General features: G+C 50.7%; 1 protein-coding gene across 4 annotated transcripts; it reads left to right on the top strand.

Annotated features, from left to right (window-relative positions):
- Positions 1 to 1480: 1480 nt before the first annotated feature.
- Positions 1481 to 110643, top strand: C1H4orf50 (chromosome 1 C4orf50 homolog). 4 transcript variants are annotated; one of them, XM_064488196.1, is made up of 15 exons: positions 1481 to 3664; positions 7037 to 7435; positions 11534 to 11672; positions 15984 to 16571; positions 26665 to 26794; positions 27894 to 28021; positions 29379 to 31892; positions 38733 to 38888; positions 42852 to 42908; positions 45604 to 45786; positions 53244 to 53292; positions 54871 to 54992; positions 57959 to 58177; positions 88638 to 88721; positions 110026 to 110643. In XM_064488196.1, the coding sequence occupies exons 2-15, from the start codon at positions 7140 to 7142 to the stop codon at positions 110119 to 110121; spliced, it is 4761 nt and encodes a 1586-aa protein (XP_064344266.1). In that variant the 5' UTR covers positions 1481 to 3664; positions 7037 to 7139; the 3' UTR covers positions 110122 to 110643. The 4 variants fall into 4 exon arrangements, with proteins under 4 accessions (XP_064344266.1, XP_064344274.1, XP_064344272.1 ...); XM_064488204.1 differs by lacking the exon at positions 57959 to 58177; XM_064488202.1 differs by lacking the exon at positions 110026 to 110643 and having other exon boundaries at positions 57959 to 58209.
- The last annotated feature ends 10592 nt before the right edge of the window (positions 110644 to 121235 follow it).

Genomic DNA, 121235 nt, shown 5'->3' with positions numbered 1-121235 from the left:
CACACCTCAACACCAAAACAGCCCGGTCCGCCGCGTACATGCCCCCGTCTGCGTTAGCCGGATGTTTGGGCAGGGTGTAGGGGTGGACCCGCCCGGGGTGTGGAGCTCCGCGGGGTCGGCTTCTCAGGTGAACCAGCCCCCAAAGCCCGCGCACATCCCACGCTTCTTTCCGAGCCCGACCCCCGTGCCGCGCTCTTGTGCGATGCTGTCACTGAGTTCCATACCTCATATCTCACATCTTCTTTTCTTTTCTTTTTCCCCCCTCCTCATTTTCTTTTGGTCTTATGTTATAGTTTTTGTTCCTTTTTTTGTTTTTCTCACTAGCATTCATTCTGTGGCCTTGATGACTTCCGTGAGCCGAGCACTCGGGTGGGTATCCTTTCACCTTCACTGGTCAAAATGATGATTTTTCTAAAAAATGAGATTTCCTCCCAGCTCTGACTGGAACGTTCCTTGAGAGATGGGGCACCGGGGAAGGTGGCCTTGTGGGGGACCGCTCAGCTTCAGGCTCCCTGGGCATCACTGGGGGTCCCCGGCGAGGTCCACCCCGGGAGAAAGATCAGGGAGCTGCCTGTGACTAAGAATGGACAGTAGGGACCTTGTGTCCCCTGTTGTGTTTGATCTTGAGAGGGGGGTTATTTTTTTCCCCAAAGGTTCTTTGTATTTTGGCTGTATTGGCTGTGGGCCAGTAAATTCGCCATAGGGTCCAGACCGGAGTAGGCCTGTAGGGTCAGGGGTCTGCAGGAGCTGCGGGCTGGCGGGCAAGTCCATGAGCTGCATACAAAATGCCCCAGAAGCTTGTACAAAGGGCCCAAGCGCCCTGCCTTGCCCCTCCCCCCGCCCTTGGCCCCATGTCTGGCTTTGATGCAGGCTGGTCCTGCTCTGGTCATTGGGCCCTGCGTGTCTCATCCTGAGTTCCTGCTCTGGCACCCAGCCCCTCCCCAGTTCTCCCAGTTCTGAGTGCCCATCATGGCCTGAGGTGTTGAGATCAGCCCCTGAATTCAGCCCAAGTGAGGGCCCTGTGTGCTCTGGGGGTGACCGCAGCCCACTGGCCACCCAGACCCCCAGGCTGAGCTCCCATGCTTGACTGATATCCTTGTGGACATTCTGAGCCTGACCCCTGCACACGGGGGCTTTTCTTGGATCCTCGGTGCCCCGGTCCTAGGACAGCACTTGGCACATGGTCGACATTCATTCGGTGCTAGTGCAGCAAATAAAGGAATGACCACAGGGCTCATCAGACTGGAGGTTGCAGGGTGGGTGCCGGAGGATGGGTGATCTGAACCTGTTTCCTCTTTCCCTGGATTGTCTGGGGAGGTCACTCTGTGGGCTCAGCTGGAGAGGTCAGGACAGTGATGGGGACAGGTGAGGGCAGATAAGCCAGGGGCTTCTCCAACCATTTTAACCCTTGGTTCTTGTGTCATTTCCAATTATTTTTTAATTTTCCAGGATAGAAAAAGAGTTTATGGAATAAACTGAGTCCTATGGCAACCCCCACCCTGTTCAAACCAAAATTCAGCAGCAAAACAAGCTATTCCAAGCCCAGAGACTGAAACCAGAATTCATGGATACTTGATGACAGCTCAAAGAGGCACACTTAGGATCTCTGGCTGGGCTGAGCTGTGGGAGCTCTGCAGGGGCAATGGGGAATTTGTCAAGCTCAGGGCCACCTCCGAGTCCCCACTGTGGCACCTTCAAGAGCCCAAGGGGCAGAGACCTGAACACCAGGAAACCAAGTGCAATTACTAGAAACTGAATGAGTGGAAAGCCACTGCACTGTCTGGGGACAGGTCTGCATCCTTGTCCCCGCATGGCATGCCTCCCCTGGCCAGGGTGTGCGTGCCTGGCTAGACACTGACTATGTACATATGTCTCCACGAACTGTGCCCTGTGCATCCTGGGGTCTGTCAGCCAGAGTGACTTGCAAACGTCCTGCAATCTGAACCCAAAGTCAAGCCCGTCATCAAAACCCTCCAGATCCGTGTGCAGCTGGATTTGGCAGCTGGCGGCCAGAGAGAGAGGGCTGGAGCCTCACCCACTGTGGAAGGTGGACCCCAGGACCTCAGATTTACACGGGAGAAGCCCTGGGCTCCCTCACTCTTGTGGGGGTGACACCGTGAATGGCCCAGAGCCTGACTGTGCCTGGGGCCATGTACAACGAGGACTGAGAAGTGGACACACACCCCCTTTTAGACCACGCTGTCTTGCATCTGGGTTGTAATTTGCAAGGGGCCGGCAAGGAAGGAATGCTGGGCTGTGGAATGACCCCTGGAGCACCTGCGGGGAATGAGGCTCCTTCTGCAGCAGTCTGAGACCAGCTCCCCTGTCTCACAGCCACGGAGAAGGAGGCAGTCCTTCCTGATCTCAGGAGACTGGCCTCTGAACCAAGCCTCCCAGAAGAACAAATGGGGCGCAGCCGCCAAGGAGGGCAGGACACCAGCTGGTGGGAGTCCATCCCAGGAGGGAACCCCGGAGAACAGAAGTTACTTTTTTACTTATTGTTGCTGTTGTTATTCTAGGGTGAGCAGTTGGGTGCGGGAGCATCGTCAGGGGAAGGCGCCTGGGCATACGACTGTCCTCCCCCAACCTTTTGGAAGCAAGACTTTTGGAATCAAAATAGATCAAGTGAAATAGAAGGTAGTGAATGTGAAGGAAAGGATAGCTGCGTCAGTCGGAAGAAGAAGCCAAAGGCAAAGATGGATTGATCCCAAGGATGGGAAGATTCACTGCTCTGTGTTTGTTGGGCTGCAGAAGCAATTCTAGTGAGAAAAACCCATGGGAAGATGAAAATGACTGAAATTCAGGCCCGAAGGAATCAAGGGAGGAGGGAATCCAACAGAAAAGCTGACAGTTCTCAGAAGGACAAATCCAAGGATGAAGAAGGACGTGGAGCTCAGTGCAGAAGGGGCACCCAGCCAGATGGGGAGGGATGTCCAGACCAAACCAAAAGATTATGGGGCTCTATGCAAACATGCACCCGAGACAGATGAGAAGTGACCGTTCTCTTTTAAAATCTAAACCCAAAGCACCGCCACACCAGCCCCCATGACTTTCCCACATTTGGTAACCAAAAGCAAATGAACTGATGTCTTGGCTTCAAAAAAGGAGGCATCTGAGCCTCCAGGTAGCACTGGGAACGTGGAACCACGCAGTCAGTGAAAATGAAAAGCACACCTGCTTTCTCTGGGCCCAAGAAGCACAAGGAAGCCTTGCTTTGCTGACTCCGCAGGCAGAAATCTGGGAGGCACTTGAAGGTCTCTGGGAAGCTGTTCCCACAACACAAAGTGTTCATCCTCTCCCTGTGGTAGGAGCGTGGTCCTCATGCCCTCCTGCCCGACGTCTGTCCACTCTGCCCTCCCACTCAGACAATGGGATGCGAATGGCGGTGGCTTAGAAAACAGACCCATCCGGGTCCACTTTCAGACAGCTACTTCCCTGCAGTGGACGCCGGCCAAGTACTTGCCGCTCCAAGTCTTAATATCTTCATCTGTGGAATGGGGTGATAGTCCCCATGCCCACCTCACAAGAGGTCTCGTGGGGCGCAGCTGGACAGTTAGACCCACAAGACTCTCAGACACTGGCAGGAGGCGCGGCAGGCAGCATCAGTGCATCGCTGTGGGAGTCGTCCTCAGCGGAGACCATCCAGCCCCCTGGAGATGCTCAGGTGTGAGGGAGTGGGTGCGGGGGCTGCCCCAGCTTAGAAACCCAAAGTCCCCAGTAGGAGCCAGTATTTCTTGTGGCAGCCCCAGGCATGGCTTCCAAGGTTTCGGCAAGGGACAGGCCTGGTCACAGGAGCCACTGTACCCCCGGCGGCCCACCAGACGTGAGCTCACGCACTGATGCGTCCCCCACAGCGTGGGGTGCCCAGGCCAGCTCACCGCTCAGGGCAGAGGTTGAGGCTGTTGCCTAGTGACGCAGTCAGCTCCCAGGCAGGTGTGGTTTCCAGGGGAGAAGAGCTGCAGGCTCAGCTGAACTGGCCCTTTCTCACGGAAAGTGGGGCTGGGGCCACCCTTGACCCCCACCCTCCTCACAGAGCTACCAGAGGGATGAAGGGAACTCGGGCTGACTTCCTAACCGGTGATGCTACTCTCTGGCTCTGAGCTGTTCCCGGCTCCTCATCCTCACTTCCTCCCCTCCCCCCCCCCCGCCCTCACTCCTCCCCTTCCCCACCCTCCCCCTCCTCCCCCTCCCCTCCTCTCTTCACCCTTCCCCTCCACCTTTCACTCCTCACCCCTCTCCTCCCCTCCCAACTCACCCCTCACCCTTCACCCCTCCCCTCACCCTTCACCCCTCCCCTCACTCCTTCCCCCTCCCCCTCCCTCCCCTACCTCCCTCGCCCCTCCCTTCCCCCCTCTCCCCTCCTACCTTCCTCCCCACCTCCCCCTGTCATCTCTCTGGGGCTGCCATCACACCTTAAGTGGCCCCAGAGCCCCGCTCTCGGCCAGGTTCTGCGTCCTTCCTGTGACCCCCCTCAGCCTTGAAGAACCTCACCTCACTGAGGTGCTGAGGGTGCAAGGCCCTGTCCTTACACCTGCTCCGGGCGGCCACGTGTCCCCTTCCCCAGGTCTCCAGCCCTGAGAAGCCTGCAGGGGTGATAATCCACGGGCAGGCCTTTCCCATCCTTCTCCCTCAGAGCCTGAAGGCTCGTTTCAGATGAACCCCACAGACTAGTTACTTATCCAAAAAGAGTCTGAAGACCCGTCCCCAGGCAGAGGCCCCGGGGCTCAGATGCCCTTGGCCTGTCCCGGAGGGAGGAGGGAGCATGCGCCTTCCCTCCGGCTCCTCCCATCAAAGGGGCTAGAATCCCTGCTTCCCCCTCCTTGCAGGTCTGGCAGTGGTCTTCCAGGTGGCCCCTCTGCCGCCATCAGCCGTCAGTCAACCCTCCTCCTGGAGGATGCGCCTGGTGGCGGTCATCCCTGGGGGCTCACCGCGCCAGACACAGGACCCGGCCCTTGAGAGCCAAGTGACGCAGGACGGCAGGGAGGGGGCTGCCGTTTGCCTCATTTCCTGAGGGCCGTAACTGTCTGAGATCTCAGCACGGAAGAGGCAGAGCTGCACACGGCCCGGGCAGGCAACCTGGAACCGCATGGCGTTGCCTCTGCCCACCTCCGAACAGCCTGCCCGCTGCAGCCAGAGTGCTTTGCCCGCGGCAGCTCACCGACCCCCCAGCAGCTGTTGACCTTGGTGTTATTTTTACCCCCCTGCCCTTTTATGATTGGTTAAGTGATTTGGCCAGGATTCCATCTGGGAAGTGCCTGAGATCTGAGCTGCCCCATGCACCCCCTCTGAGCCAGTCCCCACCCTGCTGCCTCTGACCACTCTGTGTCTGTTGCCCCCTGAGCCACCCTACCCCGTGGCCACTATCAGGGAAATAGACTTGAAGACACAATCTTCCCCCAACCCAGACAACCTCTCCCCAAAGGTAGACAAGAAAGATAACAGTTTCATTATCTAATGAGCATCAAACCAGAATGCAATGTGCATCACAGGCCATCCGCCTAGAGATTTGCAAAGACGGAAAGGAATCTCACCCATGATTAGCCAGGGCATTCGTACCGGTCCTTGTGATACACTACAATTTGTTCTCAAATAAGAGAACTTGGCTGCACCATTTGTGACACACAGGTCACCTGAAAGCCACCGGGCCATTGGGGTGACCCTTTGTGTGTATTAATTTTTCTATAAAGGAAAATGGGAATTTCAGTTTCTCCTATCTTTATGACAGGAGGTAATTTTGCAGCTTGGAGCCAGAGGACCACAAAATTGGGATCCTCCCCTCCCACGGAAACTGGGAGATAGGCTTTTGTTTTCCATGGATGTTTACATTCCAAAGAGATGGTTCCCAGGACACTCAGAAAGACATTCCTGGGTCAGAAAACCTGCAAAAGTCTTCTTTAGCTTTTCAAAGGATTTGCAGATATTTCAAAGAGATTAGGAAAGAACTACGTTTTCCAAAGTAAATGCTCTAAGGAAAGGGCAGGGCGAGTCTCTTCCATAATGTCTAACAGGGAGAATGAAGTCTCTTCGTTTCCACTTCTGTTTGTCCCTGCACCACTCTGCACCAGGCCAATTTATTGCACTGGCTCCTCCTCCATGGCCAGTTGCCTCGGCTCTGGCTCCTGCACCTCTACCGTGCTCCAGCCTCAAAGTAATATCTGATCAGGCCCCTCCCTGGCTCTAAACACTCCAGGACCCCCTACTGCCCCAAAAGAGATGCCACAGCCCACATCCCGGAGCTCAAAGCCCACGGGGATACAGCCCCAAGCCACCTTCTGTCCTGGGTCTTCATTTCCCCCTTCGGTATGTGCCCTGGGTGAGCCCAACCCGACCGCCCCACTCCCTTCGCCTTGCCTGACTCTGCCCTGGGGCTTTGGTTCTGAGGCTCCTCCTGCCTGGAGAAGCCTTCTGCCCACCCCAGCCAGCTGTGATTCCAAGGCCATCTACCCGGCCTCAGAGTCCCTCCTGCCTACCCCCGCTGTGGGATGTGTTTCCTCCTGTTTGCAGTCTTAGTTCATTCCTGACCCCTCGATTTTTGGTTCAGACCAGGATTTGAATCCTAACTCTGCCACTTCCCATCTGTGGGGCCGGGGACACCTTCCAGAACCCCTGTTTCATCACCTGTAAAATGGTTATGACAACGGCCACCTCATAGGGCTTCCAGGAGGACTGGACTAGATAAGGTGAGGTGACCCAGTGCCAGGCTAGTTCCCCTTTCTCTTCCCTTAGAGAAGTCCAGGCCTGTGGTAAACGTTCGCTGCACGCAGAGAGGGGGTTAGAACTCCATCCGTTCCAGGGCGAAAGCCTGCGCGTCGCTGCCGAGAACGTAGGACACGCGGGTGGTCCTGCCGGGAAATCTCATCTTCCCTCTTTGTACATATTGTGACATTTTTCATTCTAAGTGACTCTTCCACTTGGGGTGAGTGCTGGCATGCTGCTTGTAAAACGAGAGGCTCTCATTCATATTGTATGACGTTTGTGCAGGTGAAACCCGAGTCCCCCACTCATAAATAATCCACTGTTCTTGCCCTCCTCAAAGGATATTTTCCTGCGCAATCTGAAGGCATTGCAGCCACCTCGAAATCTCCAGAAGGTCTGTGTTGCAAACTCACTCAATTGTATTAAGTCTTGGTCCATGAACTATGTATGGGATGGAGCCAATGGCTAAAGGACGGACTGAAAAAAGTTTCAGCTACATTGTCAGAGCCCCCAGCAGCGATGGGTTTGATGTAATGAACGTTGATGTGAAGATTGACACGTCCTGGATCTTCCAGGACGCAGACGATAGCGACGAGGAGCAGGGATGTCTTCCAGAAGGAGTAGCCCGAAGCCCAGACCTCCATACGGGAAGGCTCAGGAAGCAGCTGGAATCCTCTGAGCAGAAGTTGTTGGCAGCCGTAGACAAGTACGTGATGTCAGAGTCTGGGCTGAGGAGCAGGTAAATATGCCATTTGGACCTCTTCCTTGCGCACGTAACACGTCCTGGGGTGTCAGGATCGTGTTAGAATGGTGGGTTGAATCGTTTCTACGGCCGGGGCTGCAGGCGAACCTATGGTACATAAGCTGCCCGTCACAGTCCCTGGCCCTCAGTGCCCTCTCTGTCTTTCCTGTCCTCCGCTCTGTGTCACAGGGGCTGAGCCTGTTTCCCAGGCTCCCTTGCTTGCTGGCTTCCAGTTGGGTCCAGCCAGTGGGAGGCACAGAAGGGAGGAGGAAGGGAGAAGCCAGGGTACTGTCCCCTCTCTTCTGCACCGGGTGATGTCTCCAACCAGGGCTGCAATCCAGTCGTGCTTTCAGCTTCCTCTGTGGTCCTGCTCCTGGACCCCAGTATCACCACCTCCTCTCTGCGTGTCCTTCCAGCCCGAGGGGAAGAAGTGGCTCCCAGCAGGAGCTAATCCTGGGTCACCTGTCACCTCTGTCTGGCCTCTCAGCTCTTCTGTCATCTGTGAGGCAGATTCCCTGTGTTTGATTCTCACTGCTGAACCCCCTGGCGTGCACTCTGTCTCCCTGATGGAACCGACATGGTCCAGGGCATTTGAATCCAGGTCTTTGTCCAAAGCCCGGGATCTTTTTTGATACCTAGGCCAGCAGAATGAGGTGGGGCCTTGCCTGTATGTCAAAGGAGAAGCCCAGCATGGAAATGCAGTAGCGTTATGGCTCGGGGTGGACAGGTTTACCGATCTCCCAGCAGCCATGTGTCTTGGATTTATCTGGGCCTTCACCTTTTTTTTTTTTTTTTTTTTGGTATTTTCCTTCATTTTAATAAAGGCAAGTCATCCAATGTGTATTTACATGAGCTTTCCTTTTTTTCTCCTCTTTGTAAAACTTTTCACGTGAGGAAATTCACGTATCAGAAACATTCTTTTGTTACTGTGTGTATCAGTCTGCGTGATTGTCCATTCACCCACCCAGCCATCCATTCACTGGTTCACCATACGACCTGCACTTACCTCCCAAGTGTCACACACCGTCGTGCGAGTCCTCTAGGGCTGCCAGAACAAAACCCCCACAGACTGAGGGGCTTAAACGACGGACATTTGTTTTCTCACCATCCTGGAGGCTCGACGTCCAAGACCAAGGCGTGGACAGGGCTGGTTCCTTCTGAGACCTCTCTCCTGGGCTCGACGTTGTCTGCCTTCTGTCCGTGTCTTCACACCGGCTTGCTCTGTGCCCGCCTGTGCCCTAACCTCCCCTCTTAGAAGGACAGCAGCTGTGTTGGATTAGGGCCCGCCCTAATGATCTCATTTTAACTTAATTACCTTTGTGAAGACCCTGTCTTCAAATACAGTCACCTGCTAGAGGAACTGGGGTTAGGACTTCAACATATGTATTTAAGTGGGACATATGCAGCCCGTAATATAAGTCCTGGGAGTTGAAAGCGGAGGAAGGCGGGGCCCCAGCCCTGGAGAGAGAACAGTATAACCCACACATGGTTGTACATGGCAATGAAAACCAGAAGGTCACCAGGCCTGGGAAAGATGGGTAGGAGACCCCTCCATGTAAGGGAGAGACAGACAGCCCGGGGGGACCATGAGTGGTGAGGAGGAGGGGCTGCTGTGGCTGGGGCCTGGGCTGAGGCCATCCTGGAGGGGGAAATGGGAGCTGTGTCCTCCGTTCTCTGAAGCGGGGAATGCGCCATCCTGCAGAAGTGGGGCTCCTGAAGGGGAGGCCGAAACTGTGGCAGGGGTGGGACAAAAAGGGGTTAAGGCTTATAACAGGGTTCAGTGCTGCCCTCCCACCTAGGCCCCCCTCATTGTTCCCTGGGACCCTATGACACACAGCATGATACGATCCCCTTTTCCAGAAGAGGAAACTGAGGCTGGGTGGACAAAATATATTATTCAGGGTCACTGAAGCCAGGGTCTGAATGCACAATTGTGAGTACAGATTTTAGGCTAATTTCACCACAAGTGTGGTCTTGTTTGCGTACAGTGAAAGGTTGGTAGTGTCCATTGGATTTCACCTCAGTGAAAGAGTTAAAATTTAAAAATATTTATTGCAAAATGAATGCAACAGCATTGTTAGAAATCTGAGAAAGAGAACCCCACTCCCACCTTCACCCGCAGTATCGTTGTTGCGAATTAATTTCTCATCTAAATGCAACAAAATTAATAATGATAGCTTGACCCGTATTTAACAGACAAGCCTTTTAAAAATACTGAAAACGAAGTAATAGCGTTAGCCTCAATTTCTAGATGGGAAAGTCAAGGTGCTGGCTCGTGAAGTGACTTCATGGTCACACACTCAGCCACGTGGGGCACTGGGACTCGACCCCAGGCAGCCTGCCCTGCAGCGGTCCCTGCAGCCATGAGGCCCTGATTTACCCTGGTAGGTGCTCCCCGATGGAGTCTCCTAGTTCAGAGCACTCTCTGCAGCTCTGTATGTAATAGATTCTTTTTCACTTGTCATTAATCAGTGAAAAAAAATGGTACTTAGTTGTCTAGTTCTTATTAGCGAGTGCATTGCTTTCCTGTGGCTTTTAAGATAAATTGCTACAAACTTAGGGCCTAAAAGGAGTGCACATTCATTTCCTTCCTTTTCTGGAGGCAGAAGTTCTAAAGCAGCCTCACTGGACTACAATCACGCTATGCAGAGGGCTGTGCTCTCTCCAGAGGCTGGAGGGGAAATCTGTGTCTGCCTTTTCCAGCATCTACAGCTGCGTTCCTTGGCTTCTGGCCCCTCCCATCTTCAGGCCAGCAGTGTGCAGCATCTTGCTTCGGTGGATCACATGCCCTCTCCTTCTGTGTCAGATCTCCCTCTGCCTCTCATAAGGACAGTCGTAAATTGCAGTGAGGCCCACGCAGATAATCCAAGATCATCTCCTCCATCTCAAGATCTTTACTTTCACATCTATAGTTTCTTGTGCATGTTCAGGGAGCATTCCTAGGTTCCAGGGAAATGAGTCATTTTCTGCTTAGTTTAAGAATAGAGATCACACCAGAATTCAATATTGTCTCAGACTTGATGTTTCAGCTTGGTCTGAAAATCTGAGAAGAGAGACTTGTCTTTTCCCATTCAGATATCAGCCTATTTTATAATCAGTCGGAAGGTGCTCCTCCCAAGTCTCTGAAGGATTAACACGGGGCCACTCCCCGGTTCAGTTTGGAAGGAACTTGATTTGAATCTCCACAAGAGGGCACACTCCCTTCTGTCACTTTAGAGACTCTCTCCCAGGGACTCAAAAGGAGAGTAGAGAGGGGACTCTTGGCCTTATTAGTAACAGTGTATCATTTTATTTAATCATCACAGGAGCCTTCTGAACCAGGTGCAATTACCTTTATTTTACAGATGAAGATACTGAGGGTCATAGTGGTGAATGAGCCCAGTTAAGGCCTCAGTAGACCAGTAGGCAGCTGTTCCCTCCAGCTTCCATCACTTTCTAAGGATAAGAAGGTCTTCAGGTGGCTTAGCCATTCCTAACAGTTAGGTGACTTCCAACCTCTCAATTTTGTAAATAATTCAGAGATGAATTCTTTTACTTGCAGAAACCTTCCTCTGCGTTTCAATTGTTTCCTTAGAAGAGATTTGCAAGAATGTAGCTCAAATGGGAGGCAGCAGAACACAGGGCTAAATCGTGAGTTTGGGAGGCAGGCAGCCTGGACTCTATAATGCTGTGTGACCTTAGGCAAGTTGCCCAGCCTCTCTGATCCTCCGTTTCCTCGTTTCCTCGTATGTGAAGTAAGGGGAAGGGAACCCACCTGCAGGCTGAGAATGCGAGGATTCAGTGAGACAGCGCAGATGTTTGGTTCAGGCTCAGTTCTTTGCTGGTATGACCCAAAGATGGGATTACTGATTTAGGGGTGAGGTCGCTGTTAAGATTCCTGAAGTCTGGTGCCTTATTATTCAAAAGAGGTCTCTGAATTATTTTAGATCATCTTTTAAAAGACATGGATGAATGTTTTACAAAATGCCATGTTGTCAGAATATCCAATTGGCCAAATAACAGAAGAAAAAAAAAAGGTTGACTCTGGCATCTGTGAAAACCTCAGGCCATGTTTATAGCATCCTGAGTAAGCGCCTTCCTGCTTCAATGCTGCAGAATTCAGGAGCTGGAGCTGTCGGAGAGGAAACTTCTCCAGAAAGTGGACCAGCTGAGCGGCCACGTGTTCCAGGAGAGAAGCGCCTCTGTCCGGGCCCAGGAGAAGCTGGAGGCGCTGCAGGGGGAGCTCGCCAGCCAGGTACGCAGTCCCTCCACCTTCTTCCCAGCACTTGCTTCTTGTCCCAGCAGAGCCTCCCCAGACGTTCGGACGTGGCAGCGGCTACCACGAAACAGACAGCAGGGCAGGCCTGCGAGACCCCAGCCAGGAGGGGTGAGAGGGGTCCTCATTCTAACAGTGCAAGCCAGGGCTGCTGGACCTGGGGCAGAGTCACGTGGCCTCCCTGGGCCTCAGCTGCCCCATCTGTAAAATGGGGTCCCCATCTTGCCCTGCTTGCCCCACAGGGCTCTGACCAGGATCCCTGGCAACAGAGGGCACTCTGAGCGGACTGCAGGGCTGTGCATTCGCTGGGGGCTCTGAGCAGAGGTTCCTTTCTGTCCAACTGGTGCCTGACATCAGGCGTGCCAACTCTGGCCCGAGGACAATGAGATGACTGAGGAGCTGGCTTGCTGGTGGGGACACAGATAGGAAACAAGTCACTCCCAGACTGGATGCTGGGTGACACGAGGGACATGCAGGCACAGTGTGCGTGTGCTTGTGGATGGAAGGCTACAGAGAACCGGGCCATGTGAATTGGGCTTTGCGGGAAGGGCTTTTGAGGATAGATAAGAGCTGGGGCAAAGCACAGAGGTGTGGAAGAGCATACTGGGACCAGGGCAGAGGGTGTGCTGGGCAGAGGGAGTTGGTGAGGCAGAAGAGGTCCCGGGAGGACAGATCGCCAGGGCCACGGCATGAACTGAATTCTGGAAGCCAGGTAGAGTAGGACGTAGGGGAACCTTAGCAGGAGAGGCTCAAAGTCAAGATTTGGGGGATCTCACGTAATTGCATGGTGAAGAGATAGTGGAGGTGGTGGTGGTGGGGGGAAGAGGGCCAAGTCAGAGTGCTGTCAGAGAGGAAGTGGCTGGTTAAGGAGGCAGGTTCTAGAAGCAGATGCCTGGAGCCAAACTCCAGCGCTGTCACTCACTAGCTGTGTAACCTAGGCCAAGTGACTTAACCTCTCTGGGCCTCAGTTTCCTCATCTGTGAAATGAGAATGATACAGTACCAACTCCCTTAAATGGCTGTGTAAGTGAGTTAACGATGTACAACACTCACAACAGAAGGCACTGACACAACACTAGCTGCTTTCATGTCAGTCTTTATTGACGCCTTCCAGGGGAGAGGTGACGACGGCGGAAGGGGAGGCATGTCTAGGAAATACTGCCGACTTGGCAGGCAGCTTCATGCCTGCACCAGTACCCAAAGATCCCAGGAGTCATCGTGTTTCAGTAAATTGCTATTTACGGTGCAGCACAACGATCCTCAAATTGCAGGCTGACTCTTGTCAGTGGGTTGTGCAATCAGTTCCATAATTCACAGTCAGTATTTAAAAATGGAAATCAACTAGGAAGTGTAGAAGGGCGCCACATACCAAGGGGAATGCTGTTTGGTGAAACGTCTGTTTCGGTTGTCCACATGTGCATGTGTATAATGGTGTATGGTCTTAAAATGTGTTTCTGACTGTGGGAAGCAGTCCAAAAAATTTGAAAAATACCAGATCAGCTATTTAATAGGATAGAAGTGGAGCGTGGAAAGATAAGAAGTTTAATTGAATTGAAATGAGTCTGTGAGATGTCAGGGAGATGTGCAGGTGACATTTTCTCCCTTTACATGGAATTTCCAGTACAGAAAATCAAGCTCATTTCTGCTTAGTTCACAGTATCATCATCAGTGTCCCAAAAAGATACTGATGAAGAGTATCATCATCAGTGTCCCAAAAAGAACTAAGATGATACTTAGTTCACAGTATCATCATCAGTGTCCGAGATACAGTGATGTTATGTGGGGTCCCACCCTTAAGAGTGTCATCTCTGTGGCAAATCTCGTAATAAATATTTTTTGAGTCATGCTTTATATACATGTAGGATTTCCCGGGTGAAAAGACACAGACTTGCAATCACGAGAGGTTCACAGTGTGATGGGGAGACAGAGGATGAGGGTGACAAGCAAGGGGGATGCTGTCAGGGAACTCAAGGCACTGCAGCACCTGCAGTCCTGATGCCCATATGCATCTCTTTATTGCGTTCTTACGTAATCCGTATGTTCCTGGGAATGTCTTGTCATGAAACCCTATTTCCAGATGAGGGGCAGAGGCTCAGAGTGGTGAGGGGGCTGTTCAACCAGCCCAGACCTCTAACCCTAAATCTCTCACCAGAGTTATTGGTATTTCGGAGCCAGTTTTGTAGGACTGCATGAACTCTGCGCTTCGCACCCGATATTTGCCAAATGGCAATTTTGCCCTGTTGTCATCAATATTTGCAGTTGCCTACAAAGACGCCTCGTTTCTGTGGTGACCTGTGGCTTCCTGAAAGGTGATAAAGGCAGACCCCTCCACGTGCTGAGCATCACCAATTCCGGGAGTCACACCTTTGGGCAGACCCTGAGCAATTCTCCTCGCAGGGATCTAACACCAATTATATCTGCCCTATGTGCCCCACCCCAACCCCACGCCAATACACACTGTCCAACAAAGCCTTCCAAGTGGCTCCCGAGTCCCCTCTTTCATGTTTGCTCCTGATTGTGGTTTTTTTTTTAATGTTTTTTAATTGAAATGTAGTAATTTACAATGTGAGTTTCAGGTGTACAGCAAAGCAATTCAGTTATACACATACTACATATATATCTTTTCTTTTCAGATTCTTTTCCATTGCAGGTTATTACAAGGTATTGAATATAATTCTTTGTGCTATACAGTAGGTCCTTGTTGTTTATCTGTTTTATATATAGTACTGTGGAATCTAAAAAAAAAAATGATACAAATTCTATTTACAGACCAGAAACAGACACATGGACATAGAAAACAAACTTTGGTTACCACATGGGAAAGGGTGGGGGAGGGATAAATTCAGAGTGTGGGACTAACAGACACACAGTGCTTGTTTGCTTCGTCTTCTGCAAGCTTTCATGTCCATGACCGAGCAGCAGCGGCAGGCACTAGCAATTGAAGGAGAGCTTAACATGGAGGCAGTTCCACTCATTTGTATAAATTAATTCTGAAAATTAGGCAGGGATGCCCTTCTCTGCAGTGGGTGGATCACCCCAGTCCAGCCCACAGCTCCTGGGTGGGGAGAAGGGAAGATATAAAAGCAGAGAGATGTGTACTCCCCCCAGGCAGGGGGTGAAGTGGAAAGAGAAAAAAACCTTGAATCACACGCATGGAGGTTCGGTGACTTTTAGCCGTGTAACATTATTCAAGTCACTTCTGAGTAGCTCCACGGGGTGCGTTCACAGTAAGCAACAGCTGCTGTGACACCCGTGGGCCTGTCTCACCAACCAGAAGTCATGGTCTGCTGACCCTTACTGGGTCAGGCATTAGCCGTTTACGCATGGGGAAATGGAGAGGTCTGGGAAGTTCTGGATTGAAAGTGGGGACACTCAGGAGGTTCCAGGTGGCAGCTCTTTACAAACTGGTGTGAGGGTATTCGGTATTGGAACCACTGGCGCCGCCCTCCCAGAGTGCACCAGCCGATCCCGATCCTGCCTGCTGCGCAGTTTCCTTGTTATCAAGTGTTCTGCTCACCCCACGACAGGCCAGTATATCAGGAGATGAGGTGTTGGGGCAAGGAAAAACGACTTTATTTGGAAAGCCAGCAGACTGAGAGGATGGCAGACTAATGTCTTGGAGAACCATGCTGCCCAAGTCAGAATTAAGGCTTATTTTATACTACAAAAAGGGGAGGGGGTGTGTTGGTTGTTGCAAACTTCTTGCTGTAGGAGTTCTTTGTTCTTGTAGCTGTCCACGTGGGTCAGGTCATGGCATCCCTGTAAAACCTCTTACAAAGCAAACGTTATTTTCTATTCTGCAACTTGTTATCTTTATATAATTGCAAAAGTGTTAATATCCTTAAAGATCAGAGCCTTGAGAATGGCTCGCCTGTATATTTCAGGCTAAAGGCAACATTGTTTTACAAAAGGTGCAGAGCCAGCAAGGCTAAGCCTAGAAAACAGGGCACAGGGTTTAAAACCAAAGGAACAGATCTAATACGGAGTCAGATTTGTTCTTTTCTATTACACTTACAAGGACTCAGGTAGCTCACGGGTGTGCAGGGTCCCCACTAGAGTGAGGTGAGTGAGGCACTCGCCTCCTGGGCAAAATTTAAGGGGGCGCCAGAAAAGTCATAGAGATAAATTGTATTTTGAAGCAACGTTTCAATGCAAACATTTATGCAAAAAAAAAAAAAAAAAAAGCACACGGAACGAAAGACCGAAGTTGAAAGTAAGGTCAGGCTCAGTGTGGATGCCAGGGTGTCCCCGGGCCGGCTTCCTGACGCCCTCATCCACCGCCAACCTGTAGGTGCGAGAGAAGGAGCACGCGGCCCGGCGGCAGCGGTGGCGGCTGCGGCGGCTGCGGGAGCGGCTGCGGCGCAAGGACGAGGCGCTGGGGCGGCAGGCGGCGGCCCTGGAGCGCTGCCGGCGGATCCAGCGGCGCCAGCTGCGCCTGGTGCGCGGGCAGGAGCGCATCCTGCGGGCGCAGGTGCAGCGGCTGGAGCTGGACGTGCGGCGCCTCTGCCGCGCCGCGGGCCTCCTGCTGGCCGAGCTGGACGCCTCGGCCCCGGGCAGCCCACTACCACCGGGCCCGGCCGGCCGCCCTGGCGTCCCCGAAGAAGCCGCGGAGCTGCGCGCCCTGCGGGCGAGGGCCGAGCGCGACGAGCGCGAGCGGGACGAGGCGGCGCGCCGGCTGCGGGAGCAGCGCGCCACCGAGCGCCGGCTCCGCGGGCAGCTGGAGGAGCTGCGCTGCAGCATCTACGGGCTGCAGCTGTCGGAGATCGGCCTGCAGGGCCAGGTGGAGGACCTCGCCCAGCAAAACAGGCGCCTGCGAAAGGAGCTGGGAGCCCAGGCCCCCGGGGAGAGAGCGCTCAGCACTGCTGGTCACGGTAGCCTGGTAAGTGGCTGCGACCCAGGGCACGAGTGATTTCCCGCTTTTCTGTAACTTTCTGGTACAGCCACTTGGTCAAGACGTGGACTCCATTTCCCAGTCGTCCTCTTCATCCACCCACGCAACCCACCAGCCCATCCATCTGTCCCTCATTCCACCCGCTCACCCATCCACCCATCTACCCAGCCAGCCGTAACCATCCACCCAAACCTCTCCCAGCCACCTCAATGCCCATCTGTCCCCCTATTCACCCACCCATCCACCTGTCCACCCGCTTGTCTACCCACACTCCATCATCACATTCACCCCACCATCTGCTTGTCCATCTCTCCATCCAGCCATTCTCCGGGCAGCCAACCAGCTACCCTTCATCCCTCATCATCTGTTCCCTCCTGTCTGTCCATCTGTCCAACATTTAGCGGGTCCCTGCCTGTGCCAGGCCCTTGCTAGATGCCCTCCTCCATGTGCAGTATTACATAACTGTCCTGTGCTGGTGACTTCTTCCCTGATCCACCCCATCCCTGGGAGAGCAACCACACTTTCCCGCCTCCAACTCAGCTCCAAAGGTGATGATGGTCCCCAGTGTGGTGGTGCTGTATGGGCATCCTCATTCCTTTAGACTGTGAACCCCTTGAGGGCAGGCCCTGGTCAGATGGGTTCTGTAGCCTCCGCCCCAGCAGCAGGACACAGGAGGTCCCCAGGGCTGTGCCGTAGAGAGCACGCAGGGTTGGATCCTTTTCTGGTTTTCCTATTTGCTACTTCTGTGACCCTGAGCAAGTTTCTTAAGCTCTGGGGCGAGGGCAGGCTGGACACATTTATTCATCTGACTGATGGGAGAACAAAAACTTACTTTTAAAATACTCCTGCTGTGTGTTTGGCACCCTCTGATGTTTTCAAAGGCATCATTTCATTTCATGCTCATGCAGACCATGAAGCAGGTACTGTTAGTAACCACACTCCTCAGAGAATGAGGCTGAGGCTCAGAGAGGCAGTGCACTGACCTGTTGTCACACAGCTAGGAAGAGGTGGAACTGGAATTTAATCTAAATTGGAGGTGAGTCCAGAGTGCTTCGTTTCTCCTGCAGCAGGCTGCCTCCCTGTCAAGAGAAAGTTAACTCAGCTCCCTCCAAGAGGTCACAATCCCTGCCACTCCCTACTGGGTCAATTGACATTTAAGGAAAAATCAGGGAACCACCTTAGCCCCAAAGAAGATTGCTCATTTAAAAAAAAATCAAATTTATCTTTGGACCTGGCTAATCTATTTCAAATTAACTGGAAATTTAAATGCTCTGCATTTTCTCAGGATAATGGAGTGTACCTGCCTAGACCCTTTTAATAATGAGTTTATCTGTGGTCACATTTTATCTGTTTAGAGCTTCATCCTACTAATGTCATTTCTACAAGCCCTGTTCCTTCTTTCTCCGTTTTATGCATCAGATAAAAGGAAAACAGTGTGCATTTCATATTGGCACCGTACTGTAATTTTGGAAAATAAATTGTGTAGAGATGGAGATTGTCGTTTAGAATCCTTAATCCTGTAATTTTCCTACATATAAGACTTTAATTCAGCCTGTTGGCTTAAGTCCTGATTGTCCCAGTCTCTCCATCTTCCCTTGCTCTTTCTTTTATCTGAGAAAAAGGGTGGTTACCTAAATATTTCAGAGATGCTGCTGACGTTTTGTACACTTCATGTTCTCTCATTTAATCCTTAGAACAGCCTTGCAAGCCAGGTGCTGTTATCCCACTGAATAGATGGAGAAACGGGGCTCTGGGTGGTTAGGTGACTTGACCACAGGCACCCAGCTCTGAAGCATCAGGGCTGCTGCCCTTACCTCGAGATGCTGGAGCAGAGCTGGTTCTTGAGGAGTCTGGGGCATTAGATAACTTGTGTGCGATCAGTTACAAGCCCCTTGTCCACATGCATCTGTGACCTTCTCCATGTTTCACGCCTCATCATTGAAAAGTCCCACTGCCCCAGGAGGATGGCAGCTCACATGGAGCCCGTGCCTTCAAGACTTTGCTGGAGGCTGCTGTGCATGGTCAAAATCCTCTCAGAAACTCCTTAAATTGCCCATAAAGTGTGGTTCCCAGCTAGTTCTGCCTCTAGCATTGGGAGAAGCCAACCCATCATCAGCTGAGTAGCAGAGGAAGCAGGGGCTGCTGTGTAGGGGCCTGTGGAAGAGAAAATGCTGATCCTTGAGCACTGGAGCCACGCACACAGGGGTGAGATGCTCCCACTTTAAGTGACAGGTGGGACCCGAAGTGGACAGAGGCAGTGTCGATTCCAGCACGGCTCTGCCTCTTACCAGCTGAGATACCGTCAGGCAGGTTACTAAACATTTCTGGCCTCAGTGTTCCCAGCTGTGAAGTGGGAACAACACTGAGACTTGCCTTGAGTGTGATTATGAGGATGAGATGAGAAAGTACAGGGAGGGCTCTTAGCACAGTGCCTGGCACCCGTAAGTGACCAACCAGGTTTGGCTCCTGCCACGTCATTGTCACTGTCCCCGTCATCCTCTTCACCATCGTCTCTTCCTGGGCTCGCCTCATCCCGTGGGAGGCTGGGTAGACTCACCCACACTGCTTACAGGATGGTTTCCTCTATCTTGGCTTTTCGTGTGTTTGTCCCAGGGCTTACCCTTGACTGGAGAAGGTTAAATGTGACTGTGATTTGTCTCCTCTGATCTGCGGAGGTGCTGGTGGAAACATAGGCTGACGGGGCCCCGGAGTGGACGGGGCCTGTGGTCACTAACTCCTCCGTGATGGGCCGAGGGGGACTCAGAGCACTGTAGTGGCTTTCTGGGCAGGGCCATCCCCAGGTGTAGTTCTCCTGGCCCAAGGGCTGGGAACTGCTGCCTAGTTTCAGAGGTCAGAGGTCAGCCTGCAGGGGGCAGGTGAGGTGGGTGAGGCCCAGCCTGGTGACCTCAGTGGTGAACAGCATAGTGATTACACATGTATACTCTTTTTCATATTCTTTTTCATTACACGTTATGACAAGATATTGAATGTAGTTCCTTGTTCTCTACCCTTCTTACACTGTTAGTAGGAATATAATTTGGTGCAGCCACTGTGGAAGACAGTATGGAGATTCCTTAAAAAACAAAAAAATAGAGTTAGCATATGATCCAGCAATCCCACTCCTGGGCATATATCTGGAAAAAACTAATTTGAAAAGATACATGCACCCCAGTGTTCATAGCAGCACTGTTTACAACAGCCAAGATGTGGAAGCACCTAAATGTCCATTGACAGGTGACTGGATAAAGAAGTTGTGGTATATATACACAATGGAATATTACTCAGCCATTAAAAATGAAATAATGCCATTTGCAGCATGACCTCACCTTAATTTACATCTGCAGAGACCCTATTTCCAAATAAGGTCATGGTCACAGGTACTGGTCGTGGGGTGGGCCGTTTGGACTTGAACATACCTTGCAGGGGACTCAGTTCAGCCCCCAAACATGCAGTCATGTGGTCAGTGATGGGTATGTTCTCGCCGCCTCCTCCTTGGCGTACTTCGGGTGCTATTCCCTCTTCTGGCCTCCCAGGGCCTGGGTTCCAGCCCGTCTGTGCCCCTGTGAACTTGGGACGTCCTTGAGCCCCTGCGGATTGTGCTGGGTGAGGGGGTAGCAGCCCTCGCTATCTTATGAGTGTGTCAGAGCGAAAACCCGATGAGAGTGAACGCCAAAGCCCTTTAAAGACGGAACAAATGTCTGGTACCATTTCGGCAGAAAATGTCACAGGACAGTCGCCAACTCTGGCTTTTAGCAATCTTAAACGGCGGCCTGCGAGCCGCCCTGGGAGAGTGCTGTCAGCAAGGGCTCACTTTGGCTGTCAGTGTCCATTTCATCGTTTCCTCGTGGTTTGTGCGTCTCTTGCGTGTCTTGCTCTCACTTCTGGGAGGCAGGCTCCCACCTCCTTGCTAACGATCCCTCCCAGGGGGCTCGGCACCAGGGAGACCTGCTTCTTGCTGCAGCCAGACGTTGGCAGTCCTCCCAGGTGGAGACAGGCAGGGCCGAGTCCCCCCAGCTGGTGGGGCCCGGAGCCTTGCTAGTCACTTCTGTGCTTCAATTCCTTACTGAGCAAATAGAGACTTCCGTACTGCGGGGGTTTCCTGGGGCTGCCCTAGCAGAGGCCCACAAACTGTGTGGTTTAAACAACAGTCCTCCAGGATCAAGGCGTTGGCAGGGTGCTTCCTTCCGAGGCCTCTGAGGGAGGGTCAGTTCCGGGCCTCTCTCCTTGGCTCGTGGACGGCCGTCTTCTCCCTGTGTCTCTGCTCATTGACTTGCTTCTAGCATGTCCATCTCTGTCCAAACGTCTCCTTTTTATGAGGACGCCAGTCATGCTGGCTTAGGGCCCACCCTCTTGACCTCATTGTGACTTAATTAATTATGTCTGCCATGACTGCTTCCAAATCAGGTCCTGCTCTGAGCTACTGAGGGGTGGTGGCTGGGACTGCAGCTTAGGAGTTTTTGGGGACATGACTGCACCCACCACAAGCACCCCCTGCATGCACTGCTGTGAGGCCCCGTGAGACAGTGCAGCTGTCAGTTTCCGGTTCCTTGCTGTGCTTCTTTGCCAGGTTCGTGGGAGCACAAGGGATCCCTGTGTTTATTGGGGTGTCTTTGCATCAGGCACTCTCCCCAGGCTCTACGTCTGTTGTCCACTCATTTTGTCCCTCAGCGACCTTTGAGGGCGGCACTATTTTATCCGTTTTACACGTGAGGAAGTGGAGGCATGGAGAGTCCCAGGGTCCTGCAGGTTTGCAGTGGTGGGGCAGGATTTGCACCCCAGCAGGCTGACCCCAAGATGGGCTGGTGAATACCATCATCAGTGGGTCCAGGTTCAGCATTTAACAATTGCTCACTCAGTACAATGAGGTGTGCTCGGGCGTGAGCCGGGCACCGGGGCTGGGAAGTAAGACAGGACCCCTGCCGGTGCAGGATGATGAGACCGAGGCGGCGGGGAGGGGGATGAGGGTGGAGACAGAGGAAGGGGGAAGGGGCCTGACAGCCTGTGGGTCACTGTTGGGGACCCTGTGTTTGGAATGAGGAATGGAACCAGGGCCATGGGGTTTGTCAGAGTCTTCCAGGCTGTCTTCCTCTCAGAGGGCACTGACAGCCCTGACTCTGAGCATCTTGGAGTCACAAAGGGCCACCTTGAGAGGAAGACATCCGCCTGAGGGGGCCCTGGGGAGACGTAAAGTACCAGCCAGTCACCAGCTCCTGGGGGAGCATAGCCTTTTAAAATTAAAATGCTAGAACCTATTGATAACAACACTGCAACGCCAGGTGGTGCCCTTCAGGGTCTTGGGCCCGTCCGTGGCCGTGGCCGTGCACGTGTGAAATCATACTCAGAGTTCTGAGAGCGTTGCACGCATGCGTGATTTCCCAAGCCTGAGGGTGCATTTCCAAAGGGGTGGGGCCTAGAGGGGTTAAGAACCACGGGCAAGCGGTCTTAAATGCCTTTCCCTGGACAACGGTGGTGACCCCCGAATGACCTTCCTTCATAAACCCCCAGTGGCTCCATTGTCTTGGGACCCAGCCCCACTTCCTAACCTCTGCATTTGAGCCCCTGCTGCTCCAGCCCGTTGCCCCAGGCTCACTGCCCACCCACCCTGGGCTCCTGCAGGCCCCTGAATATGCCAGCCTCCTCCAACCTGTTCACCTTCCGTGTATCTAGGAGCTCCTACAACCTGTTCCCCGTGGCCGCTTGGTAACCCTGTTACTGTCTGTCCATTGGGTAAGAATGTCACTTCCTCCACGAGGTCTCTCCTGACCTCACGTCAGCTCTTCCCCTCTTCAGTGCCCCCATTGTGACATGCACCCCTCACAGCTGTGCCTTCCTCCTCATCACCACCTGGGGTCCATTCAGCCCTAAGTCGCAGCCCCGCCACAGGCTGCGGAACGCTAGGTGGGCGGGTGACTCAGTGAGTAAGTGGCCGCAAGAAGGTATTTCCTCCACTGCCTGTGGGGAATGGAAGCTTCCAGCTGAAGGGACCACTTCAAGATGGGAATGCTGGGAAGTGAGGTATAGAAATTGGGAACCCAGAGGGAAGTGAGCCCCATACAGAAAACCATCACAGATCATTATTAGGGTGCCTCCACCCAAACCGGCCCCTTGGTTACATCTGATGGGCTCTGGTGTCGTGGTGTAAATTATGATGAGAGTAATCATTATGAGAAGATATTTTATTTGCTTCATATTCGCAAAGCACTTTCCCAGATAGGATCTCATTTGATGCCGGGAGGTAGCCAGGCAGGGATCAGCGTTTTTGTCCCCAGCCCCACAGAAGGGGCACATGCTTGCCTGGGATCACACAGTTCACAGTGCCTAGAGCCAGGTGCTTGGAGCCCCTAAGGGACGACCACCGCAAGAGCAAACTCCTGACCTGGGGAGGAGTTTGGGGAGGGGGGTTCTGCTCAGGATCACAGGAAAAAGAAAATTTAAAAGGACTGTTGTTCGCAAGGTAAGCCAGGCTTACCTGCAGATGTGTCCAAATGCTTTTCAGCAAGTGGGCACTGTGCACCGTGCACGTCCCAGGCACTGTGCCGGGCACTGGGGCTGGAGGGCTGACCAGGCTCTTCAAAAGCTTACAGGGGAGACAGACACAAGAGCAGAAACGGCACTTCGGGCAATGACTGCTACAGCAGGGGACAGCCGGGGAGCTGTGGCCTGGCCTAGAGGGTAACAAGAAAACGTACGAAGAGATTAAAAGTCGTACGCTTAATAATATCAGTGTCAGGCAGTCATCCCAGCGCTGAGGTCACGCCCCCGGGGACAGTGGCACCAGGAATGCTGGATGCTCTGGCCAGCCTCTGCGCCCCAGCAGTGTGAGTAGAGCGACCCCTGGTGGCAGATACAAGAATCTTCATTGTTCCCTGAGTCAAGGCAGCCCCCGCCTACTCAGAGCTTGCACCTGCAGAAGTGCCTGTCACACAGCTGTCACTCACTCCGGCAGTGGCAGCGAGCAAGAACTTTAAAACATAGTGTCAACAGTGTCAAAAAACAAAACATAGGCAAAATCCAAGAACATAAGAATAATATAAAAGGAAATAGAAATGGCCAGTGATCTTACCAAAAAATGTCAGTTCCATTACTTATAAAATAAGTACAAATCAGCAAAACCTCAAGATTCCATTTTATTCTAAATACTTGTCAAATTTTAAAAGTATCTCAGCACTGTTTGTAGTTGGTAAAACTTGGAAACAACGTACCTGTCTGATCAGAGGGACCCGACCTGGTGAGTGAAGGCGTTCCTCACGTCAGAGATTAGTGGGCAGCCCCCAAATGAAACGTTGCAGAAGAACGTGCAGGAGACATGCTCCTTTGAGACCATCACGTGAAAAATGCACAAAGCAAAAAATCAACATTTTGGAGAAACAGACTTTTGAAAGAATTTAAATGTCTATGGATAGAAAAGAGCCTGCGGGATTTGTTCTAACTCATTCATAATATTTGTTTTTGGCTCACGGTATTCCTTGTTTTCTTCTTTTTTATTATTTTTCAAGATAATTACACGTTTAAACTAAAGCCACGTAAAGCTACAGGCAAATGCTCCTGCGAGTGTTGAAAAGCAGGAAGGGTTGACAAGACTGAGCAGAGAGGGGCAGGAAGCGGGGGAGAAGGCCCGGGTCAAGTTCGGAGACCTGCATTCTGGTCCTGTTCTCCCACCGCGTGTGCTGTGCAACCTCAGACAAGTCACTCTCCCTCTCTGAGGATGGCTTTCATCACTTGTGAAATGAAGGGGGTACACATCATCGTCCAGGAAGCCCTCCACTGGATGGCACCGCCTCGAGGCAGGGGTCTGTGCGCGTGTTACCCATGGCTGCATCCCCAGCCCCAGAGCGGTGCCTACCACGTAGTAGGTGTTCAGTAAGAATGAGCTGAACTGAACTGAAGTCAGTTGGAACGAAATTCAAATGGAAATGAACAGCACAGCGATGGCGGCCTTCGGCACTGCCCTCCGCCTCCCTGCCTCCGTCTGTTCCTTTCTCTTGCTTGTCTTGTGTTTTTGAATTTCTGTCTCTCCCTTTCTCTATCATAGTCCGTCTCTCTTCTTTCTTCCTCATGGACCTCCTCTCTCTTCTCTGCTACCTTCTCTCCCTCTCCTTCATCTCCTTGTCTCCACCTCGTTCCAATGGTGATTTTAGGCTGTTGACAAAAATGTATAATTCTGATCAAGTGAGAAGCCAATGGATAAACCCCAGAGGCACCCAAAGTGCTGTGGGCGGAGGCCCCTGCGGCGGGCAGGCCGGGCAGGTCTGGGTGGGAGCAGAAGGCTGGGCCCAGGCCTCTCTGGCTTTAACTGGTCTGGGCTGAAGCTCTGTTCTGGTGCTTGTTAAAAGCTTCTGGGTGATTCTAAGGTGTGGCCAGGGTGGAGACCCCTGGTCTATGACGAGAACTGGACAAGACACAAACCGTCACATGGGAACCAGAGGGTCACAAACTTGGGGCGGGAGGAGGAGGCGCTGTGGGAGGGAAGGGGCTTCATTCTGGGGCGGGGGGAGGTCAGGGAAGGCCTCAGCAAGGATTTGGCCTTTAAGCTGAGCCTGGCGGGGAGCAGGTGGGCCAGGCAGAGGGGCAGGGGAGAGAGGTGTAGGCGGCAGGCACTAGGGGTGCCAGGCCCCAGTGCAGGAGGGAGAGGGGTCCCCTTGGGGAGCAGAGATGGGGGTAGTGAGGCCCAGGGCGGGGGGAAGGGGTTCTATCTTTCAGGCCAGTGGGAAGCTGGAAGGGCTGGAAACAGGAGAGCAACCCCCGGCCCAGTTTCCATTTCAGTGCGATTGTTTGGATGCTGAGTGGGGTGTGGAGGCGGGGCGAGTGCCAGGTGCGGGGAGGGAGGGCTTTGCCAGCAAACAGCCGGTGGCCAATACCCGACCCAGGAGGATGCTCCAGGCAGGCAGGAGGAACAGCATACGCGGAGGTGTGGAGAAAGGCTGGGACCCGGGTGGGGACCCTGTGTCACAGGAGGCCCTGTGAGCAGAAACCAGGATGAGGGGCGTCAGGGCCACAGTGGCCGCCCTGGAAGGGCCCCCGCGCCGGATTTCAGCACAGGAGCCGGCCCTGGGGCCTGCAGGGAGCCGGGGGTGCTGGCAGGCCAGAGAGTGCATTTTAAGGGGGTGTCGCTGGCCGCTGTGGGCAGGCTGGAGAGGAAGCAGGAGGCCCAGTTGGGGGTCGATGTGGGCTCTGCTGAGAACAGGTGAGGGCGTGGGGCACAGATGAGGGGGGCGGGGCATTACCTGCTCATTTCTGTTCCTCTCTTCCCTGGAACAGCACCTGACGCAGAGTAGGAGCCTAATGAATGCTTGGTGAGTCTGCAGCGTCTGCCTCCCTGCAGGTCTATCCATCTGGGTCTCAAACATTACTAAGCACCTAGTGCGGGGCAGGCTAGGATGAGGGCGCAGACAGAATGGAGGCCACTATCCTTCCTGCAGGGCCTCAGGTGTGCTGGGGGGCCAGCTGGGAAGTGATCAGCACCCGTTAGAACCGGGCAGTGGAACCTGTGAGAGACCCACCCCCGGCCCCTCGTGGACAGCGGTTGGAGCTGAGATTTTCTGCCCCCCGCCACGACTTTGGTGCAGTAGGCGTGGTCAAGGTGCTGCCTCTAACGTGCTTCATGGGGCGGGCAAACTCGGGGCTCCTTGCTGTACCCCTTCTTGCCTTTTGGGGTGAGGCCCAGGGAAGAGAAGTGCCACCCAGACACCTGGCTGTGGCATTAGGGGCTTGTGGACAGTTGAGGGGCAGGACCACCCGGAGGCCCGGGGCAGGCACCACCTCTGTGGGTGGACACAGATGGAACTTCGGCTCAGGAAGGAGAGGAGACTGGTGCCTTTGGTGCCCCCTTGGGAGCCCAGAGGAATCCTGGCGCACAGACAAGCTCCTCATCTGCTAAATGGCGCCCGGGTGCTAATAGGGGGCAGTTTGGCTGGCAGAACCGAGAACACAGGACCAGATCATGTGCCCTCTGCTGTCCTCATCCAGAGAGGGGATCTGACTCCTTCCTGGGGTCCTTGGGAGGGACCTGTGGGGATGGAGTTGCAGGGAGCCACAACCAAGGGCACTGACAGCTTTCTTGACTTCTTGTGTCTCCCTCAAGGATGCGCTGGGTCGTGTTCAGGATGGATCGCTTCTCCTGCCGAGGGAGGATGCGCTGGGCGCCTGCGGAAGCCACAGCCGGCAGACCTCCCCCGACTCTGACGGGGCCCCTCCACCAAGGGGCTCAGCAGGTGTGTGGAACTGGGGTTAGCAGAGCCCTGTGCAGACACCCACTGACAGGGGCCAGCTCTCTGACGACATCCTGATGTTGGGGGCGGTGGGGTAGTTCCTGCTTTGCAGGCAGGAAGCTGAGGGTCAGAGAGGTAGTGTCGGTTGCTCAGTGCCACACAGCTGGGAGGGGTGGGGTCAGAGCCTGCAGTGTCCACAACAAGGTCCTTGATTTAGGCTCACTCCCTCAGCTCCCAGAAGAGGGCCAGCCAGGAGACACAAGTGCCAGCATCACAGCAGGGATGTCCCCGGGGGATTTGTCTTTGCAGAAGACTGTGTGATGACCGGAAGCTGTTCCATCCCCCGCCCCCACCCAGTGACAGCTCAGCTGTGAGATGGCTGTGAGGTCTGGGGAGCTTTTGGGGCTTAGAAGCCCCTTGTCCCTAAGTTGTCTCTGATGGGAACAAATGCATCTGATAACAGTCTCAGGTACAGCTTCCAGGATCCCTGTTGCAAAAGCCACTGACTCGGGGAGCCCCAAGACCACAGCGTCCAACTGGGTGTCTGGTTTACATACAGACTTCCAAGGCCAAGTGCGGTTTACAGATGGGGGGTCATTTATACCCAGCGGTGCTACTGACCAGCAAAGCTGACCTTTCCCCTCCATCCCATTTCTGGGGAGCAGAGCTGACAAGTCCAACAAGGTTAAATTTGTCCTCGGGGAAGGGGGCGGGGCCTGTCTGGCGAAGCCTGGGCATCAGCTCCTCCATCCACGTGCTGACTGTGAGGGGGTGGGGACCAGGAATTGTGACCCTGTGTAACCATGAAGCTGTGGGGCTGAGGGAGGTGTCACGGCTTTTGTCGCCTGTGTGGGCTTTGTGATCAGCGGAGGTGGCTTCCAGACCTGACTCTGGTGCTCATCAGTGAGCAGTCATCCCCATCTCCCAGCCTGGGTTCCTCACCTGACAGGGCAAGTGACCATCAGGCCACCTTTCGAGGCTCAAAGGCCTTGAACCTTGGAGAAGTGATGTCTAGTCCCAGCAGCAGGTGGCAGTGCTGGTGGCCGTCGTGGGATAGCTCCTACGAGGGTCTCTTTAACCCTTGGGTCCTGTCTCTTCCCAGGCCAGCCCTCCGAGGGGTCCTGCACCTGGGGCTGCATCGAGGCTGGACAAGGCCCCCCTGCTTTGATGCCAGGCCCGGAGACGACAGACGAGCTCCCAGGAGACTTTGCAGGCTCTGACTGTGGACAGGTGAGGCCAGAGGCTTTCTGTGTGTCCGAGGCACCAGTTGGGTCTGATCAGCCCTACTGTGTGTGCTGCACAGTGTGGCTACCACTCAGGAGGTGGGAGAAGGAGGTAAAGAAGCTTGGGGTTTGGAAGAACGTTCTGGAAATAATTGAGAGGGAGATCTGAGGAGATGGAACGGAAGGCCTTGAGCTCTGAGTGGGGTGTGCAGGAAGGGAGCCCCAGCTGTGTGCCTGGGCCCAGCTGCCCTGCAGCCAAGACCTCACAGCACTGAAGGGGACCGGAATCCTGTCTTCATAGCCCACACTGCACCACGCTGTCCCCTAAGGGTCAGGAGCCTGGTTCCAACCAGCCCTGATGTGGGTCTGTGGTTCTAAAGAGAGAGGCCTTACTTCAGTCCTTCCCCTCTGGCTCTGGGCGGCCTGGTGTGCGGTGTCACACCCAAGTGCAGACAGAGCTGAGAACATGCCCCTGGGGTGGTGGAGGGACGACGTTAGACAGTCAGGAAACCAGGATGGGCAGCAGAAGAGCAGGCCACCTGGGCAGACCCGCCAGGTACAGGCGATGAGAGCAGAGTGGCCGGGGGTGGGGGGCTGCGGTCACGTGGCCCGAGGGCGCTCGGTGAGCCTGGACGGAGCCAAGCGCCACCTCCCAGGCCTCACCCGGCCTGGGTCTGTTCTGTGAGCTGGGCCAGTCCTCCTCTCTGGATAAATGCATTGAATAAGTGAATATGAAAATATGTTCAAAAGTATCTATAAAACGCCTCCTGTGTGCCCGGGACTGTTCCTGGCCCGGGTGCCTGCCGCCAGGAGCGGAGTCTACCCAGCACTGTCCCCTAGAGCCTTCCACGGCGCTGCAGATACCCTGCATCTGCGTCGTCCAGTAGAGCAGCTGTGAATCGCCCACGGCTTCTGGGTGCTTGAAATGAGGCTGGTGTGCCCGCAGAACTGAGTGTTAACTTTAATTGCTTCAAGTGTGAAGAGCCATGTGGCCCGTGGCTACCATACTGGGCGGTGCAGGGCCACGGGGGAGTCAGACGGCACTCACACATACGCAGAGTGAAGTGAGCAAGGGAGGTAAAGAGGGAGATGAAGCGGGGTGAATGGGCAGAGAGTGGCGGAAGTAGCCAGGGAGGCCTTTCTGAGTTTGAACTGAGATGTTAATGAAGCAAGAGTGTGAGCCATGTATCTGGGGGAAGGATACTCTGGGCAGCAGGAAGAGCAGGTGCAAAGGCCCTGGGGTGGTAACCAGCTTGGTGTGTTAGGAAGGCCAATGTGACTGGATGAGATGAGGTCAGAGAGGTGGGGAGAGGCTGTAGGGGGAAGGGGCTGCTTCACACTTCATCTTCTCTTCCCATCCCCAGTTTACTCCAGCTGAGCCCAGCTTGGGTGAACAGACTCTTCTTCTCATCTGTGGCTGCCCCCCAGGGCAGTGGGTGGACGGCTCACTCCTCCCCGTGGAGCCGGCCTGGATGTCAGAGCAGAAACTAGCAGCCGCCCCAGCCCAGGAGTCCCTTCTGGTGCAGACGTCCACACGCCCTCCCTGGGGGCAGGCTGGGGACCCAGCTCCCCTGCCGCTGCCACTGCCACTGCTGCTCCTGGAAGCTTCCACAGAAGGACAGCAAGCCCAGCAGGGCCTGGAGGCCAGGCCCCCGCCTGCCCCCTCAGCTTCAGGACACTCCAGCCGGGATCATCACCGGGCAAGGAGCCACGATGCCTCCCTCTGCCAGGAGTCCCCATGTATTTCAAGTCACCAATTTCCCAGGAGAGGGCCCAGGGATCTAAAAGACCTTTGGAAGGAGGGAGGAGGAGCCCCAGGGTGGAGACCAGAGATGCAGGGGCTGAGGATTTGGGGCAGGAAGGAGGAAGACCTCAGTGACAGGTGCCAGCCATGTCAGGAAAGCTGTGAGAACCTGAGCCTGCAGGATGGTGTTGGGACCCCAGAGAGCTCGCAGAATGAGAACGGGGGTCCAGAACCGCAGCCCCCGCCGGAGGCTCTACTGCCTCTTCTGCAGCGGGCGGCCTCGGTGTCAGCGCAGGGTCCTGAATCCCTGGGCAGGAGGGGGCAGGGGGAAGGGCGTGTCTGGGGCTTGCGAGAAGGAGGGCTGTCATCATCCTTATCAGAGGAGGAGGCCCCGGAAGCCGCCTTCTCCAGCGCTCCGGGCACCAACAGGCCACCTCCCAAAGGTGCTCAGCCCCTTGCTGAGCAGGGCAGAGCCATCAGGAGAGTTCAGGGCAAGGAGAAAATCCACGTGTGGTCTGCAAATGCTCTGCTTCTGCCAGAGGACAGCCCTGAGGACAGCCCTGAGGACGAGGGACAGGAAGAGGAGGAGGAGAAGGTGTTGCATCTGGAAGGGTCCCGCTCGGGCCACAGGGATGTCCCGGAGGAGTCTGGCTCCGAGGACTGTGAGGTCCAGGAGACGCGTTTCTTACTGGACGAGGGAGGTTTGTTACCATCTCCAGGACTGGCCTTATTGCCAGAGGGGGCGGGACCCACCAGTCACCTCTGGGCTCCAAACGGAGCACACGATGGGATGGTGCTCAGGTTGGAGGAATTTGAAAAGGAGATGGAGGCTTGTTTCCAGCAACTCTCCATCCTGATGCGTGGGAGTGGGGGACGTGGGTGGAACACTTCATCATTGGCGGGAGAGAACTGGAGCTTTGCTCGAAGATGGCCCGGCTGCCGGGAGCACGCTTACCCTCAGCAGGCTTTGGCAAACCAGAGTACGGATACTTGGTTTGCCAACAACGCAAACCCCAGAGAGTGTAGTGAAGATGCTAAGCTGGGAAAGACGGAGGCCCTGGGAACCAGCCAAGTTCTTCCTGGGCTGGTGCCTGATCTGGTCGACTTGAGCCCAGGCCCCCCCGAGGGGCCCTCCGAGCTGGGTCAGTCCGGGCTCCCTCAGCAGCCGAGAACCCTCAAGGGGGTGAGAAGAAGGTTTCGTTGGCTCATTTCTGGATTGAAGAAAGAGAGTAGCAAAGTTTTACATGATAACGCCAAACTTCAGGGAGATCAGGAGAGATGCCACAGAAAACTGCGTATCCTGGAAAAAGAGAGGGAGAGAAATGCGAAAAAAATATCTGCACTTGAGCAGGATAAGAGTGTGCTGCTAGGAGACATCGCTCACTTACGGAGGGAGCTGGACCAGCACGTGCAGGTCATTTCGGACCTTGAAGACTGCAATGGGAAAAGTTACTGCAAAATTTCTGAACTTGAAGAGGAAAACCAAAGACTGAAAAGAGACCTGGGGCAGCTCCAGAAAGCCATGTCTGCGAGCATCAGAAAATCCAAAGGCGGGATGGGGTGCATCACCCTGGAAAACTGGGAGCTCAGTGCGCTGACTTCGGAGCTCGGAGTCAGTTACAAAGAGCTGATAAAGGATGTAGTTCTGGGAATAGAAGACATGATCCGGGCCTTCAGGGCAGAGAACGAACACCTTCTACGCAGGATCCGAGTCCTGGAGGGAGAAGTCACTTCAGGGAGCAGCACAGATGGGGGGCGTTTGGTGGGAGCAGAGGCGTGTCCCCAAGGAAAAAGCACAGTGGTGGTGGACAAGGTGAACGCTGGAGAAAACGGGGTGCAGGTGACTCAGCTTTCAGAGCAACTGACTCTAAGGGTCCCTGGGCCACCCTCGGAGCAGGAAATGGGTCTGGCTGGAGGGTGGACGGGAACTTGCTCAGGCCTGGAGAATTCTAGATGCAGTTCTGAATCTACTGCTCCATCACTGGTCTGGGGAGATGCTCCAGGGTCCAGCGCCCCGCAGGGAAACACTGGTGAGGAAGGAGTGAAGGAGGCGCATTTGGAGAAAGAGGATAAGGGACCATCGTGTTCTGCAGACAGAGGGCGAGCTCTGAGGTCCCCACCCCATGGCCCCCAGGTAGGTTGATTCTGCATAGCTGTTTAGTCATCTTGCTAACTTTCTACCACACCCTTTACTCACATGTCCTCCAGCAACCCTGGGAGGAACAGTCACCATCCGCATTTACCAGATGAGAAAACGTAGGCACAGAGAAGTTAAGTGGTTTGCCCCGAATCACACAGTAGGAGGAGTGGAGCCCGGACTCCACCTGGGCAGTCAGAGTCCGTGTCTTTATTCTTCCCTATGACAGGATGTGAGTCTGCCCCCTGCCTAGGCTGTTTTGGTATCTGGTGGGGCATGGAGGGGGTGTTTACACTTCAAGATCAGAGCTTGTATTTTCAGACCGAGGGTTTTTCAAGCAGCTCAAGGCATAATTCTGCACATTCTTTCTAAAAATTAATTTTTATTGAGATATAATTGACATTGAACGCTGTGTAAGTTAAAGGTGTACAATGCGTTGATTTGATGGGTTTATATATTACAGTCTGGTTACCACCACAGCTTCAGCCAAAGCCTCTATCACTCTGGGTGTTGGGTCTTGAAAGGAGAGAGCAGCGGGCTTTGGAACTCAGTCAAACAGGGTTCAAACCCGGTTCTGCTCTTACGGCATCGGAGACTTCTCTGAGTCGTCTTCCTCGTCTGTGAACAATACTGGACCTCCCGGGCCCCTAAGCTCGTGGCAGTCTCATGATGGCCTTGACTGTCTGTAGGACGTTTAGTATCGAGCCCTTTGCATACCTTCATATCCATTCTTGCTGCCTCTCTGCCTCTGTCTCTCTGTCTCTTCCTTTCTAATTTTATCAGTCATTTCACAGGGTCATCTTCTGGTTTTGTTGCTTTTCTTTACTGTATGTCTGTGTTTTATGTCATTGGTAGCTGCTAACATCTTCATTATTTCCTTTCTTCCACTTTCTTTTGGTTTAACTGGCTGTTCTTTATCTTCTTGTGTTGAAAGTTTGGATCATAGATTTTCAACTGTTACTCTTTTGTGATCTACGCATTTAAATCTAGACATTTCTCTCTAAGCACTGTTTCAACTGCATCCCACACAGTTTGATACACTGTACTTTTTGTGTCTGTTCAGTTCAAAGTAACTTCTCGTTTCTATTGTGATTTTTTCCTTGGCCCATGGGTTATTTACAAGTGTGTTGCTGAATTTCCAAGCGTCTGTGGAGTTTTTAGTTAGATGTTTGCTATTTATTTGTAGTTTTATTCATTGTTATCAGAAAATATATATTATATTATTTTAATCTTTTGGAATTTGTTGAGATTTGTTTTCTTGACCAGGTTATGGTCTATTTTGGTAAATATCCTATGTGTCCTTGTAAAATGAATGTTCTGTGGTTGCTGAGTATTAATTAGGCCAAGCTGGTTAATTGTGCTGATCAAATCTTCTGTATCTTTACTGATGTGTTGTCTATTTGTTTTGTCATCTTTTGAAATCTCCAACTCTGTGTATATTTGTTTCTTTCTACTTTTTTGTTATGTTAGTTTTGATTCATACATTTTGAAATGATTTATGAGATATACCCAGCTTTAAGGCTATGATGTATTCCTGATGAAATCGACTCCTTTGTGATGATGAAATGTCTCTCGTTACCTTTCACACGTCTTGCCCTACAGTCGACTTTTTTTCTGATATTAATGTAGTCATATCAGTTTTTTCCATAAATATTTTCGTGGTATACAACTTTCTTACACCATCTATCTTTTTTATTTTAACCTATCAGTATCTTTATATTTAAAGTATGTTTCTTAGAAATGACATATGGGTTTTTTTTTTTTTTAACTTAGTTCAGTTTGACATCCTCTGTCTTTTAGTTTGAGTGTTTGGTCCATTTACATTTCATATACATAATGGTGTAATTGGCTTTATGTTTACCCTCTTGCTGTTTCTTCTATTTATCTCTTCTGTTCTGTTTTCTTTTCTTCCTTTGTTTTTGGTATTAGTAAACTATATTCTATTATTCTATTTTCTTCCCTGTTAGCTTATTTTGTTATACATTTTAGTGTCATTCTTTTAGTGGTTATCCTAGAAATTTCAAAATGTATCTATTAATTATTAAACTTTACTTTAAATTAGTATTTTCCATGTCTCAAATAATGCAAAAATCTTTTAATGGTTTAACTCCATTTATTCTTTTTCTCTTTTTTATTGTTTATTTTTATCAACTGTGTTACTTCTATGTAATATATGCCCTACAAGGTGTTGTTATTATTGTCATTTGAAACAGTCAACAATCTTTTATATTTACTCAAATCTTTCTACATTCTTGTGCTGTTTACTTCTTCTGCTTCTTTGGATCTGTTTTTACATCTGCCTGAAGAAATTTGCTATTTCTTGTAGTGAGGGTCTGCTGGTGGTGAATTCTCTCAAATTTTTTTTTATTGAAAACAATTTTTCACCTCCACTTTAAAAGATTTTTTTCCTCTGGATTCAGAATTTTAGGCAGATACACTCCTGTCTTTTGACACTTTAAAGGTCTCATTCCATTGTCTTCTGGCTCCCAAAGTTTCTGTTCAGAAACTGAATAATTTGTCTTTTTTTTTTTCCCTGAAAGAAATGTATCATTTTATCTCAGACTATTTTAAGCACCTGCTTTTAACCTTTGGGTTTTGGCAGTTACACTATGATGTGCTTACCTGGGCTTTTATGTGTTCACCCTGCTTGGTTTTTCTGAACTTCTTGAAACTGTAGACTCATGTCTTTAATCAGATTTGGAAAATTCTTGGCCATTATTTCTTCAGATATTTTGTTCTGGTCTATTTTTCTCTCCTTTTAAAGACCCGGATTTTAAAAAATTGTATCTCACATATTTTGAAACTATTCTATTTTTTCCTTTTTTTTATGCCTCAGTTTGAATTTTCTGTTGACCTTTTAGTTCACTAATCCCATGTTCTGCTGAATCCTGTTTTCTAATAAATCCATCCAATTTATTGTATTTTGCGGTTTTAGAAGATCCATTTTATCCTTTTTAAAAAAAGATTCTAATTCTCTATTGCAGTGCTCCATCTTTTCATTCCTTTTGTCTATCTTTTCCTGTGTTAAAAAAATCTGTACGATCAGTCATTTTGAAGGCCTTGTCTGCTCACCCCAATATCTGGATCATCTCTGGGTCTGTTTCTACTGACTGTTTGATTTCTTGGTTCAAGTCTCATTCTCCTGCTTCTTCCTGTGACTAGGACTTTTTATGTTAATGTTGGGCGTTGTGTAGAACATGGTGTAGAGATTCCTGGTTGTTAGCTTCCTCCAAAGAATGTTGAATGAGTTTTGTTCCAGTGAGTAGCTGAATGATCAGCAGACTGTGTTATTCCTGTGCAGGCCAGTTACAGTGTTCCCCTCGGTCCCAGGGCTCAATTTTTCTCCTAATGTGTGGTCCTTCTTCTAGGGCACGTCCTTTCAGTGGTACCCGCTGAGTCCCCAGAGCATTCACCAAAGACTCTCCACTTTGGCTCGGGCGGAACACTGCCATCTTTGTAGCAGTGTGTGACCCCTGAAATCTCTTTAGTATTGACCTCCCAGCTGCTGCTCTCTGCTAAGCCTCAGAGTCTTGCACTATACTTCACTGCTTATGATTTAACCAAGGACCCAAGGATATTTCTAGGACAGCATCTGGATTTCTCCTCTGCAGCTCTCTTCCCCCTGGTACTTTGTCTCACCAACCTCAGCTGTCATGGCATCCCTGAGCCCCAGTCTTCTATGCCGATTCCACCTAGCAGGACCACCACATTCAGCTTGGGGTCTAGCTCCCTGAACCACGGAAAATGTTCCAGGGGGAAATCCAGGGGGATGTGGCGCTTTCCTTGTTGCGCATCCTTTCCCTCAAGGACTGTAGCCCTGCGTCAGCTGCCAGTCAGTGCCTGCAAAGCATCGTTTTTATACATTTCCCTCAGATCCTATAGTTCTCAAATCCCAGCCGCTGAGACCTGGTAGGAACTGGAACTCTGAGGAGGTGAATATCGAGCTGAGGGTTTCAAGGTTTGAAAGGAACAGTAGATGAAGAACATTCCAGGCAAGGGGAGAAGCAAGTGGCCCAGACTCTGAGGCAAGAATGAGCCTGGCTTGTTGAAAAAGCGGAAAGTAGTCAGTGTGGCTGGAACACGGTGGGCAAGGCTGGGGCATCGTATGAGATGAGGCTGGAAAAGTTGTCATGAGAAAGATCACAGGAGGCCTTACAGGCGCTGGTTAGGGTCATCTCTCAGTGCCGCAGGAAACTGTTCGCGGATTTTAAGCAGGAGAACAACATGATTAATTTTTTTTGTAAGAAGATCACTGTCTGCTGTAAGGAGAAGGGGCAGGTGGGCACAGGGCGGACAGTCAAGAGGATTTTGCCGAGAGATGATACCAGAGGGGAGGAACTTGGAATTTGGATAAAAAGAAAAGGGGGGGGGGATTCCAGAGAAAAGCTAGAATTGGAAGCAATGGAATTGGTTGGCGGCTAGAGGGTAGAGGGTGAGGAAAGCTTCCCCTTCCCTTCATCCCAAGTCACAAACCTGGTCATGTTTTTATTTGGCGTAAAACCCTTCTATGTCTTCCTCCTGAGCTTGATATGAAGTCCAAATTCCTTCTGGCGAGTTCTAATCTGGCCCCTTGAGAGCTTCAGCTGTTGCTTTATATTTTCCTCAGTCCCTACACACCTAGACCCTCGGCCCGCCCCTCCCGGCACCCCGGCTTTCTCCTGGGGGCTGCCGCCATCCTCAAGGTCTCACGTTAGGGCATCTCCTCCCCCCCACCCCAGGATGGGTTCAGTGCGGAGGCAGCTCCTGCACATCTCTCCCCAGCTCTGCACTCAGTGATGCCATTTGGTACCTTGCCGTGGCCTTGATGGTGCACACACCACGGAAATAGCAAACGCTGCACGTTCATGTGCCCCTCCCTCCCCGGAGAGTGGCCATTGTACATTCGCCGCCACCTCGCTGGTGCGATGGGCGCCTCTGATGTGGTGCCTCTCTTAGGCCCCTGCAGCCCCCTGGCTTCCCCTTACCATGCTGTGTTGTACGGCCTTTGTCTGCATCAATCTCTTCCACCAGACAGAGCGCCCTGAGGGCCGCATTCACCATGGCTCCCAGCCCAAGTGCGTGGCTGGAGCATGTGCTTCTGATGTCTGCTAGGGAGCAAGTGGGTCAAGGGGTCGTTCGCAGGGGTCGCTGGGCAGCGCAGTCCCAGGTGACAGGCAGGGTCCGCCTCCACCCCACACTCTCATTCTCTTTAGAATGCACAGTGGATGCTCTCTTTGGATCCTCGAGACGAAGCCCAAGTCACTGCAGAGGAGGGAGGTGGCAAAGGAGCCGAACTTTCCAGAAAGGCTAAGTTGTTTTGCAACTCTGTTTGGAGCTGGTTGTCTGGAACCGTTCGGAGCACCCATCTGTTCTTGACAGGGCCCAGCCTGTGAATCTCAGGCCCACGCACTGTGAATTTCTGTTAATTAAAAAAGTCGCATTCTGCCATCATATTCCCGGCTAACAAGGGAGAGGCCTGACAGCCAGTCACGCTGATTCTGCCCTCCCGCCCTCGCCTCCCTCTTCCCTCTCCTCTCCAAGCAGAGCGGCCTGGGCTCCCCTCCTGGCAGCTCACGCCCAGGTCAGGAACACGTGGAAGGGATGATCTTTGCGGGCCTTCAGTTCCCAGGGTGGCTGCTTTAAACGAAAGGTAGACCGCCGTGACCAGGAGCACGGGCGCCTTGAGAAGCCCCCGCGTCTCCGGGTCCCCGCCTCGTGGCAGCGGGAGCTCGCACTCCTCACGGCCCTGCTCCTTCCCAGGGCCACCCGAGGAGTTTGAGTCAAGAGCTCAGTGATGACGCGGAAATTCCGCCTCTGGTGGTCTCAGGGGACAAGCCAGAGGTGTGCCAGGCATTTATGGGTGAGGGTCTCCATCACAGCCCCAATGGCAGCAGCAAAATGTCAGCATAGTCTGAGTGTTCAGAGCGCCACAAAGCGCTGCATGTGTGCTGGCGGCGGCGTGTTCGACATTATTTAATGACATCGGAAAATGCCCGTGACGTGGTACTAGGGGAGGAAAGCAGAATGCGGAAGATGTGTATGGCATGTAAGTGACACAGAGAAAAACAGACACGAGGGTGTGCGTATATGTACACACACACACACACGCCTGTGTTTACGTATGCACATAAGGTATTTTAAAAATTTTAAAGTCCGGAACCACTGGGGCAAGAGCACCACTACCATTTGGCCAAACTCCCCACGGTGATAAATCAGTCTCTTCCTTCTTACCTTCTGCCCGCCCAGAAATGCCCTGCTGATGTTCACATGAAACCCGCTCGTGTTTGACCCAAGAAGAGCGAGAGGCTATTTTGTACTGATTTAAGAAAAGTGTGTGGGGGAAATGCAGTTACGTTTTATATAAATACATGAAACATGAATGTCATGAGCATCTCACAGTTGGATTTGAACACTAAATTTCATTCATTATACTGTGTTTCAGTATAATGGGGACTGACACCTATTCAAACAGACTCTGAAATATCATGCTATTTTGCATGTTTTTCACATGCGAAAAACAATATTCTTTTGAAAATAACATTCGAGAATGTTATTCTGTGATTCCCTGGACCCTCCCCAACCCCCCCACTCAAGAAACCCAGCACGGGCCACACACGCATATGCACACGTGGGTAACAGCAGAGCCGAAAGACTGAACATGTGAGAGAAGCTGTGGGTAATAATGTTCATGCTGGCTAATAGTTTTTGGAGTCATCTCTGTTACTTTATTTTGTACAATTTATTTGCTATGAGAAAACGTAAGCGGGAAAAAAGTTAAGAAGGAAAATGGGTACTGTCTGTTGGCAAAGGCAAAGTACTTGAAAGATAACCTAAGCGTTTCATCCAAATCTGCTCCAGGAGCCGGAGGCTGAGGCCTCCGAGGAGGACCTCAGGCTGAGCATCAGGCAGCTCCGTCACCAGGCGCTGACCCTGCGGTGCCAGCTCAGGGACCAGGGCTCGGCGCCCCGGCTGCTGCCGGCCTCCCGCGGTGAGGTCGCCCGTCTCCGGGGCCAGGTAAGCGGAGCCCGCCAGCAAGTTAATCTTCCCTCACTCCAGGGAGTTCCGAGCTTAGGAAAAAGAACTAGGTAAGCTCTCACTGACCATTCCTAGCAGTCTGAACTTGTTCATCAGATTCCTAAAGTGCAGAACAGTACAGGAAGAAAAGCTTCTCGTCCGTCCCACCAGCTGTGTAATATACTGTAGTTTTGCCCAATGTCCTCACTGGAGGAAACTGGGCAAAGTATCCAAAGCATCTCTCTGTATTATTTTTTACAACTGTTTGTAAATCTAAAATTGTCTCAATCTTTAAAAAATGCAAAACAATAGTCTTTTTCTCCCTCTCAACCCCAACCCCTGCTGACTTCCATTTTTTTCAACCCCATCTACCCACATTCAGCACCTGTGTGTGTTCGTATGTGAAATCACACTGTGCAGAAATATTCTGCATCCTAATATTGTCACTGAATGAAAGATCTGGGTGATGTTCCATATCAACACACGCACGCTGGGTATTAAACTCTTGCACATTATTTTTCAAGAGGCCAAACCGTATGTTACTTAAGCAATTCTTTGCATATAGAAACCCAAATTGTTTTTGTTGCTTTGCTTTACAAACAAGGCTTCAGCGAACATTTCTCTGCCTGTGTCTTGGAATATGTTCCCACTACATGGGTAAAGGGTAAAATCCCAGTGAAAGAATGACGAGGTCAAAGGCTATGTGCCTAATTAACTTTGAAGATGACGGCAAACGACCTCCAAAATGGCTGCATCATTTATGCTCCCGGCAGGAATAAACGAGTGTATGTGATTGCCCACAACTTGTTACCCTGAACCACACTTTACATTTTTTTCACAAGTTAATGGACGAAAATATACCATCAACATTTTCGATATGATTTCTGACTCCTGTCTTACGCATTCTTTGCATAATGGAACACACTACACATAGAATTGATGCCCTCCATCCGTGTTTCATAGCTTTTATGACCATTAGTTTTGGGCTGTGGAGTATCTATGGGGTGGATGTGATTTTGGTTCTCTTAGTGTTGTATCTTTCTGTAAATTTATGTATCATTGTTTATATACAATAGTTCAGAGAACTGGGATCACTGGTTCAGACAGAGGAAATAGTGTTCATTCTTAATACATATGGCAAATTTGCTTTCCAAAGTATTGGTACCCACTTCCAAAGCCAAGGCAATAAATGAGGGTATATTTGTCACTCTGCCCTTAACTAATTTGGGTGGTCTGTCACCAATTTTTGTCCTGTCTGTCACTGATCTGTGAAAAATATAACTCCAGTTACACACGTTAGACCTTTTTTTTTTTTTTACCATATCCAATGTTTTTATGTCTTTTTTAAAAAATAATTTTCATTTTTTTGTCTTTCTCTTCTTCAGTTTGGATATTTTTTCTAGTCAGTCTTCCAGTTAAATAATGTTCTTTGGTGAGTTGAGTTTGCTCTAAAACTCATTATTTTAGTTCTTAATTTTAGGAGTTGTATTTTACTGTCCTAGAAGTTACATTTGATTAATGTTTTATAGTTTCCAGATATCTGATGAAATTCTTTTTTTAATTGAAATATAGTTGATTTACAATGTTGTGTGAGTTTCTGATGTACAGCAAAGTGATTCAGTTTTATGTATATATACATATATATATTTTCAGATTCTTTTTCATTATAGGTTATTACAAGATGTTGAACATAGTTCCTTGTGCTATACAGTAAGACCTTGTTGTTTATCTATTTTATATACAGTAGTTTGTATCTGCTAATCCTAAACTCCTAATTTATCCCTCCCCTTCTTACCTGTTTCTGTTTTGTAAATAAGTTTATTTGTACTATTTTTTAGATTCCACATGGAAATGATATGTGATATTTATCTTTCTCTCTCTGACTTCCTTCACTTACTATGATTATCTCTAGGTCCATCTGTGTTGCTGCAAATAGCAGTATTTCATTCTTTTCTATGGCTGAGTAGTATTCCATTATATATATACACATACACCATTTTATACACACACACACACACATGCACCCCCTACATCTTTATCTAGTCATCTGTCTGATGAACTTCTTGTTATGTAATTATTAAGTTACTTCCAGGTCTGTCTCTGGCTCCACTTTCTGCTTCACTAGCAGTGTGTGAAGGTCCCAACTTGACGTTCTCACTGACATTTGCTACTGTCTGTCTTTTTGTTGCCAACCATCCTAGTGGGTATGAAGTGGCATCTCGCTGTGATTTTGAGTTGTGTTTCCTTAATGGCTAATAGAGTTGAGCATCTTTTCATGTGTTTATTTGCAGTTCATCTGTCTTCTTTGGAGAGATGCCTGCTCAGATCCTCTGTCCGTTTTGTAACTGGGTTGTTGATTTTGCTGTTGCTGAGTTGTAAGAGTTTGCTCTGTGTTCCGGATGCAGTTCCTTTATTAGATACAGGATTTGCAAACATCTTCTCCCATTCTGTTGTCTTTTCACTTTCTTCTCATTTGTTTTTTAGCTGAAAATGCCCCAGTACGCAGCTCACAGCAACGCATTCATGCTGTTTCTTTTTTTATATATATATTTTAACACCTTTACTGTGGCATGGTTCTTGTACAGTAAACTGCACATATTTCAGATTCACAATCTGGTGAATTTTGATAGATGTACACACCCATGAAACCGCCACCGCAGTCAAGACAGCTAACATTTCCGTCACTCCCCAGGAGGTGCAATTTTTGAATTCCCAGTTTATCCCTTCCCACACAACATATTCATGCTATTTCTTGGACTGAAGTAGACAGAAGATTTCATCCAAGCCTGCAGATATTACTGTGCGTCTTTTGAATGTAAGACAGTCTACGTGGAGCTGGCATTTTGCTCTTCGGCTATGTCCAGAAACATGTGCCAGAATAGATTTATAGAAATGTTCATTAAAGCCTTGTTTATGAAGCAAAGAAACAGAAACAATCTACGTTTTCATAAACAAAGAATTGGTTAAATCAATTTTGTTCCAGCCTCATGATTAAATAATATGCAAGATTCTAGAAGAATACGATCAGTTTGTCTATATTAACATGGAATTACCACCACAGCTTTATGGTAAGTGACAAGAGCGAGCTGTGAGACAGTTTGTCTAGGGTAGTTTCATGTGCGTGCATACACACATATGCTTTCTGATCACGGGTAGCAGGGCTGAAAACAGTGTAGAGGTCAAAGGAAGTCCGGGGGACAGGAAGAAGGGCTTTTATCTATACAGCTTTCTTGTACTGACTACAGAGAGAACCAGAGAGTGGGTGAGGAGCCACAGAACACCCGCCTTACAGCAGCGTATGACTGTGGGTCAGGGGTTCGGGCAGGACTCGGCTGGGCGATTCCGCCCACAGAGCAGCAGCGGGGATCATTGCTGGTATTCAGCTGGGTGCTGGGCTGGGCTGGACAGTCCAAGGTGGCTTCACTCACGTGCCTGCCCCAGAGAATAATAATGGTTTACATTTCCTGAGGCTTGACCGATGCCAGTTGTTCTAAGACTTTACAGGAATCAATTCACAGAGTCCTCAGACCATCCTCACCATTGGGCGGGCACTAATATTACCCCCACTTTGCAGAAGAGAAAACTGGGGTCAAGAGAGACATGACTTGCACAAGGTCACGGTGCAAGTGAGTAGCTGGGCTGGGGTGGGACCCAGGGCATCTGGCTAGCGGAGCTGTAGGTTTAACACCGCGCCAACAAACTCTGGCACTTCCGCATGGGGAATCGGCAAGGCTTCCTTCCTGGAGGAAGAGGCAACGGGGCAATCTGGCAGGGCTCATTCTCTAGTGCTCAGAGCATCCGCCCTCCCTGATCCAGCAGAGCAGCTGCTGGGAAAGGCGCTGTTCCCATTGAGAACTCTGGTAGGGGAAGAGGGGACGAAAGCCAACCTCTCTGAGCGCAGTTCACCGCGGAAGCGCTGGGCTGGGTGAACGATGGTTCTCAAAAATGTTGCTTCTCTTTCAGCTTGACGAACTTCAGAAAAAGCACCACGAGGCAAATTTGGCTGTGACGCCTTTGAAGGTAATGTGTGTGTGAAATCAATCTGAAGTGTCTGTTTCAGAAGAAAGGAGAGCTTAGCACTTTCCCCACTACGATGTAGCCCATCTCTATCATATAAAAACACTGGAAAGAAGAATGAGACAGATTTCACCCTGAGTTCCCATTTGCATTCAGCGTTTTCATGTATTTTCTTCCAGTGCATTTTACATGTGTCTGAGCTCCCACTGTTCCCGTGTGTCTGTGCCCCGCTTTCCCCGCTTAAGTGTGTAACCGACGTAAGAGCTGTCCTGCCTTTGCCAGCCTTGGAAGCTGCTGTCCGGCTGGAGTGTAAAGCATGAGACACCCCAGTTCATAAACCGCCAGATCCTCGGGGGTGTTCGCGTCAGTCTGTCCGTCTTCCCTCTGTCCTCCCCTCCCTCCCTCTCTCTTTTGCATTACTGTGTGTATGTATATGGGGGGGTTATATTGTGTATATATATATATACACACACACACACAATATATAGTGTATATATATACACACACACATTATTGTGTATAAATACTATGATGCACATTTTTTATTAGAAAAGGTTCCCCACATTTCAAGACGTTTCTTGAAGACAGATCCCCAGAAGTGGCAGCACGGGCTCACAGGCTCCGACACGCTAGTCAGACGTGTAGTCTGGTTGAGATGAGACGTTTACTCTCAAATGTGGCACCTGGACTTGGGCGGTGGACCTGGAGGGGCTGCCCTTTCTACTCTCCGGGCGCGGTGGGCCAGGAGCTCGCTGGGCTGGGGGCTGGAAGGACGTGGTTGAGCCCCGGGACCCCGCTGACTCGGCGAGTGCACCCAGCCTGAAATAACGGGAATTCCCTCCTGGCTGCTCTCACGGCCTCTTCTGGCCGTCCACAGATGGCATGGGCGGAGAGGCGGAGAAAAGTTTGAAGCTCTCGAAAATGGGAGGCTGCCCGTGCTCCTCTGAGGGCCTCGTCAGTTGCTACGCACCATTCGCTTAAATGAGGCCCACAGTCCCTTGTAAACTACCAAGTGCTTCACACCTGCAAGATGGAAATAAAAACACGGCACCAGCACTGCATCACTCGCACGTGGGAAGGCCTGCCACAGAGGAGGTAGGACTGGACGGGAAGGAGCCTCAGCGACCTGGGCTCGGAATCCAGCCCCTCCTCCGGGTCGTGATTCACCTCTGGTGCCTCGGTTTTCCCAACAGCAGACAGGAATGGTGGCTCCTGACCTGGCTCAGGGGGCATGGTGAGGACTCTGATGGCGCTGACCGCCCTCGGCTGCGGGCCTGCTCTACGTGCCTCCCCCACGACGCAGTTTCCGAGCACGTCAGGGAGGGGAACATGGACCCCACTCTGTGGATGAGGAGACCGAGGCTCAGAGAGGTGAAGTGCCTCGCCCGCAGTCACACAGAGCTACCCGGTCGCAGGGCCAAGACTTGAACCCAGCTCTGTCTGATGCCAAAGGCTGCAACCTTCCCATCGGCCACACTGTCTCTCTCAGAGCCCAGTGGAGTCACTGTCACCATCAACAACGGCCTCTTTCTCTGGGGAAACCATTCATAGTCAGCTGATGCTGCCTGAAGGGATGAGACCCTGATGTTTTGGGGTGTGATCCAGGGGTCCCAGGGAGCCCAGCCTCCTGTCCTGCCTGCCTGCAGCACTGGGCACCTGCTACACTGCCTAGAAACTGAAGCGCAAACGTCCCTGATCCTCTGGGATGAGCTTGGAGGGGAGTTCTGGCAGGAAGACCTCATCACCTCCTTCTCCAATGGAGCAGGAGGTGACGAGAGTCTGTGAGTCCCTCCGGACATGCTTCCCTCCATGCGGAGACCTGGGAAGTCATTTCACAGCAGAAGGGTCATGCACTCAGGTGGTTCACGTAACAAGTGCCTCCCCAGGGGCGTGCTGTGCCCAGCCATGGCACAGGGATGGAGCCGGGGATCCAGGGGAGTGTCAGCCTTGACCTTGAGAAGCCCCCAGACTATGTGGGGGACAGACCTGCAAATACAAAGATTAACTGCTGGGAAAGAGGCAGCTGGGGCCTGGGCGCAGAGGGGCTGAAGCCCTGAGCATCAGGAAGGCGGTGCCCAGGCCGGCCTCTGAGCAGATCTGCACAAGGCTTTTCTGTGCTTGGGACATGTAGGAGATGCAAAGGAGCGATGAGGAAGTTCCTGGGTGTCAGGGGTCGGAGTGGGCCAGCATGGCTGGAACAGGGGGCATGAGAAGGAGGGTTGTCATGATGGGGCCAGACAGGCTCACGGACCGGGCCAGTCTAAGACCTTTGATGCATGAGGGCCCCACTGGGCCAGCCCTGTGGGAGTGTTTGCCTGCACCGTCTCCTTTTGTCCTGGTGACCTTAACCGCACCCATTGTACAGATGAGCAAGTCGAGGGGTAGGGAGGAGCTTGGTCTCATAGCTGGTCGAAGGTGGGGCTGAAGTCCACTCTGCTGACCCACCCAGGGGGCATCCAGACAGCAGTAGGGGAGCCCCCAGAGGTGGGCAGCAGTGCGGCTGCTTGTTTTCAAAGCCAGCTGTGGCTTCTGGGTGGAGGGAGGGATTGCAGGGAGGAGGCTGAGCTAAGACAGGGCTGGTGATGTGGAGCCGGGAGCCGATGCCCCAGCCCCGCTGTCCCAGCTCAGTCATCCGGCCCCTGAGGGAGCCCTGCAACCATGAACCCACCTGACTGCATCTTTGCTTCCACCCTTTCAGGCCAAGCTGGCTTCTCTGGTCCAGAAATGCCTGGAGAGGAACCACCTGATCACACACCTGCTGTGGGAGCTGCACAGACATGGGGCGGTGAATCATCTGCTCTCCGAGATGGCGCGCAGCATGGTGAACGACACAGCCCTGGCCGAGTACGCGGCCACCTTCCTGGCTCCCAGGGTCCCAGAGGTAGATCCCCACAGATAGCCCTACTCTTCTTCCCGTGGGGACTATGGGCTCATCCACCTGCCCACCTACCTGCCTGACCTGCAGTGTCCCTCCCTCCCTCCCTCTGTCCACTGACCTTGCCTGAAACACACCCTGGACAACCTGTGCTCAGGGCTGGCCTAGGGAGGTGATCTGGCCATCCTTAACCTATAAAAGTGCTCACAACACACACGATGCAGGAGACAGACACATACAGTGATTTCCATTCAGTGTCAAACAAGCACCATGACAACGGTTTCACCAGATGGTTCTTTCATGTGTGCCTCAGGCCCTTAGCACTTGCCACTTCCTCTGGCAGGATTCTTGTCTGCCCTGCAGCCACCCATCCATCCTTCAGGGCACAGTTCACATGTGACCTTGCCCAGGAGCCTGCCCTGGGTCCCACAGACCACAGGGGTTAGCCATACGCCCCTCTGTCTTTCATTGTACGTGGATATGTGTGACATGGCACATAGGAGGGTCTCCCTTCTGCTGTTGGGAGAGTTTTGTCAGCGCCTCTTTGCTGGAGCCAGAGTCATTTCATAACCATCTCTGTCTCCCTAGTGCCTGGCACGGAAAAGCCGCTCAGGGAATATTTGTTAAATGAATGAAGTAATAAACTAAACAAATGAGGATCTCCTCTGCTAATGAGCAACAAAAGAGGAGACAGAGGCTCAGAGAGGTTGCGAGACTCACTCAAGGTCACACAGCTCCCAGGTAACACAAGTGGTGAGGGATGCCAGTTCTGACCCAGGTTTGATAAAGATACTCCCGGGTCTCTGCCTGGCTCTGAACAGCACCTGGGCATCTGAGTGCACACAGCCCTCGCGGGTGCTGAGCTGAGCCTGCTCGCGCTCACAGACACACACACTCACACATGGGCGAACAACCCCGTTACTGGGGAGCAGCCAGCAGCGCCTGCACTGGATTAGCTCAGTTCCTGATGGTGCGAGAGTGAAATGCAGCTGCTGCTGTGGACACAGCCGGCCCTGTTTTCCAGAATCGCTCAATTGGCCTCACGGGCTCCCACTGTTGGCAGTGTAGCACCAGATCTGCGCCTTCCTCCTCTACCTTCCCAGCCCGGCCTCTGCAGGCCGACCCTCTCTGTCCCTTCTTTGCCCCACAGCCTTCAGAGTCGCAGGTGTCCTGTGGTCCAAAGCACCACACAGCCAAAGATGTGGAAACCTAGAGAAAAGGGACTGCTCAGGGCCACAGCAACTTGGTTCAGAGACAGAATTTGGATCTAGATTCCCAGACTCCCAGTCCAGTGCTTGTCCCTTTGCCTGAGGGCTTCAGGCCTCTTCAGAGGCAGAATAAGGATGGGGAGAGAGGTCAGCACCTCGTCTAGGGATCTGGCATAGTCCCTGCGTGTAAGCTGAGGCAGGACTGAAAGCAAAGTTCCAGGGAAGTTGTTGGATGCAGCAGGTGTCACCTGGGTGGGGGACTGGCTGTATTCTGAGATGGTGCCATCATTGTAGTGAGAGCTCTACCCTCCAAGGGCTGCTCTTCGTCTTGCAGGCTCTGAAACTAGAACCAATTTGTTCACTGGGATTGGACAGGCTGACTCACATTGACCAAATTCACAGAGACTGAGGTATAAACTTGAACACTAACTGGTTAATTTCCTCTGAGAACCAGAACTTTGGGCAGACTCTTTATACTGAAATGATGGATGGAAAGCTATCAGTAGAGCCTCTCTTGATACTGGAATTATCTGGAAAGTCAAGTCCATTCATTCATTTGTTCATTTGTAAGTCAATAAACGTTTAGTCAGAAGGTTATTTGGGAGCCTGAAATAAGAACAGAGAGGGTTAATGGTCTCATCTGCCTGATGCATTCATTTCCCATAGAGATGTGTTCCTGGGCCTGGACATGCCTCCTTTCGGCTAGGGTGTCCCCGCCCCAGACTTTATGAAAGGCCACGGCCAGTTATGAGCTTCCATTCCCTCCTTTTAAGGTGACTTTGAATCTGCTGTGACCCATTTTTGCATTATTTTACAATTCAGTTCCACCACCTGGGAGGCGGCTCGCTGTGCCCTCCACAAATCACAAAAGCCTGGCTCTGCATTTTATTCCACAAATATTTATTAAGCACCTGTTGCCTCGAGCCAGGCATGGTGCCAGGCGCTGGGGAGAAATGGTGAACCAGACTGGCCAAAATGTACAAGAAGACGAGGGAAATAATCGTCATAAGTTACAATGAGGAGAAAGGACTTAGGCAGAGATTGACTATTCTGCTGGGTAGTTGTGTGTCTTTGAGCAAGACCTGAATTACTCTGAGCCTCAGTTTGCTTGTCTGTAAAATGGGAACAGTACAGCCCACCTGGCAGAATTGACATGGGGATGGACCAAGATAACTTGTAGAGCCCCTTGTGCAGGGATGTCCCACGGGGTAGGAACCTGGGCCTGGTGTGGGCAGCTGTCAAGGCAATGGGGGAGTTCTGACATCCAGGAGCCCTGGGTTCAAATCTTAGCTCTGTCGCTGCCTAGCTCTGTGGCCTTAGGAGAGGCCACTTCCATGTACCACTTACCATGGTGCTTTATGTAAGAGACTCAGGTAGTCCTCCTGTGGGGAAGATGCCATCATTAGCCCCCTTTCCAGATGAGAAAACTGAGGCTCAAAGAGGTTATAAGTCATGCCCAAAGTCACACATCTGTAAGTGGCTTTCTAGCTCAGCATTTGATATATGAGGTCACCTGGCCGAAGCAGAGCGGGATCGGAACCTGGCAGTAGGATTCTGCGCAGTCCTGGCTACTGCGACCCCCGTGCGGCGTGGTGGGGACCGTGGGCGGTGGCAGGAGATCTGGCACATGCACACTGGGCCCTCAGTGAGTCAGTCCCTCTTGTCACTGGAGGGCCAGTCCTCAGTGTGCGGATATAAGGCAGTGAAAAAATAACCTGGTGATGTGTTTAACAAACGAAGAGGGCTCCAGGCTGGCCGGAGGGAGGGGGTTCCTGAGTGGAGGAGTTTCGAGAGGCTGGACGGGAGGGTCACGAACACCTGGCTGCCAGTGGGGGTGTTTGCACTTGGTTCTTCAGTGAGTGCGGAGCAGCTGAAGGGGTTGGAACAGGCCCGATGTGCTTTGGGAGGATGAACCCACGGGCGTGTGGGCTATACTGAGCTGCAGAGTCTGCAGCCGGATGGCTTGGCCGTGAACTCTCAGGGCCCAGGCTGCTGAGCGGAGCTCTGGGGACACGGAGACCCTCGTGGCAGTGGTGGCAGCTCCTCCCGCTGGCAGGCGGGCAGGAAGTGGGTTTTACGGGTGCCGATTCTTGTCTCAGAGAACACAGATGGAGTTCCCGATGGAGACACTGGCTCTGGCTCAGAGCCCGGGAGGGCTGCCCGGCTGGGCAGACACTGATGGGCTCGGGTGGGATGAGCCACAGTGGAGAGGGCGGGTCCTGGGAGCCCTGAGGCTGGCGTGCCTGCGAGTGAGGCCTTACGGAAACACCTCTGGGAGGCCCACATTCTCAGGCTCTGCTTGGGAGGGGGCTCACACCAACCACAGATATCTGAGGGGGGACGGGGTGTGGGCTGCGGGGGGGCCCACCAGGACAGGCGGCCTGGCCCGTTCATTAATTCACCGGAAGCGGTGATGACGGCTGAGACTCACAGAGCCTTCCCTGAGCCAGCACTTTCCATGGTTCACTCACTTCATTCTCCCAACATCCCACTTTGTCAAGGAGGAGACTGAGGTTTAGAGTCATCAAAGAGCTGGTCCACACAGGAGGAGGGCAGGCTGGGGTTCAGAGCCAGGGTCCATCTGAGCTCCCAAAGCTCCCTTTCAGGAAGACGGTGCACATGCCCACAGTGGTGGCTTGGGGTCAGTGTCCAGCTTCCAACGACTTCCTTTTCTCACCCTGGTTGGGTGGGTGATGTCAGGAGGGGAGGGTATAGCTTAGTGGTAGAGTGTGTGCTTAGCATGCATGAGGTCCTGGGTTCAATTCTCCGTACCTCCATTAAAAAACAAAAAACTTAATAATAAAGAAACAAATAAACAGACCTAGTTACCTCCCCCTTCCCCACAGAAAGGAAGGAAGGAAAGAGAGGAAAGAAGGAAAGAAAGGAATGAAGGAAGGAAGGAAGGAAGGAGGGAAGGAAGGGAGGGAGGAAGGAAGGAAGGAAGGAAGGAAGGGAGGAGGGAAGAAAGACAAACTACAGCAGCCTGGGCGGCTTAAACAGGAAGCATTGCTTTCTCAGAGCTCTGGAGACTAGAAGTCAGAGATCCAGGCACCGGCACGGATGGATTGTGTGCGTGGCCACCTTCACGCTGTGTCCTCACGTGGCGGGCAGAAAAACCAGCGCTCTCACACCGCTTCTCATAATGGCAGTTTCCACCTGAGGACTCTTCCCCAAGACCCCACCTCCAAATGCCTTCCCATGGAGGCTAAGTTTTCAGCCTATGAGTTTTGGGGACACAGACATTCAGTGCACACCACTAAGCGACAAGGACAGACACGTGGTAGGATGGGGGCTGCCCAGCCCTTGGAGCTGCCATCTTCCTCAGCCGTTGTACCGCCCACCCCTTGGTGACTGGGCCACCGCTGTCCATGGGTCAGTCTTGCATCCACCCTGGCATGCTTCCTGCAGCTCTGCTGGTTCTCTCCAGCCCGGGCGCTGGTCCTGAAGCAGAGGGACTCCATGAGGTCAGCCGGGCCAGCTTCGCCGGTGTCTTTCGTCCGGGAACACTGGGTCTTGCCGCCTCCTTGGCTTTGGCTGAGACGGGAGCAAGGGGAAGGCAGGTTCCTTCCTTTCTTAGGTTCCTAAAGCCTCTCTGGGGGTTCTCAGTTCCACCCCATCCCCCAAACTGGCTTGACTGGGCGGGTCTCAGGGCATCTTCTCAGGGCCCCTTGGCTTCCTCCCCCACCCCCAGCCCCAGGGCACCTATTTTTTCTGGATTTCACAGGACATAGACTGTTGTCATTCCCAAGCCAAGAATGAGAAGCCTTCTTTGTTGCTTGTACGTGGGTGTCATCCCCTCCTTGGAGGCAGATGCCTGGGCGCCCCAGGGAGGTAGAACAGGGGTGCCCTCCTGCCTGTGGCTGTGTGCCTGGCCGACCTCCGCCGGGGTCTGGCCTGGGTCAGCTCAGCAAGTGGAAGACCCATCGGAGAAGTGGATGGGTTGGCCCTGCACTTCCTGGGACGTGAGCTCCAGTCCTCTCTCCAGGCATGGAGATTCACCTGGCAGGTCAAGACACCCCAGATCCCGCAGACCTGCCCCCTGTGGCCCTGGTGCTCAGCCTTCGCCTCTCCAAGCTGCCCACTCTCTCATGCCTTGGTTGCGAGGGGTGGGAAGTGCAGACCTCTTGTAAGGCCCTGGGAGGGTTGAACAAGACCCGACATCAAATGCCCATCACGGCGCCATCGCATAAAAGCACTCAAAGGAGATGTAGGGTCCCTTTGGGCAGAACCAAAGTGTTGCTCTGCTGGGGGAGGTCAGGGTCTTGTGTGCCAGCACCAGAGGGTCATCCAGACCCCAGCCTTGGAGACACGCACACGACCTGGCCAGGAAGCTGCCAGTTCCACTCCCTCTTGCCCTGCTTTTTTCTCTTTGCTCCACGTCCCAGAAACACCTCGCTCTCCTCTGAGTATTGGCCCACAAGCTGTCTCTCTGGGCCTTCGGGAACGGACTCTCATCCTGCAGGGAGCAGTGAGACTGAGGGCCCTGAACTCCCTTAATTCATCAAACCAGCAACCCCAGGTCTGCACCTCTAAGGACCTGGGCAATTATTTTCTTTTTATCTCCCGCCTTTTAGGAAGTTTTGAGTATTCCCCCAAATGTTTACCTGGGGAGAGAGACGGGGGTGTGGGGTGCGTAGGGCGAGCCTTTGCCCTTTTGCTACTCTGTGGGGAGCGTTTAGTAAACATTCGTTCTCATTCCGTTCTGACAAAACCCTATAAGGAGTATATTAGTAGCCCCACTCTGCAGATGGAGAGGTCAGGGCTCAGAGAACTCAACTGATTTGGCCAAGACCACGGAACCAGTAAGTGTCAGAGCCAGGACTCAACCGGAGACTGCCTGGCTCCGAGCCTCTCCAGGCTGACAGGATAAAAGAGGAGCAGGAAGGCGGGGAAAGAGCTCTAGATCTCAGATCACTTGCTGAATTCAGTGCCCCCAGGAGTCAGTTTGGTGCCCATGAGGCTACTTTGTGGATACAAAAGTCAACGAAACCTCATTTTCAAGTTGAAGGAGTCTGCACCTAATAAGACAGGCTCTAAACCTGGGTGCAGACAAAAGCGTTCATCTGAGGCATAGCCATGAGCAGAGAGAGGGAGACTGACTAGGGGGCATCTTCCTGGAAGAGGAAGCACCCAAACTGGGCCTTGAAGGATAAAAAAAGAATTTTAATAGCTGGAAGGATGGAGTGAAGGCCCTCTAGGCTGAGAGCCCTGCATGTGCAAAGGCCCTGGGGTATGAAGGGTCATGGTACTTGGAGACACACAGTTTTAGGGGATACAAATGAAGTGCTCTGAGAACAGTTAGCACAGTAAGAGAACAGGCACTGGGCCTGATACAGAAGGCTCCCAGTAAGTGGTGGTGGGATTGGAGTAGCATTGGAAGATGGTTGGGCCATAATCCATGCCCTTGCTCTGGATTAGTCATTCCATTTTAGAGGGACAGTCACAGAGGCCAGGTGTCACAGTGCAGCGTGTAGGGGCTATGGGAGAGGCAGGTGGAATCAGGGAAGACTTCACAGAGGTAGGGGCGGGCACTTGATTTAGGTATTGACGTATACATAAAAGCTCACTGGAGAAGGAGAAGGAGAGAGCGTTCTTGCAGGCAGGGAGGTGGCTGGTGCAAAAACTTAAAGGACACAGCGGAGATGGGGGGAAAGGTATCAAAAGGATCCTGCATTCAGGGCCCCTTCCTCACCAGGAAACCCAACAGGCAGGAAGACCTGGGCTGCTGCTCTGGAAGCAGCTCCGACTTGCCTTGAAGCTTCAGCTGTTGTTCTTCTTGAACCAGTCGGGGGTCACCGGGCGGAGCAGCTAAGGTCCCACTGCCGCCCCGCCTCTTCCAGACATGCACTGTGGGGTACGGGAGGACAACCAGCCCGCACTGGGTGCAGAGAATTCCTCTTGAAAGCTCTGCCGTCCAGCTGTCTCCTTCTTCCCGGCTTCCCAGCTCTTGGAACAGCAGTTTTAAAAACACATTTATCAATCTCTGTCTGGAGATTCAATTTGGAGTAAAGAAAATGGAAGCTTTTCCTCGTGCCTGTATTCCCTAGGAGCAAATCCTGGACTCCTCTGAGGGTTGTGGGTGGAGGAAGGAGGGGTCCTGCCTGCATTTTCGCACACCGGGGGAGGAGCGGATCTGGTCCCAGAATGCACTTTCTGCAGGAGTGGTGGGGGCAGCTTTTTCCAGCTGTAGTCATCTGTGTAAGGCTTTCCCTCCTGTGTCATGCAGAGTAAATGCTGAGATGTCTTTTCTTCCAGACAAGCCACCACCTGGACGTCGACTCTGAGAAGACAGCAGTTGTAAGAGGTCAGTGCGATTTTCATTTGGGAATAGCCTGCGTGCTCAGACACAGTCCAGGCCAGCAGGACAATCTGACAGGTGGATGAGGGTAGGAAAACAACCACGGTCAAGTGCAGACGACTAAAGGGACCAGACCCCGCCGTCTCGCCCTCTCTTCCCCGCGTGGCTCTGCCTGTTCACTTCCCTACGTAAGGACCACGCATTAGCAAAATACTGCCGCTGCAGAAGTGGCCAAGCTCACAGCCCGGTAGTTTCACTCCTGGAAATTTATCCTAAGTAAATAATTCTATGTGTGGAAAAGCCCAGTGGACAAGTGTATTCATGCCGGGGTATTTGTAATAGTGAAAAATCGTGGGGAAAACTCCGGTATTGTTAATTACCGTGTGTCCACTGAGTATGAAATACCGGCCGCTAAAACGATGCTGAGACGCGCCACGTGGTCGCATAGAAATGGTGGCATTCTACTAAATTAAAAAAAGGGTAGGAAGTGGAATGCATTGGGTGGCTGTGATGATAGACTGCAAGTGAACGTCTGTGGGTGAATGGCAACTTGGGCTCGAAGATAAATTCAAATACACCATGGTTATTTAGTTGGTAACCTCCTTAGATGGGGGATTTTGTTGTTGGTGTTGTTCTAGTATTTTTATTGTTAAAAAGAAAACTAAGATGCTCTCTGGCCAGCCAGAGTTTCCCTGGGCCTTGTTTTATCAGGCGGAGTACTGTCAGCATGGGGGGTGCTGGGGGGCCCAAGGATTTACTTAGGGCTATGTTGACGTCAGGTGCTCAGAGTAAAAGTGAAGAAAGCATGGACGGCGTTACCGTTAGGTGACTGAGCCGCTCTTGATAATCGCTCATTGGCGACTCTTACGACCAGATTCTGCTCTTACTAGCTGTATGGTCTTGAATGGGTTCATTAACCTCTCTGAGCCCCAGACCCTCCTCTTTAAAAGGAAGATAACTCGACCTTTTTCAGAAGCGTTAGTTCTTGGCACGTTGCCAGACGCCAACAGACAAGAAGAGAGACCTGTCCTCAGTTTCTTGCTGGGCAGGATGGGCCTGCCCTCCTGCACCTTCATCTCCTATCTCCACAGTCTGGGTTGGTTTCTGTTTTCACAGTTGGAGGTGCATAAAAAGAGGCTGGTCCTGCTTCTGCCACTAATTTGTGCAAGTCTTCTCCCTTCTCTGGGCTCAGCTTCCTCACTTTTAAAAGAAGGAAATGCACTAGATTGATTTAGTTACTTACTCATTTAGCATTTCTGGGAGGCTGCCTTGTGCCAGACCCCGGGTAGGTGTTGGACTTACAAAGATGTGTCGCCCTGCAGAGGTGGTGGTCCTTGTGCTGAAGGAGCTTGCAGCCGTGTGATGGAAGGTGAAGCAGGCAGTTTTCTAAGGTACCCCAAGACCATGATAGTACCATCAGAGGGGTGTGGATGTGGCACTCAGAGAGTTCAGAGGCATCCAAGAGGGCCTCTGTCGTGGGTTGAGGGGATCAGGGAATGAAAGAGAATGAAAAAGGCTCAGAGACTTGTTGATTTTTAGAGTAGATTTCTGGGTTGAGGCTTGACTGAGAATATTCTCTTCTAGTTCAGAAGTACCTCCTGAATCCCGAAATGGACAGTGTCCTCCAAAGACCTTTGCATTCAGAGTCCTGGCCTATTCCTGAGACTGAGTGGCCAGTACAGACAGCTCGACTGGATTCTTTGAAGGTGAGAGGACATCAGTCACTTAATTTCTTAAGTAAACATTTTTACTGAAAGTACAACACGCATACAGAAAAGGATACACTAGAAAGTGTACAGCTCAGTGAATTGTTATGAAGTGAAACACACCCATAAAGCCACCACCAGGTCAAGAACTAGAAAATGACCAACACCACAAAGCTCCCTGCTGGTTCCCCCTTCTAGTCTCTTTTTATTATGTTTTTTAATTTTGTGGTTTTGTCAAACTGTGTCCTCTGTGTCTGGTAATTTTTCACCGAGTGCTAGACATCATGCATGAAAACTTGAAGACAGAATCTGAGGTTCTGTTTGAGTGTTTTCATCCAGACAGAACTTCCTCTGTTTCTCACATCAGAACTGATTCAGAGATGAGTTTAGTACTTATGAGACCTGCTTTATTTCTCGCTCACTCTTACTCCTAGGGCACAGCCTTTCCAGGTCCCCAGCAAAAGCCTGTAATGTTTATCAGTGTCCTTCCCCTGGCCCCAGCCCTCCCCATGAGGCTGTCAAAAATTCTGCTTAGCTTTCCACCTCTCAGCTGCCTCCCTCACACATGAGTTCTGCCTTCACTTGGAGGGGAGATACAGCCTTCAGTTCTGCACCAGCTCCTCTTGGCTTCTTTCCTGTTTCAAATCTAAGTCCCACAAATCCTCACAGTCTTTGTAGCTCTCAGATGCTTTTCAGTAGCTGTTTTGCTATATTTTGTCCAACTGTCCTACTTGCACTTACTGGAGGTTTGGTCCAAAATGTCCTAATCAGTTGGACCCAGAGCAGCACTCTGTTTTCCCAGAGAAAACCTATTTTACTTATGAGATTTGGAGTCTGCCAGGCCTGAGCTCAAATCTCAGCTGTAATTCTGGTAATGCGGGGCGGATTACTTACTATGTCTGTGCGTCAGTCTCCTCATCTGTAAAATGGGGATAATGCCGCCTACTGCTGTTGTGAGGATAAAATCAGGTAAGCAGAGTTGAATACATGTCTGGGACATAAGAGATGCTCAAGGGGAATAAAAGCAGCCATCGCTCAGGGGGAAACTGATCTTATTCTTAGCATTTTATCTCAACCTTTTATTATTGGTTTTCTTCTGCCTTTTATTCCTGTGGCTTCTCACCTGCCTTCATGCTTATATGAATTCTTTTAATCTAACAAATGGAGTTGATATTTACCTCTCAGGGTCTTTGGATCAATTCAATGAAATCGTGCACATCATGTAATTACCATCCCGCCTGATGCAAGGTGATGTTCAGTGAATGACAGCCATTGTTACTGACCTTCTTAAGCTTTTTTTTTTTCTGGTGGGTGACTTTCATTTCGAATTACTTGTCTACAGGCTTATTGCTTAGTAATGAGAACTTCTTTCCAGCTTTGATCTTTTTCTAGGGAAATTACGTCTGACCTTTGATCTTTGACCTACCTTATCACAAAGCAGGTAGAAGGCATTTTAGGCACAGGGAGCAATGCCTGCAAAGGCAGAGGGTCCAGCTCCCCCGAAGCCCTGGGGGAATGGCAAGCAATTAAACGCGGCTGTAGCATAAAGGGGAGAGGAGTCTAGGAGATCTTGATGGTGGGGTTGACAAGAACAAGCTGAGGAAGAAAACCCCACCCCCATTTCTTGAATGTTCCCTGTGTGCAGTGCATCAGTTTATCCGGCACTCACAGTGGGCGCACCAGCTGGACCTGGGCGTCAGCCCTGCTTCACCTAGGAGAGAAGATGAGCTCCCGAGGAGGCGACCAGCTAGCCCAGGTCACACGGCTCGTGAGAGGCAGGGTTGGGCTTCCAACCCAAGCAGCCTGGCCCTAGGGCTGGCGCTTGGTCATTACGTGTCCAGATCGTGCTGGCCTTCCGGGGAGCAGGGGGTGCGGATAAGAGCTGTCTCTCCTGCCCCCCTTGGCGTTCCAATCTGGAGTTTAATGTGAAACAAAAACCCTCCAACGTCTGCTCTCAGGGCTACTGGCCAGAAACTCACAGCAAAGCTTTTCAGGAAACCGTAGGAGTGTCAGCTGAATGAATGGATGAACTGAAGGGCCTCTTAATCTTATGGTTCTGAGTTTCTCAAGTGTTCTTCAACCTTCTTCGAAGTTCTCACCACAGTGTAGACGCCACTGGATCAGAACTCTCTCTATTGGACATACTTTCAAGCCCACAGGATACTTTTGGTTCTTTATAACGAGATGGCAGAAGGGTCAGTTTAAGTGTCCTTTATTCCCATGCTTTAACAGTTCCTGGCCCAGAGGAGGCCTTGGAGGGTGAATTTGGATAAATAATGAGGAGGTGGGAGGGGGCCGGTGGGCTGTTCTCCAGAAGGTCATGCAGTCACCTCGTCCTCGTCCCAACTTTGCGTCTCGCCCGCGGCCTTGGTTCTGTCCGGTCGTGACTGGCATTCAGGAGCCGAGCTCTCTGGCCTGCAGAAAAACAGATTGCAAGCCATCTATCTGGGCTGGCTTTGGGTAAGAGCTTCCTGCGGTGAAAATGAACTCTTTAAACAACTACACCAGCGGGTTAGTGACCTATAAGCAAAATGAGGTCATTTTTGAAGGGCAGTAACTAACTTTATCACATGTCACCATCATTTTATGGTTGAGCTTAGAGAAAAAAAAAAAAAAGAAGGGAGCATGAGGTTGGCATCCAGCAGACAGTGATCTCCTTTTCACGGGAAGGTCACCTTCTCTTGTCACCGTGAACAACAAAATTGATAGAGGACATCACTCTGTGGGGAGACCATCAGTGACTGTCAGGCCTTTCGATGACGTGGGGCTCGAGCCTCCACCTCCCCAGTCTCCGCTTCACACAGCGTTGATGGCCTGTGTCTCCGCGAACTATAATAGAAGGTGCTGGGCACAGAAAGTTCTAAGTGTTCGTATTGCTGCCGTCTCTTCCTTGGGTAGAACGGGGGATGGGAGGGGTTTGTGGACGTAGAGAAGCGGAGACCATCTCCTTGTCCTCCTCCCTCCAGTTTCCCGGGCCCTCAGGAACGACGCCTGACCCTGGAATTTGCCTGGCTGCAGTCCCTGGGGAACCAGGGCTCCCTCTACAAGGTCTGCAGGAACGAGGCGGAATGACCTGCCCTGTCCTCCAAGCCAACGCCCTCCCGCCATCCCCCGAACTCCTGAGCCCCGAGAGGATCCTGACTTTGCACCAAGAGCTTAGACAAAGCATCAGCCGCAGTTCCCAGGTCAATAAATCACCGCTGGAGTTATAAATTGAGTAAGACCACTCACTCTCCGGGGCCATTTCACAGACGCCATAAATATTTGAAGCAAAACTTTCAGAGAGCGTTTTAAGAAATTGGTAGCAATCAAAACCCTGATTCAGTGGCCAGCGGCTTTGCCTGTGGCGCTGGGATCTGTGTTGGTTGTCAGAGCTCTGGAGAAATACTGGGCTTGCAAATTCTTAGGAGTCTGGCTTTGCCAATGTCAAGGCAGCAAAGGGCATATTTCCTGCACCAAAAACTATTGAGCGACTGGCCTGGAGGTTCTCAACTGGGCGTGATACCCCACCCCTACCCCACCCCAGGGGAAAACCTGGCAACATCCGGAAACATTTTTATTGTCACAACTGGGAAGCTGCTACTGGCATCTAGAGGCCAGGGAAGCTGCTAAACACTTTTCAGTGCCCAGGACAGCCTCCTAGAACAAAGAGTCATCCGGTCCAAATGTCAGCAGTGCAGGGGGTGGGGAGGCCCTGGGCTGATCTAATAGCTCCTAACTTTGTCAGCCACGAAGAACTGTTTCGTTATTTTCTTGCCCCTGGGGTCACTCCAATTTGCGTCTACCGATGAAATGCTTGATTTAAATAATTATATATTGTACAGTTTTAAACATGAAAACGAATCCAGACTTTCAGATAAGTTCATTCATTCAACAGACATTTATGGACGTTTCATATACACCAGGCAACATGATACTTAGGGAGAACGAGGTGAGTCCACATCGGTCCCTGCCCGGGGGGCTCACGGGGCAACAGGAGAGATGAATGTGTAGACAGCTCACAGCGCAGCTGTGGTTAAGTGTGCGTGACAAGGCAGACAAAGGGAAGGGCCAGTTCTGCTTGACTTTGGGGAATGGGAGGTCATTCAGGAAGAAACAGCTGAGCAGAGTCCCTAGACCCAACCAGGTGTTCAGCACCTGGGTGAGGGGGGGAAGGGTGTTGTAGTCACAGGGAACGGCAAATGCAAAGGCTCTGAGGCATGAAACTGAATTTAGGCCTTGCCCCCAGAGGGGGAGTGCAGAGAAGCCCTTTGCCAAGCAAAGAGTCACTGCTTCAGCCCCAATCGGAACAGGACCCTCCCCTGACCCAGGTGTGGGACCCAAATGTGGGAGAAGAGCACCTCCATCCTGAGGGCCCAGGAAGAGAGTCAAAGGGCCTTGGGCTGCGTGCGCCCAGACCCTGTCCCCAGGCTCACCCATCAGAGACATCATCTCCCTCCTCGGGAGGGGCAGGTGACGAGCTAGCGGGAAGGTCAGAGTTACCGTCCTGATTTCATTCCCTCTTGGGAGCGGTTGTCATGTAAGGGCGAGGAAGGACCAGAACAAGAAACCGAGGGCTCCCGGGGCAGTAGGCAAAGGATATTGATTTTATTTTACTGGATTTTAACTTTTTATGTTGCTGTGGAAAGTGCGGAGAGTTCCCACACCCTCACCCAGCTTCCCTCAGTGTGAACACCTTATTATGTACCGAATCGTAGTGCAGTGATGAAATGAATGGATTTATTTTGAGGAAAACCGGGGAGCTGCAGAGCCGTCAGAACAGCACACCAGTGAGGGAGCATCTGCTCGTCAAGCGGCTATCGTCTTCTTTAGCCCGCAGCATGTGTGATGGGTCACCAAGTCCACGATTCCTTTGGTTTCTCAATGGACCTGCCCATTCATTTGTTCCGTAAGCATTTAATTTAACCATCATGTGCTCGCCAGGTCCCGAGTAGGTGCTGGGAAATGGAACTAAAGTAGATGCCCACGTCCGACCTCTGGGACCTCCTGGAAACCCTGCAGCCCCATCACCGCTGCCCAAGGAGGCCCCAGATTGGAAACCACTGTTGTCATCACTTTTCCCAGTTCAACCCATAACTGCCTATCATTCGGTGCCCTTTGGAGCTGGTCGGTATGTTGGTTTGCTCTCCCCTCTATTGGCCTCTTCCCCCCTTCTATCTGGGAAGACGCCTTTAGCTTTGAGCGTTGGGAAGACGCTAAAGACGTCTTTGGACCGGTGACGCTGGGTGAGCAGCAGCTGGCCGCGGGGCCGAGCCCGCCCCAGGCAGTCAAGGCCATTTCTGGTCTCCAGACACTCCCGCCAGGTTCAGACATCTCGTCTTGTCACTTAAGTGCTCCCTCAGGCCTCTGCTGACAGTGTGGGCCTCAGCAGAGAGGCGACCCGCAAATCCATTTAAAGGAGCCACCGCGATCTGTGCAGCGTAACCGGATGATTCAATAATAAATTACGTTCTGCAGCCAGGAGCTACGTATTAACCCGAGCCGTGAATCTGCCTGCGGCTGGCACCTTGGATCTCTTCGAGCTGGGCCGTTGCTTTGTGCTGTGATTCCTTCTGGTGGAAACTTTGTGATGGTGGATGGTGGACTGGCATTGTCCTGATCTCAGCTGTGCACTGCAGCCCTAGGAAGGGGCCCCGTGTTCCCCTGCCGCCCCCTCGGTGGGCCTGATGCAGCCAGGGCTCGACCTGTCAGATGTTCCCAGGCTGGGGACAGGACGTGCTCAGGCAACCGAGTGGGATCTGGCAGGAACCTGGCCTGCAGGAGGGGGCTGTGGCCACCCCATGTGCCAGGAACGCCCCCGTGAGTGACCCGAGGCCTCTGGAGACCAGCCAGATGGGCCAGCCCAGCCGCTGCAGCAGAAAACAATTTGTCAGATGGGCTGTCAGCAAGCAGCAGTGGTGGCCCTCTTGGAGGTGCCTGGCTGAGCATGCAAAGCGGAGCCCTGGACACAGCGAGGTAAATGCTGCGAGCCCGGTGGTTCAAGTGCTGAGCACAGTCTCTCCCTGTGCCTGATTCACTGCCAGGCTCTTCTGGGAGGCATCTTCCTAGTGTGACAAAGCAGTCTGTCCAGCAGATATTTCCTGAGCACCTGCCTAGGCAGGTGAGGGGCTGGGGGCTGGGTCTCAGGGATCTCACTCCAGGTCCCCATCCTCCAGGCTCCTGGGGGGACAGATTGTGCAGATGGACTGAGACTAAGGGGCAGGGGCAGGGTGTGGAGGAGAATGCTGGGTCCAGGGGCACAGAGCAGTGGCTGACCAACGAGGGAGGAGTCAGGGAGGGCTTCCTGGGGGAAGTGCCAGCCGAAGTGGGCCTAGGAGATGAGCAGGGCCCAGCCAGGGGCGGAGGCTTTGTGGGCAGGGGCAACGCATGGGAAAAGGCCCAGGGCAGGGCCAGGGGTAAGAAACAGGGGTGGACACACATGTCTTTCTATAATCCCCCAGTGGAAGGTGTTGCTTTTTTGAAATCCTACTGCGACTTTCTTGTTCCACTGAACCTGCGTTTTTAGTGGAGGGAAGACATTTTCCTGCTTCAAAATTCAGAAAGCACAGAGGTCCACGCAGTGCAGATTTCCTTCCCACCCTCTTCCCGGTTCCCGTCCCCAGAGACGAACGTGACCCCAGGTTTCTTAGGCTCCTCACCGCTGGAAAGCCAACGCAAAGAGAGGTGGGTGTTGGTAAAAAGGAGAGTTTGCTTTATTCCAGATGTCCGCATCCAGAGGAGGGGGTGGGGAGCCGACTCCTGTCCACGGGCCAGCTCCCCCCTCTGCCAGTCAGTGGGCAAGAGCTCTTAAAGGGGAGTCTCAGGGGGCACAGGCGGAGGGAGGGGGCCACGTGCAGAACTGCGCGGTCGGCTCTGACGGTCGTCTTGAAGTGAGCCGTGCGGGGGTCTGATCAGCGTCATCTTGTTCATTTTAAGCCCAGCTCCAGGGTCGGTTTGTTCCCATTTCCTGGAGGCTAGTTCTTGGAATTGTGGCAGCGTCTGTCATGGCTACAGTCTGGTCATCTTGTAGTTACTTTCTTCCGCCTGGTGGGGGTTTCAGGCCCAACACGACGGCTCAGAGGAGAAGGCTCAGGGCGTGACCTATAGCCCTTGACGGGGAGCTAAAGGTCCTCGACTTTGTTTAATGACTAAACTATTATTTTGTTTTGCTTGACTATTTTCCTTTGTTTCGATATTTCCTTATTTCTCTAATTAAACTTATACTTTGAAGTTTTTCTACAGCAGGAGTCCAGCGGAGGACGTGGGAGGGGGGAGTCTGTCCTGGGAAGGCCCTGCAGGGTCCTGCTCCATTTCACTTCCAGGGGCGCCCTGTATATGCCGAGCCCTCACCCACCGGCTCCCACACACCCCTCCTTCACCCAGGCGGAGGCGTGCCACTCTCTGCCCTGTGCTCTGCTTTTTACAGTCCATGCATCTCCGTGATCAGTTCCCATCAGAACATGAATTTTTCATTCAGTTTGTAAACATTGCACTGTTTCCCACTGTGTGGATTTTACCAGCCCCCTTTCAATGAACGGTCTGTGTTGTTTCTGATCATTTGCTGTTAGAACCAGTGCTGTCTGAAGATGCTTGTACAGACATCTCGTCCCCCATGTGTGACTTCGCCTGTGGGCAGATGCCTAGAAGAGGGATCGCTGGGTCAGGGTAGGGAAGCCTTTGTCACTCTGAGAGCCCTGCCCACCCCCACACCCCTCCCCCTTTGAGGTTGTCCGGATTTCACTCCCCCTTGCGATGCTTGGGGGGGGGTCCCTGCCATCTTGCTCCCTAAGATGTGCTGATTCAGCTCAGTGTTTACTTTTTGGGCCCCTGCCGTGGGCTGGCCTGGTTTGAGGTGATGAACTAGACAGATGGGGCCCTGCTCGCAGAAGGAGCGGATACATCAGAGTTGGGACGAGGGAGTCAGTGAACAGGCACTCCCTTCCTGACCCCAGCGAGGGACCATCTGTGTTTCCATCCCGCAGGCACTGACCTCTTGGGCAGGAGGGTGATGCATGGACCTGAGTGACTGCCATGTAGGGAAGCTGGGATCTAGCCACCAGGGACGCACCGCTGATAAGGCTCTGAGGAATATGGAGGCCAGTGGGGAGCAGAGAAGGTGGCATTGGGGCTGAGTCATGAAGGGCGTCCTGAGAGTGGGGGTGGTGGTCTGGGTGGAGGCCGGTCAGGAAAGGACTTAGGGCTCTGAGCTAAGCTCCATGCCACGCACGCCCCAGCTCTGGTCTCCTCCTGGGGTGGAAGCCCGGCTGGGGCAGAGGAAGCTGGAGCGGGGCTGGCAGGGGCCAGGGGACAGGAGCGTGGGTAGACGGCCCCATGTGGCAGCCGGTACCTACGTGGATGGACTGTGGGCCTTGAACACAGAGACCTGCCTTCACATCCCAGCTCCATCACTCTCCACCTGTGGGCCTTGAGCCAAGGCCCCTGACAGTTTGGTTTCCTCCTGTAAAAATGGCAGTAACAGTATCATAACGTCGCCGGGACAAGCGCCTGCCCACGGCCCTCCCAGCCCAGGTGCATGTCCCCTCTTCCTCCCCCCTAATGCTGGCAGGCAGGTGGCCCGGGAGCTGAGCACACACGCCCTGCCTGGGTTTGGACTATGGCTCACCTCACCCCTCTGTGCCTCAGTTTTCTGATCTGTACAATGCGGATGCCTGTGGCTTAGGGTGACTGTGAGGCGTGAGTGAGTGAGTGAAGCACTAGAAAGAGGCCCGGGGACACGGAGAGCTCTGTGGGAACGCTGCTGTTGTTTTAAAAACTGAAATGAACAGGAATGGGCGAGTGGAGGTGTTAAGGCGAGGGCGCGGGTCGCTGGTGGTGCAGATGGAGCCTGTGCTTGGGCGCTTGGGATGGAAGAGGCTCGCTGAGGAGGCGGGTGTGAGAGAGGTTAGGAGAACGTGACGGTGCTGCTCGGGGTCTGTGTGTGCTGATGCCGCCCAGTTCGTCCAGGACCGTAAGGAGCCTGCAGAGAGATTTTCTTCATGAGCTGAGCACTCACAGCCACAGGAGCGAAGTCCCCGACCCTCCCCGCCCAGCTCGAGCCCCTACCATCCCCTCCAGGGCCTTTGGTCCTACTCCACGGTCCCCCTCTTCCCGGAAAGCCTCTCCCCGGGTTTGAGAGTGTCTTTGTCCAGGCTCCTTGGGCTCAGTGCTATCACTCGCTCTTTACAGAAGGAAAAGCATATTGAGGCCCTGGCTTTGCCGTAAGTTTTCTTGGCGCAAAGCTGTCAGAACCAGCACAGGCCAGCCTTGCTCCTAAGCCTTTCGCCTGCTGCACTGCCCAGCTCCGGGAGGCTCCTCACATGGATTACTGCCAAGAGCTAGTCCCCCTCCCAAGCGCATCCCCTCCCCTCCCTGCTCTCCCTCCCAGTCCCACCATGCTGCATCCCTCCCTGACGCAGGCACATCAATTCTCCCCTTTGCTATAAATCTCAGCCAAACGCTCCCTAGGGCCCGCAAGCCCTCCAGGGCTCAGCTCCAAGACTAGCAGCTCTGTCGGTCGGTGGCTGAGAGTAATTTAGCAACAGGAAGCAGGTGTGAGGCTGGAGGGGGAGGGGAGTTGAGGGGGCGGGGCTTGGCTCTCACTGCCTCCAGCTGCTGCAGTCACTTCCTCCATCCCTATCGCTAGGATTGGGGCATCCTGGTGTTTGCATCACACTGGACCAGACCCCAGAATCAGTATCCCCTACCACACACACACACACACACGCGCACACACACACACACGCACACGCACACGAGGGGAGGACTGAAGGCAGAAGCTAAAGGATTAAGTCCCCGTGGCCTCTAGTAGACAACTTCCTATTGCTACTAACGGCTTATTCATCAAATAAACACCAACTACTTCAGGCCTACTGTGTGCTGGCGCTGTCCTGAGCTAGATCAGAAGAGCGGAATCAGAGCACACCTGCTGGGGGTGGGGGTGGAGGGAGTGGGATCCATGGCCAAACAGCAGGAGCTAAACTGTCAACCTCCCCACTCTCCCAGGGCTGCTGGTCTGGTTGTTCATGTTGTGTACTGAACAAAGTGTATGGTGGAAATCCTCCTGCTTTCTCCTTGCCAAGAGACTGTGCCTGTCTGGAGAAGGTGGTGCCTCTTACAGGTTCACACCAGTCTGCAGGCTACAACCACCTGGCATGGGCATCTTTTTGTGATTTGGAGGAGTCGGGGAGCCCCCGAGGTCTTCCCAGTCTGGCCCTCCAACTTGTGAAGTGCTGGAGGGCCATGTCCCACCCCCATGCACCTTTGAGCCTAACCCAGGAGCCCGAGCTGTCCCCGAGCCTGGCCTGGGAGCATCCCTGGGCAGAGTGGTTGTTTCTGCTCACCAGTGTGATTAAGATACTGGTTTCCACCAAGGCCGTGGCCTTCTGCCTTTTCCCCCCAAATAATCTGAGCTGTGCGTCCAGGTCCTGTCCTGGGAATGCACTGCTGCTGTATCCCAGCCCCAGGCTGAGGGGAGAGGAGGAGCACTAGGCAAGGAAGCCACAGGGCTGCTGCTTAGTGGCTGTGTGTCTCTGGGCAAGTCACTTAACCTCTCTGAGTTAATCAGCTGTAGCTTTAAAAATCACCACATAACAAACCAGCCCAAACATCCATTCTCACACTCTCAGATCTGAGGTAGACGGCAGTTCGCTGGCCAGGCTGGGCTCAGCAGGGAGGCCCTGCTTTAGACTGAGGATTGGGTTCAGGCCTGTCCCAGCCGTCACCACGTTCTCTTTGGAATTCTTGGAGTTCATTCTCAGACCAAGTAGACCTGGTCCTCTGGTGGACAGAGCATGTGATGCCTCTTTTTTTTTTCAGTGTTTTTTTTTTAATTGACATGTAGTTGATTTACAATGTTGTGTTAGTTTCTGGTGTACAACACGGTGATTCAGTTATAGATATGTAGATTCTTTTTCATTATAGGTTATTACAAGATATTGAACATAGTTCTCTGTGCTATACAGTAGGACCTCATTGTTTATCTGTTTTATATATAACAGTTTGTATCTGCAAATCTCAAACTCCCAATTTATCGCTCCACCTCTCCTTCCCCTTTGGTAACTATAAATTAGTTTTGTATGTCTGTGAGTCTGTTTCTGCTTTGTAAATAAGTTCATTTGTCTCACTTTTTAGATTCCACATAGAAGTGATACCATATTTGTCTCTTTGTCTGACTTTACTTAGTATGATCATCTCTAGGTCCATCTGTGTTGCTGCAAATGACATAATTTCATTATTTTTTATGCCTGAGTAGTACTCTGCGATGTCTCTTAATGCCTGGACCCAGAACAGTCAAAATTCCACGGCCAAAATCAGTCACGTGAGCAGGGTGACCATCAGTGCGGGGGGGAGGCGCCCTCCTCCGGCCGCTCCCCTGTGTTACAAGGTCATGCGGTAAGAGGAGGGAGACTGGTCGGACCAATCCCGCCTGTGACACCCTCATCGCGGGGCCTGAGCGTGCTCCACGTGGGACAGCAGCCAAGATGGGAAGTGACCACACTTGCAAAGGGTGCCCTTCCGAGAGAGGCATGCAGTAGCTTTCCGCTCCCTCTACTGCCCTCCTTTGCCCTTCCTTGAGTATCTTTATATTGGTACAAAATATTTCCAAGCAAGGCCAGAATTCACGACGGAAAATTCACACGCCTTTAGTGGAGGAAGGGGCCAAGGGCCGTGGTGCATAAAACAGTCATCCTTACGGTAAAAGCACCCAGCTGGAGGGCCTGCTCATTTTGTGTCTCCTCTGACCGTCTCCTTTCTTCCCGCACTGCCTCTCTGAAACGCTTGGCTTCCCTTCTGACTTTTCCAAACACATCTGAACCCAGACATCCAGGAAAAGAATGACTGGATTAAGTCAGTCCTCAAAGGAGCCAGGTCGTATTTTTTTCTTCAGGAAGTTTGGAATATTTTCCCCAAAGTGCCCTTAAGGAAGGGAAGTGGAGTGAGAAGGGATGGCTTCCTGAAGTCCCAGGTCTGGGGCCTCCCAGCAGTTGCTGGGATCGGGGAGGTGGTGGCCTGGCTGAGCAGCCTGGGGGCAGGGACCCCACGGCCAGCTGCCTCCTGTACGGATTCCAGCCAGTCCTTCTCTGTTTGGTGCTCCTCGGCCCTCTGCCCGCAGAAGGGCCTGGGCCCGTTGCCAGCCTTTTCAGGATGCTGAGGTGGGATTTCACTGGTTTTCTGTGGCTTTGTGCAGGAATTCAGTAGGGCAAAGAAAGCTGCAAAGTGAGCTTAACTTCTGTTCTCTTTTCTCCTCCTCCTTCTCCGTACTCCTGTGTGTGTGTGTGTGTGTGTGTGTGTGTCTGTATCTGTGTGTGTGTGTGTGTGTGTGTGTGTCTGTATCTGTGTGTGTGTGTGTCTGTATCTGTGTGTGTGTGTGTGCCAGGTTAGCAAACCGTGCCAGCTCTACCTTCAGAATATATTCAGGATCTGACCACTTCTTACCCTCCAACAGTGGGTTTTTCATGGTCGCATCCCCAGTGCCTAGAATGTGCCTGGTACCTACTAGAGGCTTAATAAATGTTCTTTGAATGAATGCATAAATTTATTGTTCAATTTCTTTTAATGATGCTCCAAGCACCTGTTTTACTGTATCTGGTTGTCTTTAGTGCAGCTCCTGCTGGATAAGGAAATGTGAGCCTCCTTTTCCCTTTTGCTGTGGGGGTCGGGCAGTGACTGAGAGAAGAGCAGCCGGGGGAGCTGGATTCTAACCAGCTCCCCTCCCCACCCCCGCTCCTCCTGCGTCTGGACACTTTTGCATCAGCTTGCTCCTTCCATGAAGGAGTCCCAGGCATTGCTGGGGGTCTGGAGTGGAAGGAAGGTGGGTCAGAGAATGAAGATGTCACGGGCAGGGATGGAGAAGGAGGCGGAGGTGGGAGGGTGGGAGGGAAGGGAAACTTCAGACTCGCTCTTCGTCTTTGAAATGTTTCCCTCAGAAGGATGGGTGTTTATTACGTACCATCTGTCTTGCGCCATTTAATACAGCTGCTTTATCTGTGCCATTATTATAAGGACCATAAATTTCACCTTATAGTTAAGGTGACATCTTTTCTCAGCTTCCGATTTGTATTTCTTGTATAATGAAAGTTTCCTCCAAGTGTTGGTTTGCAGGATAGTGGACAGCGACTTGGAATGAGACAGACTAGAATGCCAGTACTAGATTTGTCACCAACTAGCTATGGGACCTAAGGTGACAAATCCTCTCTGAGCCTCAGCTTCTCATGGACCACAATTTTCCTTCCTTCATGACCATAATCCTTCTTCCGTCGGAACAGTCATTCCATCGCAGTCATGCAGTGCAGGTGGCTTTACTGTGTTAATATTAGGAAAGTGATCTGGTTTAACTATCTCATACTATATGGTGAATGACTGATAGTTTCTAGAGTTATTTGTATTTTGTGAAAAAGATGATCAATAGTACAGGGAATATTTTCAACTGGCAGATTTGGGGGCAGAGGGATAAAATGAATTAATGCCTTAGAGTGCCCTCACTTTAGAGATGAGAGTACCAAGGCTCAGAGAAGGGGAGAGTGGCTCCCTTCAACACACAGGAAGTCAGGGGTAGAGCTAGGCATGAAGCCTGGGACTCCTGATTCCCACCCTGTATGGGACTATTTCCATGGGCTGAAATGCAGGGGAAAGCTTTCCATGGGGCACAGGCCTGTGTGATAGAAGCATAATTTATAGGTATGCACTGAATACAACAGGGAAAGGAAATATCACAGTTCCTCCCCAGTGATGACCCTTAGCACGTGCAGTCTTACTTCTCAGTCAGTGCAAACCACGAGGCACTCTTCTTAGGAATAATGAGAAAATGAGTGAGCTGGGGTTTTCAGGAAGGGAGAGCCTCAGGGACCAGCATCAGAAATAAGGGGATGGAATGAATGGTATCATTCACTACATGGAAGCTTCTGGAGGCCAGAGAAAGGCCCTCCTTCCTGCCTCTGAGAGGAGGGAGGGGCAGGAGGAGTTAAGAAAGGCTGATGACTTGATTTGACAGGAAGTTATCAAGGGCAGAGCGTGGGCTGTAAGCCCTGAAGACTGGGAGAATGGTAAGAAAAAAGTCAGGGTAGTTGATATAAAAGCATCTCAGACTTTTTCCATCTCAAGTGTCCAATTTCCCCTGTGACCCTGAGACCAGGATGGGCCCTAACATGTGGGGGAGGGTGTTTCAGTTGAAAATGGATTTGGCTGCATATAACGAAGTCCAAAGTAATGATGGCTTAAATGCAATAGAAGCTTCTTACATACCTCAGCAGTGAGCATCCAGGGGTCTTATGGGGGGGGGGGGGTGTCCATGGGCATCAGGCTCCTCCTTTATTCTCTAACATCTCAACTAAAAACTTCCATTCTCAAAGTCACCTCATGGTCCAAAATGGCTGCTGTAGTGTCAGCCATCAAGTCCAGGTTCCAGGATGGACTTGGTGGGGTGATGGCAGAAGTGACTCCCTAAGGAACACTTTAAGCACTTTCCACTAATATTTTCCAAAGTCCAGAATGTAGTCATACCACCACACTTAGCTGTAAAGGAAACTGAGGGTATAGTCTATTAATTGGATACATGGTACCCCAAACCAAATTAGTGTCCTTCTGCTAAAAACCAAGTGGAAAATGATTGTGGGCTTGGCCTCGACCTCAGGTAGCATCAACTGTTCAGTTATAAAATCAGGAGGGCATTGAGCATTTGGATTTGGTATTAAAGACCCTAAGCATGACCTCACTGTTCGTGCTGTTAGGAACAAAACAGAGCAAATTCATTGGCATCTTGATGAAAATTTAATGAAGAAAGAACCTGAAAAGTTTCCGTTGAACGAGGGGAGGTTTTATCCATCCCTCCGACCTTTCGCCAATGGTTTCTGCGTCTCATACATTTTCTTTACCATTCTCTTGATCACTTACAGAAATCTGTATGTGCATCTTCATAGGTTCATTCACAGCCTCTCTTCTCCTGACCTTTTTTTCTCCTGTGAAACCTCAAAGTCTTTCACCACCAGTGCTTTCCGGAGCCTGGCCCTTTTAGGTGAAGAGAGCCTTCTGCGTCTGCTGTCATCCAAGGTGTAGACTGCTCTTGTTTGAACCCCAAGGCTTCTGCCAAGTGGTTCGATCAGGTTAATTCCATTTCTTACTAAGTCAACGCCTCCCCTTTCTTCTGAGCTCCTTAAATCATCAGCCTCTCCTAGCATCACATTTCTCACTGGGGGGTTGCAAGTTGCCCCCCCCCATGCTGTTGTACTTAAGGTCAAGTGTTTGGTCCATGTCACAGTCCCAAAGACGCAGAACTCTGGAGGGACTCTCAAAGGACAGTCAGTTTCCTCAAAAAGTTAAAAGTAGAACCATCATATGATCCAGCAATCCCACTGCTGGGTATTCATCCAAAAGAACTGAAATCATGATCTCAGAGATATATCTGCACACCGGTGCTCACGGCAGACTTAGCCACAGTAGCCAAGATGTGGAAGTAACCCAGGTGCCCGTCAACGGATGAACGGATAAAGAAAAGTGCCATTTGTCTATACAGTGGACTATTGTTCAGCCTTAAAAGGAAGGACATTCTGATGCTGCTACAATGCGGATGACTCTTGAGGGCATTATGCTAAGTGAAATGAGCCGATCAGAAAAGCACAAATACCGCATGACTTATGCACCACTTATCAGAGGCACCTAGGAGGGACAAATTCCTAGAGACAGGAAGTAGACGGTGCTTGCCAGGGGTGGAGGTGGGGAATGGTTGTTCACTGGGTACAGAGTTTCAGTTTTGCAGGATGAAAAAGTTCTAGAGATCTGTTGCACAGTGATACACGTATCTATAAATGGTTAAGATGGTAAATTTTATATTGTGTTTTTTCTTAACACGCACACACACGGAGTCTTTCAGCCAGGAGGTGTGAGTTCAGGAAGATAAAGTGCAAGGAAAGCCTGCACCACTTTTAAGATGGAGAGAAGAAAAGGGAAATAGTGCTCAGTTAGCATCTCTTCCAGGCTGGACCTTGGGCTGAGGGCTTCATCTCACCCATGAGCCTGGAGGGGCAGCTGTTACTTAATAGGTAGATGGTTCACGCCTTCACTCATTTGAGCAATACTTACTGATCATCTTCTATGTGCCAGGCATCCTTCTTGGTGCAGGACACACAGCTATGGACAAGTCAGAGGGGAGAGAAGGGCTCTACACAGGTTCATATGTGGTGCAATTCCAAGTCATGATTGAGGAAGAGGAAGAAGAGGGGGAGACGGGGGCAGGAAATGAGGAGGGGTGCGCTTACCTATGCCATGCTGCGCAGAACAGGTGGCATCTTGAGTGGAAAATTACTTGAAGAAGGAATGCAGGAGAAAGAGATGAAGCAGGCTGCCCAAGAGAACCCAGCTAGTAAGACAGGACTGAGATTTAACCTCACTCTGGAAAACATTTTACTCCAAAAGAATTCAAATCGTTACCAAAGTAGGCAGACTCATCAAAGGAACCCCACGTAAATGTCACTAAGCTGCAAAAATTGCCAGTTCGAGAACAATCTTGTTTTACCTGTGCACCACCCACATCCCATGACACGTCTTATTTTGCAGTACTAGACAACTTATCACTTAATTCATCAATATTTTTTAAACTATCATAATGTCATCGTACCTCAAGTAAATGGTTCCTTAATTTCATCCAATAGCCAATCAATGTGCAAGTTTCTAATTATCTTATACATTTATAGTTACAGTTTTTTGCAGTTGGTTTGAATCAGGATCTAAATAAGGTCTTTCCAGTGTGACTGGCTGGTGTGTCTTTTTTGGTGGTAAAAGATAATAAAATTCACCATTTTAACCAGTACGTACATTCATGTTGTTATGCAGCCATCACCACCATCTATCTCCAGACTTCTTCACCTTCACAAACTGAAACCTCATCCCCGTTAAGCAACTCCCTGCCCGCAGCCCCTGGCGACCACCGTTCCATCTTCTGTCTGCGAATCTGACTCCTCCAAGTACCTCACGTCAGCAGCATTGTACGATGTTTGTGCTGTTATGACTGGCTTAGCTCACTCAGCGTACCGTCCTCAAGGTTCACGCCCGTTGTAGCAGGTGTCAGAATTGCATTCCTTTTCAAGGCTGAGTCATGTTCCATTATATGCATGGACCACATTTTGTTTACCTATCCATCCATCAGTGGACACCTGTGGTATGCTTTTTAATTCTTTTCACCTATAAGTTCCCCCTCCCACTCTTTTTATTTTCCTGGAATATTCTGTTGAAGAAAGCAGGTCACTTGTCACTGCAGGTCACTGCAGTTCCCGATGCAGGCTCTCACCAGTGCGTCCTGAGGTGTTGTTTTCCATGTTGCTCTGTCCCTCATGTAACCTTGAATTGGCTCTTGGACCTGCAGTGGTGATATGATCCAGGCTCAGCTGGCTTTCTTCTGGACTCTTTTAAGGTTGGCGTTTTGTTCTTCCATCAGGAGGCACGTGTCTGGCTGATTCTCCTTTTGTGATGTTGGCATCTGCTGATGCTGAGTGCCGAGACTCGTGAATTCACTCATGGTTACAGATGAGAGATAGTCTATCCTTTCTTCTTCAGTTACTAGCTGGAATACTTCCACCAAGAGGAACTTCCCCTTGCGTACTAGCTAGTTATTCCATTTATTTACTTTTCATCTCCCTCCAAAGCTTACGTGCTTTGTAAGCTTACAAAGCTTTGACGTGCTTTTGTGAGAGTGCACCCTCCTTCACTCACAGTCTCGTTCACTCACTCATTCATTCATTTACTCACTCATTGTTTCCTCATCACTCATTCACTCATGCCCTCACTCACTCAACTCACTCACGCCCCAGTAGTTACTGACCGCCTGCTCTGGGTGCTTCCTGGGGTTAGAAAGATGAAGCTTTGTCCCCTGGGGGTCACAGACCAAAGGAGAGACAAGGTGCTGGGGGCATTAAGGTTATTGACAAGGTCCCATGGCTGCCCAGAAATGGGATGCCTGGAAGAGGGTTTTTCCCCCCAAGTTTATGATTTTTTAATGACACAAGACAAAACAAAACAAGCAAACCCCACTGATGATCTTTGGAGGGTGGTAGGAACCAGCTCCTTATTCTGAAACCTGGTACATAAGGAGAAGGAACCGCGAGCCTGTCTGGTCTCTCGTGTGTGGCTTATACCTCCAGGTAATCGGATAGTTTGTGGGGACAAGTTCTTTATATGATGGTCTGGGATAGGTGTTTTAATGGTGACATCTGGTTCCCTTTCATCTCATGCAGAGGTTATGGTGAAGATCAGTGGACTGGGAGCTTGCAATTTGCACTTTCTAAGCTGAGTTTTTAAAGAGAGAAGGCACGTCAAGCAGCCTTGATCCTATCAGAATCGCAGAGGGACAAGTCCAGCTGGGGCTCCTGGGGGTGGTTCCCACCTCCGGAACTCGGGGGAGTGTTAAGTTACAGCCTGGACGCGGCTTCATGTGGGGCTTCAAAGAGACTGACCAGGACCCCACAGGTGCCCGAGGGAGGGACCAGAGGTTGTCAGACAGGGAGGCCCCCAGGGCTGGAGTGCAGGGAGGGCTCCCAGGCCAGGCTGCCCCTGCCGCTCACCAGTCACGTGGTTTGGGGGAGGCTCCGTTTTCCCATCTGTCACGTGGGCGCAGATGCCCAGCTGTCACGCCTGGACCTCGTGCTCTACTTTGGGTTCACTTGGTTACTTCTCGGTGCCTCACTTTTTTGCCCCAAGGCACCCCGAGCATCCCAATTACTTAGGTCTTTCCCTCCAGGAAACTTCTTGTTCCGCCTGTGCCTCTCGCCTGACCACATCCACCTCTCCGGGAGTGACAGGTGATGGTCCTGCAGCTCCTCTCCCCGTGTCTGCACCCCTAAAGGGGACTTGACAACCGACTCTCCAGCTGGTAGAGTTTGGATCAATGGGAAAGGGAGGGTCATGTCTGAGGTCACAGAGGGCGACTTCTTCATCTCACAGGCTGGTTCCTGGCAGGAAAGAGGAGACGCCCCAAAAAGGGTAACTGAAGAGCGTGTACTTACTGTTGGGGGGCGAGGGGAGGGGATAGGGGATGGCAAGAAGGAAAGCAGGTACCACCCGAGGGCTACAGGACCAGGAGAGGGCGCTGCTGCCCCCAGGCTGTGAGACAGATGCCCTGCCCCTGCAGACCTGCTCCCGCTGGAGCAGAGAATAAATTCTGGAACCTTCTCTCCTGCTTCCCTCCACACTCCTCCTTGTGCCTCTCGTTGGCTAAACCAAACCAGAAGTCAGAGACCAAGTGAGAGGTCACCCTTAAGGGCAGCCTCCTAGGGTTGTCTTAGAGGTCGGCCTCCTGGGGCCCAGAAAATGGACAGAGCTGGGGGCTGGGAGGACAGCAGAGTGCGAAGGAACAGATGGGAGACTCAGCTGGCCACCATCAACCTGAGCCCGGCACAGAGTAGACGCTCAAGAAAAATTCAAGTCTCCTTCAAATGATTAATAGAAGCCACTGAGATGGAAAGAAAGAGGCTTCGGAAGGAGGCAGATGGCCAGGTGAGTCTGAGCTGTGACTCTTAGGGTGGCAGCTCCGGTGTGCTCAGAGACTGGTTTTGTCCCGCCTGGGGCCCTTCTGTGAGTCCCCGATGCACAGATGCTCCGTGCAGGGTCACGAAGCGCGTGTGTGAATACAACATAGGGCTTTCCCTCCCCCGGACCTCCGGCAGGCTAATCCATGCTGGGGAAGATGACGTGCAGGAAGATGAAGTGAGTCCCAGAGGTTTGGCTTTAGCCAAACCTTTGACCTGGGACCAGGAGCCCACTCAGCCCCAGGGGAATCTGTGTGCCAAGCTAAATTGGGAACAGCCCCTGAAGGAAGATGGATCGAGATGTCACGCGGTTGCTGGGTTGTCTAATCAGGATGCTGCTTATGAAGGGAAACCCCTCGCCCTCTGCTTCAGCTCTCAACATGGTGGGGGCTGGGGCTCCCAGGACCCAGCAAGATCCTCTCCTTCACTGGACGAGTTTTAAAATTCTCAGCCCAGAGCACCTCCCCGTGCAGATCAAGTGATGGAGCCACACGTCTTTCATCAAGATTTATTCTATGAATCTCAGGATGGGCTATGGGGCCAGATGTGCTTGGTGTGAATTCCAGCCACTACTCTCACAAGCTATGGGGCCTTGGACCAGTGTCTCAGGGGGCTGTGCCTCAGTTTCCCTCCCTGTAAAATGGGTTTTCATAAGAGCGAGTGAATTAGAGCAGAGGGGCTGGCTCATAGTCAGTGCCTGGAAAGTGTTAGCTCTCCCCCTTCTCACCTCCCAGCCCCCAGAAGTCCTCCCAGACCCTCCGTCTGGTGCCGCTGCGCTCCCCAGACTCCACGTCCCATGGCCCCGATCAGCCCTGTCCCGGCCACCTTGCTCTTTGTTGTCCTGTCGCCTGCCTGTCTCTCTCCCCACAAGGCTCCGTGCTCCCCCAAGACAAGACCCACCTTTTCATCTCTGTCCCCAGCGCAGTGCAGCACAGCCTGGGAGGGCGGAGGCTCCGGGAGGTCCGCCAAGGTATTAAGAGGGCACGTTTCTACCCCCCAGTCAGAGCGGGGGCCATGCCGGGCTGCTCCGGGGCACTCATTCTGTCTTGATGCTACGCCTTCCGCTCCTTCCCTTGGTCAGTCGCCCCTTTGCTCCGCCTCGGGTCCCCAAGGTGCAGGTTGACCTAATCCCCCTGTGTCTCCACTTCCTCAAATGAAAGGGAGATAAGCCACAGAATCTGTCTTATGTCCGTGTAGGAGGACGTGAACTAAATATGTAGGTGCTTAGAGCAGGGCCTGGCGTAAAGCAAGTCCTCACCAAATACTTGACAGTTGTATTATTTTTGGTAAAATGATTTAAGCCCCACCAGCTACTGACTTTATGCTGGGCATTTTTCAAGGCCTTTCCACACGTTGTTACATTTAATTTGTGTAATGATGCCGAGAAACTGGTACCACCTCCTATTTCACAGATGCTGAAACCAAGACTTAGAGCAGACAAGTCACTCTCCGAGTCACGCAGTGATTGACAAAGGTGAGATTCCAACCCCTTTGGGTCCAGTCTGACCCCAAGCTCCTGACCTGTCCTCAGACACACTGCCTGATCTTAGCTCTGAGCAAACCAGATGCTACAATTGATTTTTCTGGCATTGATCATCTCTGCTTTCCGGAGTGTGCAGGATAAAGGCCTTTTCAGTCCATTGGTAACCCACCCTCTACCCCCTATTATTTCAAATCAGCTGCCACCTCTCCCCACAGTTTCCTTAGGCAGCTGGACTGGGATTTCCCCTGAGAGCCCGCCCCTCCCCTGGTACCTGGCGGATGCCCAGCACGCCATAAATATGCACACAGTTGAGCTGAAAGCCACTCTTAAGAATAAACATCAGTAAATAGGAGGTTTGGGGGACTGAAACCAAGACATAAGAAGGATGAAGAAGGGAAATGGGGTCTTCAGTTTGGAGGAGACTTGGGGGACATCCATCCCCAAGGAGATGTGGGTGGGAGGGGGCCCCACATTGAACTGGGGAAAGTCTAGGTCTGGGGTCAGGCCAATCTGGGTCCCAGCTCCTGACTTAGAGTGAGGGTCCTTATTTCCCTCGGCCCCTCTGTAAGATGGGGATGGTGCTTGCCTACATCTACAAAGTGGCCTAAGGGACTAGCTCCAGAATCTGCCACTTAACCAGCACACTCTCCTGTCCCTGTAAGACAATGCGATGACATTGCAAGGTTGCATGGGAGATTCTATTAAATATCACTCCCCCCAGCCTGAGCTCAAATTGAAAAAACTCTGGCTGCATAAAGGATAAACGTCAACATGTTGAAAGCGAACGTCTCCTCATGGTGGCATTCCTTCCATGTGTTTTTGTTTCTTTGTTTCTTGTATTTTTCCAATTTACTTGAATAAACATATATCCATTTTTAGAAGCAGAAAAAACCTGTTATTTAAAACGTTTCTCAGTAGCTGCTGTGCCATGCTTGGTTAGGCACTGGGCATATTTTTAAGGATTTTATATTATCCTGGTTTTTCAGGCATTCTCTGGAAAGCTTCTAGCCTGACCCAGAATAGAGACTCAGCAAACGTCTAGCTAGGGAAAGTCTAGGTCTGGGGTCAGGCTAGTCTGGGTCAGGCCAATCCAGGTCCTGGAGGGAAGTTAAGAGGAGGTGGGGAGAAGGTATGGAGGAGAGGCTTCCAGGATGAGAGCAAAGTGATGTGAGCAGTGGCAAAGGAAGTAGGGACTGGGGACAGCACACCAGAGCCCCAGTCTGTGCTCTGCCATCTGCTGGTTGTGCAACCTTAGGCAAATTGCCTCATCTTTTGGGGCCTCAGTCTCTGCATGAGCAATGATGGTTCTTAACTCATAGGGTTGCTGTAAGAATTATAAGAGCTTTAAACTTGGAAAACACTTAGAGCTTGGCACAAAGGAAGCACTCAGTTAATGTAAATCATCATCATCAGAACAATTTGACAGAAGGAAGCTTTATTGGTTAGATATTGGTGAATGAAAAAACAACCCGCAAAGCTTACTGATTAAAACCACCACCATTTTATTTATTTACTTATATGGGTGAGGTTTTTGCCGGTTTCACTTGAGCCATTCATGTGACAGTACTCATCAGATTGTTCAACTGGGGCTGGGTAGTCTAAGACAGCCTCATGTCTGGTGGTTGGGACCAGCCATCAGTGGGCTGGTCTGTTCAGCGAGGGTGCTCAGCTCTGCCCCACATGGCCTCTCATCCTCCAGGAGGCTAGCTCAGGACTCTGCACCTGGAAGTCTCAAAGCAGCAATCCAAGAGAGAGAGCAGGTGCTTCAACATCTTCTGAGGCCCTGCTACCTTGCCAGGCACATTGACTTCCATGTCATTATCCACACAACAAAGTATGCTCCCTATTGCATTGAGGACTTCACTGTACTAGGAATATTCCAGCCAAGTCTGCAGATCCTTAAAAATGATAGTGAGAGTTAGCCTGCAAAGTAGGGGCTGGGAGGAGGGCACTAAGGTTCTTTCTTACAGAAAGAAATTCAGGAGTCAAAGAAAATGCATGATAGCAAGCTGAATCATGGATGAGAGGTACGATTTCTGTTGTACAACAGGATGGCAAAATCATGTTGATTTCGCTGATGAGAAATATATTGATATCAGCAGAGGCATGAGGGTCTCCTCAAGTGCTAAGGAAGAGAGAGGTGCATGATTTTTGAGGGGGCTTGAATTAACAGGGGGAACAGAATGGCCTAGCCACAGTCTGTCTTGTGGGAGCTCTCGATGAGGTCACTTTGTGGTGTTTTGGCCACAGAATGCAGGAGGATGTGGGCACAGAACTTTCTGCCCATGTTCATTGCTCCTGCCTCTGGACATTTGGTGCCAGTGAGTTTGGGGTTAAAGTGAGGTGCAGTCCTGGGTAGGGTGGAGTTGTTAGCAGCAGACAACTACTCCTGCCAAGAACAATGAGAAAGGCTGTTTTATATAAAATATAAAAAGGATCCACTGAAATCCTCAGGGAGCAGCTGAAGCAGCGAGGACCACGGGAGTCAGCTTCTGGAGAGGGGAGATCCATGGGGAGCCAGCTGCTGCTTTTCTTTGTTGTTGTTTTGTTTTGTTTTGAAACCTGGGGGAAAGGCAGTGAGTCCAGGCCTGGTCCACTGGATACTGCTGCTGGAGGCAGAGATACCCACTCATGGGGCCAGAGAGACAAAATTAGAGATGGAGGCCGGAGAGTCAAACACCTGGTTCATTTTCTCCTCCAGACATTTGCCAGATTCTAAAGCTGTGCAGGGTGGGGAGTAGATGAACACATAAGAAAACCTTTTACAGTAGAGCAGAGTTTTCCATAGTCTGGATGCTGAGAAGAAAATGACCCAGGCTGTACCAGGGAAAGCACCGAGTGAGCACACTGCTGGGCTGCTGTAGGTATTCGAGTTCATGGCCCCCTTGCAGCCACAGGGGGGCTTCCAGCAGGGAATGCCTTTGTGTGTTTTAGGAAGACCATTTTGGATCCTGTGTGGGGCAAGAATTGGAGGGGAGAGAGCAGTGGAGACAGGGCGGCGTGAGAGCGTGCTGCGTGGTTGTGGACAATGACTGAGGGGCTGCATGGTGATTGATTTGTTCTATTTCTTTCATAAATCAAAGAAGCAGATAAACATGAGCAGACAGAGGAAGGCACGCTATTTGATGAATGGGCCATCTGTCTAAGCAGCAAACTTGGGAAGATTAGGGTGAAGCCAAGGCAGAAAGAGGTGTCATTTGTCTTAAATTATAAAAACGAAAAGAAAACTGATATTATATTATGAAAGGGATTTGACAGATTTTTACAATGAGAGAGAAGAATTGGTCTTGATCCGGGTGATATTTAGCAGAACTGAAACTGAGGATGATCTCAATTAAGTTTTAAAAATAAGGCAGCTACCTGAGACTTGGGGATGAATCAGCTCAACTATCTCATTTGAGGAAACTGAGGCCCAGGGAGAAAAATGGCTTGTTTAGAAGACCTAGTAAACTGATTGCAACCCCCCCGCCAATATCTTTTTCACTTGTGGGGACTTGTTCTATTGCCAAGATTATGATCACTTTTTTGCAAATGTTCCATGTGTGCTTGAAAATGATGTACTTAGTTATTGCTAGTGTTAGACTCTTATATATCATTATATCAAGGTTGTTAATTGTGTTCTTCAAATATGATTTGTCCTTATTGGTGCTTTTGTATGCTTGATCTGTCAAAGTCCGAGGGAGAGGTATTCAATCATCCAACTATGGTATAGATTAAGCAATTTCTCTTTCCAATTTTCTTAAATTTTACTGTGTATTTTGAGGCTATATTATTCAGTGCATATAAGTCTAGTATTTTTCTATCATGCTATCAATCTTTGTTTTACAATTACGTAGTGACCCTCTTTATATTTAATAATGTTTTATGTTTTCAAGTCTGTTTTGTTTAATGTTAAATAGCTACATTGAGTTTCTTTGGTGATTAGCATTTACTTTGTACAACTTTTCCCATTTTTTAATAATCAATCTTTCTCTGTCCTTACATTTTATATATGTCTCTGGTAACAGCACATCGCTGTATTTTAGAAATCCAATAGGATGGGCCATGTATTTTTAATGGAGAGTTTAGTCCATTTATAATTATTATAATAACATGTACATTTGATTTCCATCATCTTGTTTTGTGCCTATTATTTACCCTACCTTTGCTATGATTCTTGTTCTTCTCTTTTCTTTCTTTCTGTAAAACTGATTAAGTTTTCTTTACTCCCTTTTTACCTCAAGTATACATTATATTTCTATTCTTTTAGTGACTACCTTTTAACATTTCACTGTGCATCCTTGGACTAATATCTCTACCTTCCTCCTGTACACAGGATCCTAGAAGGCTTCAATTATCACACATCTTTTTGCATCTTTCATATTATTCAGTAATATATTTCCGCTCTACTTTTATACATCTCAAATTAGTCATTGTTATTTTATATCATCAATACTTGTTTAAATTTACCAATTTCTTTACTTACCATTCCTTCTTATATTTTATTTTTTCCTTTTGGGTTCAGTTTAGTTCCCCCTGGAGCCTCCTGATTACTAGCACTTTATCAGCAAGGTATTTTAGCAGTTAACCTTCTCAGTCTTTGCCTGAAAATGTCTTTATTTTGTTTTCACTATTGAATGATCTTTTAGCTGGGTACAGAACTCTAGATCCTCAATTATTCTTGGTAATATGACAAGGTTATTCCATTGTCTTCTTGCTTCTATCAAGACAGCTGCTATTGGTGTAACTGCCATTTATTTTTATTTAATCTGTCTCTTTCTCTCTCTCTAGGTGCTTTTAGAATCTTCTCTTTGTCTTTGGGATTATAAAGTTCTGCTATAAGACATATTTATTTTTATTTATCCTATTTGGACCTTTTGATTGTTTAATCTGAGGATTTATATTTTTCAGCATTTCTGGAAAAGTCTATCATTATGTATTTGAATATTACCCTCCTTCCTTTTTCCTTTCTTTTCTTCTGCAACTCACATTAACATTGCTGGACTGTCTCATTTTTTCTCAGCGGCTCATAGCCTCTCTTTCATGCTTTCCAACTCTTGTCTCTCCAAATAATGTTCCAAATAATTTCCTCAGACGAATCTTCAAGTTTGTTATATTCTTCTGCAGCACGAAGACTGTATTCAGACTGTTAGGGTTCAGACTTAGACCATGTGACCGTTCTGCACTTCAGGAAGGTATTACTGGCCCAGAAGCATCAGAAATATCACAGGCCTGTGGGCGTTAGGGATATTAGGAGTTTTATAACCAGAGTTTCATTGGCTCAGGAAACCTTTTTCTGTTCATTTACTGACTGGAGGCTTATGGGCCGTTTGGATGCTATGAGTTTAACTCCACATTCCCACGAGATGCAGGCCTATTCTCACATACTCTCAAGGGAGGTATTTTTTCCCACCTAGAGCTCAGACAAGCATTCTTGTGATCTCTTGTGCTAAAAACAGAATTTCCCCATCTGATCTATTCTTTTGCTGAGGGACTAGTCTTCATTTTTATGGTGGTCTCAGTTCCAGGTCTGTGATTCTCTGTATAAGTGTTAAATTCCATTCCCCTAACTTACAGGGTTCAGTGCAGCCTTCCCGGGGCATCATCTTTCATGCAGATTTCCCTTACTGGCTTGTGAGTTCAACCCTTCATGCAGAAGATGCTTACAAAGAGCTTTATCCAACAACGTGAAGGTTATCCCGTCCACCACATTGGGGGAGGCTGAAGTCTTCCTTGGTCTTCTTCACAACCTCACACCTTGCATGGAGCCCAGATCAAGGTTGGATTCAGGACATATCTGTTGAATGGAGACTGGATGGCTGGACACCTAAGAGCCCAGGCTTCCAGTTCAGAGCCTTGACCACCACTTGGGACCATCTCCATCTGCTCAGGAGTCTGGTCCTAAACACAGGAGACCATGCCTGGAAGGAGGATATTAGGAATTTAATTGGAGGTTGTGATATTGCCTCCTGAGGTCAGTTAATGAATGTTTCTTATTCAGCCTGATGCTCTCCATGTCCTGAGCCCGGTGGTAACTAAAGTAGCCACTGCCTTACAGGGTAGTGAATGCCTGGCCCATGGGGCAGTGCTTCTCAGAGGTCAAAGTGCACGTGCTCACCTGGGGCAAATAGGGCAGTAGATCTGGGTCTGATTCTGTGTTTCCAGTGAGTTCCGGTGATCACAAGCTCATCCTGTGGAAACACTGAAGGAAGAATCCAGTCAGTGCTGGCAACTCCAAGATGAGTGAGCTCAGGCTCCGGGATTAACCGAAGGGTTGACTCCAAATCCCATGTGGCACCTTCTCTGCACCCACCCCTGCCCCCCTGATGGTCTCTCATCTCTGTGAGCCTCAGCTCCCTCTTCTGCAAAACAGTTTCCTGATAAAGCTGCTGGGAGGGAAAAATAACACCCTTCAATCACAGCAGTCATGGATCTAGAACTTTCTGCCTGCCAAGCAGTGCTTTTGGCACGCACGTGCATCAGCTGGGAAAAGGAGGCACAGCAGTCACCCGGGGGCACAGCTCTGATCCCCCAGCCAGAACGTGGGGGGCTAGGTTTGAACCCAGGTGGTCCAGGTCCACATGCACGCTGTCAAGTCAACACTATGCTGCCTCCCAGGCTATGGGAGGATGCTTGCATGATCTCTGGCCCATAAAGGTGAAAACACATTATTGGCCACAAATGTTACTATTGTAAATGTCATTATTGTTATTACTACTGTTGCAGCAAAGTGTGTTACAGCTCAGTGTGACAGCTCAGTTGTGACAGCAACCTGGATCCTGGCGAGAGACCAAGCAGCACTTGGAGAGTTGGAGAACTCAGGTTTATTACGCTAGCGGGCCCAAAGGAGTTAACGCTCTAAGCTCTGGACCCCGTCTTTAGGTTTACACAGGCTTTTGTAGGCTACCAGTCTAGACTTTACAACATTTTGCAACATCATATGCAAATGAGGTATAACAAAGGTGACTAATTAGGAACAAGCTTTGTAGAAATGGACCAATCAGGAGTGAGGGAAATGGACCAATCAGGAGTTAGCTCAGGGAACCAATAAAATCTTAGGAGTGAGTTCCACTTTCTTAGAAGTAAGCTGTTTCAGAGTTTAAAAAGCCAGATAATGCCCCTGGGCCAGGGAACTGGATGGTGCCTGCAGAAGAGTAGTGGCCCTGCCTGGGGGTCCTGCCGGTCTTTTTCATGGGGCTTCCCACCTCACTACTATTACTACTACTGTTATTATTTACAAGTAATCCTGTTCCCAGGCCCTGGAATCTCCCAGATCCACATGTGGAAGGAAGACTTGCTCCTCCCGGTCTGGGGGCAGAAATGACGTATGAGATGAGGATAAGGATGGGTAGGTGAGATGGGGGCAGATGACTTGAAGCTAAGAAATGGGCAAGGAATGTGCCAGGGATTGGTGCGGCTGGGATGAGGACTCACGGAGAAGCAGCAGGACACAGAGCAAAGCTGACTGGGCCAGATCACAGAGGACATTAGAGGCCAGACCAAGGAGCTGGGATTCTACAGGAAATGAGACACCGTGAAAGTTCTTGTGTAGAGGAGTGGAGATTGATTTTTTTTAAAGCTCAATTCTGTGTTGAGCTTTCCCATAAAGGGAAACTTGCAGAAATTTTTGTATGGATGGTATTTGGACAGAAGGATCATAAAGGCAGCGGTGGCATGTGAAAGATCAATGCGTTTGAATGATTCATGATTTTGAAGAAGAGCTGCTGACACTTCCTGTGGGCTCCCCAGGTGCTGGGCACTCATTACTATTTATTTAGTCATTTAACCTTCACGGGCACCCAGTGGGGCCCTGTATTTTGATCATCCCTTCTTGCAGATGCAGAAACTGAGTCAGAGATGATAAGTAAATTGTCCAGGGGCTCAGGTGGCGAGGGCGCTGGTTCTGGAGTCCACTTTCCACCCCTAAACCAACGACGTCATTCCTCCAGTTTTAGAGGGACCGAGGGAAGGCGGCCCTGGCTCCCTTCCCTCCTCTGCTCCCCCTTGCTCTCTGGTCTCCTCCTTCCCTGACGCCCTCCTCCTGCCCCTCCCCACTGCAGGCTTGCCACCAGGATCCCAGCCTTTTGGCTTTTTTTCTGTCTTAAGGGGGACCACTTAAGGGCTACTGGAGCACCTGCCTTGAGAATGGGTCCTCCATGTGGGTCCAGGCCGGAGAGGACCTCGCTGCTGCCCCACAAGCGCCTGAGCCCTGCAGGGAGAAGCCACTGCAGGACAGAACAGGGTGAAACAGCCCTGCCTGAGACAGCCCCCACCCCCTCCATCCCAGCAGCAGACATTTAGCGAGTCCGGGCTGGCCGGGTATTGGTGTTAGGGACACAGGGATGAGAGAGACAGCGCCAGCCCTCAGGGACTCTGGTCACATGAGCGAGGAATTGGAGTGTAGCCTGATGTGATGGATGCGTGTTGGGAGAGGAGAGGTCATGGAAGTTCCCGGCGGTGGCAGATGGAGACTGTGGGGGTGGGAATGGGGGGGGGGGCAGACAGGAACGACCACTCAAAGAGGCTGGCGAAGTAGAAAAACCCCCAGTCACAAAGTTCTGGGAACGGGACCATTAGCCTCTGGAGCTTGGATCTTCTCCCAGAATCAGTAGGGAGCCACCCAGAGTTTTGAAGCAGGGCCATACCAGCGTATATTTGTATTCTGTGAAGTGAATTTTAAAAAGCACTTTAAAAAAAGTGTTTTCCTGTGCCCCACTGCATCTGATCCTCCTCTGCCCTCTGTGGGAGAGGAGGGCTGGTCAGACAATCCCCATGTTACAGATGGGGAAACTGAGTTGCAGAAGGACTGAAAAAGGACTAAACTTACTGAGTTGCTTATGATCAATGCAGCAAAACCAGGCTCCGGTGCAGGACTTCTCGCCTCGGCGCTCCTCCTCGTCCCTGGGTTGGGAGGTAGCTCTTCTGAAAGGAGACTTCCCTATGAAAGCTTATCTAGAGCAGAGGTCAAGAGGATAACAGTTACAAATAATGATGATAATCTCTTTGCCATTTTTCGAGTGCCTGCTGTGTGCCAGTGTGCTAGCTGTCAGTAACGCATCGTCTGCACCAGTCCACGAGCTGGCAACGTCCTCCTGCAGCGAAGGAGGCTGAGGTTCCGAAGAGCTGAGCTGCTTTCTATGTGGTGGCGGATCTGGGAGTTCTGTGCCCTCTTTGACAGGTGGATCCTCTAAAAGAGCCCAGCCTCCCTGCTCGTGTGGGGGCTCTACTACCGGACCAAGGATGGAAAGTGCTAGAGTGCAAATGAAACCCTGCTCTCTGGGGCGTTCAGCTAAGTCCTGTGGGTGTGGTTCATCTGCCTGAGAAGACAGGTGGCCACTGGCCTAATACCTAGCAGGTTACTCAGTTCCATCTGCCGTCCTGCCTGGGAAGATGGGCAGAAGTCCAAACACTGCAGAAATGAGGCCCCAGAAAGTCGTGGTATTAGAAAGAGCTGAGTGTTCGGGGGTCCAGATATTCAGTGGGCGAACACTGAGCAGCACGGCTTCTAACCGAGCTTCCTGGGTGGCCTCTTACAGTTCGACTCACTGCCCAGCCTCTGTCTCCCTTTCTCTGGGTGCTCTGTAAACTTTCTTGAATAAATGAACAAAGGGAGGAAATAACATTTAGACAATGATGACACAAGGTGGTGAATTCTGTGTTAAAGCCCAGAGGAAGAGGCCTGGATCCAGCCAGGGGATGAGTGGGTGGATGGAGGGAGCAGGCGTGTGTAATCCAAGAAGGCTTCCTGGAGGAGGTGGGCATGAGTCTTCCTGTGGAGAGAGTAGGAAGTGGCGGAGGGCTGCTGTGTTAGAAGGATGGAGAGAATGAGAGCAGAGTCAGCGGCTGGTGTTTGGAGAGTGGAACCATGGAGGACTCAGGGTCAAAAGAGGCAGGTTATTAGTTCTGTTTGGTCTCTTAAGAGCTGCACAACCTCAGAGAAAATAACTCTCTGTGTCTAAGCCCCTATTCTCTTCCATGAAGTGAGAACCCTGGTCAGTAAGCCCACCTCCCCCCCGGGAGACTGAAAGTGGAAAGTGGTCACCAATGTGAGGGTGTGTCCCCCTGCACAGGAAGCCAAACGTGACTCCTCCTGGCGCCATTCAGACCCCCGAGGAGACACGTCTGTTTTCTCCTTCCTTTGCACTGGATATGAACCACAGAGGTCATGGGAACGCACCAGCCAAACAGCCTGGACAGCGAGGCCCCCGGGCTCATTGAGGGGTGTTTTCGGTTCAGTCCCAGACTCGGGGAGTGTCTTTTCAGCCGGGCCTGGCAGAGCTGGGTTCCAGTGACCTGTGAAATCTGGGCAGGAGGCTTTCATTCTCCCCCCGCTGGAACAGACCCAGGCACTTCCGCTTCACTGCGAGTATACCAGTTGGGCTGAACCGTTTGCTCACTAAGCACAAGGCATTGATGCAATCTTGCCTGGGGCTGTCCCTCCTCCTTTCCTTCCTCTGTCCCCTCCCCACCTCTCTCCTTCCACCTATGCCCTTCAACATTTTTTTGAGCATGTCCCAGGCCCTGGCTGGGCACCATGGTTGTCAGGGTTGAATCTGAACGTGGTCCCTGCCCGCAGGGGACTCACATGCTCCCAGGGGAGACAGATGCCTGGAACTGACTGCACCCCTACTGGAAGGGTACCCAGGCGCTGGAGTAGCAATCTGATCTCCCCAGGTGGACTGGGATGGGGGGGCTCTTGCTCCGTGCAACTCATTACAAAGCTGCTGCATCTGTCTCCCTAGTGTGACGCTGGGGAGGGGCCGCTCAGATGCATGCTGATTACAATGGTTAAAATTGCCTACTATTTCAAGGTTTACAAAATCGCAATGTTTTGACCGTCCTGGCAGCCTTATAGGGGGCCAACTGAAAAGAAAAAGGCTCAGAGGAGTTTGATGATGGTTTGAGCCAACACTTGAAGCCAGTCAGTTTGAGATGATACAACCCAGGGTGGGACCCGGGTGTCAAGATCTGGCGCTGGAGAGCTTTTCAAACAGCACCTGGCACAGCGCACACACCCAGCAATGCTGCCTCTTATCACTAGTCGCTATTTTCAAAGAAATGGAAGTTACACAGGGACCCCAGCTCCCCTGATTCCAGTCCTGCATCAGCGCCCCACCCCCGCCCCCAAAATGGGCGCCTCTGCCTGGGACCCAACGATTTCCATGCGATACCTGCTTGTCGCCACGCCTGGAGGCGTTGTGCAAGTCCTGTAAACACAGAGCAAAAACTACAGGCCATAAACATTCACGGGGCTATAAACCTACCACGTAAAAGTCACCCGAATCTGCGCTGCTCTGGTGGCGCCCAATGACGTTCACTCACTGCAGGGTCGCTAATATTTCAGGCTGGTTATTGTGACAACAGCCCCTAATGATCCAACGTCTTCAGCACTGAATTACCCTTTGTTAGATGATAACAGAATAAGGTAGTTGGCTCAGGCTTTTGAACTTTTAACTCTCTCTCAATTTTATGGTGGTCTCTACTGATGGAGTCTTTGGGTTTGGCTCAAGCAGTGCTCCAGACAGCTTCCAGCTTCTGGAAGCTTCTAGAAACTTCTAGTTTCTACCATTGTATTTACTCAAGACGTGCTTAGCAGACAGAAGCTTCCTCTCCCTAAGTGTCCCACTTTGATTTTTCTGTTTTGTAAATTTCTTGCCTTTCCTTCTGTCCTTTTGCTTCCAAGTCACTGTTGTTAAAATGCAATCCACGTCTGAGTCAGTTCTCTTGGGCTTTTCAGAAGTGTATATTTCATATTGGCATCGAAGTCGAGAAAATTTAATGTTATTCCTAAAGGAAAAGCTACTTGCTTTTGCAAAACAAAATGTAAATTCCAGGTACCTTGGTGTTGGGTTTGGGATAAAGGAGTATTTACACAACTTCCAGCCTTGAAAATAAGGCAGATATTGGCTTGAAAAAAATGTTTGCTGACAGATGAGCCAGTGGCCTGAAAAATGTTCCTACCCTTTGACTGGGTAATAACCCTTGGGGAAGATCCTCTCCTTAGTTGGTCACTGAGACACAAATATAACTAATTGCACAATTTATCACAATATGATTTATGACAGCAAGTTATTCAGGACGGTTTAAATGTCCAACTGCAGGAAATGGTTAAGTAAATGACGATCTATCCCCTCAGTGAAATATCAGCCATTTAACATTCATGCAACACATATCTATTAAGTGCTGACTGTGTACTAAGGACAGTGTTAGGAGGTGGGTATACGATGATGAACCAGCAGATCATACAACTGTTAATAATGGCTGCTGCAAACACGATGCCTTGAGGAAATCTTACAATGCTAAGTCAAAACGCTCGTGAAATTTTATGATCTTGGTTCTGTGGAAAACACACATGCAAATGTATTTTCTGGGAAGCTGACTTATTTTCTGTTTTTTCCTATTTCCCCGAATATCTTTGTTTTTATCTATTTCCCCCAAATAGCCTAAGGTGCACATAAAAATTCTATAGTGGGGGAAAAAGTAATTTTTAAAAGGCATTTTAACGTATTAATTCGGAGGTGCCACTATAAGGAACTGTGTCTGTATGTCAGAAGTCATTGCCCCTTTAAAAGTGACATGGAGGGTGTCCTCCACAGTAAGAACGGCTCCCGGCCCCAGGGAAATGTTTCATCACTGGGAAGTGTGGGAGGTTTGTGCATTCAGCTCATGCTTTGCCCACCCCTCTTTCTCCAGAAGCTCACGGAGAATCTCGCCTTCTCCACGTGCGCGGGGACCTGCCGGCTGCTTGCCTACAGCTCTCGGTCGGAGCAAACAAAGGTACTGCGTCTGCTCCCAGCATTCCCTGGTGCTGTCTGCACGCGCCCGTGTGTGTGTGTGTGTGTGTGTGTGTGTGTGTGTGTGTGTGTGTGTGTGTCTATGAGAGGGAGAGAGCCAGCCCACCAAAGATCTTTGTTTATTGTTTACTGTTTTCACCTTTGACCTTGTAAGATTAACTACTCTGCGGTTCACATCCCAGGACCCTGCGTACGGTAGACACTCACTGAATATGAAAGTGAATTAAGACACATTGTTCAGGGAAATTTTGTGAACGAATTTTATATCTACTGTTGACTTAATGAGCTCCATCTCAGTTAAATGATCAGGTGTGTTATGAACATTTAACGTTCATGGAAGATTATAAACTTTACGTTCCTTAATGTTGCAAGTTCCATGGGTTAATTTCAGCTCCACATTTGCAGACTTCTCCACTGAGCTGTAAGTGGGACTCAGGAGATGACAGGCAGGTCTCTGGTCCTGGCGGAGCTCAGGGTCCACTCAGGGATATTTACACAGCTGAAATCAGACAATGGTGATATTGTGTGACCAGTGCTAAGAGCCAAAGGAAGGCGCCTGGCCCCGGACCGGCAGTGTAGTTGCGGAAGGTTTCCTGGACGAAGCCATGTCTAAGCTGAAACATAGAGACCGGAAAAGTTCTCAGGCAGAGGGCAGGGGTAGAAAGCAGGAAAGTTCTAGGTGGAGGGAACAAAATTTATAGGAGCCAGAGCCTAAAAAGAGGAGGAGTAGTTGAGTGTGGCTGGAGGGGGTGTGGTCAGGGGCTCAGTGATGGTCTGGAGAAGGCAGCAGGGTCTGGAAGACCTCCACTCTCGAGGCACCAGAGTCCTGACGGTGGCCCTGGACACATGCGGCCAACTCATGTGTTGCCAGGAGACCAGACTTGAGGTCCTGACGCCGAGTCAGCTCCGGATGATCCATCCTTTGGCTTCGAGGCACAGCTGGCTCCAGGGGACACAGCACACCAGTCCTTCTGCACCTCCCTTACCCTCCCAGGGCTCTCACAGTGCTCGTGGCCGCTGACAGTGTGCCTCTGCTCCTGTCTGACTTCCCCTCTACAGTGGAGATCCCAGAGCTCAGGGCCTCCATGCATTTCACCCGAAAAGTGCACACTTAGAAAGCGCCCCCCAAATATTTATCGACTGAAGGAGTTAGAAAGTTAATGAATGGGCACTGGGCTTCCCCCTAAGGCCAACGAGCAGGTGTCCCGGCTGGGTGGTCGTGGGGGGTGTGTGGCATTTTCTACTTATAAACTGGCTTATTTCAATCGGCTTATTCAGCCCTTCCTTTGGCTCAGAAATGTGGTCTCCAGGTCAGAGGGCACGGACGCTCTGCTCGTTCATTCATTTTTTTTTTTATTGAGGTAAATAACGTAAACTTCATCATTCTAATCATTTTTAAGTTCACAGTTCAGTGGCTTTGAGCGTATTCACCATGTTGTGCAGCCATCACCGCTGTCTAATTTCAGAACCTGTTCATCATGCTAACAAGAAACCCCAGACCCTCTAAGCAGCCGGTCCCCATCCCCTGGTCCCCTCAGCTTCTCAAAACCACTAATCTTTTTTCCCGTCTCTATGGATTTCATTCTTTTGGACATTTCTTTTAAAGTGAATCATAGCATATCTGGTCTTTGGTGTCCAGCTTCTTTCACTCAGCACGGGGTTCCAAGGTTCACCCACGTTGTAACATCAGTCTCTCATCCCTTTTTATGGCTGAATAATAATCCACTGTGTGCACAGGCCACGCTTTTTCATCCATTCATCAACTGATGGACATTTGAGTTGCTTCCATTTTTTGGACAATTATGAATATTTCAGTTACCAAATTAATACGTGCTTATTATGAAAACATAAACCCGACAGAAATACACACATACGGTAAAGGGAAAGTTCCCTTGAGCCCCGCCTCGTGACAACCATCACCATCTATCCACAGGTGACTCTGCCTGACCGTCTTCCCTGCCTCTCTAAGTTTTGCTGGGAACGTTCCCCGAAGCTGCGGCTCTTCCCAGCTCGCCCAGGCCCCAAGACCTCGTGCCCAGCTTCCTTAGCCTCCCTAACACCATCTCACTTCCAACTCTCACGAGGTGTGGCCACCTCCAGAAGCCATGCCTGGTACCCAAGGAGGAGTCCTGAACTGGCCTCGCCTTCCCCGGTCCCGTCCTCACCCTAAACCCTGGCAGGAGTGTCTGTCTCTCTTCGGTCTCCTCCCTAGGGCCAGGACCACACCTCCTTGTCTCTCTGAGACTACGGGGCCTCATGCTCAGAAAACGATTTGCTGAATATGGGATATGCAGGTCAGAGGCAGGTTGTCATAGAAACCCAATTTGGGGATGCCTGGGACGGGGACCCGTCTGTTTGACGCAGCCACCCTTCTGTCAGCGTTTCCAGTGACAGATTGTTTGCCTATGGGATCACCGGGAGCAGAACCTCCTTTGGTGCAGCCTTGCCCACAGGGTGACCATTGGCCTGCCTGGCCCTGTGGCCTTGGGTCAGGTTTATTTATATTCTGGTTCTCAGGAGGCAGAAGGAACGGTCACCATTTCCTACACAAGCCCCCGTGCTCCCCAGGCCCCCTCTGCCCGGAATAGCTTTTCACAAAGAAAACGGGACCCTGGGTCTTGGAGGTCATCCACACGGCTCCCCAGTGTACCTCATTTTCGTGCAGTTACTGTGGGAGGGGTTGCCTCCCCTCCACTTCTGCCCTGTCCTGTGCCTTCTCTCAGAATTCCCGCCACCAGCTGTTGCCCTCAAGCATTCCTGAACCCCTGGTTCCCATGTCTCAGCCTAAACACAAACCAAAACAGAGAAGTCCCAGCTTTCCCGACCTCACCGTCCGGGTTCCTCCCTCGGCCACGCGTGCAGGGTCTGTGCTCCCAGTGACCCCGCTTCCTGGATCCCCTCTGCCTGGCTTCTCCACAGCCCTGCCCCACTCCTCAGACACCGCTCCCACCCCGACCTCCGTTTGGGCAGCCCCCAGACCACCTCCTGGCCCCCGTGGGCCTGGCCTCTCGCCTTGCTCGTACAGGAACCCCTGCTCAGAACGCTCTCCCCGGCCCCGACGCCGCCCTCTCCCGGTGGCACCCGCACGCCTCTTCGCTGCCCCTTCCTTCCTGCCTCCTGATGCTCTTTCCCCTGGGGCTTGGTCCTCAGCCCGGCATCCGACCCCAGCCATACGGCCTTCCCGTTCCTTCGTCCGCCTCCTTCCTCGTCCTGCTCGGATGCCCCAGTGCAACTGAGACTCACCAGATCTAAAGCAGGGCGTTTATCTTCATCTGTAACGCGGCTCCTCTGACATTGTGTGAACCGGCAAGTGGACAGCTGCTCCCTGCTGCTCACCCACGTTTACACAGACCCTCTGGTTCCGGGTTGCTGACTGGGGGCCTCTGCCCCTCCTCCCTGAGGGAGGAGGCCCGGCCATTCCGATGGGCTGTTATTCGGGGGCCAGGCCCTGCCTACACACTGGGGGGTGCCCCCTCTGGCTCTGCGGTGGGCTTGCACTCGCCCTTCCCAGATCCTCCCTTTACTGGCCCTGGGTCCTGTAACCCTTGGAGGCCATTTCCTCCTCTGTCCAAGGGGGTGACACCCAACCTCCACCCATGGGATGCTGAAGAGCCGTGCGGCTCCTAGGTGGTCACCGGTGCGCCCCTGAAACCTCAGACCCTGCCAAGCCGGAGAGTGTCCGCCTCCACGTCCCCAGCCTCCGCACCGTGGTTTCTTCGCCTTGGGTTTCTCATCCAGAAGCTCCTGCTTCTCCTTCAGACCCAGCTTGAAAGTCACGGCCTCCAGGATCTTTCTCCTTACCTCTGCCACAGGCCACGCTGGCCCCTCCAGCCTCTGCCTCCACAGCTGAGGTGCACACGCCACCCTCTCACCCCAGCTGCTGCCAATGCCAGTACACCCAGCAAAGACCACCAGGAGCTTGCCAGTCACTACCAAGCTGGGTTCATTTCAGTGAGACGAAAGGATACCCACCACGGGGAATGTGGGACATCCAGTTAGAACACACTAGAAGGGTCTAACTGCAAGATTTGGGCTTCTGGGAGGTGGTTTGGGGGAGGGAGGTTTCAAGGAAGAAGGGCTTTGTTCTGGATTGGATGCTCTCAGGAAGCAGGGGTCCGTCTGTGGCTGAGCACCTCAATAAATTTCATCTCATATCGGGGAAGACTTGATTGAGCAACAGTACGGATGCACTGGAGAAGCAGCAGCCCCCATGTGTAGTAGCCAATGCAGAGTCAGGGTAACGGTCCCCACACATGTCCCAGGACCTGTGAGGGCATTATGACCCATGGCAAGGAAAACGAAGGTACCTAAACAACCGACCTTCAGATGCAGAGACCATCCTGGTTATCTGGGTGGACCCAGTGTCATCACTGAGATCCTTAAACGTGGACAAGGGAGGCGGGAGAAAAAGTGTCAGAGTGACACAGAATGAGAAGGACTCAACAGCCAATGGCTGGTTCTGAGGATGGAGGAAGGGGCCACCAGCCGAGGGATGTAGGCAGCTGTCTGGATTGGAAAAGGCAAGGAAATGCATTCTGCCCTGGAGCCTCCAGTGGAACACAGCCCAGCCGACACCTGGACTTTAGCCAGTGTGGCCCTTTTCAGGCTTCTGACCTCCAGAACGGTAGGAGAAAACATTTATGTGGTTTTGTGGCACCATGTTTGCAGTAATTTATTAGAGCGGCCCTAAGAGCTGAATGCAGCCAGGATAGGGGGCGCCTGGTCATTTCTGTGGTTTGTGCCGACCCGGTTTAGCCTGTGCTTAAAGAAGGTGGCAGAGCGTTCCGGTTTGGGGTCTGGCTTCATCTCCGGTTTGATCTTGATGTTCTGCGAGGTGGCTTTTGTTCACCAGGAGGGCACGTTGGCTGTGAGCACTGCCAGCTGCTGGCACCAGCCAGTGACAAGCCCAGGCCAGCCCCAGTCTCCAGGGCTGCCCTTCTCTTCCTCACCGCCTTGTAAATATGTATCCGCCTGTTCTCTGGAGTTGGCGGTCTCCTTTCTGCAGAGGGACCAACCCTCAAGCCCAGAGCTCTTGCATCCTAGGCGTTTAGCACTTCTGTCGCTTTTACTCGGACATCTCTGAGACAGAGCGCTCACAATTGCCACTGGCAGCCTAGTCCATTTCAAAAGACCTAGAATTCTTAGGAAAATCTTCATTCTTTAGAGCTGAAGTCATCCTTTTTAGGGTCTCTGAGAATAAGCATATTAAAAACAAAATTCAGATAGTATCAAGTCTAAAGATACATTTCACTTATGCTTCTTGAGGGGAAGCCTCCATATGTCTGGTCCGTGTCTATTGTCCACACATCACCACCGTGCTGCATGCTGAGCCCTGAACCGGTAGCACAAAGCAGTAAACCTGGAGTGTGACGCGTCAGGTAACAGCCCCTTGTCACCTTTCCTGAAATACACAATCCCCAAGGCATCTGGCCCAGTGACAGGAGCACAGTGATGTCGACTGAAAAATGCACAACCTACAAGTTGAGAGTTACATTGTATTCGGCAGACTTCCTGAAGACTTGAGCCAGGGACACAGCCTCTCAGATCGCTCTAAGAGACTATTCTGCCCAGGCAAGGGAGGAGCCAGGCTATATAGGAGCTTTTGCAACAAGGACCAGGTAGTCAGAACATCAAAAGATTACTGTTAATTAAAGAAAACCAGATTATCTCGAGTTAAGGAATTTAGCACCTTTCCAAATATGGGAAGCTGCAAAGGTCTGGGCTTGTTGAAATCATTGCTTTGATGTGCACCTTAGCTGTCCAAGGCCAGTCTCCTGTTCCTCCACATCCCGAGTTCCCTCAGGAGGCACCACTGGGGGTGGCAGCAGAGGCTGGGCTGCCTGCTTCTCCGCATCCTGAGTGCCCTTGGCTCACTGTCCGGGGTGGCAGTAGTGGCTGGTGACTCGATGGCCGCAGCACCCTTTGTTTACTGATACGGCTGCAGTATTTTTCATTCACAGTGGATAATAATAGTAGCGACCCCATGGGATTGTCAGGAGTATTAAATTCGTATTAGGTGAGTATTAAATTAATACTCAATGAGTATTAAATTGAGTATAAAATTAGTAAAACATATAAAGTGCCGGGCTCAGTGCTTGGCCCAGCGTTAGCACTCAGTACGTACCCACCACCCCCGCAGTCCTCAGCATCTCTCCTCAGCATCATTCTTACTAGACTTGGAGTCAGACAGAACCAGGTTCAAATTCCAGCTCACTTGCTTGCATCCTTGGGCAGGGTGCTTGACTTCTCTGAATAGCAGTTTCTCATCTGTAAAACAGGAATGATAATCGCCTGGCGTTGCTGCTGAGCTAATTAAATAAGCGGCATGTGTGAAAGTAGAGAGACTAACAGCGTGTGGAGGACCAGCAGCCTGCGAGGGCGCACGTGAAACCCGGCCCCTTCCCTCCTGCGACAGGGAAGATCGCGAACACCCTCGGCAGAGCCGACCGTCGTCCTTCCTTGCAAATTTGTGTGCGATCCCAGGGAGATAATGTGCGGAAAGTGGTTTGGAAATGCTGAAGTGCTATAAACATGCTTATGACGATTATGACTAATTAAAATCTAGGGCAGCCAGGAGAGAAGTATGGTGTGAAGTGAAGCTCTATCCGCCACCTTCAGAGGGTCTTTTAGAGACTCCGAGCGAGAAACATAACCAATTAAGAGACTGTGGGTCGAGACTCGGAGCGCGGAGGCTGTGGTCCAGCAGATTCCCTGGGTCCCTCCACACCTTCGACTCCTTGTGCATCCATTCATCCACTCAGCAAACGTGCCACCAGTGTCCACCCTGTGCCCAGCACTCTGTGTGGGCTGGTGCTGGAAGACAGCCCTGCTCCTGCTTCCAAAGTGCTGACAGAACACGTGTAAGACAGAAAATTGATGTATAAGCCTTTCCTGTGACCTCTATCAAGTTGCCCATCATATGCAGTGCCAGCCCTTTTGTGGGTTCATCCCCCACCCCTGCCCCCCAGACCACAAGCTCCTGAGGCCAGGGACTCTGTCTTGTCCCCTGCATATCCCCAACACCCAGCACAGGGCCTTGAACCTGGAAAGTGTGGCTGGATATGTCCAGAGGAACTAAATAAAAGCCAGTCACTGAGTAGTCAGGGACCAGGCGTTCATTCCCCGACCTGCAAGGCTATTCATTTGTCTTCCAACAAGGCTGGTGTCTGAGCGGGGCAGCCACTCTGACATCTTTCAATCTGCATTTTCTCTGGGTTCCCATCACTTCCCCCTTTTGCAGAAACCAGGCTGTTGGGGACCAAGCGCTGGGCTGTTTCTGCCTCCAGTTCCTGGTTCGCGCAGGGACTTCCACGTGGGATCACAGAGCTGTTCAGTTGCCTTTTGTGTCTGATGGAGGGGCTGAGCTCAGCTCCTCCCTGCCTCACGCCAGCTCTGCCCGTCCACGTTTTCTCAGCTCCCCGCACCAGCCAACAGACTGCTCGTTCTTTAGAAGAGCAGTGCTTTTTATATCACTCCCATGTGCAAAATTACTTCTTGAATCTGTCTCACTGCTATCTGCAGGGAAAAGTCCAAACCCCTAAACTCGGCATTCGTAGCCTTTGCCACCCTCTCCAGTTTCCCTCCTCCTCCTTGCTCTCCAGTCCCACCTGCCCACACACATTCCCCTGCGGCTCCTGCTGAGACACGTTGTGCATTTCCCCACCCCGTGTTTCTCTACAGCCCCCACCCCATTACGACCCCCTCCCGCCCGTGGATGCTGCCTCAAAAGCCACTTCTTCCTCCGAGGCTTCAGCAGGTTCCATCAGCAGGAAGCAGCCTGGGGCCCTGCGTGCCTCGCTTTACGTGTGCTGTCTCACTACCTGCAGCCCTGTGCCCATTACACAGATGCGCGTGTGCATATACTTCCCATGTGGTGTCGTCCCAGGGCCTCGGCTCCTCTGTCCGTGGGAGTCAGATCTCCTTTCCCCAAACCACCACTCAACTGGGGTGAGCCTTTGGCTTGTCTCTGAGGCCCCTCAGAGCATCTGCCTACCCAGGCAGTGCTAAGCGCCGCAGAACTGACCAAAGAGTGAACGCAGGAGACTGGGTGGGAGGGAGCCCGTCACCCACCCACGGCGAGCGACCTCCCATCCCCACCGGGACGCTTCTCCTCTCCTAGGATTGTCTCTCGAGATGGAGGAGCCCAGAAATGGAGGGAAGGGGTCCCTTTCTGACCCCCACCCCAGCTCCTTCCCAGGTCTAAAAGTATCATCCGAATTAGCCGGCCCCATCCCATAGTTACCCTGACTTGTGGTCCAAGGGTCACTGTCCACTGTTTCTGCCCTTCGTGGGGCACAAGCTGAGGCTTACTAAGGGTTCAGCTGCTCTGCCCAAGGGGATCAGTTATCGGTCACCCGTGAAACTAACATCACATCTTTCTGGCTGATCAGTATGAAGTTGTGTACTTTGGGTCTGCTTTCATAGGACTTGCAGTTGAAACCCAAATTCAGCATTTACTCTCCTGCCCTCATCACGCAAGCTGGAACAAAATTCACAACTGTGATGGACCGAATGTTCGTGTCCTCCAGATTCGTGTGTTGAAGCCCTACCCCACAGTGTGATGGTTTCAGGAGGTGGACTTCGGAGAGATATATAGGTCTTGGGGGTGGAGCCCTCGTGAGTGGGATTAGTGCCCAGGGGGCTCCCTCACCCCTTCGGCCCGTGAGGACACAGCGGGAGGCCGGCAGTCTGCAAGATAGAAGAGGGCGCTCGCCACAACCCAGCCGTGCTGGCACCCTGATCGCAGGCCTCCAGCTTCCAGAACTGTGAGAAGGATGTTTCTGTGGTTTATAAGCTGCCCAGCCCAGGGTGCTTTTTGTAGCAGCCAGCCTGAGTGGGCTAAGATAGCAATTAACATGAAAGTGCCCGTGATGCTGCCGGCCCGGTTAGAAAGCTCTTCGCACACATCGGCTCGCTCCCTCGTCACAGCCAGCTCTGTGGAGGAGATGTTATTATCATATCTCCTCATGGACGTGGAAACAGAGAGGTTAGCTGACTTGCCCCAGATCACAGAGCTGGTGAGTGCAGGGCCGGGAATTGAACCTGGCAGCCTGTCTTCTCAGCCAAGCTCCTGATGGCTCCGCAGCACACAGTGCTGAATGGGCCCTGAGAAATCCCTGATTCAGAGCTGGTCCAGGAGAAGCATCTTATGTCCTATGCCTCATTGAAGCTCGGGGTGCGGGGTTCCTTCTCTACCCACCTCCATTCCAGTGGCAATTCCATCCGGTGTGGGGCTTCCAGAGCCTGCTGGGCACCAGACTGTGTCCCACTCTTGCTCACAACACCCCTGCTTTGGCAGAGGGCATCGTGCTTGGAACCTCTTCTCCTCTTTTGTTTCTTGTGGCAGAATTTTTGGGGTCTCCCATCTATGGGGGCTTCATCTTGGATTTTCGTGATGACAGAAGTGACAGTGTGGTTTTCTTCTCTAATGTTGCCCTTTCCCTCTGTGCCTCACCCTCGGGCTCTGGCAACATTTTTCTTAGTCATCATTTGCGTCCGTCTGGTCCCCAGCCCTCTGATGAATGACCGTGGTGTCTCATTGTACTCTGAGCTGATAGCATCGCCTCGCCCTGGGCCTCTGCTTGGCTTGCAATGATTTACAGGCGACGGAGGCTGGACGTCTCTGGGTGACCTGTGCAAACCAAGACCTGGGCGACGAAGCTGAAGAGCTCAACAGTGAAACTGCCTCTGGGGCCTCAAGACTCAAGGTGGAAACAGAGGGATTAAAAGCCTCCAACTTCCTCCTTGCACACTGGCCCACGTTGTTGGGGTTTTTTTTGTTTTTGAAAGATCACTCAGGTTTTTTGGTTACACTTTTCTGCACGTTTTATTTTATTTTAGGTACATGCTAAAAATGTCTAGCGTTTGCAGCCCAGGCTGGCTGAGCAGGGCTGCGTGTACCAGGTCAACCCTCTCAGAGGCTCGTGGGCGCTGGCTTTCCCTTTGGACTGAACCTCTCTGGGGACAATGAGTGCTCTGCAGGAATCTGGGCTTCGTGGAGCAAGGCAGATCTGGATTCGAATGCTGGTTTTGCCACTTTCTAGCTGGGTGACTTTGAGCAAGTTACTTGACATCTCTGGGCCTCAGTTATTTCTTCTATAACATGAGGATGAGAATACAGAAATGATAGGATTAGAGAATTTCATCCAAAAAACGTTGGGGGCTTCTGGTAGGATAGGCACCACGTGGGTGTTCTAGAAATCCTGGGTCCACTTTTTTTTGGCGAAACCGTTACTGAGGTCGGGTTAATTCTGTATTGAAGCAAGGGCCCTTTCAACATTTAAGAAAAGGCAGCTCTGGAATGCACCCTTCTCCGTCTGCATACCAGACGTGTTTGGGCCCTGATGCCACATCCCTGAGCCTGTCTTCACTGTCAGCTTCAGCTACTTGTTCCGGCGTGTACCAGACCACCTTGTGTCCACATTAAGCACGGGCTCCAGTCCTCTAAGCAGAAAAGTCTCCAAAACAAGACAGTTTTTATGAACATGCGGAATAATGGCTTTTTTGCCCTTGGGTGAGTCACACTGCCCTAAAGCTGACTGGTTCTGTGTACTGGGGAAGGTGGGAAGAGGCTGTGGTGTGAGGGAGGCCAACACAGCACCTGGGCTCTGGCTGGGCACAGAGCCTGCTCCACACCTGCTCTGCAGGGGGCGGGACCCAGGTGACTCTGCTCCACCCCCTTGTTGTTGGTTGGCCCATAGCCAGACGCCTGACCCACGCAGGCCAATCAGAATTCTTCTAGGAAATTTCACTCTGAAACTGACACCTGCCCCACAGTAACTTCAGGGGCTGTCAGTGTGTTGCATCCTTGTTGCAGTGAAGGAAGCCAGTGCAGAGTAAGAAAGAAAAAAGTCACTGCCAAGGAGACACAGAAAGGTGGTGAGAGCTCCCAGGCCATGCTTGGGTCGCTGGTCACAGGTGTGTGTGTGGAAACCGCTCCGTCCTCGGGGATAGCTGCTCATCCTTCCCGTCAGTTCTGGGAGAGAGCCTTGCCGGAAAGTCCCATTTTTGCCTTAGCCACTTCAGCTTGGTTTCTGTCACAGGCAGATCATGTGTACAGATACACAACCTGGCATATCTCGGTAAAATGTGCAGTTTGGGGTGTAGTGTATTCCCAACAGGTGGGTAAAGACGGCCCAAAAGGAATATGCAGGAAGAAGAGAGAGGAGACTAACATGGATTGAGCTGCTGGAATGTTCCAGGTGCTGAAGTTACGCCTTTGTGTACATCTTCTTATGTGAGAGAAGAGTGAGTCCAGTAGGAGACATGTAGCTGCAAGCAATAGAACGTCGCCCCTCACTCTTCAAGGAGACAGAGCCACACGGCCTCAAGGCGGGTCTGGCATCTCAGTGATACCATCAACCACACAGCTGCTTTCCATCCTCCGGATCCACTGTCTTCAGCTTGTTGGTTTTTCTTCCTGGTGGTTATTGCTTCATGATCACAAGGGGGCTGCTCCAGCTGCAGGCTTCACATCTGTGTCCCAAGAGGAAAGAGGAAGGCAAGCTTTTCTCAGATGCCTTCAGCAGACTTTGTTTCATACCTCATTAACCAGATCTTCCCATAAATGTGTCCCATGGCCGTTCCTACCTGAGAGTCAATTTCCACCTTCCAACCTCTAGGCTGGAAGATGACAAAAATAAAGGGACCGGGCAAAGCTGTGGATTGACCAACAACTATTGTCTTTCTCTAGCAGTGTGAGCACACATAGTATGCTGTGTCTGGGAATGGTGGAAACTGGATGTGAGTGGACCTTAGAGGGTGAGGGAAATGATGGTAACAGGCAAGATGGGGAGAACCTGATGTGGTGATGGAGCCACTGAAGGTGCTTACACCAGGAAGACAAGTGTCAGGACCAGAGTTATAATCTAGAAAGATCACCCTGGCCATTACCTGGAGGGTGGCTTGGAGGGGAGTTGGACTGGGAGCAAGTTAGAGGCGTTTGCAGTGCCCACCCTGAGAACTGAAGATAAAATTTACAGGTGTAGAATTTAGAGCAACTCCTTTCTGAGCTACTTATTGGATCAAGGAATTGACTAGACCGATACATGAGACTAAACTAAAACTCTTGAAAAATTTAGAAGAATTTATCTTAGTGGAAAAATAGACTATAACATGGCACCTACATCTGATTTTTCATGTGATGGAAGTGGCTTTTCTTTGCATTTCTGTGTGCATGAGCAAATTCCAGGCCACCTTAAGTTCCTGACTCAGCCACTTAAAACAAGCTTGAGGTTCCACCCATGGGAGAGCAACACCAGAGAGGAGGTCATTAAGTACTTCCGGCAAGCGAAGAATGAGAAGTGTCACTGTGCATGTTCCTGCATAAAGACCTGCTGGCTTTGTTATGTACCTCTTGAAAAATTCAAATTATAAAAATTAATTTCAAGTGATGTATGCTTATGACAAAAAATATATAAAATAGAAAAAAGCTGTTAAGGAGAAAACATCAAAAACCATACAAACAAAATCACTGCTGCTGTTTTGGCCCATGTCCGTTTTCATCCCTGTGGGTAAATTTGCTGACATCGTTTTCATAAACATCACTTCTTACAGTTATACAACACAAAACTTCCTTGACCCCTGTTGTTTAACCTTTGAGTGGCTTCCTTTTTTTCCCTAATAAATAATGTGCTGATTATTAGTGAGTATACATTTTTGTCTTCATAGAAGACTGTTTCTTGGAGATGAATTCTCAGAAACGGAATTACCATCTCAAAGGGAATAAACATTTTTAAAGTCAGTGGTACCTATTGCTGATTCAGAAATTCAAACTTCTGATACAAGTTGCTGATTCAGAAATTCAAACTTCTGATACAAGTTCACTTAAAGACAGACAGTGCAGTGAGGAAGCCTGCCTTCTGTATACTCTCCCTTGGCAGTGGGTTTGGTCATTACATCTGTGGACGATTTATTGCCTTCTTTCTAAAAAGGATCAATACACCTAGAAGCCCCGGGGTAATGAGATTCAGGGAGGCCTCAACTCATGAAGGAATCCATCAATTAGGCTGGGATGCGAAGAACAGTGAAAGTGAAAATGGCCCCAATGAATCTTGATATTGAAACACAGATTAGAGCATTTGCGGGGGGAGAGCATTTTATTTTTATCTGTATTTTTTTTGTATCCCATGCAACTGCAAAGCTCGTGGAAATTGAAGAGAGGTTCATCTGTTTCATGGTATGTTCTTTCCACATTACATGCTAGCACACTGACCTTCACAACCCAGACTCCAAATTTATTTCAAGAATACTCATTGCACATCTGCCACGCTCCAGGACCAGTGCAGGGCGCTGGGGATGTGGTTCAGCCCCTAGTTGCTGAGGTCTGAGTCTCCATTGTTTGCCCAGGCTTAGATGCTAACTCTGCCATTTGCTAAAGCCTCTGCCAGGTACCTCCGTCACACTGAGACAGGAGGGAAGGGGACAGGGCATAGCCTTTAAACGAATGACGCAGCAAGTGAGGATACAACATAAACTCGTTAAAACCACCTCAGCCCAAGATGGGGGAAAAATTCAACTTCCAATGGACCTTGAGGCCCAAGGTGGCAGAAGATGTGACTCCAGGTAGACCTTGAGCCTCGTTATATGCTCATTATAACGTACTGGCATGCTATTGGCACTCCTACAGGCACCATGACAGTTTCAAGGCTGACCATAAAAGGTCAAAAAGTGTGTGGGGCCCAATTCCTGGGAATCCCCACCCCTTCCCCAAAGTCGTTGGAAGAATCCTCCCACTTGTTAGCCCATGAAATAACCGCACCCAAAAAAACTAACAGCCTCATACGTATCTCTCCGTCTCCCTCTGTCTCCCCTTTTGAGGCACCTGCACTCTGTCTATGGAGTGAACATCTCCCTGAATGCATCTACTCTCACTCTACTTCAGCTCGCTCTTGAATTCTTCCCTGCAAGAAGCCAAGGACCCTCACTTGGCAGGGCGCATCCCAGGGGCTCACGCAAGCCCTGGGGCACCACCATCCCCTCATGCCCCAGTTTCTGCAACAACGCTAGCCCTGTGGTGGGTATTATTAGTTTTTACTGATGGGAAAACAGAGAGTGATTAAATATCTTGCCCAAGATCACAGAGGAAGTAAGTTATAACTCCCTTACACTTTATCATCTTGACTGTTTATTAAAAAACCAGGCATGATTCTTTGAAATTAATTTGGAGAAGCTGCTTAAAATGCTTAATACACTGATTCTGGCTTATTTTATTTGCATCGTCTATTTACTGTAGTTATTAAAACATCCTGTTCATTCCTGTTCATTCTCTCTTATCACTTTTGCAGGATTGTTATTTGTCTCTCATTCATTCATTCTCTTATGCCTGCACTCTCCCCAAACACACACACACAGTGGGGTGCTGGAGATGGCTCCCCCTGGCTGGCCAGAGCTGCTCGTGGACATCCTAGTAGCTCCTCAGTGACATCCCACTGGTGGCTTGAAATCAGTCATGACGGGAATATTTACACCACAGGAACTGACAGGTGTAAAAATCAGGTCTGTTTTTCTGAGAGCCACTTAACTTGTACCAGCTCATCACTGTGGTTCTCCTCCAGACAAAGCTGGGCCTTTCCCCATCTTCTCCCACCATTCTAATGAAACCGTGAGACAGGAGGGGCAGTGGGAACCAGACTCAGCCTATCTGAAGAGAGGCTTCTCTGTGAGTGGACACTGTGCCTGGCTTTAAATGCTGTGTGAAATATCCCTTCAACGGCTTTACACACATTCTAGCAAGCCCCATTGTTACTCCACTCAAGGATGAATTTCTGTGATATAGTGATTTAATAAGAAATGTGTATTTGCTCTCCATCCATTGTTCCAGGCACAGAGCTCCTAAAATTCTTGGAATTTCCTAACTGTTGAGATAAAGATGGCTTTGTTACGTTAACGAGATGATTTCTGGGAAACCCCTGGGTAACCTAAAAGGAGGTGGGGATTGGTTGCCAGGGGAAACAACCACGTGATTAGAGGTTGGAACTTTCAGTCCCACCCCAGAGATCTGGGGAGGGGAGAAGGACCAGACAGAGACTTGGTTCCATCACCAGCGGCCAATGAGTTAATCAAACATGCCTATAAAATGAAGCCTGTTAAAAAACAAAATTCAACTGAGTGAAGTTAAAGATCTAATTGGCTTTATTCAGGAATTCATGAATCAGGCAACAGCCCATCTAGCAAGCAGAAACGAGCTCCGAGCAGCTGTACAGAGCGGAAGGCTTCCACAGACAGAGGGCGCGGGACAGGGAAGAAGTGGGCTTCCTCCTCTTCTGCAGGGGGTGAAGAGGTCTGTCGGGGGGTTAGCTCGCTGCTGTGGACCAGGAAACTCCAGACTAACTGCATTCCTGGGGAGGCTGAAGCTGCGCTTATACTACGTATTGGTTTGCTGATGTGGGGCTTAGCACAAGTGACTCCATTTGAGGCCTGTTGTTTCTTTTTAATAAGTCTTTATTAAAAAAAAAAAAGATGAGTTCACAGAGTTTCCGAGTTGGTGAACCAGAACTCATCCATGTGCCTAGAGGGTGGTGCTCTGGGGACCCTTCTGGACCTCTCCTTGGGCACCTCATCTGTATCCTCTACAATACCCTTTATAATAAGCTGGTAAACATAAGCAAATGTTTCTCTGAGTTCTGTGAGCCCCTCTGGCAAACAAATCAAACCTAAGGGGAGGGACATAGGAACCTCCAATTTGTAGCCAATTGGTCAGAAGCACAGGTAACAGCACAGACTTGCAATTGGCATATGAAGTGCGGAGCACCCAGTCAGCGCCTGCTGAGAACTGGAGAATTACTTGGTGGAGAAATTCGATTGGAATTTCCCGATAGTCAGAGCTGTCCGGTGAAACAGACTTCTCTGGCACAGAGGTGAGCTCCCCATGAAAGAATGTATCCAAGAAAAGTCTGAGCAAAATCTGTCCCAGGTGCTTGAGGGAAATGGGGTTTTGGCTTTGAGAAAGGCCAGAAAATTCCACAAACTCAGAAGGCATAATAGAGGAAAGAGACACAGCAGCTCTGGTGTAACATCTGTCAGAGAAATAGGGACATGGTATCGTTTTGAAGTTCAATAAGGAGGCACCAAAAAAAAAAAAAAAGGAAGAAAGAAAAGAAGCAAGCAAGAAAGGAAATAAGCAAGAAAAGAAAGAAAGAGAGAAAGAGAGAAAAGAAAGAAAGAGAAAGAAAGAAAGAAAGAAAGAAAGAAAGAAAGAAAGAAAGAAAGAAAGAAAGAAAGAAAGAAAGAAAGAAAGAAAGAAAGAAAGAGGGAGGGAGGGAGGAAGGAAGGGAGGAAAGGAAGGGAAATGTGAGCAGCTTGAGGGAAGAGACTTTGTTTCATCTCTCCCTGACACCAAAACACCAGCACTGGGCACGTGGAAGGCTCTAGATGGATGCTGGCAGGGGATGAGATAGAGAAGTTATCAGTTAGGGGTCTGGGAAGCTCGTCCAAGCTCAAATTTATTGATCAAGCTGGGTGATTACGGTGGGGTCACTTTCTGTCCGGAGGTCTGCTGCTTCACCTAATTATATAAGGACTTATTTTAGATGACTTCTTGAGAATAACTAGTATTCTAATTAAAACACCATGATTCACACCAAGCCTGTTTATAGCATAAGGTGGATAACAAACAGACATCATTTAAATAGAAAAATTAGTGGCCAGATGGAGCAGGTTGAGAAGATTCTTAAATTTTGAAGACTTTTGTTTGAAAAAACAAATCATGCATTTTACATTTGATTCCCTTTACCTGCAAGAAAATGCTGCATATTCCCTGAGGAAATATGTTGGAACCGGATTGCATTCATGAGAATCACATTAAGTTGATCCACATTTCATCTGTGCTTTGTCAGCATCCGCCCAGTTCAGCAGCAATTTCTCATCTGCTTGGGCCATTTCACATGCCTTTCTCTCTGGGTCCTGGAGTCTGATAGGTTTTGTTTAAAATCCCAACCCCACCACATACCTGCTGCAGGATCTTGGGTGAATTTCTCTCTAAGCCTCTCAATGTCCTTCTCTGTAAATGGGGATTCAGTGTGGCGGTACCTGTCAAGGGCTCTGGGCAGTAGCTGACACATAGTAGGTGTGGTCCAGGATTTCTCTCCTTGTAACTCTTGGATGGATATCAGGTTTTGCAGCTGCTGGTCCTCCCAACTGGAGCACTGGGCTCCCCTGGACAGATGCCCCTACAAAGTCCTCCTCACCTCTGCTTCCCTAGAATCCTTTCTCCATGGTCCTGATTGGCCAGTGGAGTCCAAGGGTCATTCTATCCTGTCCTGTAAGTTCCTGAGATCACAAACTTTGCATTTATGGAAGTCCAGAGCACTCAGCCCACTGTCCAGCATGTCCAGGGGGCCAAGCACCTTCTTACTTGTCCAAGCTGGACTTCACACTCAGATGAGAGACACATGAGAAAGGAAACGATTTCTGGCCCAGGAACTACTCCTGATTGACTGTTGGTGGAATGGAAGCTCCTATTCCCCAAACACCAAGAGGAGAATGGAGTTGAAAGGAGAATCCACTGAACGTGCCCATCAGTACCAGGAGCACTTGCCCTCTAGGACGTACACATTTATTCCACCTCTAGGCACCTAACATTGCTTATGTGACCAAGGCAAGTTGCATTTGACGTGCAAGGAGTTTGTGTGGCTGCTGTGTGAAGTGGAAGGCTTTGAAGTTCAAGAGACAAGATAAAAGAGGCGGGCATGGCTGGACATTCCAGTGTCCTGGAAGTCTTTCTAAGGAGCTTGGCTTTATCCTAAGAGCAGAGAAAGACAGAGAAGAAGCAAGGAAGTGATGCGATCAACTTTCTAGTAATCTGGCTGCTGTGTAGAGTGGATTGGGGTGGGGCAGCAGGGAGCCTGGTTAGGAAGCTGTTGTACTGGTCCAGGTGAGAGATGGTGGTGGTCTGGGCTGGGGGAATGGCAGCACACAGGAAAGAGAGGAAACAGAGATACCAGGTCTGTTCTTCCCAGGTGTTTTTTTATCTGTGAAGTAGGTCAGTCCAACACTGCTTTGATTTACAGATCAGAGTGAGAGAAAGGGCAGTGACAAGGTGTCCCCAAGTCTGACCTTCTCATCTCCTCTACACATCCCCCCGAAAAGGGCTGCGTGACCTCCGGTGTTAGTGAATGGTGTCAAGGCCAGTCACGTCTGTGTTGGCCCCTCCTGTCAGAATGCATTCTCTCATTGATGAGCTCTTGTCTTCACAAAGGTCTGGAACTAAATAGGGCATGGACTAGTGTCCCCATTTTTGCCCTCATTTTCTTATACCCAAGGGCTTCCCTTCTCCCTGTCATGTGGTTGTCTCGCTGCCTGGGATCTCCGCCATTATCTGCTCACACATTTGCTTCCCCCAATGGACTAGGAGGTGAAGCCGCAGCCTAGTCCTCTCCAACTCCCTCGGGCACATGAATGCCTGCTGTAGTTTTACAGAATTGTCAGTTCTAAGATTGGAAGGGACCTTAGGGTCCACTGGTTATGCATTCCTCCAAATGCAGGGGTCCTCTCTGATTATCCCCACATCTGCAGTGCAGTGAGCACACTGCTGCCTCCAAGAGGCTGTCTGGATGTCTCAGTCTGATCACCTTCTTGATTCCTTTCTGTGACTCTCCGCGGCCACTGTGATTTCTGTGAAGGCAGCATTCCATTCTGTCTGACATTAGTTTACTGGCCTGTTTTACTCACTCAACTGTGAGGCCTTTGAGGACAAGGATGCTCATGTTCTGTTCATCTCAGCATACCCCATAGCCTTGAACACAGCACCTGGCATAGAGCAGGTACTTGATAATGAACAAATGAGTTAATGAATGAGTGAGATAGTGGTTAGCTCTTAGCTCTCATTGTTAGAAAGTTCTTCTTCGCCCTCAGCCTAAACATGCCTCCTGCTGACCGCCACTTTCTGAGCTGAAGTCCATTCATTGACTCCACACAGGATCACACTCTCCTCTTCCCCATGGTGGCTTCTTACCTGGTAGAACCACAGCAACCTGCTTTACATTCTCCAGACATATCAACCTGTTCCTGCCAAGCTGGTTCTCACCTTAAGCATGTTGCACGCACATTTGCCCCTTCTGCCAGGGACACCTGATTCCCATTTCTTTCCATGGCTGGACATTCCTTGTACTTTGGGTCTTAGCTCAAATATCAGCTTCTCAGAAAGGCAATTTCTAACCACTCAATCTAGAGTAACTCCCCCTGCCCCCTCACTTTTTTATTTCTCTGCCCTGAATTCTGGGTGATTTCCTCCAATTCATCTTCCAGTTCACTAAATCTCTCTAGCTCTGTGTCTAACCTACTGTTTAATCTGCTGATTGAGGTCCTATATCAGTTACTCTACTTTTCATTCATGTAATATATACGTGAATATTGGAAGCATTCTTATTTTAAAATCTGTCTTAGAAATCCTATTACATGTAATGTCCCACAGGGATTTCTTCAATTTATTGTATTGGCTGATCATTTCTCAGGAGTTGAGTATCTTTGTAATTGTTGTAATTTTTAAGATGTAACTCTCTTAGGAATTATCGTCTATGAGTGACCCACATGGATTATGGAGGTGACCCCATCATGCTTATGAATCCTGGAAGGGTTGTTGCATTAATTCCTTGATGAATGCAAGATCAAGGCAAAGATTTGGGCCAACCTCATGCATGATGTAGGCAAGAGATGATGATTTCTTGTGTTTGGTACCACTCACCTGCTTCCAGTGACGTTGACTTTACTTGTCTGCTTTGTCTTCAGACTGGAGCGTCACCCAATGCAGTGGTACCCAATGCCAGGTGCTGCATGCATGAACTTAATGTATAAGAACCACCCAGTTTAATGCATGAATATGGGACTCATTGAAAATACAGATTTCTGACATATACCTCCTGGGTACTGATTCCATAATTCTGGGGTTGAGCCTTGAAATCTGAATTCCTCTACAGCTATCCATGTGACTGTGATGTGCAGGGAAACTTAGGTACCAGTCAGCCTATAAGCTTTCAGGATTGGAACTGGATTTATTTTTGTCTTGTTTATTTCCTTCAAATAAAAAGATTAAAAGCAGCTTACAGGATATGTGTAAATACATTTTGAAAAGCAGACCTAAAAACCACTTACACAAATAAATAACCTAAGCAAGTGAGATCTGACTTTATTTACCCCAAGCCTGGAGACACACAGGGTAGCACTCTGTTGGTGTCCTTACCAACATCCTTACCCTGAATGTGGCTGTGAGCGACGTGAGCCTTTGTTACCCATCTCAGGAGACCCTCAGCTTTAAAAGCCCAGCTCAGTGAAATCAATTATGGGAGCAACAGTGGAACTGCAAAGAGATGCTGCTCTTCAGTGGGGTTTTAGTGTTTCTGGGGTCCCGTCAGTAGACTGTCAGATCGCCCAGACACACTGATCTGGCAACATCCCTGAAAGCTCCTCTTGACAGACTGATCTGCCTTGCTGAGCCCTCCCAGCTCATGTTCTCTTGCACCTCTTGGCTTCTGCCCAAGCCAAGCAGTCTTCTGTTTCCTCTGCCCAGAAGACTCCTGTTCATCCCCAAGGCGCCACTCACATATCACCACCTCCAGGCAGTCCTCCTCCTCCGCCTCCTTCATTTCCTTCCTTCCTTTTGTCCTTCACTAGTTAAGCCCTTATGTCTCAGCATTGCACTACAGCCCCCCAGTGTCTGTTCATCTCAGCATCTGCCGTACTTGAGACCTTCACAGCCCCTGTGTCCCCCTCCCTTGTCTAGTCTGTCTGCACTGGCTGCTTGTGATCCCTTCCTGTCTCCACAGGACCTTTGCACAGGCTGTGTCAGTCTTCTGCCTGAAACGCTTCTCCACCCTCACATTCTTTCTGTCCCCCAACTTGATTGTTCCTCCATCTCCACCTGCCGTTGTCTCATTCTGCCATTCTTCACATCTGGGACCTAACATTTCTTTCGTGATTCCTAGGTTACCCTCTGTCTCTTTGACCACACAAGGGCTAGCACCCTTTGAGAGTCTCATGAAAACTAGAAACCCTTTCTGTACAAATACACACGAATGCTTCTTCACCTAAAACTCCCATATTGTTTTAAGGTTCAAAACCACCCCACATAAAGAGGCATTGTTCATTAAAATTCCAAGCTAAGATTCTTTCCCAGAGACAGCAGCTGGTGAACTGTGTACAGATCTCATGACTGAAGCCCACGACCTATAGAGATGGAAGGGGGCCTCCATGCATCTTAAAGGCTTGTGTGTTCAGATGTGTGGCTTCATGTAGATGCCATGCTGGTTGATAGGATCTCTTTAAGAACTCATCTCCTTGTTCTTCTGTGGCAGAAAAGAAGACAGCACAGAGCCAAGCACAGCAAGCTGGAAAACAGTCGCACCCCTCCCACCCGACCAGTGGAGCAGAGGTGGCCCCGTGACTCGTGATGCCTTCCAGGAAGCTGAGCTACCAGCCAAATGATCACCTTCCTATTTCAAGTCACTCTTGAGAACGTCTCTACTCTGTGTGATACCAACCAGGGGGACAAGAGGGATGGCTGTTTAACTGTCAGAAGCCCGTCTGTATTGGCACAGGCTGGTGGCAGGAGCCTAGAGCTGGAGTCCCACAATCCTGGCTGGCTCGGCCACCCCTACGCTGTGTCCCTGTGCATTACTAACCTTTTTCGAACTCCCACTTCTTCATCTGTCTGAGGGGCCTAACACCTTCTTGACAGCTTCGTTCTGATGACCAAATGAGCTAGTGGCTGCTCTGAACGCCAAGATGCCTCCCACGGGTCAGGGATCATTGTTGTTTGTAAAATGTGATCCCGTCTCCTTTCGCTCACCGTCTCTCAGGGGTGCACTCCGCCGGAAGGACCCATCACACTTCAGCTCTACGCAGCTGCCACCCAAGATGGGTGAGGTGGGTGGGGCCTGGCAGAACAATGGCTTAAATGAGGCCTTGATGTTACAGAGCTCCTGCAGAGCTCGCCCCTGCAAAAAGTTGTGCATTTCCTTTTCCTAAAGAGAATCTAGAGAGGATTTCTCTAGATTCTCAAATGCGATTGGGACCCCCAGGGGTCAAGCACCTTGAGTCTAGGGAGAAAGGACCTTATTAAGGAACCAGAGACCCAGCTGCGCCTCCTACTGGTCAGTGACTTTGAGGCCATCCTTTGACCTCTCCAGGCCTCGGTTCCTCATTTTCAAAATGGGTGCAACCACGTGCCCACCAGTGCTCCTCCCAGCTCGGACATCTGGTGAGTCTGCAGCCCCTCCCTGCGTGGCCTCATCCATCAGAGGAGGCTCTTCCTGATGCAGCGAACATTGGCTGGGTTCCTACTGTGTGCCAGGGTCTGGTCAGCTGGGAAGGTCCCAAACTCAGCCTCCTTGCTTCCAGAGTAAGTGGAGAACTCTTCTTTTCTGAATATAAGTCAGTTCAGGCAACTGTGTCCGCGGATTTCCAACCCCCCACAAACAACCAAAGCACCCCAAATTGCCGGAAGTACTCCCGCCCTGTTCCTGCTCGTCTTGCCCAGCAGGGAAAGAGCATCGTGGTCCAGCCGCTCCGCTCAGACTGAGAGGGTTTGCTCCTTCTCAAAATACTTCCTTGTCCACTGCAGGGCTGCAAGGCCATCTCACTCGGGCAGCCAAGGGGCTAACGGGGACACCTGAAGTCGAAGCATCCCCGAGAAAGGCAGGATGAAAAGCAGGCTGCGCCTGGTGCCACCCAGTGAGCCGTGTTCTTCCTTGCTGGGAGGCAGCGGTTGATGGCAAGAAAGCAGCTGGTGGATAGGGTCTGCCCTGAGGTCTGGGACTCAGGCTGGGCTCACCCGGCCCCATGACCCACGGGATTGACCCCAGAGAGGGCCTAGTCTACAGTGTGCACATGGGCAGCCCTAAGGCCAGATTTGGCTCACAAATATGTCTTGTTTAGCTTCTGTTTTTTGGGGTTTTTTTAAGTTCTGGTTAAAATACACTTGGCATAAAATTTACCATCTTAGCCGTTTCTCAATGCCCAGTTCACTGGCATTAAGTACATGCACATTGTTGTGCAACCATCATCACCATCCATCTCCAGAGTTCTTTCATCTTCCCAGACTGAAACTCTGTCCCCGTGAAACGTTAAGCCCCTGTTCTCCCCTCCCCCAGCCCCAGCAGCCTCCATCCTACTTTCTGTCTCTATAAATTTGACTCCTCTAGGGACTTCCTGTAAGTGGAATCATACAGGATTTGTTTTGGGGGACTGGCTTATTTCACTGCGCATCATGTCCTCCAGTTTCATCCATGTTGTAGTGGGTGTCAGAATTTCCTTCCTTTTTAAGGCAAAGTAATATTCCATTCTTTGGATGGACCACATTTTGTCTACCCCTCTACCTGTCAATGGGCATTTGGGTTGCTTCCCTCTCTTGGCTGTTGTGAATAATATTATGAACATGGGGGTACAAATACCTACATTGTATTTATTAATATTCAGCTAGCAAATAACATTTAAAGCCAAGAGATTTCTCATAAACATCTGGATTTCTGGCTTCTCTTGGAAAACCAGTGGATCTGGCAACACAAGGTCTTTAGCTTCATGGTCGCACTCAGAGCTGAAGGAGGACAGCCACTCCCTCCCCCTCCAGCAGGCACACAGCCTGAGCCCCTACTCCCTCCTGGTCCCCTCCTCGCTCACCACCTCACCCACCTAGTCTGCCCAGAACTTTCCTGTTATGGGTAGAAATACGGATGGGTCTTCCGGGTGGGATGGTAATATGTCTGGTGTCACCCAGGAAGGACCTGGACTGGGTTCTGGTTCCACCTCTGCCACCCACCTGATCCAATAGCCTTAACCTTTCTGATCCTGTGATTCTTATTTTGGAGGAAAATGAGAGAGATGGTACCTTCTCTGGCAGCCTCATGGAATTGCTGAGACAGAGGAAGGGGACATGAGGTGACTGGAATGTGGAGCTGGGATATGAGGGGCTTATTAACAGCACAGGCCAATCAGGCAACTTAGAATTTGGGAGTCAGTTTCTCCATCTGCAAAATGGGGAAAGGGACCATGTCTCCCCCACGGGGTTATTCTGAGAATTAGCTGACCCAGAGAAGGTAAAGCATCGAGCGGATGCTTGGCACACAGCAGGTGTTTCCAGTCATGTTACTTTGTAACAGGTGAGGGTGACATTCAAGGGCTCCAAATCCCCTTGGCTACAGAGCACAACCAAGCAAGAGACGTGATATCCTGGAGGACAGCTGACTACAGAATCCATCAGCCTGATTTCAGAGCCCTACCTCCGCCTTTCACCTGCTAGGACTCCGGGCAGGCCAGCCACCTCTCTGACTGCAGACCCTCAGCTGTTAGATGGGGCGACGCCCCAGTTCTCACCAGCACCAGGGGAGTCAAGAACGTCAGGTGCCTGCCTGCCACATAGTAGGTGCTCAATAGAGTTTAGTTCCCCTCCTTCCTAACCAGACGTCTCCCTCTGAGGTGAAAAGGATGGCATGTTTTCCAAATAATTCCCCCCAAGAAGGAAAAATGTGGTTTCTAGCCTCCCCTGGAGCGCTTCCGGGTACGCGGGTTCTTGGGGTTGAGGTGTGTCGCTCACTGGGCTCCAACCAGCAAGCATTTACTGAGCCTCACTAGGTGCTGGGCTCTGCCACAGACCTGGGTTACAGGAGAGAACAAACAGACCAAATTCCGGCTCTTGGGGACGCGCTTTACGTTAATCAGTCAGTCAGTCAATAATTGCTCATAAAGTGTCTCTTCTGAGCTGGCTTTAGGTAGGGCCCTGGCTTCACCTTCAGGGCTCAGCTCTGTTGCTGGCTATGTGCTGCCTCCGGATCCGGGCCCTGTCTGCTCCTCCGCCAGCCCCAGGCGGCATGCTTGTCCTGGGCCCCTACCTTCGCCGACCACTGGTATTCCCACCCACTGTGCTGCTTCCGTGACCTCAGTCCTTCCCAGTGTCCCTGCGGGAGGCCTCTGAGCCCCTCTGGGGCCAGTGAGGCCCTCCTGAGGGGAGCAGTTAATCCTCCCGTGCATCGGAGAGCTCAGAGACCAGGTGTGGCCCCGGCAGAGCCCTGCCTCCTTGCCTTAAGGCTTTGGGTGAAACAGGAAGGTGGATGGAAAAGGAAATTTGTCAATCTTACCGTTGTGCATAAATGTATAGGATTCGGCCTTCATCTGCTGGAGAGCGGAGAGACCACCTGGTGTGGGAGAGGGATTTGCGTTTAAAACTGAAGCACTGGCCTGGAGTCCAGGTCCTGCAGCTTCTTAGCTCCGAGGTCATGGGAAAGTCATTTCTCCTCAGTTTGCTCACCTGACCAATGGGGCAGTAAAACACCTGCCTTAGCACCTGCTGGGAGGGCAGTACATACATTGGGTGCAGAAGAACTTTGCAGACCAGTGTGATGCATACACTTTCACGTCCTTCATTCACGTCCTTCATACAATGCATATCTGCTGTGTACCTACTGTGTGCTGTTATGAACAAGGCGGTCTGTCTGATGACAAGGTCTCCAGGCTCAGGAAGAGAACTGCTTGTCAGATGGTGGTACTGTGCCTTCGTAGATTGTGATTAGCAACAGCCAGCAAGTTGGCATGGCAACGTTTCCCTGTGAACTGCTAGGCAGTGTTCTTAAAATAGGTTCACCAGAGGTGCGGCAGCCACTGAGGCACGCGGAGGCCGCGCGGTCCAACAGCGCTGCAGATGGCGTGGGTGGCCGCGCTGTCGTGTGCGCGGAGTGGTCATTGCCACGGGCCTTCCCAGGCAGGCCGATGGCGCAGTAAGTATGGCGACAGAGCCGGAAGCATCCGTTGTGAGGGCTGGAGACCTTGTTTAGTGTGAACAGCCCTGCCATCCCCCATTTTACAGGAGGGGAAACAAAAGCCCAGAGAGGTTAAGTGACGTGTGTGGTCACACAGCTTCTTGACTGTCGACGGAGCTGAGTCGGGTTCTAATGTCTTAAGCAAAGCGCTCCCACTGTGCCTCCCATGCGTGTTCTTCTGATTTGGAATTCTAGATCTGGGTCTGATGCAATTCATTTTCTAATGATTACCATCCATATGGCATCACTCAGCAACGTTTATTAGATCAAAGGCTTTCCCCACATTTCTGCCTGGGGCAGCCCTGAGTCCCGGGCTATCATGAGAACTCACCTACTTCTTGGCTAGCCTGAGATGATTACGGTTTAATCCATCCCTCCACATCCCTACCCTAGTTTCCCAGGGTGAAAATGAAGCAGCAAAGCTGATCAAAAGTTTATGAATTACTTTGTGATGAGATTACTGTATGAGCTTAGTCACTCGTCACTGCGGAGAACAGGGAGCCCAAGTCCTTTAAAAGATGTATTCCTTTCTTTCCATTTGTGTTACTCAGCAATTTATGGAGTAGACTTCATAAACTTGAGGGGGACGATTTTTACCTTCAGGCTGGTGACCTTCTTTTAAGAGATTCACAGCTCTTGTCTAATTCCAGGGTGAAATTCCAAGTATGGAATGAGAAGTTTCTTGAGAACTCAGTCAACTTCTGAGAACAGGGTGCTAGACATTTCAGACATATTTTAGATATTCAGCCTCTTTTTCTGCATTGACAGTGCCTTGCAGTGAGAAGGGATCTGGGTTGGGAGTCAGGGGGTGGGTGTAGCAGGAGCCCTGCCACACTGTCTCTCTAAGGATGCACCTGTGTGGTACAAAGGTTGCACTCCATGGTGATGATTCTTCTCCCTCTTTGCATGTTGGACTCACCTGGAGAGCAATTAGAAATCCAATGCGCAGCAATCTCTCCAGGCCACTTAGGTCAGATTGTCTTGGGTGGGTCCCAAGCAGGGGTCTTTAAAGAGCCCCCCACTGATTCTTTAATGGGCAGCCAGGGAGAGAACCGCCAGACTGGAGCCTCACAGAACTTTCGGTTCTCCCACCCCCTGGGTTAATGAAAGTCCCAGATGCCACCGTGGGTTTCTTTTTTTCATGTCAGACTCACATTTATTTTTGCTCCTTGCTGGGAAAGAGCAGTGTCCTCAGAACTGACAGGAGGAAACTTCCTATCTCTGGAATATTTTTGACCCTGAGATGGCTTTGTAACTTGACCTTTAGAGGCCAAGCTGATGAAACTATGAAAACGAAAAAGCATAGCGTGCTGTAGCGTTCAGCTGTGCCAAAGCAGAACCGGATGCCAAGCCCTTGGTGGCCAATCACAGAACGGTGACATGAAGATTCAGATTATACAACTGAGTGACACAGTAGGCACACGAAACCAATTTCTTGGGAACAGTGGCTTACATCTTGAAATCTTCCAGAAATAGATATTCTAAGTCCACTATGATATATAAAGCCACCAGTTGTGTAAGCAAATAGAATCAGATTTCTATTCGGCACTTGCACCAATGGCCAACTGTGTTCCTATCTGGCTTTGAAATAAATTCTTTGGAAATTTTTTGGTACCTTAAGGAGGCGGAGAAGAAGAAACCTCTGGGGTTTGCTCATGTATTTATTCCTCTTTCTTCTTATATGAGAATGTCTAGAAAAGAGAGAGTGTGTGCCTTGGACCTAAAACTGCTTTTAAACAGTCAATAGGCTTAGGATGGAAGGATTGGGTTTTCTTTATCCTATTTGATTTTCCCTAAATCCGACTCTGGTTTCAGCAAGCACAGCTCCCATCCAAATCTGACGTCTGCAGCCTTGGTGCAAATGTTTTACACAGAGTCACGGGAAGACTGATGGCAGAATTGCTACCATCAAAATCACGTTTGCTTCAATAACATTTTTTTGTCTTTGAAAAACATCATCAGGCTATGCCCAAAGGTGGGCTGATGAAACCTTTATATGGTGGTGGAATAGGGGAAGAGAAAGACACACGGGTAGGGTTGTTTAAAAGGGGGGGAATCTTTGGTATCAACTCTGTATCAATATTTTCTTTTTAAAGTAATATAATACAATGTTTGCAAATATGACACTGAAAGTGATGGGGACAATAAATATTTATGCTGTGATGTTATAACTATTAACTATTAGACTTTGCATTGGGACAAGGGCAAGTTCTGCCTCTCATAGAGACTGGAGAATCGGTTATGGGCCAGATACATGGGGTTCCAGCCAGGACTTTGCGACCAACTGATTGTGCAAACTTGGACAGTATACTTACCTCTCTCTGTCTCAAAGTCCCCTGCAGAAACATCAGGGAAGGTGTGAGCCTTAATGAGACAGCACGTGGTGTCTAAAGCACTCAGCACGTGTTAGTGCTCTGTGGATGTTGAGAACCTCCTCTCAACATTTGGAAAATGATGCAGACGCACTTCAGTGCAACAGTGGGGCATGCACCACCCATCTGAGTTGGGCGACTAAGACGATCTCCCAACGTTCAGGTTTGTACAACCAACTTTTGCTGGTGAGGCAGGACAGGGACTTGGGTGTCACTGGCAAAGGCAATGAGCAAGACTTGAGTGTTCATTTTGGCAGAACCTCCCTGATCTCCTCACTCTTCCAGGTGGAATCCTGGGCAGCTATCACATGAGAGCTGTGAAGCACAGACATCAATTTGGAAATTGTGTGCTTTTGCACTAGATCCCACATGCACAATAACGTTACCCCTTGCAACTGCATGAATCTCAAAGGACTCCTATATTATATGTCTCTATGAATAAACACAGGGTCAGAATTTTGGCAATCCATGCTCTGCCCCTCCCTTCAGTTACAAGCGTTGGTTCCCATGGGAATGGTCTGGCAACAAAGGCAGACCTCCCTTCCTTTCGGATGTTCTTCAGTGGGACGCTCTCTTGGGTTCTGAAGCAGCGGCTGTCCCCAGACTCCTGCCTGCAGCAAAATGAACAGAGTGCTCAGTCCTCAGTCCTCGGAGACGCCCGCCAGATTCTTGACCCGTTGTGAATCTGAATCAGGCTCCACAGTCCCTTCTGGGTTTTCGAGATTTGTAATGATTGTTCAATCTTGTGTAAAATAGGCTGGCATTTTCTCTTGTTATCAAGATGTATTTTTCTATGTTAGTTAAATGTATAATTTGTGTAATTTTGTACATTAAAATGTATCCTTTTTCACAATTAAAGTTTTTTTCCCTTTTGAATGTTTAATTTATTGACGGTTCATTACAAGGTGCTGTCGACCCTGGCCCAATACAAAAAGGCAATTACTTCAAGCCTCTTTGATCATTTGGAATAAATGATCTTCTCAGAAGTCAGATCTACTTTGCACAAGTAACAAACTGATTTCCTGTACGATCCATTATATGCCTGTATTAGTTTACTATTTTTGCTGTAATAAGTTGCCATCAACCTAGGGGCTTACAAGAACACATACTTATTATCTTATGGTTCTGGAGATCAGAAGTCTGAAACAGGTCTCACTGGGCTAAAGTCAAGGTATTGGCAGGACCGCGTTCCTTCTGGGGGCCCTAGGGGAGAACTGGCATCCTGACCTTTTCCAGCTTCTGGAAGCTGCCTGCATTCTTTGGCTCAGGCTCTCTTCCTCCATCTTCAAAGCCTGCAGCATCGCATCTTCAAATCTCTCTCTGCTTCTGTTGTCACATCACCTCCGCTGACCCTGACCCTCCTTCTTTCCTTCCTCTTCCACTTCTAAGGACCCTGTGATTACATCAGGCCAACCTGAATAATCCAGCATAATCTCCCATCTCAAGACCCTGAGCTTTATGACATCTGCACGTTACCTTTTGCCGTGTAAGGTCACATACACACAGGCTCCGGGGATTAGGAGCTGGACAGCTTTGGGAAGGGGGCATTATTATGTTACCACAGTCCCCCGTGAACTGATCTGGAGGCAGCAGAAAAACAGTAAACATTTTAGAATCAAACAGGCTTGAAACTGAACTGTACGTCTGCCGCTTGCTGACCACATAACTTTAGGGAGCTTGCTTTCCTTCTCTGAACTTCTTTTCTCATATCCCCTCACAGATTTGCTAAAAGGATCACACACCTAACAATAAACTACAGCTCCTTTTCCCTCAGTTTTGGAAAACATTCTTTTTACAACTGACTTTTTAATCTATTTTTTTATTTGCCAAAAAAAGGTCCTGATGGAGAACGAGCATCAGAGCCGAGTGGTGTCTCCCGTCCTCTCCCTGCAGCCCTCTGATGCGGCCCCTCTGTCCTCTGCCATCGCCCCAGAAGGCTTCCTGGCCTGGCAGGATGGGCTGCAGGCTTGTCTTTCACTGGATGTCGCGGCTTGATTGAGCACTCTTCCCCTGGAGGGCTGAGAGCAGTCAGGGGACAGGACGGGGAGGGTCACAGCAGTCCTCTGCCCTGACAGCACTTTGCCCAGGTTTCCAGGGCTTTCTTCTGTTGACCTCCGCCACACACCGCTCCCCCGCACCTCCCTGCAGGCTGGCGGCTGCATTTCCTAACTTACACCCCAGCTTGGTTTCCTGCCCCGCTTCCTCTGTCACACTGGGGTTACTGGCCTTGAGACTGAGGAGATGTTGTAGAAAGGACTCAGACAAGCCTGAGGCTGAGCCCCAGCGTGGTCAGCTACCTTGAGCAGTGGGTTTGAGGTTTGTCACTCAGCCTGCCAGCCTGAAAATGGAGGTGGCATCGTCTGTCATGTGGGAGTCCCGAAAGCAGAACTGATGTGTGGAAATGAACCCTGTATTCAGAGACCTTTGCATATGGTAGGCACTCAGTCAAAGTCAGATCTGCCTCCTTTCAACGGGAGGAGAGATGCGGGAGAAAACAAGGGGTGTGGATGGCCGAGATGTGTGTGGGATGAATGTGGAATTATCAGTTGCCCAAGATGGCATGGAGGACAGGATTCTAACTCAAAAATCTAGACTCTTCTAACTCTGCCACGTCCATTCCTTTGTCTCCCCTTTCCCCGTGGGAGCTCTTCAGTCAGACATCCTAGGGAGGGTAAGGGATACTGGTTAAGATGCAGACTCTGGGACCAGACCACTGCATTTAAATCCTAAGTGGCATCATTTACCAGTTGTGATCCTGGGAAAGTCATTTATCTCTCTGAGCTTCAGTTTTCTCATCTGTAAACTGAGGCTAAAACAGTACCTATCACAAAGGTCACTGTGAGGCTTAAAAGAGTAACCATATGTAAGTACCTACAATGGTCCTTGACACGTAGCAAACTCTATAAGTGGGAATTATTATCCTCCTTTCCTGCTTCTCCATAAAGACAACTTGTTCCCTCTTCCTTCCTGGGTCACCCTCTCCTAGTCTTGACAACTGCCTTGCCCGTTCTTACAATGAAGAGGGTTTTCTTGCAAAGTTACTGAGGTTGCCATCACCAGCGGTACTTAAACAAAGCCTGAGAGACAGTATCCTCAGGACGTGAGAGCCAATTCAGGCATATAGCACTAAGATTGAACTCAAAGTTTCATCTAACTCAGATTCTTGGATTCTCTGATATTTCTGTGGGTTTACTCACCATGAGTATTTTGGGAGCTTTAGAAGAAGTTTCTATGTGGTCTTCAATATGAAATTTCCTTCTCTGGAATGTTCTAGGAACAGAATTTCACAGGACAGATACAAGTTTTCATTGAAAACACACTTGCACAGCAACCCAGAGTCTTGCAGGCCCCAAGAGGACTATCTGTCGTGGAAATCTGTGCAGGTGCCCAGGGGCAGAGAAGGGAGGGGAACAGGATAGGGTGGGTAGAAGAGAGTGGATGGAGGCGGGGGTGATGGTGGTAAATAGTCTCTGTTCTTATTTATGGTTAGCGCTCCCCTACTCTAATATATGCTTCTTGAAGGCAGGGACTTTATAAATACTCATCTCTGTATTCCCAGTATTACTTTCTCAAGCACAGAAAAGGACCTGCTATGTGCCCACTGAATTCCAGACCTGGCTGAGCACAGTGAGATCTGAAGTACTAGGCAACTGCTTCATTCTCCTCTCCTGTTTCCTCATCTGTCCAGTAGAGAAGTAACAACACCCACTTACTGCACAGACCAGCTTGTTGAAAGGTGGTAAGTGTGGGAAGGTGACAGTGAAGCCATGGAGCCAATACCCCAAGTCCTCAATGTATGGGTCTCAGCACAGAAAGAATGAGAGTGTGAATCTGGAAATCTGTCTGTCTGGGACTCCAAGAACCAATGGGACCAGGTGCTGAAGGGACAGTTCCCAGCACTGGGAGGGGTGGGGGTGTGGCACAAGGCACTGAAGCTCCCAGCTGGGTCCTCCACCCAGCCTGATGCTATGTGTCTGGACTTGCCCGTGGAGGGGGCTGGCAGCTGGCGACTCTGCTCGTCCAGAAAGAGCAGCTGGGACCACAGTGTCCCTGGAGACTCTTAGGACCCTCTGCCTGATAATAATCGGGGAGAAATGAGGAGGGGTGTTTAGCAAAGGCACACGGCACCTGGCTTTGAAGACGGGTAGAGAGGGAGCCCCAGCAGAGCGATCCCCAGGCCCCACGCCCTCCCCCTGGCCCTGGTCAGAGGAAGCCTGGGGCCCCAAGGCCGCAAGCTCCTAGCTCAGCAAGAATAGGTTGCATCAGGGGTCATGGGAGGTGGCCCTGGACTGGGGAATATTTGTCTGTCTGGGTGACTGACAAGAGCCGGTGCATGTGTGTGAAATGATCAGTTCCTTTGTGTGTCTTTTTCTGGAGCGTTTC

Source organism: Camelus dromedarius, chromosome 1 (assembly GCF_036321535.1).
Source record: "Camelus dromedarius isolate mCamDro1 chromosome 1, mCamDro1.pat, whole genome shotgun sequence".
NCBI classification, from domain to species: domain Eukaryota; kingdom Metazoa; phylum Chordata; class Mammalia; order Artiodactyla; family Camelidae; genus Camelus; species Camelus dromedarius.
The sequence above is the reverse complement of the archived record's forward strand: the minus strand, read 5'-3'. Positions and strand labels throughout refer to the sequence as shown.

Excerpts from the sequence above, each read along its gene's own strand:
- C1H4orf50 (XM_064488196.1), top strand. The coding sequence starts at position 7,140 with ATGTATGGGATGGAGCCAATGGCTAAAGGACGGACTGAAAAAAGTTTC. Across the intron at positions 7,436-11,533 it reads GAGTCTGGGCTGAGGAGCAG|AATTCAGGAGCTGGAGCTGT; the intron begins GTAAATATGCCA and ends TCAATGCTGCAG. Across the intron at positions 58,178-88,637 it reads GCATCAGCCGCAGTTCCCAG|AAGCTCACGGAGAATCTCGC; the intron begins GTCAATAAATCA and ends CTCTTTCTCCAG.